The sequence below is a fragment of the Pinus tabuliformis genome, chromosome 1_2 (genome assembly GCF_031772625.1).
Source record: "Pinus tabuliformis cultivar Carrire ecotype Pingquan chromosome 1_2, CPIR1, whole genome shotgun sequence".
In the NCBI taxonomy this organism is placed as follows: domain Eukaryota; kingdom Viridiplantae; phylum Streptophyta; class Pinopsida; order Pinales; family Pinaceae; genus Pinus; species Pinus tabuliformis.
The window spans coordinates 1127228502-1127372680 of NC_142298.1; positions in this window are offsets into that span (position 1 = coordinate 1127228502).

Sequence of the window (144179 nt, forward strand, 5' to 3'; positions counted from 1 at the left end):
AGAAAAAGTGAATCAATGATCAATGGTGAGGGGAAGGGAATACATAACAGAGATGAAAAGTTAGTACCAGAGAGACAACGCAGATCCTGGAGAGGTTGATGCAAAGGCAGCTAAGCGCTATGCAGAGGTAGCAGGGAGTAGCGCAGAGCGAGGAGAGGTCAGTGTGTGTGACACAGAGGGTTTGAGGGTTGAGGTAGAAGCTTCAATTGCTATGAAGGGGCTAGCAGAGATGATGTAGGGCCAACAGGTAGCACTGGGAGGATTTTCATGGGATAGACTGGGTGCTGGTGGGCCGGGTAGGGTGACGTAGTCCCTATCAGAGTGACACAGAGTAGTGGAAGCCGCAATTGTTTCTATGGGATCGTTCATCTGGTGATTAATCAGCAGAAATATATGTCTTCAAGGAGAGATACTATTGCTGAGAGCATTCTCTGTTGGGTGAGCCATTTCTGGCACCCTAATTATATTCTGAAAACTGCATAATAAGAAAACCCTCTGAATAGCTACACCGGTTTTCTCGCATTAGGTTTTTCCGGGGACATTGGTCCAAAAATAACAATGTCACTTGTGTGCTTGTTTTCTTTTAGTTGATAATCTGTAGATGTTGATATTGTACTTGTGTTTATTTTCAGTATTTACATGGTAAATAACTTGTTAAGTAATTAAACAAGTAGGAAGAAATAAACCAAATAGTACAGGAAGAATTTCTAACAGGTTAAACTTAGAAATTCCAACACTTCAACTACTTGATCTCCTTCCTTTCTTGATGTCATGAAGCCTTTATTTGAACTTCTTCTGGGTAGGGAACCATCCTTCGATCACTTTCCTCCTTGGTTTGTCTTGCCATTGCTTCCTTCGAAGAAAGTGGCTTTCATGTCATACATCAGGCTTACTTGTCATCTTGGCTACTCCTTTGTCATCTTGTCCATGCTTGGAAATATTCTTCTCATGGATGCTTTTTTGTACTTGCTTGTTTTCATGCTTTGACCTAATATCCCATCATGACTTTATCTTGATATTGCTTCAACATTACTTTTTGTTGGATGGTTTCTTCATCACGACATCTTCGTAGAGTAGAATCAATTATCTGCATCTTTTATATCTCCAAGGCCTTCATAGGTGTCAAGGATCCTTTCTTTATTTATTAGAGTTGTCTTTCCTTCTTTCAGGAGATATCTTCAAAGTATTTTTTCAGATAGTGATTCTCAGTGATCATGGTGTTCTTCCACATGCTTGATCTCTTTCTTCAATTGTCTCTTATTTGATAGATAGGTCAACCATCTAATGCTTCTTGTCAGAGCATTCCTTCATTGTGTACTTCTTGGACTTGTCATCATTTCTTCTTGCTTCTTAGTAAGCAATCTTATACTCCTTATGTGAGCATATTTTTTGTTGATCTTCATTTCATTGTGGTACATGCCTTCGAGCATGTTCTTGGTGAAAGAGATTCTTTCATGCTTGATCATGTTATAGAAATATCCCCGACTCAATTATATACAAATGATAACATGACTAAACTTTAATGCATACATACCTCATCTTTATTCTCCTTTTATCACCCTTTGGTGTGGCCTTTCTTGCTTCATCTTAGCTTGCCTGCATATCATCCTTTTCTTGAATCCCATGAATGGGCTTCCCAATGATACATCTACCTTGGTTCATAAACCTTCTTTTGAAGATTTCATCATAGGATCTTAAAGATCCTTCCCTTGCAAATTTTTCTTTTCCTTTGATGATGGAGGTCTTCTAAGATACTTAATCATGATCAAAATTTTCTTTTATCATGGATGAGGTTCTATACTAGGTATGCTCCTTCTATATGAATATCATGAGCTATATCTACCATGCTCATCTATTCTAGAAGATATTTCTACCCATGCATTTTTATTCTCATCATAAATTATACATCTACATGAGTATCTAGAACTCTATGTGTATCATGCTGCTAGATTCTAGAGTATGTTTTTAGCCATGTAATATTAATGTATTCCTACATGCTCCTATCCTACTCAAAACTTTGAAAGAAGTCTATAAGTAAAGAGTTTGACCTAGTCATAGTAGAGATCCGAAGGATCTTCCTTTTTTTTATTCTTTCCTTATTCTTTCACCTCTTGAGTCAAGTGAGCTTCTTCCCTCTTTCTTTTGTTGTTGTCCTTCTTAAGCTTAGGGAAATTCATTTTGTAATGTCAATATTCTTGGCATCCAAAACATTGGATCTTAGACATGTCTTTGATGTTTGTTCTTCATGGACCAAACTTGCCAAATTTACACTTTCTTTTGGTCATGGTAAAAACTTCTTGCTCCTTTGATCCTACATCATTTTTTTCCTTAAGTCTAGTCTCCTTTGTTCTGCATAGAGACCACATTTCAGTGAGAGTGGTTGCTTCCTTCTTGGCATATATGCTTGATGTGAATTTTCCCCACTCCTCAGGTAGAGCATTGAGTACTACAATTTTAATTTCTCTATCAGGCATGACTTCTCCAAGCTCTTAAAGTTGATGTCTCATTTCAGATATTTTCATGCAGTAGGGAGCTATTCCTTCCTTTCTTATCTTCATCTTGTATAATTCATTTCTCAGATATATTACTTCTCCGGTTATGGATACCTAGAATAGCTCTACTAGCTTATCATATCTTTATTTTGATGTCTCAAACTTGGAGACATAAGGAATGAGAGAGTATTTGATTGATTCTATCAGAATCCTTTGAGCTCTTGTCTCATCCTTATTTTATTTGGCTAAGGCTTGAGTCTGTTCCTTAGTAGGGATAGTGATATTCCCTTGACATGTTCTAGGAGTTTATTCTCCTTGAGAAGTAGATCAATCCTCTTCTTCCGTGCAAGAAACTTATTGGTACCTATCGATTTATTCCTTTCCTTGCAAAAAGACATTGATCTATATTCAGAAGGGGACATGTACTTACTTGATATATTTTGAGATGTAATGGGTTTGCTTCTTCCTTGAAGGCTCAATGGATTTTCTTCCCTGGATCTTGATTTTCTTCAAGTTTCCTTCTCCAAGTAGACTTGCTTGGTGATGAAGTTTGCTTGAAGACTTGTAGCTTGATGTAGGTCCTACTTCAATCCACTCTTCTTTGTGAGTGCCTTTATGTAAGGCTCTTCTTCTAGATTTATGGACCTCCTTGATGAATGATGGATTGTAGACCCTTCTAGTTATTGAAGTTATTGAGACTTCTAGGCTTGATGCTTCAACTTTGTAGATGCTTCCCCTCGATGTGTGTTCTGGAGTTGCCCTATCCTTGATGTTTCACCTTATGCTCTGATACCATGTTGAAGAATCTAGGGAAAAGTAGTGTAGTGTGATTCTTCATTACTTGATAACAATATGTGGAGTCTTTTTACTTTTCTTGTTAGCTTATTCTTCTTCTTCTTCTTTTTAGTGCATATGTGTGTACTTCATCAAAACATAAAAACAAGAACACAAGATGTTGGCTCTCTGCCAGGGCCAAAACCTCACTACTCTTGAGAGGAAATCCCTTTAGTGAATTTCTCTTATTGAAGCTTCTATTGATCAATTCCAAACCCTAAACCCCTAAGGAAGAGATCCTTCAAGCACAAGTCAAGTCTCCACTCCTTTATGCACCATATACCCATGCATTTCTTTTGTCACTTTTCTTCTCGACACTTCATCCTCCTACTTCTTGCACTTCTTATTCTTGCGATGATTCTTGCCTAGAGTTATACCTTCTTTGAATGCGTCATCTAAGTTAAGTGTTTCTCTTCTATTCCTTTCTCAAGTATATATTTGACTAACCGAGATCCTCCTTGAGTGTATGACTGTTAAGTTGTTCTGTTGCCCAAGTTTCTTGCACGTGTGGAGAGTATTTCTAGGTGGTGTATGCCCTTCTCCTTCTCTTGAGTGTCTTTCTTCCACACTAGAGGAGGAGGCCCTGTAGGCCTAGTTTCAGCCCAAACGAAGGTAGGTAAGTGTCTATGGATTGTTGTTGTCCTAGCTGCAAGGAAAACCCTTAGATCTCCTCACACATATGACTGTAGCATCCCCAAAATAGAATTCTATCCCTCAGTGGTGTACCCTTTCTCTTCGCTACCTTTGGAGACCTCCTTCCTTCGTTCTTTCTTTCCTTTCCCTTTGCAAATTTCAGAGCACACTTTATGTGTTATCTTTGGAGTGGATAGCCTCTATAAATAGAGTATTGTCCCTCCATTTAGGCCGACTAGAAGGTTGACTAATCCTCTGTTTGTAGGCTGGCTTTGAGTGTTGTTTGTAGGCATATTTGTTGAGTAGTTTGTGGATAGCTTCCATTGTGGTGTAGCATGCTTGAAGGAGCTTCTTGAAGGTGCCATTGCATAGGAGTAGACTTGACTTTACTTGGATCTTTCCCTTTGACTTTAATATATATTTATAAATAGTGTAACATACCCGTAAGGCCTTCAATATTTTCTCTTGACTATTTGACTCATCTATAGCACTTTGACATGTACTAGACCTACTTCAATGAGCAAGAAACTCATTGTCATATTATAAAAATAATATTTCTTTTCTTGAGTAAGTACAAATATCAAAAGTACATTTATGAAGAGAAAACCTAGTTACACTTCCTTCAACATATTGAACCAAGCTCTAAATTATCTGTTTTCAAATTACGTGACATATGGAGTGCAACAGAAAGCCTTCATATAATCTTCAAAATTACTCCTCTCGGATGCCCTAGGCACTGACCCTTTTATTTCAACCTAGGGGTTGTCTCTAAGAGTCTTCTATATCTTCTGAAGTAATTGTGTGATAGGATATAGAAAAAGCTACAACAGATTCTACCACTATGATATACAAAATGAAATATCTACTATAGTGTAGAGGAATAGTATAAAAGAAAAGAATAATTCCTTTTCCAATGCATCACAAGATCTCTAAGTAAGATCATCCCACTCAAAAGGGACCCATTTCTCTATTAGATACAAAAAATTTATAAACAATAAACACAGAGCCTCATTAATCCTATTTTTAAAACAAGGGTTAAAATCAATCCCTTTAATTATATGACCATTATGATTATCCCTTTTTTAGCTAAGTATTATGGAATTATTATAAAAAGAACATCAAAATATAGCAAGAAATCCATGGGAAAAAAGATAAATACCAAGATAGATTTATGAGCTACCATTCAACTATGGAACACCTTATTACACTTATCATATTGCAAAGGAGTGTCTCAATAATAAAAACTATCTCTCGTGCTACTTTGCTGATTATAGAAAAGTATTTTCCACAATGTAGTGCATAGTACTAATCTTTTGAATAAATGAGAGGAGTTGAAAGTATATTTTCAATTGAGAGATGTCATGACTATACAAGAATGTTATAACAAAGTATATGAACATTTATGGCTAGTCAAAGGAAACGAAAATTAAAATAGTAGTTAAATAAAGATGTCCCCTATCTTCTACAATTTTTAGCATATACATCAACATGATGAAGGATTTCTTGGAAGAAGAGGGTTATATTGGCATAAATTTAACTAGTATCGTTATCATCCTTCCACTTTATGTTGATGATATTATTCTTATGGTAGGAATCCTTATGATATTGACAACCAACTAAAGATTATAGATCATTTTTTTCCTAGTATAGGTATGACTTTCAACATTAACAAAATCAATTTTTTTAGGATTATATAAAAAAATGTCACTTACACTAATTTGGTATATGAAAAAGTCAACTTGAAGGAAGTAATAGATAAAAATATCCCAGAATAGATTTTCATCACAAGCTTAATTATAACTATTTCATTTTAAAAAGGATAAATTGAAGGTGTAAAGCTTATTATAGTCTTGAAAATAGGTTTAAATATATATATATCTTTAATGTTGGATAATAATAAAAAAAACCTTTAATACTTTTGTCGCTCTTGTTATCTTATATGATTGTGAATTTTGGGGATGCAACATTTTTAGAGAATCGTGAATAAAGGAAGAGTAAGCTTAAAAGTATTTTATAACTTATAATCCTAAAATTAAAGTCAATATACTGTATCTTTATCCTCCTCACAAGAATTATTATTTCCATATTTATAGCATTCAAAGCATGTTTACCACCAATTACCTAATATCCAAGAATGAGGTAAACAAAATGGAAGGCAAAAGGCTTCTTAAGACCCCTTCAAAATACTTTCAAAACCTCCTATGATGTAAATGGGGTTGGCATAAAGATGCCAATTCATGGATAAATCATTTAGGAAGAAATGAAGTACACACTCTATAGAATAAAAATAAATATTATTCATCTAAATTTAGGGAGAGATTGTGGTTCCATAAAAATTAGATGATAAGAGAAACTCAATATGGTCTGAGGAAGTGCAACCTAAAGAATAAAATCATCATTGTTAAAATAAGGACAAACTCTCACCATCTCCATAATGAAATATTGACAATTCTTAGGAGGTTGTGGGTTAAAAAAATTTATGAACTCTGTGATACTAAGAAGGTTGAAGATAAAAAGCACTTTCTCTTAGAATGTCCTAATCACACCCAACAATTTCAATTTTTTATTTAATTATTAGTGATCATTAGATGGATGGTAGAGATTTAAGCTCTACATGATATTCTAGAATTTTCTTAGTAGTAGTCACAAATCAAAGGTTAAGATTTATCTGAAAGGTAGTTATTCTATTTCTGTATTTTTAATTAAAATCATTAAATCAAAAAAGTGTAATATGAACACAAATCATAGTTTTTGGGCATGTGATATTAGTAATCCATGGTATTGGCCCGTGGTGTTGTAATAAAGCCTATTTATAAGTGAAGATCTCTCTACATGTACCCAACCATTCAATTTATATAGATGCCCAGTTTTAAAGCTATTCCAACCCAAAAAATAAATTTATAAAGTAAACTCAATAATTCTTTACCTCTCTAAAGTCCAATAATTGATGATCAGTTTTAATAAAGATTAATAATCACCAAAACCATCCTCCCACACACATATAAACTTAATGATTCACATTTTTAATCAATTAACCATAAAATCTAGTAAATTTTATATCCCACCTGAAACATCTTTCTTAAATTTGACTTTCTTAAAATTGGTTATTTAGTTATTATAATATATAATCTGAGTGTATCTAATACTTAAAAAATATTATTTGATAACATTATTTAAGAATAGACAATCCAATAACATTAAGCTTTTCACACTAAATTTTTATATTCAATTGAGTGATAAAAAATATACAAGAGGAAAAAATCTAAATATATAATATAATTTTTTAATATAACAAAATTTTAATGATTTAAAAACACTGATTTTGAATAAATAAACAAAAATATAAATTAATCATTCAAAATAAAATAAAATATTAAAGTCTTCATTAATTAAAAATATTAAAGAATCTTCTTTAATCAGTTACATTTTTAAAGTCTAATAAAACTATATATAGAAATCATCACTGTAATATAATAAAAACAAAACCCTACTAATGCATACCTGATCAGAAAAACTCTGATTTTGAATAAATAAACAAAAATATAAATTAATCATTCAAAATAAATAAATAAAATATTAAGTTTTTCATTAATTAAAAATATTAAAGGATCTAAGAGAGACCCAGGATCAAACCTGAACGCTGCCACTATAACACCAAGAGCATAACCAATCACCTGCAAATCAGTTATACTAAGTTCCTATGATTTTGGCCAGAGCAGACTCAACGGGAAAGGGTAATCCGCCCCTCTAGCCGCCACCACAGCAGGCTGCTAAATGTACTCAATGAGATTTGAACTTCGGTCTGCCCGAGCATAGCCCAAGTGACTTACCGTCAAACCACACATCACTGTACATCACTGTTCCTTTTAAAATATAATAAAAACAAAACCTTAAGACATACCTGACCAGAAAAACCCTAATTTTGAATAAATAAACAAAAATATAAATTAATCATTCAAAATAAATAAATAAAACCTTACTAACGCATACCTGACCAGGAAAACCCTGATTTTGAACAGATAAACAAAAATATAAATTAATCATTCAAAATAAATAAAAAATATTAAAGAGTCTTCATTAATTAAAAATATTAAAGAGTCTAATAAAATTATATACAGAAATCATCACTGTGACTCATAAAAATATAATTAAAACAAAACCCTACTAACGCATACCTGTTCAGAAAAATCATATATATATATAGATGATATATGCATAATTGTTGACTCTGAAAAAATAATGAAAACAAAGTGTGAGTCACGGCATCGAGTCGAGTCCATCCAACAACAAAAAGACAAACAATAACGCGCTTTTCTGAGGAGATATTTCACTCATTCCCACTCCAATTATCACTGGAATATAGATATTTCGGTCACTCCTTCCCTTCGGATCTCGGAAACTTCAGCTTTACTTCAATTATTCTTATTTACTGGTTGCTAGATATTGTCCACGCATTCCGTCTGCGACATGCCATGTATCAGATTTGAATATTGGAAGCTCATATATTTATGTAATCCTTTAGATATAAAAAGATAAAAAAATTCCACTTGCAATTCTAGTAACAAGTGTATATTAAATTAACCTTTTATAAAAAAAGTCAAAATAAAATAGTGACCTTATAAATTTTTAAAATTTTAAATTACTATCATTTATTCACTTATCATTCATCTTTTATAACTTGTATTGAGCATACTCAACTTATAGTATCCAATAAATCCATGAGTGCACCATATCTCTTTAACCTTACTCCATTACCCTTTAAAGAACCAGAGAAAAATTCTTGCTACTAACCACAAAAAGGGCTATACTTTGTAACCAGTGCTTCAAGGCACCACAAAAAGGGCTATACTTTGTAACCAGTGCGCTTCAGCCACTCTTAAGTGAATAAATCTTGTTCCTCCTTGTGTTCCAACAAAAAAGCTCTTATGTGAAATTATTGTAAACTATAGTGTTTGAAAAATAAATAAATAAACATCTATTTCCATAAATTTTATTACTTTACCAGTCAGGGGAAATGCACAAAATGGAATAAGGAATATATTACCAAATATTCTTTTTATTTTAAGGATTCTAATAAAAACTTTACCATTGGAATATATTATGAGCTACTCTTTTTATTTTAACAATTCCATGGCTGGATCATCATGATATGGTGAGTTACGTGGATGCAATGTACGGAATTTTTCTCGGAGGAGAATCATTTTCATCATTTTTCCTATTTCATGCAACTTTTCACTGTCATATTCCTTCTCTATTCAAAAGATTGTGCACTAGCATACAAAGAAGCACATTAATTATGAAAACATAGAAAAGCAACAAGTAAACTCAGAATAGTGAAGAACAATAATTTGAACATTTAAATTGGGTTAACTTTATTCCAAAGTTCATATGAATTTTTTATATCATACTCCATCTTGAGTCTTTGAAATTAAAGTATTTGGTATACCTATTATTGAAATTTATATCAAGCAAATGCCTTTTGTAATTATTGTATTTTGACACTCTTTTAATGTGCACTAGCTCATCTTCATTATGATTAAAATCTGGTCAAATGCAAGGCATAATCTTGGATTTGATAAATGGGTAATTAAAAGTCACCAAGGCAATTTATTCTGAACTTTTACATCAAAGTTTCTTCCTACCACATTGAAATTAAGGAATTTTCTTTAATCATAAATAAAATGTATAATTTTTCATCAAATCCTTTTATAGGTCCTCAATATTAGTATATTTGTTTGTGTTCTAACTAAGCTTCACTAACATTAAAAACACACAAACACACACATACGGCCAACTTTCCTACAAAATTTTCTTTTAGGTTCCTCAACCAAAAGCAAACACATACCATTTCACAATGCAATTTAATGAACTTGACTCTCGCTGGACCTAGAATGGAACAAAAGGATCAAGGGTTCCATGAGTAGATAAGCTGAGAAAAGTTGCTTAAAAATTATTAAAAATAGTGCAAGGTGACTTTGTTAGAATTTAGCCAAAGGTTTATGCAATTTTTGAATGTTAACTAATTCGTTTGAGATATGTAATTTTAGAGGGTTTTGTTATTTGAATTGTATTTCATAGATTCAGGTCAATTTAAAATTTTGTGAACCTTTACAATTGCAGGTTATAAATGAATGAAATAAATTACAACTTCATATTTGTTTCAATATTCTAGTCAATCTTTGGATTTAGGTTAACTATAGCTCACAAAATCACTGCATTCCCAAAGGCTAACTCTTTAGAATATCTTTCTCATCATCCTTTGTGCAACAACTACCTTATTTATGAAAAAATCCCTTATCAACGAAGGATCTCAGGTCAGGTGAATATATGTATGTCTTATTTTAACAATTAACGGTTATGCGTGTTAGAAGTCTTTTAGTGTATTTTTTAATTAAATTTATACAAAATTTAAGAGGACTTTTTTACAAAATATAAGAGAAACTTGTTAGAATTTTAAATTTGATTAGTCAACTCCCCCACAATCTTCATGTATAAATTTTTTCTACCAATTTAGTTAAACCTATTTAAATATTAAAAAAAAAATAACAAAAATCATTGTCTAACTTAAAAATCGTTGTACCAAATTCCAACCCAAAACTCTATAAATAGAAAATCCAGTGCTTTGTGTGACATTTTTCCCAGAGCTACAGACATGTTGAAGAGCGTGAAATGATCATAAAGATGGAGAAAGTGGTATAGTGTTGTCCCTCTAGGTAATACATAGAATAATATGTTCAAAATTAATGGTCTTATGTATTTTGAAACGTTTATTTATATTGTTAAACTCTGAGTACTTACTCGTTAAAATTCTGCCTCTGTTTATTTAATTTTGTTTTGTAATTTGTTCTTTATTGTAAATCTATTTCCCAATAGCTACCAATGCCCATGCAGATAATTGAATTTCAGTATGGATTTATTTTCGTCCATAGCAAAAAGAAATGGTAGAAGAGCCTATCTTTCAGTGTTTTAGGTTTTAAATCAAACAAACAAAATAGAGATTAAAAAGGATGTCCAATGCTGAGAAATACCTGTGAATTTGTGATCATTGGAATTTGCAATTCTGAATCCTGACGAGGTTTGAGCTACATAAGAATGCCAAATCCTAAATGAAAAAATGGTTCTTTTGTAGTTCTCTGACTCTCTTTCGCAATTCTCTGGTTAAATGGGATGAAAAAACAAGTATGCCTACTAGACCTTACTTCTTTCACTCGTCCCCAAATTTGATAAAGACATCATCTCTGAGCTATGTTATCGTCCCTCTATCAAATGGACTTATGGCCGAGGAATTAAAATCAATCTAATACCATGGAACTTCCTTCCTACCCATGCTTACTACCTTGGATACTCATACCAACCTTACTTAGATTACTCACCAAGATCATGGTCACTCAAGGCAAGCAAAGGAAACAAGGTCTCAAGGCCTTCTCGACAGGGAAAAAATATCAGTGCTGCGGCCCACCATTATGACTGCTCGACACCATTACATTTTATTTATTCCTTCAACAAACTCAACAACCTCATGCCGCCTTCTTAGTAGTGTACTCTATACTTTAGCATCCAAGTCAGGTTGTCAAAGAATAAGGTGGACCCCGACTGTCTGGCGCCCTTTTCTAATTTAAATTTTTAGAAATGTCTAATAGCCCTTTATAGGGCATTTTAAAATATTATTTAATTTGTTTTTTGACATGTAAAAATCAAAATTTTATTTTATTTTTTTTTACTTGTAATTTTTGGTTAACCCTTCTCTGACATGCTAAAGGCCTCTTGGCGGCCTGTGACGTGTTCAATTTTGAACACTGCTCCCAACCAACACAATAAGCATCTATCCGTATTTTCGACATTTATATGTTGGAAATTGTAATTACTCCGATATGAAGCGTTGGCTAAAGTAGAGTTAAGTCTAATTTAGTGGGTGCTTGCTATTAAAATAAGCTAATTACTCTTACATGAAGAGTTGGCTAAAATTAGAGAGTCAATTCACTTAGCATTGAGTCAAGTCGAGTTAAGTCATAGTTGAATTTAGTGTGTGGTTTCATGTCAAGTTAAGTCATAATCAAATTTAATGTGTGGTTGCATGTCAAGTTATTTTAGGCGAGTTTGGAAAAGGTTAAATACCCTTCACCGGGTTCATTGTAATCATCAAGTTTTGTGTAATCAATAGAAGTTAAGTCATAGTCGAATTTAGTGTGTGGTTACATGTCAAGTCATAGTCGAATTTAGTGTGTGGTTGCATGTCAAGTTATTTTAGGCGAGTTTGGAAAAGGTTAAATACCCTTCACCGGGTTCATTGTAATCATCAAGTTTTGTGTAATAAATAGAAAAACCGCAAATCATGTGTTTTGTGTGTGAAATTTGTGTTTTAGCTCTGAAAGATCACAAAATCCTTGGAACCAACAAAGCTAGTGAAAAAGGAAACCATGAAGAGAAAAAGCAAATAAATAAAAAATCCGTGATTTTTCGAGTTTGCAAAATTATGTTATAAATAGTGAACAAGAAAATGGTTGGCTAATTAAAGTTTTTTTTGATCAACTTTCCTCTCCCGCAAACTTACGATTCGTTCATTTTTACAATGCAACACATACCCCAAATCATTTTTTGCTATGCAACACATCTCCAATCTACCTAAACGTGCGTAAAAGATTTGTAGAGTGTGAACACTATTTTATTAAAGTGTTTAAAAGATTCATAAAATGTGAACATTGTTTTATAAAAGTTTTATTTTTAAGGCTTTTTATAAAGTATTTTTATTAAAAAAAATAAAAATTTAAAGAGTTTTTAATATATACTAAAAGAGTTTTGCAAAGTTTAAAAGAGATTTTTTTTTAAGAATGGCGATTTTTTAAAATTTCTATTACAGGGAAGGATTATAATGAGTGGGCTATTAATATGGCGATCACGTTGCAAGCTCATGATGTTTAGGATTATGTCTAGTGTGGGTTTTTAGAGTAGAAAAAGAGCTCTCATTAATACAGAGAGGGATCTATGGAAGAAAGACAAAAGGAGAATGCACAAGCATTGCATCGTATCCAGCAAGTAGTGGACTGAGCAGTGTTCAAAAAGATTATTATCACGCCTTTAACAAAGGAAGAACATGATACCTTGGCGACAAGCTATAAAGGTATGGCCAAAGTCAATATTGTTAAGTTGTAGAATACTAGGAGATATTTTGAAAGTCTGCAGATGAAAGAGACATAGGACATTGATTCTTTCATGAATCGGGTCATGATTGTTATAAATCATTTTAAAATTTATGGTGAAGAAATTAAAGATCAAACGGTGGTTAAGAAGGTCCTCCGATCTTTGTCTACCAAATTTGATGTTGTGGTAGTAACCATAGAAGAAGCCAAGGATTTGACATCACTGCCAGTTGATGAGTTGATGGGATCACTTCTATCACATGAGGCAAGGATATACAAAAATAAAGATTCCACTTTAGAAACCACTTTCAAAAGTCAGATTTCTATTTCAAGAGACATAGGTCGAGACGGAAGTAGATCGAGAGGCAGAGGACAAGGCAAAATACATGGTGGTCAAAGAGATGACTGTGAAGAACGTGAACATGAAGGTGGAAGCAACAATAGAATCTTCAGCAATAATCAAAGAGTTGACAAATCAAAGATGAGATGTCATTGTTGTAATAAATTTAGTCATTATGCCCGTGATTGAAGGAAGAGGATAGTTGATCAAGGAAACCAGAGAGCTAATGTCACTACAGAGAGTACTAACACCATGTTACTAGATTTCCATACCATGCATGAACCTTCTGATAATGTGTGGCTATTATACAGTGGTTGCAATAACCACATGATACACAACAAGAATTCGGTTGCAAATTTCGATCAATATGTGAAAATAGCGGTAAATGTGGGGACTAACAAGATTATGGATGTAGATGGAAAAGAAGTGGTCAACATTTTGACCAAGCAGGGGGAGCCAAAGATAATATTAGAGGTATATTATGTCCCTGGTCTCAAACACAATTTGATAAGTATTGGTTAATTGACACATAAGAGATACATAGTTATCTTTCAAGGACAAGAGTGTGTTATATATGACAAGCCCGCAAGAAAGCAGCTAATAGAAAAGGTGTAGATGACGAGGAACAAACTCTTTCCTCTTGTTATGAATTACAGTGATCAAGTCAATTCCTTTATAGTTGCATTTTCTAATCATTATTAGTTATGGCACTTTTTGTTTGGACACTTGCACTTTTCTAGTTTAAGATTGTTGCAGCAGAAACAAATGATAATAAGATTACCTCCCATAAAAAAACCTACTAGTACTTATGAGTGTTGCATCTTGGGAAAGCAACACCGTGAAATTTTTCCAAAGGTGGTTGCATATAGAGCAAAGCAACCTTTTGAGCTAGTGCATATAGACTTGTGTGGACCAATGAGGACATAGTCGATTGGTGAAAGTTGTTACTTCCTCACTTTCATTGATGACTATAACAAAAAGACTTGGGTTTACTTCTTGAAGCAGAAGTCCAAAACTTTTACAAAGTTCAAAGAATTCAAAGCCTTAGTAGAGAACCAAAGTGATCGGCAGATCAAGGTCTTGACGACAGATCGTGGTGGAGAATACGATTCAAAGGAATTCCATGATTACTGCAAACAACATGGAATCAGAAGACAATTTACAACTAGGTACACATCACAGCAGAATCGTGTATCACAGGGAAAGAACAGAACCATTATGAACATGGAAAGGAGCATGTTGAAAGGAAGAAACTTGTCTAATGAGTATTGGGCAGAAACAGGTGCATGTGTTGTTTATGTCATAAAATATACAAAGAGTGTAATGAATAGAGTACCATAAGAAGCATGGTTATGTATGTCTTGCAACATATCTCCTCTTAGAGTGTTTGGATGTGTAGCTTATGCACATGTGCCTAAGGAGCAAAGAGGCGAATTGGATGATAAAGTGAAAAAATCATATTCACTGGTTATAGTGAGCAGTCAAAATCTTACAAATTGTATAACCTTGTTACCAAGAAGACCATAATTAATAGAGATGTTGTGTTCAAAGAACAAGAGTCATGGAATGGTAGTATAGACAAAACAATTGATACACAAGTGACACTAATGGAAGAAGATGATGTAGCAGAAAAGGAGCAACAAGAATCATAGGTGAAGACACCAAACAAAGACACACCGACAAGGACTCCAAGATTCTCTGAGCAGCATGGATCTTCAAGCAAATCAATAGATCAAGATTCTCCCAGCAATCAATTAGGTGATGAATCAAGCGATGGTAAGAGAAAGATGAGAAGTTTGAAAGATATTTATGATGATGTGGATGTTAGTTCAAATTTTTCATTGTTGTCTTTTCAATCTTCTTCATTTAAAGAAGCAATCAGAGATGAAAATTAGGTGCAAGCCATGGATGAAGAAATTGAAGCTATTGAAAAGAATGATACATGGGATTTGGTTGATTTCCCAAATGAAAAAAAAATAAAAATAATAATAATAATAATAATTAAAAATAAAAATAAAAATAAAAATAAAATAAAATAAAAAATATCATTGGTGTAAAATGGGTGTACAAGACAAATTTGAATGAGAAAGGTGAAATTGACAAATTCAAAGCAAGACTTATAGCAAAATGGTCCTCACAACAACCAGGAATAGACTTTGGAGAAACGTTTGCTCCGATAGCCAAATTGGATAAGTAAGAGAAATTTTAGCCGCAACAGCTCAGAACAAGTGGAAAGCATATAAGATGGATGTGAAATTAGCCTTCTTGAATGGAATTCTAGAAGAAGAAATTTATGTGCAGCAACCTCTAGGTTATGAAGTTGAGGGTAAAGAAGATAAAGTTTACAGGTTGAGGAAATTGCTCTATGGACTCAAGAAAGTGTCTAAATCTTGGTATAGTAGAATTGACAGCTACATGATCAAGAATGGATTTTGTAGAAGCAACATTAAGCCTACATTGTGCACAAAGATAAATGAACATGGACAGATTTTGGTTGTTTACTTATATGTTGATGACATGATTTATACAGGTGATTTTGAGTTAGATAAATTTAAATCAATCATGATGAAAGAATTTGAGATGACATATCTTGGTCTCATGAAATATTTTATTGACATAGAAGTTGAGCAATCTCAAAAATGAATTTTTATTAGTCAAAATAAATATGCTAGAGATTTGTTGAAAAGATTTAGGATGGAAAATTGCAAACATGTCCCTACACCAGTAACCACAACTACAAAGTTAAGAAAGGATGATGAAGGATCAGATGTCAATCCAACTCTATTAAAAAGATTGGTTGGAAGCCTCATGTATCTCACAACTACAAAACCAGATATTATGCATGGAGTAAGTTTGATTTCTAGATTTATGGAGACTCCAAAAGGCACACAATGGAGTGTAGGAAAAAGAATTCTGAGATACAAAGCAAGAAATAGTGATTGTGGCATAATGTATGAAAGCACATAGAAGAAGGATCTGATTGGGTACACAGATAGTGATTTTGTAGGAAGTTTGGATGATAGGAAGAGAACTTCTAATTATGTGTTCCATCTTGGTTCAAGTGTGATTTCATGGGCATATAAGAAGCAACCTATTGTGACACTCTCATCAGCAGAAGCGGAATATGTAATAGCAACATCAACAACATGTCAATTAGTGTGGTTAAGAAGAGTATTTGACGGACTCAAGTAGAAACAACATGGATCAACAAAAATATATTTTGGCAACACCTCAACGATTTCACTATCCAAGAATAATGTGTTTCATCAAAAGAGCAAGCATATTGATACTAGATATCACTTTATTAGAGAACTTGTGAGCAGTGGAGAAGTTCACTTGAAGACTTATAAATCTAGTGATCAATTGGCTAATATATTTACTAAGTCATTAGCAAAATATGTGTTTGAGTTTCATAGAAGAAACTTGGGTATTGTAAGCCTAGTTGAGACATAGACCAGTGGGTATGTTTGAGTTATTATGAGTCAGTCTTAGTTTAATGGTCATAATCATTAGGGGATTTTTGCGGTCTAAAATGGGCCTCCTAAGAAAAATGTACAACGAAAATAAAAATTATAAGAACCAATAGGATTCAAGATGATGATGTCAACCATGGGGGATGATTCACCATTTTTGGAGTAAAAAAGTACAAAGATTAAAAAATAATAAAATAATAAAACTACTTTTTCAACTCATATTTTCAACTTATCTCCCTAATTTTTTACTCAAATTTCGAGCGGGAGTACTTGTTGGATGAAAATTTTAATTCCTCATCCAAGGAGTACATATGTTGCATACTTTCGATGGACCCTACTACATGAAAAATGACAAATTCATGGAAAAACGTGATTGCAATCGCATTTTTCATGTATTTTTCATTTTTCGTGTAGTAGGGTCCATCAAAAGTATGCGACATGGTTACTCCTTGGATGAGGAATCGATGTTTGTATCCAACGAGTGTTTCTGCTTGAAATTTGAGTAAATCTATACAGAGATAAGTTGAAAATACGAGTTGAAAAAATAGTTTGTCTTTTTTCCCTCTAAAATTTGATGATGTAATGTAATCTTATTTTATTATTTCCACTATTATTTTATAATTTCTTTAGGAGGCCCATTTTAGACCTCAAAAATCCCCTAATGTAAGGGGGGGGTGTTCAAATAAGCTAATTATTGTTGTATAAGGCGTTGGCTAAAATTAGAGAATCAGTTAACTGAGCATTGAGTCAAGTCAAGTTAAGTCATAGTCAAATTTAGTGTGTGGTTGCATGTCAAGTTATTTTAGGCGAATCACTAGCTGGAAAAGGTTAAATACCCTTCATCGGGTTCATTGTAATCATCAAGTTTTGTGTGATCAATAGAAGAGCCGCAAATTGTTTGTTTTGTGTGTGAAATTTGTGTTTTCGCTCCTCTTCCTTTCTAGCAGTTGCATGTCAAGTTATTTTAGGCAAGTTTCTAGTCGGAAAAGGTTTAAATACCCCTCATCGGGTTCATTGTAACAATCAATTTTTTGTGTGATGAATAGAAAAGCCACAACTGATTTGTTTTGTGTGTGAAATTTTTATTTCCTCTCCTCTGCCTTTCCAAAGGTGCAGGGACTAATTCCATCTTTCTCCATTTCTCTCTCTCCCCCACCAAAACCATGGAGTGTAACGAACAACTTAATGTAGGCATGGTCATCTTGGAAATCTGAGAAACGTTGGAGATCGACGGTAATCATAATATGGTAAATATTCATGCTAAACTTCTAGCTTTATTTTTCTTTCAATTTGTTAAGATTAATGTTAGATATCATTTTTGGGATTCAACTGCGTTAAGTAAGTCATTCAAAGTATGACCATTTCCATGAGAGGTAGTCGTAAAGTGACTAATTTCTCATGATTTTTGAATAGTTCACTTAGCACTCATTGCATCGGGTGATGTAATTGTTGAATTTAATGGTGCATGCAGATTGGATGGGAAGGTTGGAATAGTAACGGGCGGGGCAACTAGAATAGAAGAAGCCATTGTTTGGTTGTTCATTAAGCATGGAGTCAAAGTCATAATAGTAGACGTTGCAAAGAAAGTTGGCAGAAATATTGAGGAATCCCTTTATCCCACTATGCAAACTTACGTGCATTGCAATGTGAGTGCAGCAGTGGATTTGGCCATCGACAAGTTTGGCCAACTGGACATTATGTATAACAACACTAGAACTAACGACACATTTTTGGTGAAGAGCATATCAAAGTATGATATGGATCAATTCGAGTGAGTGATGAACATAACGTGAAAGGAATGATCCACAACATTAAGCATGTCGCCCACGACATGATCTCGCAGAAAAAAGGGTGCATCATCTCTACAACCAGAGTGGTGTGTATTTTTGGAGGAGCTACTCCTTACTCGTACATAGCCTCAAAGCATGTGATCATTGGATTGACTAAAAATGGTGCAACTGAGCTTGGAAAATATGGGATGAGAGTGAACATTGTTTCCCCTTATGGCATGGCCATGAATCTTGTAGTCCAGTACTTCAAATGTGGGGATGCCTCCTCAATTTCTGAAAAAGGATAAGGCTGTAATGGAGGGCTTCTGCAATAGTATAGCCAACTTACAGGGATGCACCCTTAAAGTAGAGGATATTGCGACAACCAGTCTCTAATTGGCCCGCGACGAGTCAAAGTATGTTAATGGGCATAACCTCGTCGTTGATGGCGGATTCACGGTTGTGAATCACTCGTGGGGTCTCTACCAATAATTAGATATATGTAGTTGATGATATGTGCTACTTTTCTCAATGCAATAATAGAGCGGAGAACTCTAGTCTATAATAATGTCAGCATTTGGATTTCTATTTCACATCCCAATGTGTGTAAGCCATTTTCCTTCACCTAGTGCTTATCCATGTGGTTCAGGATTTTTTTGTTGTATCTATGAGTATGGCATATGCCATGTATGGAAACTATGATGATAACCATCTTGAAGGTACTGAATTCGAGTTCCATTCAATTCGTATCAAAATAATTTGACCATCTAGAAATCACTATATATATCTATATATATATATATATATTAATTTTCAAATATTAAAATTAACAATTTTGAATATAACAATTTTGATATTCAAAATTGTGGAACATTTCTTGAAAATGGTTTTCAATGATCTTGTATAAGCTGCAAATAAAATTAGATATTATTATTAATAAAAATTACTCCTATTTAAAGGAGGCTATTAGATGGAATGAGAGGTCCCAAATTTTCGGAGTATTTCATTGGTTAATCAATAGATAATAGTTAATAAGGTTGTTTCCTAGTAATACATTAAGAAGTAATTTCTTAATTGTTTGATAGGCCTATATGTTTCAACCTCGGGTGTAATTAGGTGCAATTAGATCGATGAAATTTCATCTTTTAGATTTATCAATGGTCAAGATCGACTATTGCCCAAATATTCTTTATCTAATAGCTAGATAAATTGTTGTCACGAGATGGAGTACAAAGAGCGATGACAACATGTCGGTGGAGGTGGAAGGATTGGGCACAAGTTAGTTGGGGAGGTTAAATGGCATGCGTTTCACTTGGACATGAGGTGTGTTTCACTTCAACCCTATGCTGTATTTTATTTTTGAAACCTTCATCCCTCCATTTCAATGTGGCGAGGTTCAACAAAATCGGCGTGACGAGGTTGCAGGTGCAAATTTAATTCTTAAACCTTCATCCCTCTATTTCAATGTGGCGAGGTTCAACAAAAGTGGCACCACAAGGTTGTAGGGGCAATTTCAATGTTAGCAGGTTCAAGAATAAGTCTGATATGGCGAGGTTCATTGACAACTTTGAATATTAATTTTTGTAACTCTTTTAATATTTCTTTTTTGCAGGTGGGTTTTTTTTGCAAACATATTTTTGTAGTTGATTTCTTTTTTACAGGTGACTTTCAAATTTTGGTTTACATTAAAAATATGTACCTTAAATATTTGAGGATAAATCTAACCTCTCTAAAATAATTTCTCCAACTATTCCATAAAGTTGATATCATAATAATTTTACTTATTACTTTCCCTGTACATGCATAAAACTATACGTAGGAAAGTAAAATTATATCCAGGAATGTAAAGTTATATTCATGAAAGTTATTTTTTAAGCTCTAGTGGAAAGTTGCGACACCAACTCACCCTCATTTGAGTACGTGACCTTCAGGGCTTCGGAAATGTAAAATTATGTGTCAAAAAATCTTTGAAATATATAATTTTGAACTATGGAAATGAATAATCGTGTGAGATTCCCTGTGAAGATTCATATAAAGGTGAAATGATGTCTCAGAAAACCTTCAAAATATATAGTTTGTAAAATGTGGAAATGAATAATTCTCCCACTGAATCCAAATAAGAGTCATTAAGTCACACCAAGTCCTACCACGACTCTACATAAATCATGTTTATTTCATGGTAGAATCTTAGTGAGCATATCAGCAGGGTTCCTATCTGTATGGATCTTTTCCAAGGATAACTGTTCTTCCTCCAACACATGCCGGATCTAATGGTACCTTAAGTCAATGTGCTTGGTTTTTGAATGAAATGCTGGGTTTTTCGCAAAGTGAATGGCACTCTGACTATCACAATATAACACATACTTGTCCTGCTTTATTCCTATCTCTCCTACAAGCTTCTATTGCAGCTATGTACTCTGCTTCTGTTGTAGAGATGGCTACTATTCTTTGTAGCCTTGACACCCAAGATACTGTTGCACCTGCATATGTATACAAATAACCTGTAGTGGGCTTTCTGGTATCCATATCTCCAACCATATCTGTATCTGTAAATCCTTCAAGCACAGCCCCATCATGACCAAAACATAAACAATAATGACTAGTACCCTTGAGATACCTCAAAACCCATTTTACTGCTTGCCAATGTTGTTTGCCTGGATTGGCAAGAAACCTACTCACTACTCCCACTGAATATGCAATGTCTAGTCATGTGCATACCATGGCATACATCAAACTGCCAACTACTGAAGCATAAGGAATATTGCTCATCTCTTCTTTCTCCTTGTCATCACTAGAACATAATTCAGTACTCAGGTTGAAGTGGGCTGCAAGGGGTGTACCAACTGGCTTAGCATCCTTCTTATTAAACCTGTCAAGCACCTTCTTGATATATTTTTATTATGACAGCCACAACCTTTTTTTCTCTTGTCACGCATAATCTGCATGCCCAATATCTGTTGTGCTGGTCCCAAATCCTTCATTACAAATTTGCTACCCAAATTTTTCTTCGACCTATTGATCTTATTCTTGTCATGCCCAACAATCAGCATGTCATCCACATATAACAATAATATGATATACTTTCCTTGATCATACCTCTTGATATAGACACAATGGTCAGCTTCCAACCTCTGAAAACCATGTTCCAACATGAATGAATCAACTTTCTTGTACCATTGTCGAGGTGCCTATTTCAACCCATAGAGACTCTTCTTCAACCTACAAACAAGGCCTTCTTTGCCTTTTTCTATGAAGCCTTCTGGCTACTCCATATAAATTTCTTCCTCCAATTCACCATGAAGGAATGCAATTTTTACATATAACTGTTCAATTCTAGGTCTAAAGCAGCAACTAGACCAAGAATGACTCTAATGGATGAAATTTTAACAACAAGTGAGAAAATTTCAGTGAAGTCAATACCTTCTTTTTGGGAAAAACGTTTCACCACCAGCCTTGCTTTATACCTCTCCTTCTTTTCGTCACCTTCATGCTTAATCCTATACATCCATTTGTTTTGTAGATCCTTTCTACCTTTTGGGAGGTTTACCAACTCCCAACTTTTATTTTCCTAAAAAGAGTTCATTTCTTCTTCCATTGCTTTCTTCCATTCTTTATTGTGCTCGACTTTACAAGCTTCTTGAAAACAATTAGGTTCACCTTCATTAGTCAAAAAAATATAGTTTGAAGGAGGATACCTTTGTGAAGGCCTATGAGGCCTAGAACATCTGTGAACCAACTGTGGTGGTGCATTATCAAGTTGAATCTCTTGTAAAGGTTCCTGCAAGATTCCTTCTTCTTGTTGTTCAATTTTCCACTTGTTGTTCTTCATGCTCCTGAATTTGCTGTTCATTTTCTTGTATTGGTGGTATGTTTTCCTACTGCTCTTCAAACCTGTCAATAACTTTCTTGACCTCCAACTCACCTACAGTGCTCTTGAATATTTCTGACTCATTAAATATAACATCCCTGCTTCTAATAATTTTATGTTTGACTAGATCCCATAAACGATAACCAAAATCTTCATCTGCATATCCCAAAAAAATGCATTTAATAGATTTATCATTTAGCTTAGTTCTATTTTCTTTGGGAATATGTATGAATGCTTCACATCCAAAGATTTTCAAGTGAGAATAACTCAAATTATTACCAGTGAAAACTTCTTCAGGGATACGCCATCCAAGGTTGTAGTTGGAGATCTATTTATGAGGTAGCAAGTAGTCCTGACTGCTTCAGCCCAAAAATTCTTCTCCAAACCGGAATTGGACAACATACTTCGCATCTTTTCCATAATGATGCGATTCATCCTTTCTGCGACACCATTCTATTGAGGAGTACCAGACACAGTCTTCTCATGCTTTATGCCAAACCTGTTACAATATTCCTTAAATGCATTTGAGCAATATTCTCCACCATTATCTGTTCTTAAACACTTCAGCAATTTGTTAGTCTCTCTTTCAACAGCAACATGAAATTTTTGAAATATTCCAAACACTTCACTTTTGTTTTTCATAGGATATGCCTAAACCTTCCTGGATGTATTATCTATAAATGTTACAAAATATGATGCTCCTTCTAATGATTTGATGTTAACAGGCCCAAACACATCCGAGTGTACCAATTCTAACACATTTTTCTTTGTGTCATGGCCACCTCTAAGGAATGAAACCCTTCTTTGTCTACCATATATACAATGCTCACAAAGATCAAGATTGTAGGATTTCAAACATGGCAATAAATTTTTATCAACAAGTATTTTTAAGCCCTTCTCGCTCATGTGATCAAAATGCTTATGCCACAGATCTGCTGAATTTCCTTGTTTTGTGAAAACAGTCAAATCTGGTTTTCCTATCAGTGTCTTCAATGTGTATAATGTTCTTGTCTTGGGTCCTTTGGCCACGACCAGTGCACCTTTGCTAATTTTTCAGCCTCCTTTTCCAAAGCTTGTTGAATAGCCTTCACAATCCAGTCGTCCCATAGAGATTAAACTCATGTGCATTTTCGGTACATGCCTGACCTGTTTTAACAATATATCTTGTCCCTCTTTCATCTTGATTTGGACATCTCGCACTCCAACAATACAACAAAAATGATTATTCCCCAAATGCACTCTACCATAATCACTGGGATTATATGAAACAAAACTATCTTTGCATGGGGTTACATGGTGATATGCCCTAGAGTCAAGGATCCAATCAAAGCTACTGCTAGATGTATATACACATGCATCCTCTACTAAAACAGTAAATAACACATCACCATCTGTGGCTACAGCAGTAGTCTCACCTTCATTTGTGCTGGATGACTTGTGATTTGTACTATACGGTCTCTGATCCTTTTGTCCTTTCTTCCAGAATCGACATTCTTTCTTCAAGTGCCCAGGTTTGCCACAATTAAAGTAGATGATTCTACCTCTCCTTGATTTTGATCGGTCTCTCGATTTTGATCGCCCTTGCCGGCCTCGATCCATTCTCCTACCACAATCAGCTAGAGCTAGAGCCTCTCCTCCTTAGTTTTCCTCAATTGACTTGCGTCGCAGCTCCTCATTCATTAAACTATTGTTGACATCATCAAAATTCAGGGTCCATGTAGTTGTTGAAGTGCTCATAGCTACAATTAAATTTTCCCAGCTGTCTGGCATAGAACATATTAGCAAAATAGCTCTAATTTCATCATCTAAAATGATTTTAATAGAGACAAGTTGATTAGTAATAATATTAAATGCATTCAAGTGCTCAGCAACTGAAGCACCCTCCTTAATTTTGAGATTATAAAGCTTCTTCATCAAGAACACTTTGTTTGATGTTGTGTTCTTCTCATATAGATCATGGAGCTTCTTCCATAATCCTTCAGCTATTTTTTCTCCAGACACATTGAGATAAACATTCTTTGCTAAATATTGGCGGATTGTTGCAATTGCCTTTCTATCTAGCTTATTCCACTCTTCATTTGTCATTGATGAGGGCTTCTTTGTTGTGCCCTCAATCGGCAAATACTGATCCTTTAAAATCAGTGTATCCTCCATCTGTGATTTCCATAGGGAAAAATTAGCCCCGCTCAACTTCTCCATATCTATAACTGTTGTCTCCATTTCCAATCAAATTCAAGCGCCAAAGCACAAAAACTCCACTTAAAAATAAAACTTTAATTATTACTCTTTAAAATTTAGTAATAATGACATTCCTCCTTTTAAAATGCTCTTTTCAAAATTCCTGCTCCTTTTAAAAATATACTTTTCAAAATTCCAACATATAAGTGTATATGTTTCATAATAAATATAAAAACATATATAATGTTTTAACCTTTTCACATGTCACACATACATATGTTGGTTTGAGGAAAAAACTTAATGCATACGTGCAAGCTTGATGTAAAAAAACCCGAACACCACGTTTCAACTCCAAACTCCATAGATCTCCACGTTTCAAACTCCAGCAACACGTTTCAACATAGATCCACGACCTTGTTTTCTTGCAGCAACTGCCTTTTAGTTCCAGTGTTCCTCAACTATTTCTTGGACAGATCCTTCAACAGCTCCAGGGGTAACAACCAACGTTTTAACGAACGCTGCCAGAGTAAGGTGATGGCACTAAGCGGCTTGCACAGTGGATATTCGACCCTAGCTCTGATACCAGTTGTTAAATCAGAGCATACATAACTCACAGCGGATTCATAGAGAAATTACAAATTTATAGAGGCAGAAGAAGGATCTAGAATCCTGTATGTGATTCAGATGGAGATCTGGAATGATCTAGAAACGAATGGTGGTGTAGAAAGATCTAGAATCCCGGAGTTCTAGAAACTGATGGCGGTGTAGAAGAGTCTAGAATCCTACATGTGATTCATGAATTTGGCTTCACATTTAACAATAATCACGTGGGTTTCTTTGTCATTAATGAATCATATACGAAACCAATTATAGGCGATTTCCTTTTTTGTAAGCGATTTGTTTGTAGGCGGATTATTTTTTGGAGGCGACTTTCAAATTCTGGTTTGCACTAAGAATTTATCCCTTCAGGGGATAAATCGAAATTATAGTCATTTCCAAAGATTATATAAAGGTGACATTATGATAGTTTTACATATTACTCTCCCTCTATTCTCCTTGTATGTGCATAAAATTATATGCACGAAAGTAATTTTTTATGCTCTAGTGGAAATTTCTCTTAGGTTGAGGTGTTGGGTGCGATGACGATTCACCTTCATTGGATTACGCAACTTTGATGACTTCAGAAATGTTGGAGATTTTAATTCCAATTCTTTGTTAAGTGTCAAAATTTTCCATCCAAGTGTCTTAATTCAATTTCAGTTAGTCTAGTTTAGTTCAATATTAAGTCAGTCATTTATTGTTGATATCCCCTATGTAATCTTATTTAACTATTGTTAATATTGAGAAGAGAAAATTCTTTGTTCCAAGATTTATCTTCATTTTTTTTGTCATGGTATCAGAGCTTAGTCTGCATAAATCTTCTTGAGCTCAGTTTACGTAAATCTCCTTGAGAGCAGTAGAAAATGAGAGAAGCAGCAGAAAATATATATGTAGAAAAAGTCTTCAATGTTTGAAGAAGTCGCTGCTGTGAAGAAGGTTGGCCGAGTGAGATTGGGCTATTGAAATATATATATATATATATATTTAGGTTTTTTTTTTTTTTTTCCTTTATGTTGCAACTTACAAGCGGTCATTTGTTTTTAAAAAAAAATGGAGCCTTTAACGCATTCAACCCATAGGAGAAGGTGCGTTGATCATCGAAAACTTACGTAAATTACAAAACCGCGTCGCAACGATGCCCAACGACATCGCGAAGTGCCTAGAGAATGATAAGTCAAAGCAAGGAGCGTTTTACTCCCATTTAAAAGAACATGTGTGCAAATTTAAAATAGGCATGTAGTTACAAAGACCAAATCCCTTGTGCCATGGTATTATGTTAAAGACATAAGCATGTGTTGGATTTTCATGTAATTTGAAGTGGGATGCTATTATTTTGAAAATGGCTTATGTAATTTAAAATAAAGGACTAAAGGATTTATGTTTTTTTTAAAGAGGGTTTATGTGAGTTTTTAAAGGGGTGTATTTGATTTTCGAAAGGGCTTATTTATTTAAAAAAGAGCCATGGAAGGTTAAGAGGGCCAATTAAAAAAACAAAGGGGTATTATTAAGATGATTTTTTATCATTATAATATTTTATTGAAGAGGGATGCGTGAAATATTTTGTGAGAGAGTTATTTTTGTAGAGAATTTGTAGACTTGTTTGTTTGTAAAAGCTGACCAAGAGAGAAGCCACCACAAAGGCATTTTTATTATAGGCAACAAGTATGTTTGCATTTTGATTGGCTTGTTGAGTTGTAGTGAGCCAACACTCAACAAATGGGAAAATCCAAGAGCCCGAGAAGGTTAAAGAAACAACAAGAGATGTTTGGGATCCTTTTACATTTGGAGGTGAAAAGGCAGAAGAATGTCATTTTCCCCCCCATTTCACATGCCAAGACAGCCAAGGAGGCTTGGGATACCCTTGAAAAGAGTTTTGGTGTAAGGGGGAGTATTGAAATTGAAGATGAAAGTGAATCTATAGCAGCATATCTACAACAAGAGAAAAAGTGTTGAATTCCACTGTGCTCAGCCAAAAATGGATGATGATTATGAGAAATTTGCAGAACTAGCAGAGAAGGAACACATAGATTCTCATGAATCCCACTATGCACAATTACAAGTGGATGCAAATTTGATGAATCCAACAACAGAGCTTGTTGATGACAATTTGGTGATTCTAGCAAAAGAGTTTGCTATTGACAGCGAAATTGCCATTGGAGCAGTAAATATTATTGTGAATCCAACAATTTAATTTGCTGATGTAAAGTTTGATGAAGACTTATTACTTAATGATGAATGGTTGCAAATGATGCAACAAAAACATCATATTGACATGATGCTATTTGGTGAGATAATCCCATTTGAATCTGAAAACCAAGTGGAAGAAAACCTATCTACAGTAGCACAGGTTAGTACAAAATTTGGAATAGACAGAGATAGAGACAAAGATAGAGGCAAAGGCAAAGGAAAAAGCCCACAAAGAGAAAACAGAGACAAGGAAGGAAGCTTAAAAAGATAAATCTCTCATTGCAGAGCAGAAAGAACAAAACCAATGTGGCTATGCAAATATTTTTAATTCTAACATTGATTTCCAGTACGTAGATACACAGAACAAATATGAAGAATAGTTAAATTTCCTTGAAGCATGGCTTGCAACACCATGTTTAGATGAGTTCTACATAGAAGCTGCAGAAATGAATGTTGAAGACAACATGCATGATGAACACATCAATGAAATTTTTAGGTATTGGAGTTTTGAAGAGATAAAATTGTATTATCATCTTATGTTGCAGCAGATTGATGATGAAAAACGCACTACAGAAGATAATATGTGGCAACAACCCACATACAAGCCATTTTTTGAAGAAGTCCAGGACATGCTTAGACATCCTGGAATGATGGAAGACCTGTACCAGCAAATGAAAAAACTAAGGTTTGAAGGATATAACAAGAAGAAAAAGCTGAAAGAATTTAGAGGCTACAAGATCTGGAAGAAAAGAAAAAAAAATGGAAATTGCCATTTTTTTTAGAATTCTAAGCCTAGTTGAAACATAGACCAATAAGCAATATAATTAAATTTTTATGTGGTTGTAGTTAAGGGGGGGTGTTGGAGAATCTAATTCCAACCACCTACTAGGTGTCAAAATCGTCGATCCGAATGTTCTAGTTAAGTTTCAGTAAGTCCATTTTAGTTCAGTCTTACTACAGTTATTTATTATTGATGTACCCTATGTAATCTTAATTACATGTTATTAATATTTAGAAACGAAATCCTTCATTCATTGTCAAGAAATGTAAAATGATGTCTCAAAAAAATCCTAGGGTAGGTTTGTTCCAATTTTATTTTCTTGATTGCACAGATACTCAATAGGTCCCACTCTAGGGTGGAAGTTGGGAGCTTTCCCCACACTCTGTTACAACTTGGTATGAAGTCCGACCTCCCACTGCTCAGGTTCGGGTTTCTCACTTTTTTTTTTTTTTGACTGGAACTAGATTTGCATGCTCGACTAAGTAGACCCACTGAGGTAAAGGCTGAGACTCCAACACTCTACGCTAAATTATGAAACAACCTAGTTTAGTAGTTAGCGGTGCTGCTTTTGGTGTTTGGGAAATGTAATGCCAACAATGAATAATGGTTATTCTCGTGCCCGTGGCATGTATTTTTTCCATGGAGGAAAAAATTGTCCCAACATTTTGTAATAAGCAGAATAATGGAAATAATTACAACAGATATTTTCCATCTTGGGCAATTTATGTGTTTGCGTACTATAGAGTTTTTTCAAGCTAAAAAATGACAATTAAAATGTTTATTATATGAGTGTGTTACTTTGTTCTTTGAGCACCATTTTTTGAATTTATTACAAACAAATTGAAACAAATTTCAATAAAATTTTAGATGAATTGAGTGAATTTATTTGTGTTTTTCGTTTTAGATTTATGAATCTTATAAAATAAGTTTACTGAGAAATTTAGATGTTTCATTTAATTTTAGTATTAATTAAACCAGAGGTTTTTATGGTGGAGTTTATCATCATAACATTGTTCAAATTCGTTGTCTTTGATAGAATCTGAACAATGTCGTCCCTCTCCATGCACCAATGATTCGATTTGTGGAGCCATCTACCGAGGCGGAGGAATTGCCCAGACGGCGAAAAGTCACTAGAATCCGGGCAAAACAATTTCAAAAAATCTTGTAGAGACAGTGATGGAAATGGATTCAGCACCGTCAAAAACATCTAAAACACCTAAAATTTTGAAATTTAACAACTATAACACAAAAATCCTTTCTCTAAATATAACTAGAATTTCCTAACTTTCTGGGCAATTCCTTCGACTAAATATACTTTAAAAGTTGTTGATTATTGACTTTAACTGCGTAGTAGGGTCGTCTATTAAACTTTACTTTTGTTTAATCGTCATGGATAAGGATGGGCTTTGCGCAGATGACAAGTTGCAACTTAGAAGCAATGGAGATATGCCATGGAACTTTAATTAAACCCTCATGACCATCATCCCCACCGGCCCTTCTTTTCAAAAGAATTTATTTAACCACTCATTTCATGTGTGACGGGTTGGTGTAATATCTCCCTACGGATTTTAAAAGCAGCTTTGATGGGCAACGAAATCTTCAATTTTTATATGGTATGGTGCATAATTATTATTTTTTTAAATGTAAATATCAAGAATTTTGTGAAAGTTAATAACTGGTTGTGTTTTTTTTTTCTATTTAATTAATAATTGTGTTTTTTCTCTATTTAATTAATTACATTTAGAGATACCAAACCAATCCAACATTTGAACAATAATGAGAAAGAATTCTTATGTTAGGAGAAAATAAGTTATAATATTAAAATAATGTAATATACTTATTATTTTTACTTGTAATTGTAGAAAATATATTGACTGTTATATTTTTATATTGAAAGATTTCAAGAATTTTAATTGTTTTTATTTGTAACAAATGGATTGACAATATGCAGTAATATTGTTAAATAAGTTGTATTATAATTGTATTATGTTTTGTATATGTTTTTCTCATTATTTTGGAATTTTTCCTTGGGCATAAAAGATTCTATTTATAGTTTCAATATGTCCACGTGCTTCTTTATTTATAGTTTGCATAATTATATTATGCATCATAAATCTGGTAGAATAAGGAGGAAAAGTAGTAATTGAGTGAATCAAAGGCTTTGGATAATTTTAGTTTATGTTTGCCATCGTCCCAATTCGACCTCTACTAATGTTGATGGAAAAACACCCACTGTTTTCACAGTTATAGATTATTATCATTTTGCTTTGAAGTTTTATCTTACTGTTATTATCTTATTATTAGTTTTATAAATTTAATATTAATATAAATTTAATTTTATATTATTTTAATATTATTAATTTAAAAACATTATTAATATTAATTAAATATTATTTAATATTAATATGAACCCACTTAATTTATTATATGTGACCATATGTCATTATAGTTTGTAACCAATAAAATGTTGTTTTTTAATCATCTTATTTTTTTTATAAAAGATGTTTGATTCATCTCATGGAATTTATGCGAGTTGTCTTTAGTGAGACTTTTTGGAAGCTTTTCCATGAGGTTTTTCCAATCTAATATCTCTAAAATCCGGTAGGAATTTATTCAAATCACAAGTCCAAAAAGTCGCACAAAAGACAACTTCGAACTTATGGGCATGAGTCAACCTCGACATCTCACGTGTTATCTATGATAACCCTAAATACATTTTTTAGTTTGATTGGTCATTATAGATAGGGTTTTTATGTCTAGGTTCATGTGACACCTTTTATAGGGTCCATTCAATGTTTAATAGGGTCATCCTAACAAGAAAATGTCACCACTAAATCCATTTTGAGGTCATCATTTCATATTAGGTTGGTTTGACACTTTTACAAACTTTCGTAGCAAACACAGTTACACAAACATAGAATTCGCTATGAAAGTCCTTGACACTTCCGTAGCAAAAAGATCCTCTCTGAAACTTGTTTCGCTAGGAAATTTTGTTGTTGTATAACAGTTTTGTTGAAAATGATTGTTAGTGATGCCGAATGTACTGAGTCATTATGCCTCTTGATTCCCATGTCTTCCACTCCTTTTTATTCACTTTTACCTCTCCCTTTCCCTTTATACCATCTGTTCATATCAAAAAGGTTCACAAGTGTTGTCATAGATTAGGGTTTGTGTTATCAAAATAGGCTTAGTCGTGGTCTAGGTGAGGTCTAGGTGTTCTAAATTTGGTTTGCAGGTGAAAAGGAAGCAGCTCACAAGCAGCTCTTGACGTGTTAGCAAGCATGGCCACTAGAAAACACTACAAAGGAGGGGTTGTAGTACGATATGAGCCCACATACATGAAACTGCTTGAAGAAGACCCAACTTTTACATAGTCATTTGCCAGCGTGGGTGTCTTCGATTTTGTAAAAAATTGTAGGGTTTTCATGTGCAAATCAACAAGGATTTCGCCCTCAATTGCACAGGGGTTGGCACGAAGTTGGGCATCCTCAGGTTGAATGTCTCTCCAGACACCATTTCTCATGCTACTGGAATCCCAAGGTTAGGGGAAACATGGTTTAAAGTTCAAAAGTTCTAGCTACAGAATTGTGATGAATTTTTGAAGGAAGAACATCAAGGGATTGATGTGACAGTGGGCATCCTCGAAACTTGTCTTAAAGAACATTATTCCAAGTTTCTGATGGTTATTCAGAAGTATTTTACATGTGAGAGAAGGTTCCATATGGTCTACCAATACCACTTCAGGTTGTTACTCCACTTCAAAGGTAAACAATCCTTAGATATTCCTTTTTATCTCTTCAAAAGTTTAGGAAAGATGGCTAACAAGGTGCAAGCTAAACCAGATGCAAGTAGTACCTATGTTTTTCATCATGGTCTTTTCAAATTGTTAGTAGTTGAAGAGCTAAATAAATTGAACAGGGATTGGCTTACTTTTTTGTTCCTAAGTGGATATGAACTAGATGTTTCTACCCCCTCTAAAGAAACTCCAAAATCCAAATATGCAACCCCTAGAACAGGGCAACAACCTAGAACAGGGCAGCAATCTAGAATAGGGCAGCAACCTAGAGCAAGGCAGCAGTCAATGACAGAGCAACAACCTATAATTGAAGCTTCTACAAGTACTAAGAGGAGAATGACCAGAAGATAGAAGAAAGAACAAGAATAGAGTGAAAAGAAAGGCATATTGACTGACATCCTAGAAGTTATAGACATTAAAGAAAGCCTAGTTGAGCAACCTGTGGAAGTGACCCCAACTGAAACCAAGAAGAAAAGTAAGAGAGAAAAGAAATTATATTTTACTTAAGAAGAACAGGGTTTCATTTTTAGGCCAAGGAAACCTGTCACAAGATCAATGCAACAAGTTGAGAAGATACCTGAAGCACCATTGAGCAAAATAGAGTTATCAAAGAAACCATTAAAGCAAAAGAAAGGCAAGGAGGTTGTTCAAGAAAAAAGTGAAATAGAAGTCCTACAAGAACAGTTAAGGGAGGCCAGACAAGAAGTGATCAAGACCAAGCTAGAATTTGATGAATACCAAAATGAAGTGTTAAAGAAAATAGATTTTTATGATAAAATTGCAGACAAGTCTAAGAAGATGATAAAAAGGACTCTGCCTTTACATAGGATGCTGGAACATATGTGTAAAATAAATAGATGGTTATAGGCATATAAGAAAAGCCTACAAGGACAAGTTACAACACTAGAAAGTCAAATTGAAATGATCCAGGCTGAACTCAATAAGAGAAACCTCAAGATTGTTGCTGAAGTAAGTACTACTCCATGATATGGAAAACTCTTCAATTTTTTTCATTACTATACCTATTTCAGTTAACTCAACCATATGTATATTCATCATGATATTAGAAGCCATAAGGAGGCATTAAAATCATGGAAACTTGAAAAAATCAAAATTTTGGAACTTTCGTAGTAACTGCCCATATTGAAGCTGAGTTTTTGCTATGAAATTGTTGTAGCATTCCATGGGGGTTAATGATGGTCTAAATCTCAGCAAAGGTCATTCTAAAATCCTATGTTTAGCTCATAAACATCACCAAAGACCTCAGAACCTAAGTTTGCTACGAAACTGCTGAAAATATTGTTTTGCTACGAAATTATGAAAAAAATATGTTTTTCTGCCTTTTGTAAGATTTTTGATATCAAACATCCAAGCTCTAGGTGGATTTCTACTGATAAAGGTTGTCCATGTCATCATGATAAACTCCTATTTTTCAGCATGCCAAGTTAGCAAATAGCCACATCTACAAATTAGCCAGCTCATCAAGAAAATCAACAAAAAGGGAAATTAAATTGATCTTTATCAATTGTTTGAAGATTTAATGACACTCCAACAGATCTAGCATGCAGTTGGCTTCGATTATCTACATAAACAAAAAGTGGTTATGTTTTTAAAGCTAGTAGAGTCCTAGTTGAGTTCCAACTATTGTAAAACAAGAAATCCCTATGAGGACTCTGTTAATTAGAAGAAAAGTAGGAATAGTTCTCTAGAATAGTGGATCGAATTTGGCCGAGGTGGAAAGATATGTAAAGAGATCTTTTCTCTATAAATAAGTAGGTTTTTGAATTTGAGAAAGGTTGATGAAGAATGTGAAGAACTAACCTTTTGTAATATTTTGATCCTTTAATAGAAAATTTGTAGCTACTCTGTTTATGTACCTGAGATTCATGTCATGGATTTTATGGGTTTTTATCATGTTGTTTCATGTTTTACATAGTATACTGATTACTTGGAAATCTTATCAAACTGCTCCAATTTCCTTCATTTACTATGTATGACTGTAGATGTTCATTTGTGTCATTTTAAAAGCTATAGATGCCTCAAATTCCATTAAACATTGTTGTTGACCAAAATTTGTTTTAATTTGACTCCATGCCCAATGGTAACAGTCATCATATTTTTCTTCACCTATAAAATCACAAAACGAGATCAGAGTTAGTCATCTGATTGTTTCAATTGTTTCAATTGTTTCAATAATATTTGATAAACATTTGAGAGAGCTCTCTTAGAGTGGAAGGACTAACTTCCAGTTCAAGTGGTGTGACATAGTTACACTAGGTTAAAGGTTGGAATAGCCCAATTCGTGTTAGCCCAGTGATAACATCATCCATCATTTTTGTTGGGTTAATAGTTTATGTATGTTATCTTTATTCTAATTAAACATAGTTGCTATAGTTGTTAAAGTTGTGAGACCGCTTATGTAATTAAATTGAAGAGATATTCATGTTGAGTGAATTTACTTGTGGTCATTAAGGGTTTTTATACTGTGATTATTTCATGATATCTCTCCATATATATATATATATTAACTTAATGGGGTCAATGCACTTGGAATATAATTCTTCCATGCTCAATTTAGAATTGGTCGCAGATTTGTAGGTGGATGTTGAGAGAATATCTCAACCTCCCTATTCATATTTGGAATTGGTTGGATCTCACAAGCACCATAAATATGTGATGTATCTGTTTGATTTGCATTGTTTAATATAATTTCTCCTTTGTGTGCAACACTCAGTTTTTCTATTTGGTATCAGAGATGGTAGCTCTGGGTTTACTCCTTTCAGGATAACCCAGGAGAATTAGACGATTAGATTTAATTTTGATATGGAATTGAAGTTTCAATGGATTGGATCTGCGTGAGGAAGAGAATCTGTTGTAGCACTGTGTGATCTACTGTGAGAGTCATATATCCAGAATGCATTCAAGTTGATTGCCTCTTCTCCCAAAGTGCAACAGAATCGTGGCATGTCGATTACCAATTTGGTGGCTTTGAAAGTCATTTTGTATAAACAAGAATGGCATGCTCACTATTATAATTGAGCAGCATCGAAGCCTTCGCCAGAGCAATCTCCAGCTCGTCTGCATTACTACTCCATTGCATTAATCTCCATCTTGTCTGCATTACTACTCCACTACGTTAATCTTCATCTTGTCCGCATTGATTGTGATTGTGAAGAATCCTGAGAATCCATACCACATGTTAAGTTGGATTGTGCAGAAATCCACGTCATGATTGTTTAGTGCAGACCCTACGAGTTTGATATGGAGAGAATTCACATATTTTTTTGACAGAGAACCATCCAATAGACTATGTATCCCTAGTGCAAGGCATGTTCCGGAATTCGAGTAAGTGGGTGAATTTCAAGCTTGAGAACTTGGAACAAAGCAAGGGACGACTCACCCCCAATCCTAAGTCTGTGATTCTGGAAACCGAGGACATCCCATGAGTTTTCTTAAATATTTCTCTTAAATAATCGCTTTCAAATTCCTTGTATCTTTCTCTGAAATAATCACTTTCAGAGTCATTGAAGCTTGCATTTTTTTCAGGTTGGGTCACTATTTTTTAATCACACTTCAGATGATGAAGAAGAAATTGATCCATAGAAACCAACAGGATCTGATTGATTGTCTTTTCGGTGCTTTGGTTTGAGAGGATACATAATATGAGTTAGATTGAGGGTCGAATGAGTAGCAGTAATTGAGGTGGGAATCAAATGTGCGGCCTCTACTGATTGAATTGTGTCATATCTTTCCTGAATTGAGTTTGATCTCTTTGCCAGCCTCGAAGTTGATCATTCCTCCAAACAGCTCGCCAGTGGAAGCGATATCCCGTAGGAAGTATTTGTCGTTCATCGGAGAAGGAAATAGAAGAACCTATTTTGAAGCAAGCAATACTGTTGGACAATGATTCAAGTGTTGCATGTAGGCTAGGATTAGAAGGTAACAATTATAGAGTAATTTTTCACTTTTTTTTAAATGGAGAAAATAGTGGTTGAAAAATTCAATGGGTCAAATTTCTATACATGGAAGGTTAAAGTCCAAATGAATTTAATGCATAAAAAATTGTGGAGTTTAGTAAAAGGACAAGAACCAATACCCTGAGATCCAAAACAATTAGCTAAATGGCTGAGAAGGGAAGAAAAAGATAAATCTATTATAGGCCTTTCTTTGTCAGACTCACAACTTCATCTTATAGACCTAGAAAAGTCTTTTGCGCAAATATGGGAAAAGTTAAGCCAAATATTTGGGGAAAAGGCTGTGAATGCAAAATTCACCTTGAAATTACAGTTATTCAAATTTAAGATGCATGAGGGAGTATCATTGTCTACACATATAAATGATTTAAAATCACTCATAAGACAGTTGGGGGAAACTGGAACAAAAATAGAAGATGAAGATGCTAAGGCTATTCTGCTAAACAATTTACCTTCCAATTATGATAATGTTATTTTTACCCTCAGTCAATTTTCTTCCAAATCATTAGATGAAATGGTAGCAGATCTTTTAGCAGAAGACAAGAGGACAACTTACAACCTGAGATAGCATGATTCTCGAGGGGCAGGATCCATAAAAACAAGAACTTAGTCAAATGTTTTTATTGCCAAAAACATGGTCACACAACATTGTATTGTAAGACTCATGCCAAAGATCTCTTAAATGGGAAATTAAAAGAATCTACTAACATAGCTACTATTGAAGACTTGCTAGAAGAAAACTTTGAGGACTTCTCAAATTATGGTAGTGAAGATGACTTCAATGTAGAACCTCTCAAACGTTTTTAAGCTACCAGTGATGTATGTTGTGTCTAAGTTATATTTGGTGTAGAATCAACTATTGAGCAGTGTTGCATAATTCAAATTAGTGGTTGTTGGTGCTCGAAAACCCTTGAACACATTATTAATTTGATTATGTTTACACTGTTATGGTTTGTTGTTCTTGGCACTCAGAAACCCCTGAACAATGGCTACAGGTTACAGTATGAGATCCATGTGTGTGAAACAAGTCAATTTGTTAGATCAACTTTTGAACACATTCAATATTCCGACCATTTTCCTAGTAACTCATGGATACTCGAAAATGAAATATTTGACATATGGTGATTGGTCCATAGGATGGTTCATTACTTGACAACTCTTATTGCGGAAGCTCTGACAAGCCGAGTTATCAATCTTGTTGATATTGCAAAGTTCATCATTGATGGTTAGAAGCGGGTGTACTTTAAATGAGTTGAAAGGTAAGCCCAAGGATGTGGAGAAAGAAAGAGCAGAGTCCAGAAGATTGCAAAGTGGGTAGAGTTGCTGCTAAAGACCAGTCAGAAAGAGATCAATTTTATTTTTACAATGTGTATTGTAATTGTGCATGTAATAATTATGGGAGAGACTTGGAAGATAATTATTCCATGCTCAGTTTAGAAATGGTTGCAGATTTGTAGGTGGATGTTGAGAGAACATCTCAACCTCCCTATTCATATTTGGAATTGTTTGGATCTCACAAGCACCATAAATATGTGATGTATTCGTGTGATTTGTAGTGTGTAATAGAATTTCTCCTTTGTGTGCAACACTCAATTTTTCTATATATAAATTAACTTAATGAAGAGAATGCATTTTATAGATATAAAATATTAGTTTCTTTTATCACACGAAATGTGTTGTTGAATTTGAAATTTCATATAAATTTTTAATGTTATAATTTGTATGTGTGTCTATTTTGAAAAAGGTTATGTAAAATTGTAATTTAATTATTAATATTTTTTTAAATTGGATTATGATTACTTAATAGTTCAAAAATGAATAGCGATAATGATATTAAAATTAAGATTTGTAGCTATTTATTTATAAATATTATTATGTTTATTGATAGCATGTTATTTAATGTGTATATTTTAATTTACTCTATTACTGATGAAAATACTTTTCTTAGAAAAGATTGTCATTGTAATGCCTTTGAACTCTTTCCCTAAGATGCAAACATTGCAGTGAAAGGGCACTAACAAGGCCTTGATATTTTTGTATGTGTTTCAAATTCTCAGTGTTTCTCACCAGGTCGTTGTGAGGAATACCGCTAAAGTAGTTTGGTAGAACAAAAGATGTGATTATTGCTGCAAGGAAGGAATTTGAAAATAGCATTCACATAGTGTTAACGAGTATTTGGTTTTATTTCAAACGAATATAGAACATTTGTGCCCATCACCTAGATTTAGACCTGTAGGAATGTTGATGAAAAAAACCCATTTTTTTCACGGTTATAGATGGTCAATATTATCGTTTTGGTTTAAGGTTTTTCCTTGTAATGGCTATGTATCTTAGCGTTATTTTTTATTTTTAGTTTTGTAAATTTAGTATTAAATTAAATTAGTTATAAGTAGAGCTTCGGTGTAAATCACATATAGAAATACCTTTGTCGACGCGTTTCGAACCAACCAGTGTGGTTCATCGTGACGATGAACCACACTGGTTGGTTCGAAACGCGTCGACAAAGGTATTTCTATATGTGATTTACACCGAAGCTCTACTTATAACTAATTTAATTTAATACTAAATTTACAAAACTAAAAATAAAAAAATAACGCTAAGATACATAGCCATTACAAGGAAAAACCTTAAACCAATTATTACACCGAAGTTCTACTTATAACTATTATGGATCACAAAAGCCTCAATTCAACAATAAATTAAATTAATTTAATGTTAATTAATTAATTTTATATTATTTTAATATAATAATATTATTTAATTAAATAATAGGATAAATGTGTAAAACAATAGAAATTACTATAGCTTATGAAGGTTTGATGCGGAATGTGGGTTACAAAATTCACTACTTATATGTCTATATTAATATATTCATAAATCACAATCCGGTTTATATACACATGTTGTAACACTCATCAGCGCCATACAAAAAAAAATCTTTAAAATATTACTAGGAGTACTATAGAGAGGGACTCTTCAAGACACTAAACCTTATCACAGAATCATATTAAAACATAAATATAAGGCTTAGCCAACAACTATAGATTTATAATTAATTGGAATGACCATAACATACAACATTTTACGAGGTTGTTGGTTAAGTGTTTGATATTTTATCTGCTTGAGGCATATACCCTCTATGCAGTTAAATTATTGTTAATAAGTTGATTTAATGGAATCTGTTTGTTGTGTAATTAACCATGTCCCTTGGTGTTGAGTGAGCACCAACTGTCCATATGCACATTTATAAGGGGAGATTTCCCAAGAATCCTACGACACACACCTGGAAGAAGCCACACTGTTGAATTGGGTAGGGTTTCAATCTACGGCCATGCTCCACCGCGTGGAGATAAGGAAAAAAAACATATTTTCTCTTGGGTTCCTCTTGTCATTTGTGAGGAAGATGAGCCATGAGATCTACTGTAATATTAGCAATTCAGTCCTCCTTCTTTTCATTTGCAGGTTCTACTTTCTGGGAATTCTATGAGTGTAGTATGTCAAGCAGTTTTGGGTTGACAGTAGTTCTCAGATCTTATAATTGCTGCTCAACTAGAGGCCACAAAATTCCCAGGGTTTTTGACAGGGTTTTCAAGAAACGTTTAGATTCACAGGGTTTTCAGGTAAGGTGTTGAAATATTATCATCTTCTATGTTTTATATTATTCCCATCTTGAATTCATTGAACCCTAACTCATTCATTTTTTTTCTATTATAGTAGGGCACCGACAAGGAGTTTGGTGTCTCACTTCTCTTAGGTATTGTATAGGTTGTTTCAGAGGCTTGTCATCTCTTCCCTACATTAGCCATATTTCAATTAAAATTTTCTTATTGTGATTCCTTTGACTACAAATTTTCGCATAGGTAATATACAAAACACACCCATGCAGTGTGTCTTCCAAAGTTCCTGAGTATAAGAGTTTATGGGCACAACACCCGAACATAGCGTCTTCCTTTACAGGTGCTTAATTCGACCTTGCTCCCTTACAGGGTGTATTCTACTAAAGTTGTGTTGTGTACTTATCTATTTAACTTCCCGTTCAAATATGGTGGATAAATTATAGTTCCTTACCTGAAATGTTAGGGTTCTTAATAATGTTTTAGCTCTTGTTTTATGTATACGCTATTCATGTTTCAATTCGAGGATGTCAGCCTCATGTTTGACTTAGAATACTAGAGGAAATTCTAGTTCAGTTTTATTTTGTTTTCCCTAGTATTCAGGGACATGTTTTGAATATATTTTTCATTTATTTTTATTATGTGCACTTTGGTGATAAAACTATAATGAATTTCAAGTTTTGTGCCTATATAACTCATTATTTTGTATGTAGCATGAGATGGTAATCATCCATTTTCTTTCTTGGTTATTAGTTTTCTATGGAGATTAGTCACAATTATTGTGTGCTTTGTATAGAACAACTCTGAGATATTTGTTGGTGAAACCTAGTTCTTGTCGTACTTTTAGAGCATAAAAAACACTATGGATTTCCTTCTGGTATTGAGGTTGAGTGTTTCGATTTATTTTGTTCCTCGACTTTGCTTCAGGACTGTTCCTAGGTGGTCAGTTGAATATGGCATGGCCAATGACTAACCTGAATGCTAACCCTTAGCCACCATTATGTTACTATTTGTTTTCATGCAGTTAATGTCAGTTCAATCATACAACTCTTTCAATATGGAACTAATTTAATTTATATTTCTTCAGAATATAAGGAACTTCTTGGAAGGATAAATTGTCCTATTTTTTAACCTCTATCCTACTCTAGAAACATGACCTAAACCTCTGTTTTAACCTAAGGACCTATTCATTCCTATACCTTTCTCTGAAATCATGCACATTCTTGCACCCTCTTTGTATTTTCATATTTAAAGCCTTGTCATGGACTTAATTACTTATTTATGGATTTTATACCTTTAATTATCCTTGCAACTAATATTTGTCTTTCCTAAAGTATTTGATAAAAAAATGTATTAATCATTGTGATAGAATGGTTGAGTGCAGGTAGGATTCCTGGACCAGCTAGCGGATTCCTACACTCTCGTGACAGCTCACCAACCAACGCGTATCTTTAGTAAAGGATCAGTTGACCTCAAGTTGGGATTGGAGCGGGAGAGAAATCAATAGATTGAAGATCATGACCTCGGCCAGATATCTTAGATTAGTATTTTGTAAACAGCTGAAAGGCTTATTTAAGCTACTATTATGATTTCATTACGACTGTAGGCCTGAAGGCTTGTATATAATGTAAAACTTTGATAGGAATTAAAGAGCGATGTTATGGTAAATTTTTTCTAAGAGATTGTAATTATTTTGGAGTATCGCCTCTCTAGGCTAGATCACAGATCCAAGATGTATTTTTTCTTCTGAAACTAATATAAAGGAATGTGCTAGTACGCAGTTTCATTTTCCATTTGTGTTGTGATGAATCTTTGACCAACTACGTTTCTCGATTTCTTAACAGGGAAATGAGTTGGTTGGCCAGGGCCCAACCAACCCAACTCGTTCTCCCTTTCTTTAATGGTGTGTTAATCTAATTTAAAATGCAGGCGTGAATTTATTATTTACTTTGATTTCCCTGACAAGTTACAGATTTGATTTCACTTATAATTATTGTGTTACGGATCAGTGGTGTGCAAGCTTAGAAGTATCTTATTTCAATTTCCATAAGCTTTCCTTTTAATGTTTGATTTCATTTCCGCAAGATTGGTACAAGCACGCTACCTATGCTAGCTCATTTCTGGTTCTGCAAGTTGATTTCATTAGTTCACTTTCACAAGTCTTGTACTCCTTTCCTTTCACAATAATTCTTTATTCCCTCCTGCAAGATTGATGTTTGTTTCTAAACTAAGCGAATTATTAATATTTGAGGTTTCACTTAAGATTTAATTGTGTTGTGATGAGTATGGAATAAACATTGTAGTAACTTACAGGTTTGTGCTTGCACTGAACACTTTCGAAGAAAGGATTGAATTTCATGATTAATTATTAAATGAACCTTCTGAGTTAAAACATTAAAAGGCAGATCTAAATTACATGCATAACTATCTCAGGAAAAGCTTGTTTACACAACCAGATAATTTCCGTAATTATATAGAAGAGTTTTATGTTTTAAAGAAAGATTTAATTTTAATTTTTGAAAATCATTTCCTGTCTAGAATATAAGTTTGGTTGAAGCATCTTTATCCTTGTGAGAATTTACTTTCAAATTATGTTTGCTTTGCACTCTATTTCACTTAACACATTTTTTTATTTTTATTTTTCAAAAGTAATCTAGAAACCAAGTGCATAAATATTGATTATCTGGTGCAGGAACCTCAGATCCGGTACAGGATTAGAGTGTTCTAGTTCAGAGACTTATAACTCCTACACGAAGGTTAGAATTTCAGTACAAGTACAAAACATCCTTCTGCTATCTAAACCTCATTCTAGTGCAGGCACAACATTCTGGTACAGGAACATTGTTGTAGTACAAGAATAACGGTTTAGTGCAGGAAATAATATCTCTAAAGAAGACAGATACACTGAATAAATTATTTATCACACTATCTCATTGAAGGTAAATATAAAGGGTCATTTTATTATTTAAGATTGTTCACAATGAATTAAGAATCCATTTTAGTTTCTGCAAAAGTACTTTTCATTTATCCCAACACCAGACTTTCTTTGAGTATCAATTATCGCTTAATCATCATTTTTCTTTTGATTCTGTAAATTTGTGATTTAAGTAGTAATACAATTATAGATGGTTCATATCATTTTTTGGCATTTCCTGTGCTATGCCTCGAAGTGTACAAAACCTTGGGTTGAAAAATTAAGTGTTGAAAGGAGCTTTCTTAACTGCAATTCCTGCACCCAACATTTTGGCTTTGTTGTCGGGGAGGTGTTTCTAAAGATTGGCAAGAATTTTCTTGTTTTATTTCCTTTGCAGTAGGGGTTAGTCCGCTTTTATTTTTTTTGCAATGTGCTTCTATTTTTGAAGGATTTTGTAGTGCCGATTTATTTATTCATTTGCAACATTTGATTTAAGATTCTTTTTTTGTAAATTTAAAATTTTTGTCATTTTTTGGATTTTATTTTAAGATGAATGCCTAAAAGGGGTAGAGGACCGAAGCCCAATAAGGGCCGAGGGAACACTAATAAATCTAAAACTTTTTCTCATATTGGACCTTCTTTTGCATGTAGAAAATCCAAATAGATGCAAACTCATCATGCAAGAACTGTCAACTTGGATTCTGGAAACAACAGTTCAGGTGTGACACAACCCAAGAAGGGGAAGAAGGAAACTAGTGGTGCTCCAGAGACCAATTTGAGCCATAGTCAACCTTCTCACTTTAACGAGAGTGGTTTGATCAAGGGAACAAAAATGGCAGAGCACGAGGATCATGCTGAGGGGACTGGTGAGAATCAGGTAATTGATGAACAATCCACCTTTGGATTTCCAATAGTGGATCCCGAAACAATTACTCAAATGAAGAACATTCCACCATCAGCTCTCCCTCATTTCTATGGTAAGGTGCATGAAGATCCTAATTCTTTTATTTTTGAGTTTGAAATCCTATGTAGAAGCTATGATTACTCTTCAGATGCCCATAAATTAAATTTATTCCCTGCCACTCTCAAGGACTCAACCTTGCGCTGGTTCATGGGACTCAGAGGGAGAACTATAACTTCTTGGGACCAAATGAAGAGGGCATTTTTTACTAAATACCAGGAATATTGTAAAACTAGAGAAATGCAGGACGAGATCTTTACCATTGTGCAAGGTGATGATGAGACCTTGGAGGATTACTTAGAGATATTTTTATACATCCTCTAGAGGTCAAAACATAAATTTGACATAAGTACTATCAGGACCTTGTTCTTATGTGGCCTTATTGAAGATTATAGGCATAATTTGAAATTATTAGGACAAGGGGATATTTCTCGGAAATATTTTGATCAAATTTGTGACTTGTACAGGAAATTTCCAAGGAATCAATCTAGATCCAAATAGAGGAAATCGAAATAAAACTAGTAAACTTGGATCTACAAATGTTATGATTATTGGTTTGGAGAAAAAAATGGACAACATGAAAATTGAGATAATGAATACTGTTAGCAAGCAGATAGACTCTTTAAAAATTCAACAAAAATTGGTAGATGAACAAGAGACTTTGTCTATTTTTTGTCCTAAATGTAGGAAAAAGAAGATTTTAAGAGAATGTCCTACTGATTTAAAATGTGTGATTTGTGTAGAGAACCATGCCATCGAGAAATGCCCTCCATACCAGGATTAAAAGTTGTATTTATAGGGGATCATTTTGAACTTGAACCATTACGTGCTATGGGAGATTGGAGAAATTGACCTCAGGTAGGTGCAGGTATGGTTCCTAAACCTTCACCACATTGTTTTGGTCATAATGCACATCCATATTCCTATTATAACACTCAAAACTCTCAACCTTGGCACCATGGAAACCATTATTTGTATGGGAAACCCCCTCAATCCTGGCAACAAGGATGGAGAGGGTCAAACCATTCACATCAATCCTATCCTGCACACATGTTGTCATATCCTCCTACATATGCACCTCACCATATGTCACAACCATCCTTTCCTCCCCTACCTCAACAAAGTCAACCTATGCCACCATTACCTTTATCACAACCTTTTAGACGACCCCAACCTCCTACTCAACCAGTACCAAATCCCGATAATAAGGTGGTGCAATTGATTCATTTTGTTAATCTGCCCCCTTCTTCTATTCATCAAACCTTGCCGGTTGGGATACATGAGCTTCATTTGAGATCGGGAAGGGTAGTTAAACTAGCAAAACAAAAACAACCCATGGTGATCATTGAGGAGAAAACTCCTGATCATTTGAAGAACAATGACACCATTTAGCCCATTCCCACACCATCAGAGTTACCATCTTCTTCAAACCGAACTCCCTACACAGAGAGGCTAGCTATGGAGAGGAGTGACCCCGAGTCCAGTCTGGCTTCTGAGCTGAGGAATCTTTGCATAAGTGTACCTTTGCTTCATGATATTAGAGAGATTCCCATCTACACAAATATCATTAGGGAACTCTGTCTCACAAATCTAGGGAGGAAGAGAGCAGAACCTTGGACCATTTAATTTGTTGGCCGAGTAGCCGAGTTAATGACAGGCTATGCACAAATGGAAAAGTATACTGATCCTGGAAACCCGGTTGTCTCTGTTCAGATAGGTGGTATCCTTGTCCCCAATGTGTTAATAGACTTGGGTGCATCCATAAATTTCATGAATAGGAAAACCATGGATCAGCTTGGCTTGGTCCATATTCGTCCTACCCCTATTGTGCTTGAACTTGTAGATAGATCAAAAATCAAGCCAGAAGGTGTACTAGGTGATGTGATTGTCTCCATAGACTCGTGGGAATACCCCACAGACTTTATTCTCCTTCAGCTAAAAAAATCCTTTGGGTGGACATCCCTTGATTCTAGGGCGACCATGGCTTGCCACATCCAATGCTTACATTGGATGTCGCTATGGTGATATGTATATTTCACATGGAGACTCTAGGAAGAAAGTCACATTATACCCGCCTACTAGGTCTATTCAGGAGCTTAAGGACACTTTGTGGTTAGATTACAACAGTAGTGATGAGGAGACTCAACCTGTTTCTTTGATCCACCATCATACAGAGTCTACCTAGGAGGGTGAATTACAATATTTCTTGAATAATTTGGACACAATGCCTAATTTTGACATGTTTCATCAAATATTTAGTCCATATTTTCAAGAAAAATTTGATTCTCAACCCTCCTCATCACCAGTCTTAGTAGCATCTTCTTGCACTCTTAAGCCCGAGACTACTCTTGTTGAAATTAGTCTAGGCAAATCCTTACATATCAGTTTAGACCTGGACTCATCTCAATGAGAGCAGCTTGTTTATTTGTTGCGTGATCACCTTGATGCCTTTGCATGGAGTTACAAGGACATGAAAGGCATACCTCCTGAAACCTGTACTCACCATATTTATATTCAGGAGGGAGCCTGACCTGTTTGTCAACCCCAAAGGTGCATGAACCCTACACTAAGAGATGTTGTGAAAGAAGAATTACAAAAACTCTTAGATGCTAACTTTATATATCCTATATCTGATAGCTAGTGGGTCTCCCCATTGGTAATAGTCCCGAAAAAGGATGGGAGATGGCGCATCTGCATTGATTATCGAGAACTTAATAAAGCCACTCTCAAGGATTACTTTCCCCTTCCTTTTATTGATCAAGTGCTAGATACCCTTGCTGGTAAAAAGTACTTTTCATTTTTAGATGGCTTCAATGGGTACAACCAAATTCAGATCGCACTCGCAGATCAAGATAAGACCACCTTTACATGTCCATGGGGTACATTTTCTTACCGAGTGCTTCCCTTTGGACTATGTAATGCCCCAACCACCTTTCAAAGGGTTGTGCTGGCCATTTTTGCTGATCTCGAGTGTGTTGAGATCTATATGGATGATTTTTCAGTGTTTGGTAATTCATTCCAGGAATCCCTCAAAAACTTAGAAAATGTCCTTTTATGTTGCCAGGAGGCTCACCTTGCTTTGAGTGATAAAAATTGTAGATTAATGTACAAAGCAGGAGTAGTCCTTGGACATTTGCTTTCCGAAAAAGGTATCCATGTAGACCCAACCAAAATAGAAATTATCTTGCGTTTTCGTACACTAAAAACACAAAAGGGAAGTAACAGGATTCGAAGGACATGCGGGCTATTATAAGAGATTCATTGAGAAATTTTCTAGGATAGCTACCCCCTTTTCTGATTGTTAGCTAAGGATAGTGAGTTTCTATGGTCCACAACTTGCCAATAGTCTTTTGAGACATTAAAGGAAAAATTAGTGCAAGTACCAGTTTTGAGAGGTCCCAATTGGTCCCTTCCATTCCACATTTCCTTTGATGCCTCAAATACTGCCATTGGCACAATTTTAGAATAAGAATAAAACAAACAATCCTATGTTATTTACTTCATCAGTAAAAATTTGTCACCTGCTGAATTGAACTATACAGTGACCAAGAAAGAGCTTTTGGCCATAGTTTTTGCTATCAGTAAATTCAAAAACTACATCACAAGATATGAAGTCTTTGTGCATACTAATCATTCTGTGATAAAATATTTAATGAATGAGCCATTGACTAGCGGTATGTTGACTAGGTGGTTACTATTGTTACAGGAATTTAATGTTACTATTGTTGATAGACCAGGAAAATCTAATGTTGTAGCTGATTATCTCTCTAGATTGAATAATCCTGGTGAAGTAATTCCTGTTGATGATGATTTCCCTGATGAACATCTTTTTGCTGTGTCAACAAAGTCTCCATGGTTTGCTGCTATAGGAAACTATTTAGTCACTGGAAAAACACCACCTCACTTATCCGCCAGTGAAAAGTGGAATACCATATTAAAAAGTGTTGCATATTCTTGGGTCCAAGGAGACCTCTTTTACACTAGACTAGATCTTATCATTCGTAGATGTGTAAGAGAGGAAGAAGTGTTTGATATACTAAAATTTACCCATGATGAACCTTGTGGTGTTCACTTTGCTGATAAAAGAATTGCATATAAAATCTTACGCGTTGGATACTTTTGGCCTTCTTTGTTTAAGGATGCCAAACAATATGTCAAGCGATGTGATAATTTTCAGCGAATGGGTTAACCTGTTCAAACCAATGAAATTCCTTTATGTCCTCAGATTATGATTGAGCCCTTTGAAAAATGGGCTATCAATTTCGTAGGACCAATAAATCGAACATCTATGAATAAAATCATAGATTGGTTTGCACTGATTTTGTTACAAAATGGTTAGAGGCTAAAGCTGTTTCTTTTGCTACAGAAATTGTTTTTGTTGAATTTTCGTTTAGTGAATTTTTTACTAGATTTGGTGTTCCTAGACAGATTGCTACTGACAATGGACCACATTTTATTTCTAATCTGGTACAGGAAGTCATGGATCAATACAAAATTTAGCACAGAAAGTCCATTACGTATCACCCACAAGTAAACGGCCAGGTGGAGTCTACCAACAAGGTGATTGAATCCATCCTCACCAAAATAGTAAATCTGCATAGGAAGGATTGGGCCAGTCGGTTACTTGAAGCTTTATGGGCTTATTGAACCACTTGGTGGAATAGCACAGGACATACACTATACGAGTTGGTATATGAGAAACAAGTTCTTTTTCTGATAGAGTTCCAGATAAAACCTTTCAAACAACAATTCAGTTGGGATTATATCTCTCAGAAACACAACATCAACGTCTATTACAATTAAATGAGTTAGATGAATTTCGAAGAGATGTTTTTTAACAGAACGTGTTAGTACAACAGCAATGCAAAAAGTGGCATGACAAGTCTATCAGAAAGAAGCAGTTCCAACCAGGTGATTGGGTACTTATTTATGACTCTATATTTAAACATTTCAATGGAAAATTTCATGCACGCTAGATGGGACCTTATGAAGTAGTAAAAATTTTCAAGAATGGAGTTGTAGATATCAAAACTATTGATGGGAAAAATTCAGTATTGCTTGTGAACAGGCATAGACTCAAGGTATATTTTCAACCCCTCACAAAGGAGGACTTCATGCAGCAAGTATAGCAACAACCTGAGCTAGAGATGTTAGGTAGCCATGCCAACCTATTACATATCTGATTTTCTCTTTTAAAAAAAAAAAAGGTTAAAAAACAATAAAAAAAATGAAAAAAACTAAAAATAAAACAAACAAACAAAAACGTTTTGTTGTGATTGTGAAAATTAGTTTGTTGACATGGTCACAGAAGGATTAGCCTGAAAACTAGCATGCTGGCAGGAAGATCAAAATTTTAATAAAATGGGAATGTTGCTTGATCTTTATATGTGCTAACTGTCACCAAGAAGAAGCATGTTTTTAAGTGTAGGAATCGAGCCCTTATCCAAGTTTGGGACAAATGACACGGAAATTTTTATGCAAGCAACACTCAATTCCCGCTGCATTTACTTTTGGTTCGGCACTATCCAGGAAGATTTTTGAGGTGAAAATTTTCCCTTCTTCTATTCCCATTTTCATAAAATTCCCTCTATTTTTCTTCTTTTTATCCCATAAAGTTTACCACCCCTTTCTTCACATGGAAACTGTCCCTATTCGATTTCGTTCTTCCCTCTTTTTCCCCTGAAATTTTTTTCCTAGATCCCTTTTTCGATATGTCCCTCTTGGTAGTCTCACTCTTGAATTCCCTGTCATAATTTCCTTCCCATTTTGAAAATTTACCCCCTTTCCCACTTCTTTTCTCCCTCATGGATCATATTGCAGAATCTGATTCAAGCTTATGAAGCAGATCAAAAGGCATGTATTGATACAGAAAAGCTGGTGAATAAAACCTCCTTTATGATTCAGCAAATCCTTCAGAATCCAGCCTATGAATTTTATCAGAAATGTTTGGCCACAATATCCCTGGTGCAGGTATATGTGTTTAGTGCAGGAATGTTTAGTGCAAGAATGTTCAATGTAGGAATGTTCGGTGCAGGACTATTCGAGTGCAGAAATGTTTAGTGCAAGAATGTTCAGTGTAGGAATGTTCAGTGCAAGACTGTTCGAGTGTAGAAATGTCCAGTGTAGGAATCCGCAGTGTTGAGCACTCCCGAGTACAAAAATACATGTCCTTGTGCAGAAACAATTGTCTGAGTGCAAAAAATTGTAATATGGTGTAGGAATATCAAAGTAATTGCAGGATGTGAAATAATGAAGTGATTGCAGGATGTGTATGATTTAACTTGTCATCCCATACCTACCTTTTTGAAAAAAAATCTCATTACCTATTAATGACGACCCAACCTCATACCATGCCGCACATAACTGTCATATTAATTATGGCACCTTAACCGGCGCCTTCACTAATGATTATCTATGCTTGTACCACAACCTATCCATATCACATCCGTCCCAAGATCTAAATTTAATGATGGAGTGTGAATTTTAGGAGGTGGCCAATATAATGGCGGATAGATAACTTAGCTATCACAAGGTTCGTTTTAGACAGAGCTCCTAAATTCTGACCGTGTGATCTTTCTAAAATGTTTTAGACATAGTTCAGTGAATTGAGGATGGCACCCGTGATAATTGAACCCTGTTCTGTGAAAGAGTTAGAGAAAATGGCCGAATACCAGAACAATATTCCACTGTTGTAGGAATCCGAGTTCCTCCCATTTCTACTGAAATTTAATGGTTTTGACTCGGCCGTGGCATTAGAGTTTTCTCGGACCTTTGATGGGAGCTGAGCCAAGGTAGGATCACTAGAATTTGAAGTAACAGAATAGTCTATATCACAAGCCACAAGATTACCAACAGAAGGTGATCAGTGGTTCAAAAAGGAGAAGATCAAGAAGAAAAAGTGGTGCTGATTTGTGGTAAAAAAAAAAAAAAGTGGATTGGAAGAAAGGACTGCCACACAGCGCCATGCAAGGAAAATGGAAAGACCTATTGTACATATTACAAAAGTTCCTCACCTGTGAGGGTCACTACTCATTGACCTTCTTGTATCATATTCAGTTGTTGCTACATTTCAAGTCAGGTAAGCTTATTAATTTCCCCTATTTTCTACTAAGAAGCTTGAAGAAAATGTCAAAAGGAGTTCAGAGAGGTAAGACGAGCCAAGTTGCATGCAAGTTATACCATCATGGGTTGATTGCAATTTTAGTTAAGAAGGAATTGGAGGTTAAGAATATGACCTAGGAAGTATTTTTGAACAAGTTACAAAAAAGAGGTGCAGGGAAATCCTCCAATAAGAAGAGTGCAAGCAAGAAGTGGAAGCATGAAACCCTAACCCTATGCCCTACCAAGACTAAGAACAGAGAAGAGTTAGTGTAGGCAGAGGAGCGAGATCTCGTTGTTGAAACCCTGTCTACATCAAAAAGGAGGACCCGAAGCTCGGTCAAGAGGACTGCCTCCTTGAAGGAAGCCCACATTAAATCGACTTCCCCAATCAATTTGGATGACTTCCTGCCTCCTTCACGAGCTGTAGACAACCTTACAGTGTTTTCAGATGTTGTGGCTCATACAGTGATTAGCGAGGGGGGTATTGATGAATAAGACATCACACCCTTGTCGTTTTTGCTTGGAAAAATGAAGAAAGGGAAAATGACACCGACACCCAGTACAAGTGTAGATAAAGGCTCGACAGAGGATCCAATGGATGTTGAAGTGCAGGATACTGAAACCCTTCATCATATTGAAATGCAGGAGGTTAATGACTAGGGTGATATCGACTTCTATGATGTCGACAATGGTCTAGAGTCAATTGTCGAGAAAAATCATGCACAAGAAGAATTTGTTAAGGAAGACCCCACTCTCCACCTAAACAGTCAGATAGAAGAGCTCAAGCAATGTATCTATGGGCTGGAGGTACTGAACCAAACTTTGGAAGTACATGGGAAAGTGTAGAAACAGAAGAACACAGAGCTGGAAGGAGAAGTGAAGGAGAAAAACTGCCATGTGAAGATATGGAAATTCTGAGCATCAAAGAGCTATGGCCGTCTCATAAAGGTGACCAAATGACTCAAGAAGGATCAAGGCAAGAAGAGAAAGACAGTGAAAGAAGGAATTAGCATACAAATACAGGACTAAAAGAAGGCTCCCTTGTTTTGGTTTTTTTGTAGCAGGTAAAGGTTGTGTGAGGACACACAACAAAATAGGGATGGGAGGATGTTGGTAGACTAAATTGTCCTATTTTTTAACCTCTATCCTACTTTAGACACATGACCTAAACTTCTGTTTCAATATAAGGACCTATTCATTCCTATACATTTCTCTGAAATCATGCACATTTCTGCACCCTCTTTGTATTTTCATATTTAAAGGCTTGTCATGGACTTAATTACTTATTTATGGATTTTATACCTTTAACTATCCTTGCAACTAATATTTGTCTTTCCTAGAGTATTTGATAAACAAATGTATTAATCATTGTGATAGAATGGTTGCATGCAGGTAGGATTCCTGCACCAAATAGCAGATTCTTGCACTCCCACGACAGCTCATTAGTAGGATTCTTGAACCAGTTGGCAGATTAGTTGACCTCGAGTTGGGCTCAGAGCGGGAGAGAAATAAACGGATTAAATATCATGACCTCGGTCAGATATCTTAGATTAGTATTTTGTAAAAAGCCGAAAGGATTAGTTAAGCTACTATTATGATTTCGTTATGATCGTAGGCCCGAAGGCTTGTATATAATGTGAAACTTTGATAGGAATTAAAGAGCAATGTTATGGTAAAATTTAGCTAAGAGATTGTAATTATTTTGGAGTACCACCTCTCTGGGGTAGATCGCAGATCCAAGATGTATTTTTTCTTCTGAAACTAATATAAAGGAATTCACTAATATGTAGTTCCATTTTCCGTTTGCGTTGTGATGAATTTTTGACCAACTATGTTTCTCAGTTTCTTAACAGGGAAATGAGTTGGTTGGCCAGGGCCCAACCAACCTAGCTCGTTCTCCCTTTCTTTAAAGGTGTGTTAATTTAATTTAAAGTGCAGGCATGAATTTTTTATTCAATTTGATTTTCCTCACAAGTTACAGATTTGATTTCACTTACAATTATTGTGTTATGGATCTGTGGTGTGTAGGCTTAGAAGTATCTTATTTCAATCTCCATAATCTTTCCTTTTAATGTTTGATTTCATTTTTGCAAGATTGGTACAAGCACGTTGCTTGTGCCAGTGCATTTCTGGTTCTGCAAGTTGATTTCATTGGTTCAGTTTTGCAAGTCTTTTACTCCTTTCCTTTCGCAAGAGTTATTTATTCCTTCCTGCAAGATTTATGTTTGTTTCTAAACTAAGGGAATTATTAATATCTGAGGTTTCACTTAATATTTAATTGTGCTATGATGAGTATGGAATAAACATTGTAGTAACTTACAGGTATGTGCTTGCACTGAACACTTTCAAAGAAAGGATTGAATTTCACGATTAATTATTAAATGAACCTTCTGAGTTAAAACATTAAAAGGTAGATCTAAATTACATGCACAACTATCTCAGGAAAATCCTATTTACACAACCAGATAATTTCCATAATTATATAGAAGAGTTTTTTGTTTTAAAGAAATATTTACTTTAACTTTTGAAAATCATTTCCTGTCTAGAATATAAGTTTGGTTGAAGCATATTTCTGCTTGTGAGAATTTACTTTCAAATTCTATTTTCTTTGCACTCTATTTCACTTAACACATTTTCTTTATTTTTCAAAAGTAATCTAGAAACCAAGTGCAAAAATATTGATTATCTGGTGCAGGAACCTCAAATCCGGTACAAGATCAGAGTGTTCTAGCCCAGAGACTTAGAACTCCTGCACAAAGGTCAGAACTTCAGTACAAGTACAAAACATCCTTCCGGTATCTAAACCTCATTCCAGTGCAGGCACAACGTTCTGGTATAGGAACGTTGTTGTAGTACAGGAATAACAATTTAATGCAGGAAAGAATATCTCTAAAGAAGACAGATACACTGAATAACTTATTTATCACACTGTCTCATTGAAGGTAAATATAAAGGGTCATTTCATTAGTTAAGATTGTTCACAATTAAGTAAGAATCCATTTTAGTTTCTGCAAAAGTACTTTTCATTTATCCCAGCACCAGACTTTCTTTTAGTATCAATTGTCGCTTGATCATCATTTTTCTTTCGATTTTGTAAATTTGTGATTTAAGAAGTAGGAATACAATTAGAGAAGGTTCATATCATTTCTTGGCATTTCCTGTGCTACGCCTCGAAGTGTATGAAACCCCAAGTTGAGAAATAAAGTGTTGAAATGAGCTTGCTTAACTACAATTCCTGCACACAACATAACTAGCTATTCATTACTCATTAACACAACATAATGAATACACCCTTTAGTGTAGTTTGATTAGATAAATATGTACTTGTATGGACTTTGTTTATTCTCAGAAACCCCAGTTCACATATCATAGATAACCATAAAATATTTATGTTAAATTACAAACAAGTACTGTAACCCCCCGTTACAAAATGAAATTGTATACATTCATTTTATTTCAATCTCCAGTTCATACACGCATGCCAAAATAAATTGATTAATTTTATGCAAAATAAAAGCTAATTGTGCACAGAGCTTATGTGTTTAGTCACTGATGTTTCCTATGAATACTTATCCATTATATCGGGTCGTCCAAGAATTCACTGGGTAACCACACCACCCAACCATGAGAAAGGTAATTATATCATTTTATCTCCCCCGGACATATTTATACCAGAATATTTCTTTTCATCAATACCCAACAGGGTTAATTGTCAGGCCTTAGAACCACCTAGGTTCGATCCTGGATCTAACATTAATCTTTAGGTTTCCACTGGCCCTCTTTCCAGCTCAAGAATTCCTCATGGCAGTGTCCTGGCTCATTCTCACACTGTCGTGCATATTTCTGAATCCAATTTCCTTTCCTCTTGTTGCCTCCAACTTCCACCTCGGTTTCCTTCCCCTGCTCCCCCCATTTGCGATTATCTTTTTAATCTCAAATAAAATAAAGGTAATCGATTATTTCATTGTCTATTAAAAATAGTTTTTTTTTTTTTTTTTTTTTTTTTTTTTTAAGGTTTCCTCAAGCGAATTCCAAGATTCTCTTAGTTACCATATGTTTTAAAATAAGCATAATCACAATCTTAACCATCCAAATTTTTTTTTAGGCTTCCACTTAGCCTATAATATTTTAGTCTCAAACAGTAAAAGTAAATGCAAGTAACTCACAAAAATCACAATGTCTGGAGGGGTGTTACATCTTCCTCCCCTGAAGCATAACACCATACTCAGTGTTATCTAGTCTTTTGAATAACTCAGGATAAGCTTCATGCATAAAATGGTCATCCTCCCAACTGGCCTCATCTGGGCTAAAGTGTTTCCGCTGCACTTTAACCTGGGTGATGACTCGCCTCCGTATCCTTATTTCTCTCCACTAGAGAATACACTAAGGTCCTACCAGGAACTTCCCATCTAGATCGACCTGTTACATAAATCAAAACTGTAATCTACTCATATGAATCATCACATCAATATTTCTTATACATCACTAAATTTCTTTTTTAAATGTTACTTGAATATCTTGCCAATGATATATATATATATATCTATATATATATCTATATCTATATATATATATATATATATATATATATATATATATATATATATATATATATATATATATATATATATAGATATATATATATATATATATTACTTCAACAATGAAACATGAAATACATTATGAACTCTTATATGATTGTGTAATGGCAATTGTTATGCCACTGGTCCAATTCTTTTCAATATTAGAAAGGACCACAAAAACAAGGGGAAATTTTTGCATAAACACTCCATTTCAAGGTACATTTCTTTAGTTTTTGTTGGGAATAGCCCAAATTGGTCCAATTTTTGGTCAAAGACTACGCATTTTGAGGAGCGGAGCGCACAGAACTGTCGAAGTTCTATTCATCGCACAATTTCTAGGGGCTTTGGGGTGGGTCAAAGTCCCTTATTTTGTAACAAGTATTGGGTATTAGTCCATTGTTTTTTTGGATTCATGGTATGTGGACCATGGTCTTGTAGTAAGGAAATCTATATAAGTAATATGTAATACTTTGTCGAAGATACATAAGCATAGAAAGAATTCATAAACTAATCATATTTTCTGTCTTGGGTCTACATGTTTGGGAAGGCTTTGTAGTTGAGTGCGCGGAGGCCTTGGAAGAGTTTATAGCTGAGTGCGCAAACCACCTGCAGCTGGGTGCGCAGGTCAGGGAAGTGTATGTATTGAAGATCCGTATTAATAAAGTGGAATTTTTGGCAAAGTATTGTGCATCTTTCCGTGTTCACTATCTGTTGTTATAAATATTGTCATGCATGCTTTTTATTGAATTACGCGGAAGAATACATGTTATATTGTTCTCTGTTGTTTTTATGAATTAGGTACCAATATGTGAAGTTAATCATCAGCGTGAAGTTATTCATGTATGTGAAGTTGTAGATAGATATAAGACATAATTGAACACATGGGCACCACAGTGCGGATATCCCTCTGGCTATAGAAACCTGGTTTTGCAACCTCCCATAACCACTTCGGGTGAAACTACGATATGCTTGCAGGTTGTTGCCAGAAGGGCCAGTGGTTGAGGATTTTGTTGGTGCATAGTACACTCTAAACTTGGGTCAAGCCCCCTTAAACCAACAAATGGGTACGTTCTTTCCTGGAAACCTTATGTGCCTTAGGGACATGGGTATGTTTATTGCTACAGTTTTTCTGATTTGTGCTTACATTATACTTGCTAATCATCTCTTTGCAAATATTCTAACAAGTCCCTAAAAACTCCTCTTAGACATGCAATAACTCTTTCTCTCTTAGATGCAAATTCTGAATTCTCTAGGCACAAAGTGTCAAATGTTGCGCGGGATACGAATTTTATAACAAATTTGAATTCCCAGCCCCATGATTGGCTAAGATTCGCTCATTTAATGCAAGTATGGGGCTAGATACAAACAACTGTGCTTCATAAATGCCTTTCTCCCGCGCCTTTCAACGGAGATATCATTTTAATGGTATATTTTCCTTTCCAATAGTTATATTTCTGGCCAACTTTGAAGAACCTTCCCTTGTAGCAAAATCACCTTTTCTTTATCACAATTCCTTCAGACTTCTTCATACTCCTGAGTATCACATTGTAATATTCCTTTGGCGAAGTCCCTTTCTGCAGAGCATTTTATAGTCCCACACCCACTTTACACTGTAGGTGGCACTAAGACTTTCCTCCCTTCATTTTTTAGTGAAAATCTCCAGGGACAAAGTCGTTCCTATATACCTTCAATCTGCTACCATTCATTCGTTCCATTTTCCTGAGAATATTGTTAGCTCTAGATCAAGCACGGAGGGCTACTCCTGCTAGATGGTGGGGTACTCATAAAAAGAATATAAGAGACTAGAAACAATGTAGAATATTGATGTGGGTAAGGTTTGGTCAAGTAGAAATAGAGCTTGTAGATAAGTATGATAGCCAGACTAATCCTAGCGACCACATACAGCTCTGTATGGTAGGTTGGGAACAAATTCCATGAGAAGAATGGGTGCATGGCTTCATCCATACTGTGGAAACAATTCCTCAGAATTGGTATCTAGAAATAGAGCTTTGACATGGTACTGCTAACTGGGAAGAAATGGTTTATGGATTTATAATGACATTCAGATTTGAAGATAATTGTCCACATATATATGCAACATTGAATATAGTTAAGAAGAATATTTTTGAGAACAAAGTTCCAATTATTTGGAAATCTGATTGGGTTGTGCATATATGTAATGTAATGGAATGTTATAATCTCACTACAGAAGAGGATGAAGATCCTCGCAATATTGACATCAAAGAATCATAATATCATCGTGAAATAAATGGACCTGAGATAGGGATGCTTGATATAAAGAAACCATTGTAGATGAAGAAGGTGAATATAGGGTCAGAGGCTAAACTGAAGTATCAAACAATAGGATATTACTGGGATGAAGACAGAATCAACAAGATAACAGATCTCCTGCATGAATATCAGGAGTTGTTCCCCACTCAGTTTTTAGATATGAAGGTCATAGTAGGGGATTTTTGAGTTATGAGGATTCCTTTGAAGCCTAATGTGAACCCTACCAAGTAGAAACCTTATAGACTAATTCAAAAAATACAAGGAGAAGGTGAAAGAGGAATTAGACAAAATGTTAGCAGCTGGAATAATCGAATGTGTCGAAGAGTCTGAATGGGTAAGTCCCATGGTGGTTCAATAAAAGAAGGTGAAAGGGGAAATTAGAATTTGTGTTGACTTAAGGAAATTGAATGATGCATGCCTGCATGACCCCTTCCCTACACCATTTACAAATGAATTACTGGACAATGTAGGAGGACAAGAGGATTATTCTTTCATAGATGGATTTTTAGGATACCATCAGATCAGAATTGCACTAGAAGATAGACATAAAACACCTTTTTCTATAGAGTGGGGCTCTTACCATTACACGGTGATGTCTTTTATATTAAAGAATGTGGTTGCTACCTTTTCTAGAGTTTTAATTGCGGCCTTCAAAGGATATGTACACAAGTTTTGGGAAGTATACTTTGACGATTGGATAGTCTTTGAGCTATTGAAGAAGCATGTGGTGAGCTTAAGGTTGATGCTGGATACATGTAGGCGATACCAGATCTCATTGAACTTGAAGAAGTGCATATTTTGTGCACCATTTGGTATACTTTTGGGATATGTAGTTTGTAAATAGGGATTAATGGTGGATGTCGTGAAGATCGTAGTTATTGTGAACCTGCCAGCACTGAAAACAATAATACAACTGCCCACAACACTGGGACACACTGGCTACTATGGAAAGTTTATAAAGGGGTATGCACAAATATTAACTGCATCGATAGAGAAATTGTTGAAGAAAGATGTGACTTTTCAATGGGACGAAGAGTGCTAGAAGATATTGGATGTACAAAAAGAGAAGATTGTAACTGCGCCTATTCTAGTTTTCCTAGACTGGGAGAAGGAGTTCCATGTACATGTTCATGCATCTTGCATAGCATTGGGTGTAGTGCTAACACAGCCAAGAATAGGGGAAATTGATCAGACCATAACATTTGCAAGCAAAAAATTGTCCTAGGTAGAAAAAAATTATAACACGACAGAAAGGGAGGGATTATCTATGGTATATGCATTACAAAAGTTCAGGCATTACTTGTTGGGAGCACATTTCAAAATGTTCGTTGATCACTTTGCATTGATATATTTGGTGAATAAGCCTATTTTAGGAGGAAATATCTATCAATGGTTGTTATTATTCTAGGAGTATGACTTTGAGGTTATAGTGAAGCCAGGGAAATTGAATGTCAAGTCTGATCATCTATCAAGAATAGAGACAGGAGAAGAACCCACAAATATCGAAGATAACCTGCTCGATCCACAACTATTTGCAATTAGAGTCGCAGATGATTAGTTCGTGGATATTATTTTGTTTCTGGAGTTGGTAGTTCAAGAAGTTAATTTCTCATCGATTGTTGGGCAGTTGCACAAAATAGGACTGGATGAAGTACTGCGCAGTTACGTCCCTGAACATGAATGACGAAGTATTCTGACAGAAGCTCATGGAGGAGTTGTAGGTGGGCACTATCCAGGAAAATACATTGCACTGAAAATATTGAGAGTCGGGTTATGGTGGCCCATAGTACATAAGGACGCAAAAAAATTCTAACAAGCATGATGTATGTCAAATAAGAGGAAGGCCATATAGAAGAGACGAGATGCTGCTAGTACCACAGGTTACTTTGTAGGATTTTGACAAATGGGCTATTGACTTTGTTGGACCTATCAGTTTGCTAGTACAGAAGAATGGTGCAAGGTATATAATAACTTGAACTGATTATTTGACAAGATGGGCCGAGGAAAAACCAGTGAAGGATTGCAGCACAAAAACTACTGCAAAGTTCAACTTTGAATATATATTGTCTAGGTTTGGTTGTCTGAATATCTTGATGAGCGGCGAAGTCACACATTTCTTGAATAAGACCATTAAAGTACTAACTTAGGAATTTCAAGTTTATGCTAGAAGAGCACTCCTTATCATCCTCGGGAAAATGGATCAATGGAAGCTTTCAATAAAATTTTGGAGAATGCATTGACTAAGGTATGCAATGTGAACAAAGATGACAGGGATTTAATGATTCCAACAGTGTTGTGGGCATATATAAAAACATGCAAGAAATTGACAAGGAAGATACCTTTTAGGTTGGTATATGGAAAAGAGGCAGTTCTACCTATGGAATACACTACGCCAAGTTTGAGAATTGTAGTTGTCACAGATATGCCAGACCCTAACATTATGAAGCAAAGAATTCCATAGATACTAGCTATAGAAGAAGATGGGTTCATAGCATGGTTCCATCAACATGTACAGAAAGCAAGCGAGAAATCTTGGCATGATAGGCATATCAAGAAGAAGACTTTCCGGGAAGGAGACCTTGTATTATTATATGATAGAAAAATTGCGAAGTTCCTAGGAAAATTTTAAACACACTGGTTAGGATCGTATATCATCAAGCACATTGTTTATTGTGGTGCAGTTCAGCTCACCAAGTTGAATGGTCAGCTGACTCCAGGATGAGTGAATGGTAGCAGATTGAAGATATACAGGGATGACTTTGTCCTTGGAGCTTCCCACTAAAAAACGAAGGGAGGAAAGCCTTAGTGCCACCTACGGTTGAAAGTGGGTGCGGAACTATAAACTATTTTGCAGAAAGGGACTTCGTCGAAGGAAGATTATTGAATGATACTCAGGAGTATGATGAAGTTTGAAGGAACTATGACAAAGAAAATGTGATTGTGTTATGAGGGAAGGTTCACTGAAGTTGGCCAGAAATATGATCGTTGGAAAGAAAAAGCTACCATTAAGAGGATATTTTCGTTAAAAGGCACGAGAGAAAGGAATTTATGAAGCACATATGGTTGTATCTAGCCCCATACCTACATTAAACGAGAAATCTTAGCCAATCATGAGGCTGGGAATTAATTTTTTTATTAAAATCGTATCCCACACCACATTTTACACTTTGTGCCCGGAGAATTCAAAATTTGCATCTAAGTGAGAAAGAGCTACTATATGTATGAGAGGAGTTTTGAGAAACTTGTTAGAATGTTTGAAGAGAGAGGATTAGCAGTCAGAATCGATGCACATACCAGAAAAACCACAGTAGTAAACATACCCATGTCCCCAAGGCACGTAAGGTCACTGAGAAAGCAGGTACCCATAGAAGCATAACCACAGAAGAAACAGGAGAAGGGACTAGCTGAGGTCTCTAGGGAGGAACTAAGAAAATCCTCGAGGAAGAAAACACAAAAGGAAGTGTGCAAAAATAACAAAGAAGATGAGGGAAAGAATCCTATGTAGAAAGAAAAGAAGTCGATGCAGTAGAAGGTGCCTCAACAGATCAATGATAGTGAAGAGGAGGTTGAATTTCACCGGATGGAGATAGGGGACAAAGAGATTCCCGTTGTGCTCCCACCTTACATGCCACCACGAAAACCGAGTGCCAAGCTGGTTAAGGATCCAAAGGATGGAAATTTTGGCACGTTCACTCCATTGTTGCCAGAGGAAGTGTCGTTTGATGGCAAAGTGTTGGGGAAGATCCCATAGTTGAAGATGGAAGACTGGGACTTTAACGATCAGAGAAAATACCCACAATTTGAACCAAATGGATATCAAAAGCAGGTTTAGTACCGAGAAAGTGCAGTCATGATATTTCAGCCACACCAGTGGGCTGCAAAATTGCAGAGAACGGGCCTCTTGAACATGTTGAATGTGCCACACTTTGGTAGAAGCACATCTAGTACAGCCTGCGTGCGATAGATCCTCGCACTAGTACATGATAGATGCCTTTGGCTAGGGATGAGGATCATGATCGATGAGATGTTAATCAGGAGAATCACATCATTGCCCCATTAGGGAAAATACCCCGTAGAAGAATTTATGGGAAAAAATAAGGACAAGGAGATGGCACAAATGACGAAGGACAAATTCGGATGAGTGAAGCAGTCGTGGGGACATGACATCAATTTCATCGATGACCAAGGAATGTGTTTCTTTGCACACATCTTGGCAAGTAATATAATGAATAAGTGTAGGGCCAATGAGGTACCTACAACTGTAGTATCTTTGGCTGGGCAGTGCAGCGTAGGGGTCCATTTTAACTGGGTTTCCTATTTGTGCAAGGATTTTTTGATAGATTGCAGGTAAGCACAGGAAGAGGGGAAGTCATTCCGCTATGCATAGATGATAATCCTCATCGCGCTAGTTGCGTGGAAAGAACTATAAGACTCATAGTTTCCATCTGTCGAGGTGGATATTTGTGAAGCAGCAAGGTATGCCTCTGGTTTACTAAGGATCTAATGTACACAACAAAGAATAGGATTTTCTTTGTGGTGATGTCAATGGATCTACACACGGTGGTGAATCAACATCCAAGGTTGTCATCTAGTTTATATAAGCAATGTTTTCACATTGTGGACTTCAAAGTGGACTTCCACAGAGCCTATATGAAGGCAATAAAGGACCCAACTAGGACATGGCACCTATTTCCATACTTAGTAACCGAAACAAAGCAAACAGAGTAGAAGCATGAGGAAAGGATGTAGAGATAGAAAAAAAGGAAACAGAGCAGGAGCATGAGGAACCCCTCAATGATGCAGGAGTATTAGAGGAGTCACCTTTTATTGTCAAAAGGAGAGTACCAACAACTGCAGTGGGCAAGAGGAAAAAGAAGAAAGTAGATAAGTCCAAGGGTGCAGTACCGCTTGTCCTAATTGATGGGGACATCAATGAGATCAGAGAGAAGGTCCAGGAGATCACAACAAAGACCTGGGAGATAATTGACGATCACTATAGAGCAATCTTAGGTGAGGTATAAGATTTCATCGCGGAGCTAAAGGAATTTTCGGAACAACAAAACAACCAGAACAAATAACTCGGCCACTGCAGGTAGAGCGAAGAATAGAGACACAATTCAATGTTAGAATTTTGCAGGTGCTAGCTGGGGCACTACGATTTGACACACCGGATGACAAAGAACGAGCCAAATCATAGAATACCATCAACATGAATATTATCATGATGTACATTCAGGTGTTGCACAAATTCCATCAAAGTTTAACAACCGAGATGCGGAAGCGAGAAGAAAAAACCTCGGTGTTGACAATGCAAGTGGAAAAGGAGAAAATTGCGCTGAAGAAGGAGATGGAGCAGCTAGCTAAGAAAAGAGACGATGCAAGGAAACTATGACAGTAGTTGGAAAAATCCATCAAAGATACTTGCAGCACAGTCCCAGATGTGAAGGTTTATGAGGAGGAACCTCCAGTAGTGAAGGTTTGAAGTTTGGTATCGCAATCAAGGAATCAAAGAATACACTGGAAAATATGAAATTGGAGTATGAAGTGAAAATGTCAGAGTTGAAAATAATGTTGCAACCAACCACACCATCAAAAGTGCAGGAGCAGAGGTAGAAAGACTTAAAAGTAGCATTAAAAGGCATCTCTGACACAGTGGCAGACTCCAAGAAATTGCTAGATGACATGATGCAGATTTGGACCTCATTGTAGGAGGATCCAAACATCCAGAAGTTCGAGGATGAATTACAGGTGAAGCATAAGTAGCACGATGAGATCTTGACAGTTGTGAAGATGCTACTAGTCTTGTAAAGGCTTGTTAGTATTATCGGTGGAAGAAACCTCTGAAAGAAGATAGATGATCTTCCAGGGAAGGATCAAATTTTGCGAGAGAGGACTTAGCCATGGCAGGATGACACCCTCCAATTTTCTCAAACAATGTACGAAAGGGTCAAAGAGTTTAATTAAAGGGAGACAAAAATATTGTAGAAGGTTATTGGACCAACCACATAGGCATTGCTGGAGGATGTGCTGTGAGAGGAGAAACAAATGGAAGAGGCAGTCCAACAATACAATTCAGTCTACAATGGAATTTCAGCAAAAATCAAGGGGAGCGCAGCTGGTGACTTGGGACGAGTCATGGGTGAAGGTTGGGGGCCTGTTGGGCACAACCCAACTTGGTCCAATTTTTGTTAAAAGAACCCATATTTTGAGGAGCAGAGAACGCGGAACTGGCGAAGTCCTAGTCATGGCGTAGTGTCTAGGGGATTTGGGGTGGGTCAAACTCCCTTATTTTGTAATGAGTATTGGGTATTAGTCCATTGTTTTGTCAGATCCATGGTATGTGAACCATGGTCTTGTAGTAAGGAAAATTATATAAAGAAAAAGTAATACTTTGCCGTAGATATATAAGCATAGATAAAATTCATAAATTGATCATATTTTTTGTCTTGGGTCTGTATTTTTGGGAAGGCTCCGTAGTTGAGTGCGCGGAGGCCTTGGAAGAGTCTACAACTAAGTGCACAGAACACCTATAGTTGGGCGCTTAGGTAAGAAAAGTGTATATATTGAAGATCCTTATTAATAAAGAAGAAGTTTGGCGAAGTAGTGTGCATATTTTTGTGTTTATTATCTGTTGTTATAAATATCGTCATGCGTGTTTTTTATTGAATTACCCAGAAGAATACATATTATACTATTCTATGTTATGTTTATGCGTTAAGTACCAATCTGAGAAGTTAATCATCAACATGAAGTTATTCATGTATGCAAAGTTGTATGTAGATATAAGACATAAGTGAACACACGAACACACGGGCACCACAGCGTGAATAACCCTTTGGCTGCATAAACCTGGTTTTGTAACCTCTCATAACCGCTTCGGTTGAGACTACGATCCACTTGTAAGTCGTTGCCGGAAGGGCCAGTGGTTGAGGGTTTTTTTGGTGCACAACACACTCTGAGCCTGGGTCAAGCCCCCTTAAACCAACAATTTTATTTGCACATATATGTGATCCCTGACTCTAAATTCTCAATAAGTTCTTTTTCTATCAGCATAAGCATTCTTCCTATCTTGAGAAGATTTTAAGTTCTATTGGAATTTATTTACTTTTGCTCCATTTCCACCAACATATATGGCCCTCGCATTAGTCTATCTTCAAGGCTATTCCAGTTAGTAGGTGTTCTACACCTCCTCTCGTATAACACCTTAAATGGGCTCATCTTTAAAGATTCATGATAACTATTGCTATATGAAAATTCAACTAGATGTAAATATTCTTCCCACTTGTTGGGTTGCCGCATAACATACATTCTTAGCATATCTTCCATTACTTGTGTCACACGTTCAATCTTCCCATCAATTTGTGGATGGTATGCAATGTTGAACTAAATCTGGGTTCCCAATCCTGTGAAGAGAGACTTCCAAAACGTAGAGGTGAAATTTACATCTTTGTCTGATATAACTACTTTAGGTATGTCATACGATTGAAACACTTCTTTCATAAAGATATCCGCAATTTGAACAGTCTTATAGGTAGATTGTACCGAAATAAAATGAGATGTTTTGCTGAGTTTTTCTACAAAAACCATGATTGAATTATTGTGCCTCTTAGATCTGGGTAGCCGCATTATAAAATCAAGTGTGATGAATTTCCATTTCCACTTAGGTATAGGTAGTGGATGGAGAAGGTCGGAGGAGTGTTGGTGTTCAACTTTGACTCGCTGACACTTTAAAAGCTTGCTAAATATTCTGCAATATCTCCTCATTCCTGATCAAAAGTAATTTTTTATTAGTATTGAAAATAGTTTTTGGTAATTGGATGGGCAGTATAAGGACTTTTATGGAATTCGTCCATAATCAATTGTCTAACTGAAATTTGGTTTAGGACATATATTCTCCCCTTAAGAGTTAATAAATAATCCTTATTTATGCTATATTCAAACTATTTTCTTGGGTTGTTAGTTTGATGGGCTTGCTGCGATAAAAAATATATTTTGGGTCTTTTTGGGTAGTTTCTTTAATCTATTCCAAAAAATTAAATTATATTTGGTTATAATGAATTTCATATACACAATGAAATCTACTACTTAGTGCATCTGCAACACAGTTTTATTTTACCTTTAGATGTTTATTAATGTAAAATTCAAATTCACTAAGAAATGAATTCCACCTCGCTTGACAAGAATTCAAATTAGGATGGTTAAAATAACTCATTAGGTTGTTATAGTTTTTCATTTGTAAAAATACTTTTCCTAATAGGTAGTGTCTCCAAACCTTTAGTACATGGACTACATCAGTTAATTCCAAGTCATATGCATAATATTTGTGCTCATGTTCCTTCAACTTTCATGACTCATATGTTATCACTTTCCCATCTTGCATAAGCACTGCCCCTATCCCTTCTTGACAAGCATCCGTGAAGACCACAATTTCCTTGTTCGGGTCAACAATCTTTAACACAGGGGCAGTGGTTAATATTTTCTTAAGTTGCTCAAAACTTTATTGAAAATTAGTTGTCCACTTCAAATATTTCGCTTTCTTTAGCAACGAGGTGATGGGGTAAGAAATTCGAGAAAATCCCTTAATAAAACAATAGTAGTACCCCTCTAGACCCATGAAAGATCGTATATTTGATACATTTTTGGGTACAGACCATTCCGTAATAGTTCTAATATTTTGAGGATTAACAACTATACCATCAACTAATATGACATGTCTTAGATACTGGATTTTATTTTTATAAAAATCACACTTGCTAAACTTAGCATACAATTGATGCTCTTGTAAGACTTGCAACAATAGATGTAGGTGTTCTTTATGTTCCGCTAAATTTATGGGATAAATTAAAATGTCAACTATGAATATCAAGATAAATTTATGCAGAAAATGATGGAAAATACCATGCATTAAGCTCATGAATGTTATTGGCTTGGCTAATCCAAGAGGTAAGACCACAAACTTCTAATGACCATAACGAGTTTTAAACACTGTCTTACAAATTTCCTCCTCCTTTACTCTAATTTGATGGTACCCCGATCGTAAATCGATCTTAGAGAAGACTGTAGCGCCTTTGACTTGATCAAATAGATCATAAATTCGAGGGAGTGGGTACTTATTATTGACAATTAGCTTATTAAGCTACCTATAATCCATGCAAAGTCTCAAGGTGCCATCTTTTCTTCTTATGAACAACACAGGAGCTCCCTAAGGTGACACGCTCGAATGGATGTATCCTTTGTCAAACAATTCCTGTAACTACATCTTGAGCTTAGTTAACTCAGGTACAATCATATGATATGGAGCCTTTGACACTGGTGCTACTCCAAGAACTAGCTCAATTGTAATTTGAATATCTCGTTTTGGGGGTAGTCCTAGTATATTCTTGGGGAACACATCGGAAAAATCTTGGATTACTGGTGTGTTCTCTAAGGAATTTGTCTTGTCTTTAGAATTAGAATACCCAATTTGAACAACATATATCATGCATCCCCTCCTAACACAGTTTCCTACCTGAGAGGCGGTAATGGGACATTACCTTACTAGCTTTTTAACACCTTGGATTTCTTTCCTAGAACCATCTTAAACAAGGTAATTAATAGACTTTTCCTTACAATTCACTAAGGAAAAATGCCGTTAAAACCAATCCATTCTGATCAAAATGTCATAATATCATAGTGGAAATATATTCAAATCATCCTTAATCTATTGTCTCCCTATTTCAATAAAGAAATTTGATACTTTAGTGGTCACTTTTCTCTTGGCTCCAATAGCTAGTTGTATCAGCTAGGGATTTTTGAATTTATGAATTTGCAAATGACATTTTTCCACTACTTTGGCATTGACATAACTTAAACTTGCTCCTGGATCTACTAAAATAGGCACAGTCTGGTTAAATAACAAACCTTCCAACTCTATCATGGTAGGCCAATAGTCCGTTTGATGATCCTCTAACATAGTGTTTATCCTTGGCATACTCCTTGCCACCTCATCGACTATAGAATATTCCTATAAAATATCAGCTTGTTCAGGCCTAGCATGATGGGGGTAGTTTTTATAATAATGGGGTTAACCAAAGCGCCAACACTATAGAGGGGGTTTCTGCGATTGACTGGGTTCCAACCTGCTTGTGGTTTTTGTTTGTTTGGATTTAGTTTGTCATTTAGTTTTCTATTGATTTCTCCCAAACTGTTTATTTTTCTGACTTTTCTGTGTTATCTTAAAACTTTTAGTTTTTGTATTTCCAGTATTTTGGTAATTCTTCTACCCTTTCTTCTATGACCAAACTTTACTAGCATCCCCTTTTTTGTCTCATATTTTGATAGAAAATTCGGTCCTTCTGAATTGCTTTGTCCATTCTTTTGGGGTTATCAAATTCTATCCTCTCCTTCATGTATGCAAACAAGCTACTAATAAAACATTGAACTTTAGCTTTTTCCTCACGAACATACATAATATATTTGAACAGGGGCGTAAATTTGGTCATAAATTTGTCCATAGTTAGTTGTCCAAGTTTCAAGTTGCAAAACTTGTTGTCCTTCTTGTCGTAAAACCGTTTTGTCAGATATTTGTTTTTGAAATGAAACTGAAATTCATCCCAAGTCACCTCTTGCTCCTCGATCCCTTACATTGTCTTTACTTCCTCCAACAATAACATAGCTTTCCCTTGAAGCTAGTAGATGGTCATCTCAACTTCAAGATTATTATCATGCTCATATATTTGGAAATATCTATTCATGTTAATAATCCAAACTTTTGCAACTTCCCCCACTTCACCATCAAATGTTGGGGGTTTGATTTTTTTAAATGCGTTGTCGTACTCCTCTTCATTGTCATCCCTATCTCCTTTAATTCTTTGATTTTGACTCTTTTCTGACATATTTCCATTCCTCTATCTTGATTCTTCATCGTTGGCTCCATTGTCAGGGCTGGGTAGAAGAGTCCTATGATTCTGCATGTTTGACATACTTTTCAAGATTCGTTCTTGGTCCCACATTAACCTTTCATTGTTAGTTCTAAAATGAGAAATGTCACATTTCAGTTGTTGAACGGTCTCTAGTAACATGGATGCCGTATTTTTTCACTCCTCACCTAACTGCAACCACATTTCAGGGTTCACTTTTGTGATTGGTACGTGACCAGATGCCATAGTCGGCCTTATCGGAGTTAAGCTCCTAGCTCCCCTCCTCTTCTTGTTTTCTCACTGTTGTGCACAACAATGCAATTTTTATCACTAACATTTCCCCATATAGACCATAGTGTTGAAATGTGGCCCTGATACCACGTGTAACACTCATTAGCTCCATACATAAAAACAAATTAATTTCTTTAATATCTTACTAGGAGTACTATAGAGAGGGACTCTTTGAGACACTAAAAATTATCACAGAATCCTATTAAAACATAAATATAAGGCTTAGCCAACAATTATAGATTTATAATTAATTGGAATGACCATAACATACAACATTTTACCAGGTTGTTAGTTAATTTCTTGATATTCTATCTTCCTAAGGCATATACCCTCTATGTAGTTAAATTTCTATTTTTTTTAACATAGTCGGTTGCTGGTTATATTCCAAAAAGATTTGGGAGACTAAGATCTTGAGTTACATGATCGAAGCTCATAGGCTGAGCTTGGAGACGGATTGAGTTACAAAATTCCCCTAAGCTATTGTCATTTCTGACTTGAAGGAAACAAATGCAAGTGTAGATTTTGACAAACTGAAATAAAAGAAGACAGAATTTGCAATACATCCTAGTCTATATTGATGTGGCTAATCTGGCGAGCCGTTGACTCATCCGGTTTACTGTCCACTTCGGCGTTCTTGAAGCTGGATGAGCTAGTGCTAGGTGCATTGCGTTTCTCCAGCATGTATTTGAGAATTTCAATTGACTCTTGAGCATGGGCGCACTGATTGGATAGGTCGTTGAACTGCTCCTGTAGGGAGGAGACCCTATGGAGAAAAATATTAAGATTAACTTCGTATTTTTCGTTGGTCATCCAAGCGTTTGAGTCAATTTTCGCATCCAGAACTCTTTGGTGCGCTCTGATATGATCCAACTCTGCCTGGAGGTCCCGACAATGTAAACAATCTTCACTCTGGGCCATGTTTGATTCCTTAGTACTGTCCTACTATTGTGTGGGGAGCAGGGACCTACTATGACGAGAAGGAACTGCTCCAGCTATTAAAACAGTGATGGAGTCGAGACTATTGTTAAGAAAAATAGGGGAGGGGGAGAGATAAGCTTTCAGGGGAAAGAGAGGAGAGAGAGGAAGACTTCCACTATAGGGAGCACGAACAGAGGGAGTGGATGAGTAGCTGGAAAAGAGGGAGTTAGCAGAGGCAAAAAAATACTTAATAATGGACAGAAGACTAAACTTAAATGTAGGAGTTTCGGTCCTCAACTGTTGATTTCTGTAATGCAAGTGGGGAGCGATGGAATAAAAAGTGGATTGATGATTAGCAGAATAGAAAGTAGTGACCAATGACAGTTAGGAGGAGCGGTATCTACGATTAGAACGAAGATGGGATCGAGACTCAGTAAAACAGGGAGGCAGAGGTGATTATTCAGGGATGAAGAATGAAAAAGAGGGGGATGGGTGCTACAGGAGTGATGAGTCCCGGAATTGGGTAACTTATTGGGCTCATTTTGCCTAATTGTTCTTCGTCAATCCACCATTTTTCATAGCTTATGCATGTTTTTTGAGTATATTTATGTTAGTTGAACGAATAAGGGTAGTCAGTTGACCAAGGAGGCTAATACGTTGTTATTTCAGGTTTTTGGACAAATTTTGGAACAAAGCCAAGCAATTATGAACCAGATGATAGCCAAGCATGAAGGAACAAGGGTGAGGATTCGTAGGAAGGGTGTCCCTTGCATTAAATGTCCCTTCTTCGAAATCTCCACCCTCAACTCGGAGCTCAGCAGGCCACCAAAACGAATCCTAAAGGCAGCCGAGCAGCTTTGTGAAAAGTGACTATTTATTGGCAGTTTGAACAGATGAGCCCCTTGAGTTAAGGAGGGCTGCTGAGGACCCTCGTAGTGCATAAACAGGAAGGCTTTCAGCGTTTGTAGGTTACTTTTTTGACTGTTGTTTTTGCACTAGAGTACTGTTATTTTCTCAGCTCATTTGGTAGCTGTTGTTGTATAACTTTCTTGTGAACATGGTTATTTTTGAGTAATGGGAAGCAACTTCAGTTGGCATCAGTTCTGAGTTTTCTTAGGAGCCTGCAGCTCTTGGGGTTGGGCCCAACCCAAGTGCCAAGGCTTCCTTTGTGTATTTTTATTCGTTTTTTTATGTCTTTGCAAAATAATTTCTGTTAAGTAGATTAACATCTTGCTGGTTACATAGGTCATGGTTGATGATTAGATAGGCTTTTCATGTTCAGATTTAGTTGATAGGTTAATAACAGGGAAGATCTTCAGGAAAAGGCCATCAAGCACCTCTGATCTCACCTCTCCCTCAGTGGGATCGTGAGCTGGGACAAAGGTGACATTGCTGCCAACAAAAACACTGTCTTTGCTTCACCATGCAATCATTAGTGTTAGATTTTCATTTGCAGAGATTGATACCAGTTGTGGTTACGTGTTCAGGTTCCTGATTTCTCAGTTTGCATAGCTATTTCACGTATTTCATTGCGAATAAACTTCTGTTCATTTCCTTTGCTGTTACTTAGGTTAGATTAGAGTAAAGTAACTAGGTCATTGGTTTTCCAAGTGTTTGCTTGTTCAGTTTGAGAGATAACTTGCGGAGCACCTATAATACCTCCCCATCTACCTGTACTCCATCATTTCCACCTGCTCCACCCTCTAACTTGGATTCTTGCCTTGCATTTGCCACATTCTCTCGTTTTTCCCTAACTCCCATATTCTTGTGCAACATTGCTCTACCCCTCCTTGAACAAATCCAACCATCCTCACCATTCCTCAGCTCCATCCACCTGGTCCTAGACCTCCTCACACTCTTATCTCACCTCCATACCCACTCCTTCACCTTTCTTCATCCATCCATCCTCCAACACCACCTTTCTGAACATCGTGTAGGAAATTACAGAACATCCTGTAGAAATTCCAGACATCGTGTAGAACCCTTGTAGACTTCCTGTAGAAGCTCACGAAAGCGGTTTCTTGATAGCAAAACTATGTGAAACTCTCTGGAAGGGTGTTAGGGACCCCTTAGGCCCTCTCTGAACCTTCCTGACCTCCTGCAAGCATTTCCTCTCGCTAATCCACCTATGCATAGCCAAAAACAGTTAAAGCACATGCATGACAATTCTGACACTTATTCAAAAAAATACAAAAGGATGTTCTTCTCAGATTTTATTGTAGAAGTAGCTTAGACATATGCATTTTACCTTCCTAGAAGTCAATGGCATCTCTTTCAGTAGCATGCATCCTCTTTCTTGCATCAGTAGGGCTAGCTGGTAAATTAGGGTTTGCTAGGGTTTACATTTCCTTTCAGCTTTTCAGTTTCCTTTTGCAAGTAGATTAGCTTCCTTTGAGTTAGCTTTCATCCATCAGTTAAAAAGCTTCTTCTAAGAGCTCATAGAAGTTGGCTTGAGCCCCTACCGGACTTGTGCCAGCTGATCAAGTGACAGCTGCGGCAAGAGCTAGTATTTATGCATACAGCACCGTCGCTTCCAAGTTTGTTACGAACAACTGGGTTGATAAAAGTAAAGAAGGGAGTCCCAGGAGTTGCAACATTATTACTGCAATACTGGAGCCCACCATCTTTTTGGCGCCGTTGCCGGGGAAGCGTCAGAGTATTTGTGATTACTGCTTTTCTTCTATTTTTTACTACAACCTTCTGCTAAGTAGTTTATTTCATTTCCATTCTGCAAAAGTAGATTAGACATTTCCTGCTTTCATAGATTAGCATTTCATTTTTTCCATTTCCATTTTGCAAGCGTAACTTAGCATTTCAATTCCTGTAATTTCATTTCAGCAAAATAGAATAGTCTTTTCCTGCTTTCATTTCAATTCCGCATTTTCATTTTAGCAAGATAGATTCTAGTTAGTTGCAATTCCATCTATTTCAGTTTTGCAGGTACAAGCATAAAAAAAGAAGAAGCAAAAGCAGCCAAAAATATTTCATTTCATGCCTCGTAGGAACAGAGACAACACCGGAAAATTCTTACCCAACACCCCCACCACATCACTGAGTCACCCTTCTCTCTTCTTTGGTGGCAGTGACCTAGAAGAACCTATAGGCGAACCTCCTGAGAAGATCCTATAGCAGAATAAGAGCCAGAAAACATTCCTCTTGAGCCCATGGTTGAACATAGAAATGGCATAGCAAATGAGGGGAGAATAGAAGGTGCCTTTCCCATCCGAGAGACCAACGGGGACATGAAAATGAAAAACATAAGTCCCTCCGCATGACCTCACTTCCATGGATTGACCACTGAAGACCCTGATACCTTCTTGTTTGAGTTTACTATCCTTTGTCGAACTTATGACTATGCAGAAGACGAGAAAAAGTTGAAACTCGTTCCTTCTACTCTCAAGGATGTAGCACTACGCTGGTTCATGGGGTTACCTGGAAACAATATCACAACTTGGGCTCAGATGCAGCAAGCCTTTAACAACAAATACCGAGACTACTGTAGGTAAAAAGAAATGAAGGGAGATATCTTTTGGATGACTATGGGAAGTGATGAGTCTTTAGAAGACTACAAGGAAAGGTTCCAACTTAGTTATAAACGGGCCAGGTGTACACTTGACCCTGAATCTTTGAAGCTGGTTCTGCTCCGAGGAGTCCCTGAAGAACTTCTTGATACCCTCCATTAGCTAGCTGGAGGAGACATTTACCAACTACCTTATGAGGATATAAAGACTGTGTTTAGAAACCATTCTAGGGCAGCTCGGGAAAGAGGTAGGGGGAATCCACTCTCAGCTAGTACCACCTTCTCCAAACATGAGTTTGCAAAGAAAATGGAAGACCTTAAAAGTGAGATGAGACAGACCATTTCCATGCAACTGGATACTTTCCGAATCCAACAGAAGAAAGAGGAAGATGAGAGGGCTTTGGCCATTTTTTGTCCCAGATGTATGAGGAAGCATCCTAAGAATGAGTGTCCATTGCACTCAGTAGAGGTATGTTTCATTTGTGAGGAAGACCACCCCACAAACCAATACCCAACCTTACTCGGACTTAAAGCCATGTACCAAGGGATCGAGGCAGCCACTGAACCACTCTACTTCCTCAACCAAAGGAGGCCACATGGATACAGACCTTACCAGCAGGGGATGCAAGGGACATCCCAAGCCTATTATAGCCCCAACCACTCTGCTCATATACCTTCTTGGGGTCCCCCTGCTCATCCTTCCTGGTCCGCACCTCCTCCGTGGTATTACCCATCTCCATACCATACTCAACCTACTGCTCACTCATTTCCCTCACATGTCGAGCCACAGCCTCAGTGGAATGCATCTCAGCAGGGGTGGAGGCCCCAATACAACTCTCTTCCCACCATTCTGCCTCCACCACCTGCTCAACCATAACCATTACCTCCTGCTCCTCCAAGACAACACCAGATGCCTACCCAACTGAACCCGAACCCCAACAACAGACAGGCCCAACAGATATACACTAGGGAGACAACATGCCCTACCTATGCTGTGGAGATCTAGGAGATCAACCTGCGATCTGGGAAGGTCCTTCCAGACCGCCAAATTCCTTCCCCGGAGGATGAGGAAGAAAAACAAGAAAGTGAACCCAAAGCCATTCCACCCTTTCCTGAGTGACTAACAGTAACCACGCAACCAAACCCAGAGGAGACTGAACTTCTGGGAGAACTTAAGCAGTTGTGTGTGAAAATACCACTTCTCTAGGCCATAAAAGATGTACCAATATACAACAAATCGATCAAGGAAAAGTGTTTCAGGCACCTAGGCAGGCACAAGAGAGATGCCCCAACTATCAATGTTATAGGACAACTGTCTGATCTAATGTTGGGGCAAGTAATCTGTCCAAAATATTTGGACCCTGGGAGTCCTGTAGTTTATGTCCACATCAATGGCACCATAATCCCCCACACCCTGATTGATCTAGGGGTTGCCATTAATGTGATGACCAGGGACACTATGCTTAAACTTAACCTTCAGAGTTCCTTAAGAAAGACCTCGACAGTACTGCAGTTAGCAGAATGCTCCACCGTGACTCCCGAAGGGATTGTGGAAGATGTCCTGGTCTCTGTTGATTCTTGGGAGTACCCTGCGGACTTCGTGGTCCTCCAACCAAAGGCAAAAATCACTGGATACCCCCTGATTTTGGGAAGGCCTTGGTTAGCTACTGCGGATGCTTATATCAGTTGTCGAGCTGGAAGCATGACCATCAAGAATGGGCCTATGTCCAAACAACTAGTCCTCTATCCTCCTGCCCAACCTCTGTTAGAACATGACTTACCACTCTGGTTGGAAGAGGGAGATGAGGATGAGGTCTACTCTGCACCATTGTGCACAGTAGAAGCCGCCAAGGGAGGTCCTCTAACTGAGGATGACTTGATTGAGAATTTGATTCAAAATCCACCTCCTAGTGCACTGCCATTAGAGGAGTTATTGGAAGGTACCCAACCCAGCGCTTTAGTGGACTTCTGTGTGGCTGATCCGACCTCATCTAGAGTTAAGAATGTGGAGTTTGGCCCTGAGAAAACCTTAAAGATCAACTCATCCCTATCTCCCTCCCAGGAGAAGGAGTTGTGTAGCTTATTGAACAACCATTTGGATGCCTTCGCTTTGAGCTATAAGGAAATGAAGGGAGTCCACCCTTCGGTATGTACCCATCACATTTACATCAAGGAGGATTGCAAACCAGTCAGGCAGCCCCAGAGGAGAATGAATCCAGCCCTTAAGGACATTGTCAAGGAAGAATTGCAAAAATTGTTGGATGCAGGATTCATCTACCCCATCTCTGATAGTGAGTGGGTCTCACCTCTGGTGCTTGTGCCCAAGAAAAACGAGAAGTGGAGAATCTGTGTAGATTACCGAGAACTTAACAAAGCCACCAAGAAGGACCATTTCCCTTTACCTTTCATAGATCAAGTGTTGGATGGACTGGCAGGGAAGAAGTTCTTCTCTTTCCTAGATGGGTTCAGCGGGTATAATCAGATCCAAATCAGCCTGGAAGACCAAGATAAGACCACCTTCACTTGTCCATGGGGTACCTTTGCCTATCGGGTCCTTCCCTTTGGGCTTTTCAATGCTCCTGCCACTTTCCAGAGAGAAGTATTGAGCATATTTGTTGAGCTAGTTCACGACTCGATGGAGATCTATATGGATGACTTTACTCCTTATGGGTCTAACTTCCATGAAGCATTGTCTAACCTGGGGAAAGTTTTAACTAAGTGTATTGAGATGAACCTATCCCTTAGTCCTGAAAAATGTGAATTCCTGATGACTGAAGGGACCGTGCTAGGTCATACCATTTCTCAACAAGGATTATTGGTGGATCCTAACAAAATTTCTATCATCCAAAAGGTTCCACCTCCTCAAAAGTTAAGATATGTTCGGAGTTTTCTAGGCTTAGTTGGATATTATAGAAGATTCATTAAAGATTTCAGTAAGCTTGCCTCACCATTGTTTAGCCTCTTAGGGAAAGATGTTGAGTTCAAATGGACTAATGACTGTCAAAGGGCTTTGGATGAGTTGAAAGATAAACTGGTGTCTGCCCCAATCTTGAGAGGTCCAAACTGGGCCCTACCTTTCCACATTCACACCAATGCCTCGAACAAAGCCATAGGGGCAGCCTTAGGACAAGTTGAGGAGAAACTACCATTTGCCATATACTTTGTCAGCAAAAACCCGTCTAAGGCAGAGATGAACTATACTGTAACCGAGAAAGAGTTCCTAGCTGTAGTCCATTCCCCGAACAAGTTCAGACACTACATCACTGGTTATCAAAAATTTGTACACCCTGATCATGCTGTGATTAGATATTTAATGAATAAGCTTGATGTAAATGCTCGTATCATTAGATGGTTACTTTTGTTGCAGCAATTTGATTTGACCATTGTTGACAAGCCAGGAAAGGAGAATGTTGTTGCTGAATTTCTATCTAGATTGGATTTGCCTACAGGTGAATAAGGGACAGTGGATGACCAGATGCTAGATGAACACGTGTTTGCTACCTCAGTACTCTCTCCATGGTTTGCTGATATAGAAAATTACTTGGTCTTAGCACAATTCCCTCCGCATCTATCCTCAAAGGAGAAGAGCAGAATTGTGAGGAAGAGTGCCCCATTCACTTGGATCGGGGGCAACCTGTTTAAACTAGGCCCAGATCAGATCTTGAGGCATTGTGTTAGGGAGGAAGAAGTATTTGACATCCTCCTAACCTGTTACGATGGGCCCTATGGAGGCCACTTTGCAGCAAAAAGGACTGCCTTCAAAATTCTACAGACAGGCTACTATTGGCCCACTCTTCATCAAGATGTTAGAAGATACATCAGCCAATGTGACCGATGCCAAAGGATGGGGAAACCGACTCCAAGGGATGAAATGCCCCTCCAACCTCAAGTGACCTTCGAGCCATTTGAGAAGTGGGGCATGGATTTTGTGGGTCCTATTAACCCTCCTTCAAGGCAAAGGTCTTACATCATTGTGTGCACAGACTACCTGACAAAGTGGGCAGAAACAAAGGCAATCAAGGCAGCGACAGAAGAAAAAGTGGCTGAGTTCTTAAGGGAAAATTTCTTCTACAAATTTGGCTACCCAATAGAATTAGTCACCGATCAAGGAAGTCAGTTCACCTCTAACATGATTGAAGACCTGCTCGCTCATCACAAGATCAAACACAGAACTTCCACCCCTTATCATCCGCAAGAAAATGGGCAGGTGGAAGTTACTAATAGAGCGTTGGAAGAGATTTTGACTAAAGTGGTGAGTAGCAGCAGAAAGGATTGGGCAGATCGCCTGGTTGAGGCCACCTGGGCCTACAACACTACTTGGAAAGCTACCACTGGTTTCACACCTTATGAGCTGGTCTACGGGAAGAAATCTTTGTTGTCCATAGAGTTTGAGTACAACACATTGAGGTTGGTAGCTCAGCTGGACTTGGATCTCAGCCATGCTCAACATGAAAGATTACTACAGCTGAATGGATTAGATGAACAAAGAATGCAGGCCCTCCTCCACTCTAAAGTAGTTCATGTTAGAAAATTATATATTACGGAGCAATGGAACACATAAAATATTGCAGAAATATAAACACAGAAAATGCACAAAACAAGAGAGACACAGATATATGTGGTTCACCCAGTTTGGGCTACGTCCACCCCGAATGGCCAGTCCTTCCTTTCTATTATCCAGCAAAATGAAGAGACACAACCTTCAGCAAATTCACTATAATATCCTCTGTTTTCTCTTACAGTCTCACCTCTCTGTTTCTCGCTCACAGAATACACATCTATTTTACTGCCTCAAATACAATACCCTCATACAAAGAGAGGGGTTGCCTTCTAGGGCAAAAAAACCTAAACTAAACATAAGTTCTACCGTCAAATCATCCGCCTAATGAACGGCCCAGATTGACTAGAAATTACTATACTTTTACAAGGCAATTTTACATTTGTTTTTAGCTTTGGGGGCGCTGCCCCCGAGCCCCCGCCGGGGGACCGCTGGCCTCCGGACCCCCTAGCCGGGGGGGATCGGCCCCCCCAGACCCTCGCCGGGTGGACAAGTCCCTCCCGCACCCCCCCGCGTGGAGGGGTGTACAAGACTTCCTGGGGTATACATCCGGCTGAAACAAAGACCTTTGAACAATCATGCTCCACACACAACAATCTCCCACTTGGAGAATGATTGTAGCAACTCCACTGCTGCTTCATTTGCTGGAAAATGACTCCTCTTTGGACCTGGCTGTTTTTCATCTTCATCATCATCCTTGAATACCAATTGAAACTGAGCATGTTCTCAGTTTCTCCCTGGTTACAACTTTTGTTAGCATATCTGCAGGATTCTTGCTAGTGTGTATCTTTTCCAGCTTCAACTCTCCATCTTCCAACACTGATCGTATGAAATGGTACTTGAGCTGTATGTGTTTAGTCCTGGAATGAAATGCCGAGTTCTTTGCAAGATGAATGGCACTTTGACTATCACTGTATAACGTGCCCATATCATGCTCCTTACCCAATTAACCCATAAACCTTTGTAACCAAATCATTTCTTTACTAGCCTCTGTAGCAGCAACATACTCTGCTTCTGTTGTTGAAAGTGCAACAACACTTTGGATTTTTGAAACCCAACTGACAGCTGTTCCTCCAACAGTAAATACATATCCTGTAGTGCTCCTCCTGTTATCTCTGTCACCTGCCATATCTGCATCAACATATCCTTGTAGGGAGATGCTTGAACCACCAAAGCATAATGCTTTATTTGTGGTACCTTTCAAATATCTGAGAATCCATTTCACTGCCATCCAATGTTCCTTTCCTGGATTGTTCATGTACCTGCTTACAACTCCCACTGCATGTGCAATATCAGGCCTTGTGCAGACCATTGCATACATTAAGCTTCGAACTGCTGATGCATATGGAACTTTAGACATATAATCCATGTCTTCTTGGGTCTTTGGGCACATTTCCTTGCTAAGTTTGAAATGGCTAGCAAAAGGTGTACTAACTGGTTTTGCATTGTGCATGTTAAATCTTTTCAACACCTTTTGTATGTACTCATTCTGAGACAATGTTAATTTACGATTTTTCCTGTCTCTAGTTATTCTCATACCAAGGATTTGTTTTGCAGCTCCCAAATCCTTCATTGCAAATGAATTTGCCAATTTTATTTTGAGCACATTTATTTCTTGCATGTTAGATCCTGCAACAAGCATGTCATCTACATACAATAAAAATATAATATAGCTGCCATCATTTTGCTTTTTCAAATAAACACAATGATCAGAGTGACATCTAGTATAACCTTGTTCAGACATAAACTTGTCAAATTTTAGATACCACTGCCTTGGAGCCTGTTTTAAGCCATACAATCTCTTCTTCAACCTGCACACTAGTTTCTCCTTCCCTTTCACCTCATATCCTTGTGGCTACTGCATATATATCTCTTCCTCCAAATCCCTATGGAGAAAGGCTGTATTTACATCTAACTGCTCAAGATGAAAATCTTCAGCTGCTACATGACTTAAAATGGTTCTGATTGAAGTCATTTTAACAACAGGAGAAAATATTTCATCAAAATCAATACCTTTCTTCTGTGCAAACCCCTTCACCACAAGTCTAGCTTTATACCTCTGTTTTCCTCCATCTTCTTCCTTCAGCCTGTAAACCCATTTATTCTTCAATGTAGTTTTTCCTACAGGCAACCTGACTAAATCCCAAGTCTGGTTATGCATTAAGGAGTCCATCTCTTCTTCCATGGCTACCTCCCACTTCTTTCGGCTTTCAACCTGCATTGCTTCTTCATAACATTCGGGTTCACCAGAATCAGTCAACAATAAATACTATAATGAAGGAGAGTAACGTTCAGGGGGTCTACTTATCCTGGTAGATCTTCTAACACCACTTTAAGGTGTTTGGGGTGCTTGTTGTTGTTGTGGTGGTTGCTGTTGTTGTGGTTGTTGATTATTATTATTTTCAGGCACCTTTCCTTTTTCAGCGATTTCATCAAGAACTGCGTATTCCTTGTTTTCCTTTTCCTGTTTCTTTTCCTGCAACTAATTCTTATACAAGACATTTTCATTGAATATTACATCTCTGCTCCTAATGATTTTTTGACTTTCGTAATCATATAAGCGATAACCAAAATCATTAACACCATATCCAATAAAGGTACATTTCTTTGACTTTGCCTCAAGATTTGTTCTATTTTCTTTATCAATATGGATGAAGGCCTCACAACCAAAAGGCTTTAAAATAGAGTAGTTTACCTTTTTACCTGTCCATGCTTCCTCTGGAACACCACCATCCAAGGAACTTGAAGGCCCTCTGTTTATTAGATAAAAAACAGTATCTACAGCATCTGCCCAAAACTGTAAAGGCAATCCTGCATGCAATCTCATGCACCTTGCACGCTCCATGATTGTTCTGTTCATCCTTTCAGACACACCATTTTCTTGTGGTGTTCTTGGAACTATCTTCTCTCTGTGAATTCCATGCTCTGAACAGTACCTATCAAACTCTTTGCTGCAATATTCACCTCCATTGTCTGATCTAAGACACTTCAATTTATTTCCTGTCTCAATCTCAACCAAAGCTTTCCATTTCTTGAAAGTATCAAATACATCAGATTTATTCTTAATACAATAAATCCAAATTTTTCTAGTTGCATCATCAATAAAAGTAACATAATAACGAGAGCCACTGAGAGATGATACCTGAGCAGGTCCCCATACATCTGTATGCACAAGCTCTAATTTTTCATTCTTCTTTTCTTTCCCAACTCTGAGAAATCTGACTCTCTTCTGTTTTCCATAAATGCAATTCTCACAGAAGTCCAAATCAACATTCTTCAAACCCGGCAACAAATTCCTTGAGTGAAGAATCTTCATCCCCTTTTCACTCATGTGTCCAAGCCTATGATGCCATAATGCTGCATCTGCTCCTTTGGAAGTTAAAGCAATAACAGAGTTAGAAATACCATTGCATAAATACAATGTACCAACCTTTTCGCCTTTTGCTATTACCAGGGCTCCTTTGGTGACCTTCCAAGCTTTATCTGTGAAAGTTGTCACACAACCTTCACCGCCTAACTTCTCTGTTGAAATCAGATTTTTCTTTAGATTTGGAACATGCCTTACCTCCTTTAATAGCCATTGGTTTCCATTCTACTGTTTTACAAGAACCTTACCCATTCCAACGATTTTACAGGGTTTATCATCACCCAGACGAACTTGTCCAAAATCTCCTTGAACATAGTCATGAAAGTATTTCTTATCAGGTGTGGCATGGAATGAAGCCCCTGAATCTACCACCCAGGAATCAATAATATTTTCAAAAGAAAGAATCAAGGCATCTTGTAACACCTCACCTGTCACATTTGCTTCATGATTGTTTTCTTGCTGTGCATCTCCTTCTTTTCCCTTCCGAGATCTACAGTCTTTCTTTAGGTGTCCTTTCTTTCCACATTTCCAGCACACTATCCCCGATCTGGACTTGGATCTGCCTTTCCTTGATTTACTGCGATATCCTGAGCTCTTTCCTCTTTCCATTTTTCTTCCTCTAGACTCTGCACTCAAAGCATTTCCCGATGTCTCACCGGATCTTTTCCGTCGCATTTCCTCGCTAAGGATAGCACCGACAACATCATCAAACTTTAAGTACTAGATCCAGAAACAGAGTTACTAATGGCCATTACCAAACCATTCAAACTTTATGGTAATGAGCACAAGAATAACAGAGCTCTAACTTCATCATCAAAGTTTACCCCTACAGAACTTAACTAACTTGTAACTGTATTAAAATCATTTAAATGGTTTGCAACAGATCCACCTTCCGACATATTCATATTAAATAACCGTTTCATAAGAAATACCTTGTTTGAGGCCGAGAGTTTTTCATATAGTTTCGACAACGTCTGCATCAAACCCTTTGTCGTGGTTTCCTTCGAAATGTTGAAGGCGACTGACGCAGCAAGGCACAACCGTATTGTTCCGAGTGCCTTTCTATCGAGAAGGTTCCATTCTTCGTCTTTCATACCCGTCGGCATCTTTGTTTTTCCGCCCAATGGTAGGTATAGATCTTTTTGATACAGATAATCTTCCATCTGCATCTTCCACAGCGAGAAGTTTTGGCCATTAAATTTCTCGACCCTAAACTTACCATCTTCCGCCATTGCTCCCACTCGAACCAGGAACCCTTCTTTCCTGCGAGTTTATCAGCCAAATAGACCTTCGGCTCTGATACCAGTTGTTAGAAAATTATATATTACGGAGGAATGGAACACATAAAATATTGCAGAAATATAAACACAGAAAACACACAAAACAAGAGAGACACAGATATACGTGGTTCACCCAGTTTGGGCTACGTCCACCCTGAACAGCCAGTCCTTCCTTTCTATTATCCAGCAAAATGAAGAGACACAACCTACAGCAAATCCGCTGTAATATCCTCTATTTTCTCTCATAGTCTTACCTCTCTGTTTCTCGCTCACAGAATACACATCTATTTTACTGCTCAAATACAATACCCTCATACAAAGAGAGTGGTTGCCTTCTAGGGCAAAAAACCCTAAACTAAACATAAGTTCTATCGTTAGATCATCCGCCTAATGAACGGCCCAGATTGACTAGAAATTACTATACTTTTACAAGGCAATTTTACATTTGTTTTTAGCTTCGGGGGCGCTACCCCCGAGCCCCCGCTGGGGGACCACTGGCCCCTGGACCCCCCAGCTGGGGGGGATCGGCCCCCCGGACCCCCGCGGGGGGGACAAGTCCCTACCGCACCCCCCCGCGTGGAGGGGTGTACAAGACTTCCTGGGGTATACATCCGATTGAAACAAAGACCTTTGAACAATCATGCTCCACACACAACAGTTCAACTCCAGAGGAAGATATGGCATGACTGGCACCTTAATGAAAAGAAATTCTAGTCGGGAGATTGGGCGCTGCTGTCTGACTCAAGATACAAGGATTTCAAAGGGAAGCTGAAGACAAGATGGTTAGGACCATATACAGTGGAGAAATGCAATGACAATGGTTCAGTCCTTATCAGGACCATTGATGAAGAAGCCATCCCCATGCTTGTCAATGGGCATTGATTGAAGATCTACAGGAAACCCCTTTCGAGGCAGGAGTTCATTCGAACTTTGGACAAATCAGTGATGGTAGTGGAGCAGGGGCCTGCCTCTATTCCACCCACATCTTGATCATCAAAAAAAAAAAAAAGGAATAAAAAGATCCTTGGGTGAAAACCTCTTTGAGGCGCCCAGGGTAGATAGTGGGGTGAAAACCTCATGGAGGCGCCCCAGCTGTCTCTCTCTCAAAAAAAAAAAAAAGAGAAAAAAGAAAAAAGAAAAAAAGGAAAAAAGAAAAAAACCTAACCTCTGTGAAATAATTGCAGGTTGCAGGGAAACATTGCAGGTAAAGAGGGTCGCGCAAAATGAGGATAGGGGTCCGTACCAGGCTCCAGGACATCCCTACAGACACTCCCTCCATGGCCACTTGCCTTTCCTAGAATTTGATCACTTTTCGGGTCAAAATTCCACCTTCTACAGGAAATTCTGGGCTTTTCTACAGGAAGTTTTGAATTTCTACAGGAAACATCCTGTAGAACCTTCGGGCGAGCCAAATCCAATTTTGAAAGGGAATCTGATTTTTGGGATCAGTTTGTTAGGCCTGCAGCCACCCCTTTATTCAACCCATCACCATATGGTAGCCCGTTCCATCTCTTTACACCTCTGTCACCCACTTGGCTATGGTCCCTGCACAGTCATACAAGAAAACCCTGTTCTCCTCAGAATGACAACATAATTTTTTTTAAAAGTGACAAGTCCAGCAACAAAATCTCGCACACCATACCTGTCCAAGCTCCATCTAGATTCTTCACCAACACATCCGGTCCTCGTCAGCAATATGGCCCTGCTCGGTTAGCCTGCATCCCAGGAGGAGAAGCAGCTACAGGACATCCTACAGGAATCGTGTAGCAGCTGATCCCTCTGGAACACATACTCTAGAGGCAAGGACAGTTGAAATCAACACATAGAACATGTAAAAAGGCTCCTCTTGGATGTGAACATATCCTCGACAGCTGAACCCAAACAAAACCTGTGCATGCAGCATTGCCAATCGAAGGATCGGGTTCCAAAGCCATGCATATAGCTTCAGCGAATGAAAGAACAAGTTCTAGCACCCGTGCACGAGGCAGTAACAAGCGAGGCAGTGGTTCCGAGACCCAAAGTCTGCATAGCGCGTCCACAGCCATGCAGGTAAGTGTCTAACCTCATTTCTCGACTGCATAAACTGTATTTCAAAAACTGCATGTCTGTGAAAATGGTTTGGATTGAACGGGGTCGCTGGCCAGTCAAATTGGCCACCCTTAGCCAGTTGCCAAGCTTCGTGGGATCCGAACAAGCTCAGTTGCATTCAAAATCATCGACGAGACGTGCAGCCGGCAAGTGTGGAGTGTGCAGTCGGGGAAAGCCGTCGGGACTGGTAGTGGCGGCGGCGGTGAATGGCAGAGGGGAGGTAATGGCGGCCAGGGACACGCAGAGAAATGATGGCCGTGACGTTGGATAACGGTTCGGCCCGGCCACCTCACCCCCTCACCACGAATTGCGCCGTAGTTCAAAAATGTTTGGCTGAAGACTCACACACCCGCTGTTCATTTGCACTTGTAACGTCCTTGGCCGAAGTACTCATCCTCCGCTTCTGAAATCTGTTAACTCGTCATCCTCCATCGAGATTTTCAGCCTGTTTCAAAATTCTCTCATGGACCGAGCTCGTTCAGAGGCGCAGTGACATCCTGCAGAAGTCGGCCGAGTGTTCTATAGGAAGTACGGCAGAGCCTTCCGGAGCAGAGAAACCTGGACTTTTCTGGTCGAATTTGGAATTCTGAGAGAGTTAGGCTCGAAAACACTCCTTCATACATGGTATATTTCGAAAGGTGCTGAATTGAACTGTCTGGAGTAGGAGAATTAGAGATAAGTCTGCCTGTGAGTCAAAAACAGCAGTTTGCCTGTGTGTTGCGCAGAATTCCTCAGTCGGTTCTGCGTCAACATTCTCCTCCACAGTTCCTGTTAAAATTTTTCCTGTAGAAAAGATAACGCACTGTGAGGGCTACCCTGTGTGTGAAGAATTTGAACTTACACAGTTGTATGCATGTTGGGGTGAAAATTGAGCTCGGTGTCTTGTCTGTGAAAACCTGATTCTTCCTTCTATACTCGGACAACAGAGTTTTGGGCAGCAAAAACATTAGAACCAGGGAATTGGTGCAGATTGGAATCTAAACACCCGAGATATCCTTTCCTAAAGTTCAAAGGAAGAAACCATAAAAAAACAGTCCCTTTCTGCTCAAAGCATTAAAACAGAGCACTCTCACCATGCCAGGGGTGTTTATCAGGAAGGAACCCTCGGATTCCAGTAAACTGCGTGAAAATCCTGAGGTGGTTAACCTCTTCACCCATGTCAACTGGATGACCTTTTGTGACAAAATTTAGGGTCATGAAGATGAGGTCACGGAGGAGTTCTTAATGTCCCTACGACCTAAATCAAATACACTGGCCACAGTGAATTTCAGAGGGTTGACCCTAAAGCTTACCCTTGCACTCATTAGTCGAGTTACTGGTCTGCCATTAGGAATACCCTGGAGCAAAGAGGAGAGGGCATTGGGCCAAAAAGCCAAGAAGGAATTCTTCCTACCTGAGGAAAAGTTTGCAGAAGACAAGAACGGGGTTCAGAGAGCCAGCCTACATCCTCTTTGGAGTGAATCCAGTCTCCAAATCATGAAATACACTACCTGTGAGGGGCAGTTCAGTATCGTCTACAGCTATCATTTCCGGTTGTTGAAAGAATTAAGACATGGGTCGGATCTCCCTCCAGAACAGAAGTTGAGCATCCATTATTTTCTTCTGCAATCATTGATTGAATGTGGCACAAAATTGAAAGAAGGGACACCGGACCATTTAGCCCATCATGGGCTCATCAAGCTTCTAGTAGAAGATGCCCTCCACACCTACATGTCCCCCTTTCCTAGGAGATTTTCCGCAACATGTCTAGAGATGATGATTCGAATTCTGGTCGAGGAATTCAACTCATCCAGCAGTGAAGAAAAGGAAAACACTAAGGCAGGAGAGAAAGCCAGTGGCAAAGAAACACAGGACAGACCACCACAGAAAGAACATAAAGAGAAACGAGGAAAAGGCCAAGTTGCTGAGCCTAAAGCTATGGGAGGATTAATGGCACAAACACCTAGGAAAAAATGATTGAAAAGTAGAGCAGAGAGGACTGAAAATGTCCAAACGAAGGAGGGCACAAACAAGGCAACCAAACAAGAATTAAAAGAAAAGACACATCCAGCCAAACAGACCGAAACAGTTTCTACAGGAAGCATGGAAACAGATTCTACAGGAAGTGGGAAAACATTTTCTACAGGAAGCCTGAAACCAGTCGAAATAGTTTCTACAGGAAGTATGGAAACATAGCAACAAAAGGAGAAATCACCTGAGATTTTGGCCAGGGAGGTAGCAATTGTGCTGGCTGTCTTAAGCACATCTCCAAAACATAAGGGGAAGCGAAAAAGTGAGCCTTCCATGTATTTTAAGGCAAGAAGGAGCACGAGGATAAAAGATGGCAGACCCCAGCCACAATCAAAAGAGCCAATTACAATTGAGGACACCACTACTAGACAATAGGAAAGGTCTCCCCCAAAAGCATCCATCACCTATGAACGGGGAAGCCCGAAAACGTCCACCTAGAGAGAAAGGATTAAAATGATGGACACAAAGACCTCTCTACATGATGCTGAGACAATTCTACAGGAAACACTGGCTAGACTAAAGGAGACTGAGGAATTGGAAGAAAAGGCAGCTAAATCATCCCAGGAGGAAGAAAAGACTGAAAAAATTGTGGAACCTAGCCCCCAGCCCAGCTTGGGCTCCTACTATAACCTGTTAGAGGCTGGAAAGATAATTCCCCAAAAATTTGCAGTGCCACTATTCTTTGCACTAGAAGAAGAGAGCATGAGGACCCACACTTGGATGAAGATTGCCAAGTCTAAGGGTGTGGTAGATATAGGTCCCTTGGAAGAACAACTCAAAGAGGCAAGAAAGGAATTGGCTATGGTACGACATGTAGAAAGCAGCCAGTGGGCCAAGCTACAGGAATAAAACGAGCTGCTTAAACATCAACTACAGTTACAGGGACACTATAAGGGAGACAGACCCCACACCTTGGGAGAACAGTAGCCACAGGAGGAGCCCACGACAGACAAAGAAACCCCTGATGAACAATAGAAGAGAGATGGGTCGTAGGCTGAAATAGAGGCACTGACTAGAAAACTACAGGAGAAAGAATTGCAAGCAACATAGGAGATACAGTATCTAAGGCAACAGGTACAAGAAAAGGATGCCCAAATGGCCTGCATGGCCAGCTGGGCAGTGGAGGCAATGCAATGTAGGCAACCAGCCAAATCGTATGCCTTATGCCTTAAGGATCAGTGGTTGCAGTTCCAGATTAATACCTTAGCCCAAAGGGGCACCACTCCATTTCAAGACTACAATTAGTTCATGGCTTTATGTTATAGTAGCTCATCAGAGGACAAGGCCAAACTATCAGAGTTCTACTGGCATAACTTGGCCCTTCCCAACATGAATTCATGGGACCCCAACGCTGTGATAGGGGATGTGCAACTTATGGCCATGGCCTCTTGGCTAAATCATGAAGAAAAGAGGGCAGCAGAGGTCTGAAATATTATGAGCAGGGAACTAAATGAACCATTAATGATCAGAGCAGAGCTAGAGGACCCCGCAACATTAATATCTGCCCACCAGCACTTGACCAATGACTCTCAGGCCCTACCAAATTACATTGAACGACAAGCTCAGGCCATAGCCCATTTTGAGGACATGGAGAGACTGTTAGGGGATAACTGTGTTCATGCTTGTGCACAGAGGTGGAACACCCTGTCCCATAGCCTAAAAATAAGAGAATACCACTCCCCAACAAGGATGAGGGAGGCCTTGGCAAGAGTACCCCTCTACAAACAGTCCATGTAGAATCTTCAGGCCAATTGGATCGGCCTCAAGTTCAGTCCTCCCTTGCTTTTGGGGCTGCTGGAAGGAGTCAAAGAAGAGGAGGAACATAGGCAGTGGGAAGAAGTGGAAAAGAAAGCAGGATTTCATGACCGTGAAGAAGATATCACCTCAAAGGGCTGGGATGTGAGGGAGGCGGTCAAAGTAATCAAGGATGATGAGCTGGATTAGTTGCTCAGAGGATGAGCAACCCATTCAGCAGGGGGGTGATGATGAGCCCGAAATTGGGTAACTTATTGGGCTCATTTTCCCTAATTGTTCTTCATCAATCCACCATTTTCATAGCTTATGCATGTGTTTTGAGTATATTTATGTTAGTTGAACGAATAAGGGTAGTCACTTGACCAAGGAGGCTAACACGTTGTTATTTCAGGTTTTTGGACAAATTTTGGAACAAAGCCAAGCAATTATGAGCTAGATGACAGCCAAGCATGAAGGAACAAGGGTGAGGACTCATAGGAAGGGTGTCTCTTGAATTAAATGTCCCTTCCTCGAAATATCCACCCTCAACTTGGAGCTCAGCAGGCCACCAAAATGAATCCTAAAGGCAGCCGAGCAGCTTTGTGAAAAGTGACTGTTTACTAGCAGTTTGAACAGCCGAGCCCCTTGAGTTAAGGAGGGCTGCTGAGGACCCTCGTAGTGCATAAATAGGAAGGCTTTCAGCCTTTGTAGGTTGCTTTTTTGACTTTTGTTTTTGCACTAGAGTGTTGTTATTTTCTCAGCTCATTTGGTAGCTGCTGTTGTATAACTTTCTTGTGAACATGGTTATTTTTGAGTAATGGGAAGCAGCTTCAGTTGGCATCAGTTTTGAGTTTTCTTAGGAGCCTGTAGCTCTTGGGGTTGGGCCCAACCCAAGTGCCAAGGCTTCCTTTGTGTATTGTTATTCGTTTTTTTATGTCTTTGTAAAATAATTTCTGTTAAGTAGATTAACATCTTGCTGGTTACCTAGGTCATGGTTGATGATTAGATAGGCTTGTCATGTTCAAATTTAGTTGATAGGTTAATAACAGGGAAGATCTTTAGGAAAAGGCCATCAAGAACGTCTAATCTCACCTCTCCCTCAGTGGGATCGTGAGCTGGGACAAAGGTGACATTGTTGCCAACAAAAACACTGTCATTGCTTCGCCATGCAATCATTAGTGTTAGATTTTCATTTGCAGAGATTGATACCAGTTGTGGTTACGTGTTCAGGTTCCTGATTGCTCAGTTTGCATAGCTATTTCACGTATTTCATTGCGAATAAACTTCTGTTCATTTCCTTTGCTGTTACTTAGGTCAGATTAGAGTAAAATAACTAGGTCATTGGTTTTCCAAGTGTTTGCTTGTTCAGTTTGAGAGATAACTTGCAGAGCACCTATAATACCTCCCCATCTACCTGTACTCCATCATTTCCACTTGCTCCACCCTCTAACTTGGATTCTTGCCTTGCATTTGCCACATTCTCTCGTTTTTCCCTAACTCCCATATTCTTATGCAACATTGCTCTACCCCTCCTTGAACAAATCCAACCATCCTCACCATTCCTCAGCTCCATCCACCTGGTCCTGGACCTCCTCACACTCTTATCTCACCTTCATACCCACTCCTTCAACTTTCTTCATCCATCCATCCTCCAACACCACCTTTCTGAACATCTTGTAGGAAATTACAGAACATCCTGTAGAAATTCCAGACATCCTGTAGAACCCCTGCAGACTTCCTGTAGAAGCTCACGAAAGCGGTTTCTTGATAGCCAAACTTTGTGAAACTCTCTGGAAGGGTGTTAGGGACCCCTTAGGCCCTCTCTGAACCTTCCTGACCTCTTGCAAGTATTTCCTCTCGCCAATCCACCTCTGCATAGCCAAAAACAGTTAAAGCACATGCATGACAATTCTGACACTTATTCAAAAAAATACAAAAAGATGTTCTTCTCAGATTTTACTGTAGAAGTAGCTTAGACATATGCATTTTACATTCTTAGAAGTCAATGGCATCTCTTTCAGTAGCTTGCATCCTCTTTCTTGCATTAGTAGGGCTAGCTGGTAAAATTAGGGTTTGCTAGGGTTTACATTTCCTTTCAGCTTTTCAGTTTCCTTTTGCAAGTAGATTAGCTTCCTTTGAGTTAGCTTTCATCCGTCAGTTAAAAAGCTTCTTCTAAGAGCTCATAGAAGTTGGCTTGAGCCCCTAGCAGACTTGTGTCAGTTGATCAAGTGACAGCTACGGCAAGAGCTAGTACTTGTGCATACAACACCATCGCTTCCAAGTTTGTTACGAACAACCAGGTTGATAAAAGTAAAGAAGGGAGTCCCAGGAGTTGCAACATTATTGCTGCAATACTGGAGCCCACCATCTTTTTGGCGCCGTCGCTGGGGAAGCGTCAGAGTATTTGTGATTGCTGCTTTTCTTCTATTTTCTACTACAACCTTCTGCTAAGTAGTTTATTTCATTTCCATTCTGCAATTTCATTTCTGCAAAAGTAGATTAGACATTTCCTACTTTCGTAGTTTAGCATTTCATTTCTGCCATTTCCATTCTGCAAGTGTAACTTAGCATTTCAATTCCTGCAATTTCATTTCAGCAAAAGAGAATAGTCTTTTCCTGCTTTCATTTCAATTCCGCATTTTCATTTTAGCAAGATAGATTCTAGTTAGTTGCAATTCCATCTATTTCAGTTTTGCAGGTACAAGCAGAAAAAAAGAAGCAAAAGCAGCCAAAAATATTTCATTTCATGCCTCGTAGGAACAGAGACAACACCGGAAAATTCTTACCCAACACCCTGAGTGAGTTGCCATCAAGGACAACACCTGTGTCATAGCGCCAAACCTCTGTCATAATGCCAACAATCTCCCCCTTTGGACTTGATGGCAACCCCAAGTCACTCAAAGTCATTGTCCCCCTTTGTCATCAAGTGCAAAGGGTTATGCTCCCCCTGAGTTCATGCTGAAATCTCTGCTCTGCTGTGCTGTCCATGCTCCCCCTGACTGTAGGCAAGGTCTGCAAGAAGATGTTCTACAAGAAGATACATAACTTTATACATCATAAATGACCTTCCTACCACCAAAGGCTCATACATACATCGATCTCCCAACCAAGTGGGGATACACCAAAAGTTTACACAAGATAAAACAAGAACATTACATTATCCATCCTAGGCATAGTGGGGAAACCAAAGTAGGCCATTACATGACCTTGATAAGAAAAGAAATACATGACATAGAGACGAAATATCTACAACAAGACTATGATAGTTATCAACAACTATCATCAGTAGCATCTATCAATCATCATTCAGACCAGCAACCATGTTCTCCTTCTGCACCTGTTCCACCTGAAACCAAAAACACTGTGAACTTGAACCAAGATCTTCTAAGATAATGCCAACAATGCATTATTAGAAGAATATATATGCTCCCCCTGAACCTATGCCAGATGGTCTCTGTCAGACCCATATCAGACTCTTTTCATCTTGAGCCTGGCCCACTGTTTGTCTTCAAACCAACATATATGCGACTGTATCCACAAAAACTTGCATATGTACGTGGATTCTCCTCATTAAACTTGTGTACAACCACTTTTCTCTGAAATAGACAAGTTTCAACAGCAAGATGATGCATCAACTACTCCTAGCTTCTGTCTAAGGTATTCAAATGTCTCCTTGGGCAGTGGTTTGGTGAGTATATTAGCAACCTGTTCCTCGGAGGGAACATACTCCAATTTGACCTTTTGTTCAGGCACTTGTTCTCGGAGAAAATCATATTTGATAGGTATGTGCTTGGTCTTTGAATGCATGACTGGATTTTTTGAAATGCTAATTGCACTTGTATTATCACATAAAATAGAGATAGGTGGAGTACAAGTGATTTGAAAATCTTGCAAAATTTGCATCATCCAAAGGAGTTGTGTGCAGCAAGATGCAACAACCACATATTCCGCTTCAGCTGTAGATAAAGCAATTGAACTTTGTTTCTTGCTGAACCAAGATACTAATCTGGAACCCATAAAGAATGCACCACCACTAGTGCTTTTTCTGTCATCCACGCTTCCTGCCCAATCTGCATCTGTATATGCATGAAGTGTGAGATTTGCATCTCTAGGATACCATAAGCCATAGTTTTGTGTTCCTTGAAGATATTTGAAAATCCTCTTAATTGCCTGAAGGTGTGCTTCCTTTGGATTTGCCTGGAATCTTCCAACTATTCCCACTGCATGCATGATGTCTAGTCGGGTACCTATCAGATAGAGCAGACTACTAATCATGGATCTATATGTTGGTTGATGTACTGCTGTTGATTCATCATTTGCGTTGAGGCTGCATCCTGTTACCATAGGGGTACATACTGGTTTCGAATCTTCCATGCCATATTTCTTCAAGATCTGCTTGAGGTACTTGGTTTGAGATAAAAAGATACCGTCTTTATTTTGTTGGACTTGTAAGCCAAGAAAATATGTCAGCTCACCAAGCAAGGACATTTCGAATTCTTTCTGCATCACCAAGGCAAAGTTTTGACTCATGGCTTCTTCATTGCTACCAAAGATGATATCATCAACATATACAACAAGTATTAGCAATTTATCATTATCAATTTTTATATATAGATTGCTATTTACTGATCCTTTTGAAAAACCTTGTTGATGGAGGTATTTGTCCAGACGATAATACCAAGCCCTTGGAGCCTGTTTAAGACCATAGAGTGCCTTCTTAAGTCTGCATACAAGTTTTGGATCATTTTCAAGGATGAATCCATCTGGTTGCTCAATATACACTTCTTCTTCTAAGTCTCCATTTAAAAAGGCAGATTTCACATCCATTTGAAATACTTTGAACTTCTGAAAGCTAGAAAGAGCAAGAAACATTCTTATGGCTTCAAGTCTAGCAACTGGTGCAAAAGTTTCTTCAAAGTCTATACCTTCTTGTTGAGCATACCCTTTACAAACAAGTCTGGCCTTGTTTCTAATAACATCTCCATTTTCATTCAGCTTGTTTTTGAATATCCATTTTGTCCCTATGACATTCTTATCATTTGGTCTAGGAACCAACTCCCAAGTATTATTCTTTTCAATCTGCTCAAGTTCTTCATTCATGGCCTTGACCCAACATTCATCTTTGCATGCTTCACTTACATTTTATGGTTCAGTGGAGGAAAGTAATGCTAGATAGCTTGAAGCTTCTAAGATAGTTCTTCTTGTTTGTACACCTACCTCTTTCTGCCCCAAAATTTGAGTTTCTGGATGATTCTTCTGAACGTACCTTGATGGAGTCTTTTCTTCTATCCTTATCTGTTCTTCTGGTGCCTCATGGGTTTCTTCTTCATCATAAGTCTGATTTGATGTTGAAGGATAGTCCTCATCATCTTCGAAATCTTTAGATTTTACCTGCCTAGGAATGTTTCCTTCTTCATCAACCACTACATCAATACTTTCAACAATTTTTCCAAGTCTTTTATTGTAACAATTATATCCTTTGTTGTTGGGAGAGTAACCAAGGAGAATGCCTTCATCTGCTCTAGGTTCAAACTTTCCAAGGTTTTCATCAGTCCTTTTGATATAACATTTGCTTCCAAAAATTTTGAAGTATTTTACCGTAGGAGTCTTACCATACCAAAGTTCATGAGGAGTTTGAGTGCTATTCACCCAGATGTTTGTCTTGTTGAGAATAGTAACTGCAGCAAATGCAGCTTCACCCCAGAAGGTTGCGGGAGTTCCAGACTCATCAAGCATAGCATGAGCCATTTGTTGAACCGTTCTGTTCATCCTTTCCACTACTCCATTTTGCTGAGGAGTCCTTGCTGTAGAGAATTCCCTTCTTATTCCATGTTCTTCACAAAAATCGAAAAATTCATCCGAGGTAAATTCCCCTCCTCGATTAGACCTGAGGCATTTGATTCTGCGATCTGATTCGTTTTCAACCAAGGCTTTGAATGCTTTGAACTTTTCGAAAGCTTCGTCTTTATGCTTCAGAAGTCCTATCCAACACATCCTGGAAAAGTCGTCAATGAACAATATGAAGTATTCTTCTCCTCAAGGTGACCTTTTCCTAGATGGACCACATACATTAGTATGGACAAGTTCAAGTGGCCTACTAGCTGATCCTTCCTTCTCAGGGAAATTAGTTCTGGTTTGCTTACCAAACTGACATGATTTGCATATTGTATTGTCTGGAATTCTGATGTCAGGGAGATCATGAACTGCCTGATATTTGCATGCTTTCCTTATCTGAGAGAAGCTTAGATGCCCCAATCTTCTGTGCCATAGCCAATGTTCATCATTCTTGCTTAGATAGCATTGTTGTTGTCCTCCCTTGAGTATGTATAAATTATTTGGAGTTCTTATGCCTTTGATCACTGTTTCTCTTGTATCAAGCTCACGAACAATACATCCATTTGATCGAAATATTACCTCATTTCCTTGATCACACATTTGACTGACACTCAATAGATTATGCTTTAAGCCATCAACATACATAACATTTCCAGCTTTGACCTTTTCTTTCAAAAGAACAGAACCTTTACCTTTTATGAGTGCAGGGGTGTCATTTCCAAATGAGACCTTCTTTTCTTTTTCTAAGGCACTATATGTCTGAAGTTATTCTTTATCACCTGTCATATGTTTCGAGCATCCACTGACGATGTACCACTGATTTTCCTGCCCTTCAACATATAAGGCTATACCACATCTTTCTGGTTGCGGTTATTTCTTTCTCCATGTTTTGGGACTTAATGAAGCTTGCTCCTTCTGAGTTGTTTGCCGAAACCTACTCCTGCATTCAGAATCTTCATGACCGAAGTTGTTACAAATAGAACATTCTATTTCATTTTCAAGAGCAGAAAAGTTATTGTAGGTCCTTTTCATGATCCTAGTCATACTCCTTTGTTTTTGAGCTTCTCTAGTCATGATGGTCTTGTAGGCAACACATTGAGCAGCTTTGTGTCCAAAGTTATGACAAGAGAAACATTGGCCATTGAATAAATTCCTGCGATTATCAAACCTACCGACCAAATGATTGTAGTTTCCATTGACATCCATTCTTGAGGCAAATTGAGAATGATTTACCTGCGGTTGGTTGTAGCTTCTGTTCATCCTTGAAGTAGATTGCCCCCGATTTACTTGGTGATCTCTGTTCATTCTTGAAGTAAATTGTCCCTGATTTACCTGGTGATCTGCATTATGCCTTTGTTGTCGATTGTCAACCTGTTCACAGCTCCATGCTGCATCAAGATAACTTTTGGAGGTGGATGGCTTCTATGCTTGAGATGCTTCTTTAGTATATCCAAGACCTGTCTTGATTAGTGGAGAACGCTGCACTTTGATAATTTCATCTAAAGTTTCAGATCCTTTAGAAAATCTAAGATTAAGAGCTTTTGTTTTCTCAATATCTTTTCTAAGTCCCACAATTTCACATTCTAACTTTTCATTGTGTTTTTCCCTTTCAGCAAGTTGGAATGTCAGAGTATCTATGATCATACTCTTTTCTTCTAAACAGATTTTAAGTTTAGAAATTTCTTCATAGAGATCATTTTCATCTATAGCATCCAAGAAATCATCATCTTAAAAAGCCATCAAAAGTCTATAATCATTACATTGTTCATCTTCATCACTAATTGAAAATCCATCATTGTCTTCATGTGTATAATAGCTCTTCTTACTTACATTCTGTTTTCTGTTCCATCTAACTGGTTCCTTACCTTTATCAAGCTTATCTTTATGAGGACACTTGGCTACATAGTGACCGACTCTTCCACAAGTAAAGCATTTGAAAGGTAGCTTACCTCTGAATCTTCCAGAACCCCGTTGAAGGTTCTTGACAAGGTTTGATTCTTCCTCTCCTTCTGACATATGTCCTGACTCATTATAATTTCCTTTTCCCGAAGCTTTGAATGTGGCTTCTCTCCTGTCTGATGGTCCCCCTTTTCTCATTTCGAAAGCAGTTAGGATTCTGTGCAGCTATGACATGGTAATACTCTGTAGATCCTGTTTTTCTTCTATGGCAGAGACTTTTGATTCAAACTTAGAAGAAAAAGATCTTAGAACCTTTTCAACCAAAGTAACTTCTTTTATCTCTTCACCCAAGTTTTTCATACGATTAACAATCTCATCTATACGTAAGAAATAATTAGCCACACTTTCATCATTGTACATTCTGAGATTTTCATATTGAATTCTGAGAGTTTGTAGTTTTGCACGTTTTACCTAATCATCTCCTTCATAGCTCAGAATGATCTTGTCCCATATTTCCTTTGCAGTTTTGAGCTGCATAACCTTGACAAATTCTGATTGAGATTGTTGGCATTATGGCTAAAGTGTTGTCCTTGATGGCAACCCATTCAGGTGATAGATCACAGTACTTCAAGTCAGCAGCAGAGATTGATGATCAGCTATCAAATATTGAAGAAAATAAGGGGTACGCAGGTACACCTTACATAAGGTGTGTACACGCAGGTCGGTGTTACATAAAGTGCGTACATACTCGCAGTTATCCCGTTCAGGAGGTGTGTTATGAAACCAGCTCACAAAAAATAGAAAAGAGAGATCCACGCCTTAGAATTCAGCCTCTTCGAGGGGGAAACCTCCTTTACATTACATAAATGAACAATTCTTGGATGATACAAATGACAAAACCTCCTTTCTATATATAGGAGTCTAAGGAGTCACAATATAATCCAGCCGACCTAACAATAATAATATAAAGCCACAAAAATAACAATAGAGGGATTCTATGGGGCACAGAAATAACAATATGGGGGTAATAGGGGCACAACAATATAAATAGGGGGTATAACTACAATAGTAATGGGGTAATCACTAGTATTATAGGGACCCAACATGCCCCTCTCCTTCAAAAAAGTGTTGTCCTCAACGCTTGAGCAGTTCTGGATACTTATGCAGAAAATTCTCATCCTCCCATGTGGAATCTTCAGCGGATAAGTTCTTCCACTTGATAAGATACTCTGAAATTGATCGATTTCGTAGCTGTCGAGTTCTTGTTTCTGTGATTGCTTCTGGTTCCAATATAATTTTTCCTTCCTCGTCAAGTTCTGGCAATATTGTTTGAATTGGGAGCTTGTCACCTATAACCTTCTTTAAACATGAAACATGGAAAACTGGGTGCAATCGAGAAGCTGCAGGAAGCTCCAATTTGTATGCCATAGTACCAATCTTTTCCAACACCTTGTACGGACCATAATACTTTGGTGATAATTTATTATCCTTCTTAGCTTGCTTTAGGGACATTTGCTTATATGGTTGTAGCCGTAGGAATACCCAATCACCTACATCAAAACTTCTTTCACTGCGATGTTGATCTGCCTGTTGTTTCATTCTATTTTGTGCCAACACGAGGTTATCCTTTAAGAGTTGGAGGACTTGTTGTTGATGTTCGATGTGATGTTCCACTGCCCGAACCTTAGAATTTTCTCTTAAATATGATGTGATGGATGGTGGTTGATACCCATAAAGTGCCATAAATGGGGTCATTTTTGTTGCTGTATGGAAGGAAGTGTTATACCACCATTCAGCTAGAGGCAACCATTTGACCCATTGTGTCTGTTTATCAGATACAAAGCAACGAAGATATCCTTCCAAACATTTGTTTACTATCTCAGTTTGCCCATCAGATTGAGGATGATAAGATGAGCTATGAGCTAACTGAGTACCAAGACAAGAAAATAATTCTGTCCAAAAATTTCTAGTGAAAATGGGATCTCTGTCACTTACAATAATCTTTGGGTTTCCATGTAGCTTTTGAACTGTTTCCATAAATGCAGTAGAAACTGTACTGGCTTTAAATGGATGTGATAATGCACAAAAGTGTGCATACTTGGTAAGTCTGTCAACTACCACCATGATGACACTCTTTCCCTCAGACTTGGGTAAACCTGTGATAAAATCCATTGAAACCTCCTCCCAACGTTGGCTTGGAATGGATAAAGGTTGTAATAGACCTGGTGTCGTAATTGTTTCAACTTTATTTTGCTGGCAAACCAAACATTCCGCCACAAACTTTTGAATATATGATTTAAGGCCATCCCAAAAAAATTCCTTCTTAACCCTGTGGTAAGTTTTTAAAAATCCTGAGTGCCCTCCTAAGGGAGAAGTGTGCAATTCCATAAGAATCTTTTGTTTTAGCTGGGAATTCTTACAGAGGTATAAGCGATCTTTGTACCATAACGAATCATTTTGCCAGCTAAATGTATCAGAAGTACTAGAATCTTGTTGTAGCTTTTGAATAAGTGCCCACACTTCTTCATCGTTCTTCCATTCCTCCCTTGCTTCGTTTATCCAATCTGGCTGGATAATAGAAATGGCACACAACAATGCTTCCACATCCTCATCCTTTCTTGAGAGTGCATCTGCCACCACATTTTGCTTCCCTTTTTTGTAGATGATTTCAAAGTCATAACCCAACATCTTTGTGACCCACTTTTGTTGCTCTTCAGAGGATAATCTTTGTTCTAAAAAGTATTTAAGGCTATCATGATCCGTTTTTACCTTGAAGTGTCTTCCCATTAGGTAGGGTCGTCATTTCTTAAGTGCATGGAGTATTGCCAACATTTCCTTCTCATAAATAGCTTTGTTTAAAAACTTTCCCTTGATTGGACGACTTCCAAAAGCAATGGGTCTTTCATCTTGCATTAGAACAGCACCAATTCCATTTCCTGAAGCATCACATTCCACAATAAAGGTTTTTGTGAAGTCTGGCGTAGCTAAGAACGGTGCTTGGCACATTGCCTCTTTAAGATGTTCAAAGGCCTTTGTTGCTTCCGAAGTCCATGAAAATGAATCTTTCTTCAATAATGTTGTTAGAGGTGCTGCTATTCTCCCATAATTCTTAACAAACTTGCGATAATACCCTGTCAACCCAAGAAATCCTCGCAGATGCTTTATGGATGTGGGGATTTTCCATTCCTTAATGGCTTTAATTTTGCTAGGGTCTACCTTAACTCCTTCATGAGATACAATATGACCCAAATATTCCACCTCCTGGACTCCAAAGAAACATTTGGATCTTTTTGCATATAATTGTTTCTCCTCCAATAGTTGTAACACCCTGTCAACATGTTCAACATGATCCTTCCAAGACTTGCTGTAGATTAGTATATCATCAAAAAATACTAACACAAATTTTCTAAGGAATGGTTTGAAAATTGAATTCATCAAACCTTGAAATGTTGAAGGTGCATTGGTAAGGCCAAAAGGCATGACCAAAAATTCATAATGACCCTCATGAGTTCTAAATGCTGTTTTCAGAATGTCTTCAATCTTCATTCTAATTTGATGATATCCTGAACGAAGATCCAACTTGGTGAAGTAAATTGATCCATGCAATTCATCCAATAATTCATCAATAACAGGAATGGGGAACTTATCTTTAATAGTGAGCTTGTTGAGCTCCCTATAATCTGGACACATGCGCCATGATCCATCCTTCTTGTGTACCAATACTACTGGAGCTGAGAAAGAACTTTGACTCGGTTGAATTATACCAGCCTCTAGCATTTCTGCAACCATACGTTCAATTTCACTTTTTTGGACATATGGATATCTGTACGGCCTGATGTTTGGAGGAACACTTCCTGGAATCAGATGAATAGCATGATCATGTCACGCATAGGTGGGAGACCTTTGGGAGTCTCAAATACCTTGGAATGATTGTCCAAGACTTTTTGGAGATCTGGAGAAATAGATGATTCCAATGTGGAAACATCTAGCGAACATAATTGTGCAATTACACCTCTTTGCTCCTTTTTTAGAAGCTTTGTCATGCCATTAGAGCTGATTATCTTTCCTGGTTTCCCTGCAATACCCCTTAATTCAACTTCCTTTCCTTCCACAGAAAATTTCATGAAAAGTTCTTGAAAATTAAAAGCTATTGTACCCAAGGATTGTAGCCATTGGACTCCTAGTACAACATCACACCTCCCATTGGAATGGAAAGCATTGGGCTAGTCAATACATATTCTCCCATGGATAGCTTGATATTATGGCACTTTCCAGAACAATTTATTGTTCCTCCATTTGCAATCATCACTTGACACTCTGGTGCTGGATATAGGAAGCAATTCAATTCTTTTGCTACCCTACAATGAATAAAATTGTGGGTGCTTCCTGAATCAATCAACACTATTACCTTTTTCTTCTTGATTTGTCCTTCTATCTTGATGGTTTGAGGAGTGGTAATTCCTGCCAATGCATTACAAGATATGGTCGGATTTATTTGTTCTTCATCTAGGCTTTGTTCCTGGAATATATCCTCTTCTTTTGACCTTTCTTGCTCCTTTTCTTCTTCCTCTTCACAATCTATGTAGAATAATTTCTTCTCAGCACACTTATGACCTTTTGTGTATTTGCTATCACAATTGTAACAAAGCCCTTTTGCTCTTTTTTCTTCCAATTGTTGTGGTGTCAATCTTGTAGGTTGTGGAAGACTATGGGCAACAACACTTCCGTCTTTATAGTTGTGAACGGTATGCTTCCTAGTTGCCATAATTTTGCTTTCCATTTTTCTTGCTAACCTGAATGCCTTCTCTAATGAATCAGGTTCCCAAAGGCGCACATCATGTTGGATATTATCCTTTAAAGACCCTATGAACACATCAATCCTATGCTCCTCTGGAATATCTTTTACCCTTATGTTCAATTTTTGGAACTCATCAATGTGCTCCATTATTGAACCCTTTTGTTTGAGACTTATCAATTGGCTAAAAAAAGTGTTGCTTTTTGTATCCTCATAATGTGCTATCAATTCTTCCGTAAAAATTTCCCAAGTGATAAATTGCTTACGAGAACAAAGCCATTGATACCATACAAACTGATTTGGTTCCAAATATAAAGTTGCCATACGTACCTTTTGTGTGTTTTGCACATTATTGAGATCGAAGAATTGCTCCATCTGTAATATCCATGTGGCGGGATCCTTGCCATCAAACTTCCTCACATCGATTTTTGGAACATGGTGAGTCTTCGATCCAGCATTAGAGTCTATGGAATCATGATTAACATTTCTTTTATTCTCATCATAAGTTTCCTTTACTACCTTTTCACCATTAGTGACCCTTTCTTGTAGCAACTTCTTTAATTCATCCATCTTGTCATCCATGCCATCAATTTTAGCGTCAATCTTAGCTTCCATTCCCTTTATCTTAGATTCCATGCCATTTACCTTAGCTTCTGTTAGCTTTTGTGAGCGTGACATTTGTTGCACTTGTTCTTGTAATTTTGATATATCATGTAGCATTTATTCCTCTTCTTCATGAGTCATGCTAGAGCTTTCAGGTTCCTTACTAGGTGTTTGCATTTTCTTTCCTCGGGGCATCAGTTACCGATAATAAAGTTTTACTATGCCCTTTGAATTCCGTTAAACCAAGCTTACACAAAAATAAAAATAAAAACTACACACCTTTTTTCACTTTATAGAATCCTGATATTGAATCTGATGTATCTCTGTAATTTCGGATCATCCAATTCTGAAATTGCTACCTGCAGTAGCCTTCTGCGTCCTCCTTCCAATGCCACAAGTCTGAGCCAAATTGGGTTCTCCAAAGAAGAGTTATGTGAAATCTTCCACAGTGACTTGCTTTTATACTGGTTCAGTAGAGCGAACTTGTACGACCTGCCACGAGTCACTGTTTCAACTTTTGAATCTGAAACACACATACAAGAAACTACAGTCTGTCCTCTTTCTGTACCTTTCTACGAAATTTCAATCTGATCCTCAGAGAGAGAGTTATGACGATTTTCCCCAGGTCACCTGTTTTAAATTTAATTCAGGAGTCTGCAACAAGGCCAACTTCCTCAGATCATATCTCCGAAAATATCATGCGAAACGCTCTGAAATTCAGACCCAAGGTTCAACGCCAATTATTCTCAAATGGGTTTTTTTTGCGACTTCTGAAACTTCACCGAAAAACAGTTATAGCGAAAATGCCACGATGACCTGTTTGGAACAGCGAAACCCTAGAATCCAAAGCTCTGATACCAAATGTTATGAAACCAGCTCACAAAAAGATAGAAAAGAGAGATCCACGCCTTAGAATTCAGCCTCTTCGAGGGGGAAACCTCCTTTACATTACATAAATGAACAATTCTTGGATGATACAAATGACAAAACCTCCTTTCTATATATAGGAGTCTAAGGACTCACAATATAATCCAGCCGACCTAACAATAATAATATAAAGCCACAAAAATAACAATAGAGGGATTCTATGGGGCACAGAAATAACAATATGGGGGTAATAGGGGCACAACAATATAAATAGGGGGTATAACTACAATAGTAATGGGGTAATCACTAGTATTATAGGGACCCAACAAGGTGCGTACCCCCAGTGCACACATTTCAAGGCAAAGAAATTCACATGTGGGGTTTTCTTATGTTTTACTCTTGGTATTTAGCCGACGGTATTGTGTTATTATGGTGTCGGCCCGTGGTATTGATCCATGATTTAAGGAAGAGCTTTCCTATATAAAGCAAAGGAGATCATTTGGCTTGAGCATGTTTTGGGTTGAATATCTTATGAGGGCTAGATATGAAATATTATGATCTCTTGGGAGTATGTCTAAATCTAAATAAGGCGAATCTACTGTTGGATTGAGATCTCTTTGGTGCATGTTCAGATCTGTAGATCTGACTGTCTGGGTTATTTCTAAAGTCTTGAAAGCATCTATGCCCGAAGGTACGCAGGTACAGTGAAAGAAAAAGTGCGTACATACGCAGGAACGAAGCGTTTCGGGTGCGTACATACGCAGGCACAGAAGGGTTGCAGGTGCGTACATACGCAGGCACATAAGGGTTGCAGGTGCGTACATACGCAGGCACAGAAGGGTTTCAGGTGCGTACATACGCAGGCACAGAAGGGTTGCAGGTGCGGAGGTCCGCAGGTAGTTCAATGGATACAGTGCGCATGTAAGCAGGTGAGCAGTTGAGCAGGGTGCGTACGTAAGCAGACAAGCAGTTGAGCAGGGTGCATACGTAAGCAGGTGAGCAGTTGAGCAGGGTGCTTACGTAAGCAGGCGAACAGTTGAGCAGGGTGCTTACTTCTCTTAAAATCTTTGTTTATCATTGCTGTGTTCTGGGTTTGGTCCTATTATTGTTGATCTGGTTACTACAGTTGACTGGGTGATTCTCTTATACTTGATGATCATTTGATGCTTATGGATCCAGTTTGAAAATTTATGAAAAGTGGTCCTTGTAAGAAAAGAAGTAGGGGGTTGTAGCTCCCTTCCAGGAGAGACTGGAAAACGAGAGAGAGAGTTGTAGCTATCTGCAGGTTGCAGCCTGCGTACTGGTAAATGACTGCACCAGTACATAACCATTGTAAAAGGAGTTTCTAATTTGAAAGAAGATAGAGACATATTGCAGCAGGTGGTTTTCACCCACATTGGGTTTCCACCTTACATCTTGTGTTCTTTGGTGTGACTATCTGTTTTTCTTTGTTCATGTTCATTATTTTATGGTACTGACATGCAAAAGTAATTCAAAGAACAAATAAGGAAGATTTATTAAAAGAGTTAGATAATACTGATTCACCCCCCCTCTCAGTATTATTTCCAACAATTGGTATCAGAGCAGGTCCTTCAGAGAAGCTTGATCGCTTGAAGGTAGATCGTTCATCATGAGAAACTACGAGAGAGAAGCATCAATCAGGCCACCGGTTTTTGATGGGACAAACTTCAATTATTGGAAGGTAAGAGTTACAGCCTATCTTCAATCTCTTGGTACAGAAGTTTGGAACATCGTAGAGACAGGCTACACTTTTCCTTCAGCTACTCCTACAGATGCAGCCGAGAAAAAGAAGTATGAAACAAATGCGAAAGTAGTCAGTACTCTATTAGGATGTATATCCCAATCATAATTCATGAAGGTAATGCACTATAAATCCGTAAAAGAGATATGGGACAAAATTGCCACGAGCTATGAAGGAGATGAACAGGTAAAGCGTGCTAAACTTCAAACTCTCAGAATTCAGTATGAGACTCTCAAGATGTATAATGATGAAAGTGTGGCTAACTATTTTCTTCGGGTAGATGAGATTGTTAATTGTATGAAAAATTTGGGAGAAGAAATAAAAGAGGCTATTGTGGTTGAAAAGGTTCTAAGATCATTGTCCCCCAAGTTTGAATCTAAAGTATCTGCAATAGAAGAAAAGGAAAATCTACGAATTCTTACTATGTCTCAGCTACATGGAATTCTAACTGCTTATGAAATGAGAAAGGGAGGTCCATCAGACAGAAGAGAAGCTGCTTTCAAGGCATCAGGCAAAGGAGATTATTATGAAGCAAGCCATGTCCCAGAAGAAGAGGAAGAAGAATCAAATTTTGTCAGAAATCTTCAAAGGGGTTCTGGAAGGTTCAGAGGTAAGTTACCTTTTAAATGCTTTGCTTGTGGAAGAGTAGGTCATTATGCTGCAAAATGTCCTTATAAGGATAAAGGAAAGGAACCTGCTAGATGGAACAAGAAATAGAATGCAAATAAGAAAAGCTACTACACTCATGAAGATAGTGATGGTCTATCAAACAGTGATGAAGATGAATGAGGTAATGAATATAAGTTGTTAATGGCATTTGAAGATGATGATTATATGGATGCTATAGATGTGGATAACCTTTATGATGAAATTACTAGACTCAAGAGATGTATAGAAGAAAAGAATATGATCATTGATACTCTACAATTTCAAATTGATGAAAAGGAAAAACATCTTGAAAAATTAGAAGGTGAAATTGTTGGTCTTAGAAAAGAGATTGAGAAAACAAAAGCTATTAATCTTAAGTTTGTCAAAGGATCTGAAACTTTGGATGAGATTATCAATGTGCAGCGGTCTCCACTAGACAAGACAGGTCTGGGCTATAATGGAGAAACTTCTCAAGCATCCACCTCAAAAAGTTATCTTGATGCAGCAAGAAGAAATGAGCAAAAGCACAATGAAGATCATCAGGTAAAGCAGGGACGAATTACAAACAGAAACTATCAGGGGCAATCCATCTTAAGTGTGAACAAAAGCTACAACTAGCCACAGGTAAAATCTTCTCAATTTGGCTCAAGAATAAATGACAATAGAAATTACAATCAATTGGCTGGTAGATTCGATAACCGCAGAAGTTTCTTCAATGGACAATGCTTTTCTTGCCATAACTTTGGTCACAAAGCAGCTCAATGTGTTGCATATAAGACGATCATGACTAGGGAAGCTCAAAAATAAAGAAGTATGACCGGGATTACAAAAAGGACCTATAACAACTTTTTCGGCTCTTGAGAATGAAGTTGAATGTTCTATTTGCAATAACTTTGGTCATGAAGACTCTGAATGCAGGAGCAGGTTTCAGCAGAAAAAGGAACAAGCCTCAAGCACCAAAACATGGAGAATAAAGGAACCACAAACAGAAAGATGTGGGATAGCATTTTATGTAGAGGGACAGGAAAATCTATGGTACATTGACAATGGATGTTCGAAGCATATGACAGGTGATAAAGAAAAACTTGAGTCATATTCTGCTCTAGAAAAAGGAAAGAAAGTTTCTTTTGGAAATGATACTCCTGCAACTATAAAAGGAAAAGGCATTGCTCAGTTAAAAGAAATGGTCAAGGTTGGAAATGTTTTGTATGTTGATGGATTGAAGCATAATCTTCTAAGTGTTAGCCAGATGTGTGATCAAAGAACTGAGGTTATATTCAGATCAAATGGATGTCTTGTTCGTGATCTTGATACAGGTAAAACAATGATCAAAGGCAAAAGAACTCCAAACAATCTGTACATATTTGAAGAAGGACAACAACAATGCTATCTGAGCAAGGATGATGAGCACTCGTTATGGCATCAGAGGTTGGGACATCTAAGCTTTTCACAAATAAGGAAAGCATGCAAATATCAGGCAGTTCACGATCTTCCAGATATCAAAATTCCTGACAACACCATATGCAAATCATGTCAGTTTGGAAAACAAACCAGAACTAACTTTCCAGAGAAAGAAGGATCAGCTAGCATGCCTCTTGAGCTAGTACATACAGATACATGCGGTCCTTTCAGGAAAAGAACACCTCGAGGAAAAGAATACTTGATATTATTCCTTGACGATTTCTCCAGGTTTGTCTGGTTAGGACTTATGAAGCACAAAGATGAAGCATTCGAAAAATTCAAATCCTTCAAAGCCTTGGTTGAAAATGAATCAGGTCACAAAATTAAATGCCTCAGATCCGACAGAGGTGGGGAATTTACCTCAAATGAATTTTTCGATTTCTGTGAAGAACATGGGATAAGAAGAGAATTCTCTACAGCTAGAACTCCTCAGCAAAATGGAGTTGTGGAAAGAATGAACAGAACAGTCCAACAAATGGCTCGTGCTATGCTTGATGAGTCAGGAACTCCCGCAACTTTCTGGGGTGAAGCTGCACATGCTGCGGTTGTTATTCTCAACAAAACAAATGTCCGGGTGAACAACACTCAAACTCCTCATGAGCTCTGGAGTGGTAGGACTCCTTCGGTAAAGCACTTCAAAATCTTTGGGAGCAAATGCTATATCAAGAATACTGATGAGCAGCTTGGAAAACTTGAACCTAGACCAGATGAAGGCATTCTTCTTGGTTACTCTCCACATAACAAAGCATACAAATTCTACAATAAAAGACATGGCAAAATTGTTGACAGCATTGATGTAGTGGTTGATGAAAAGGGATACATTCCTAGGCAAGTACATCATGAAGACATCGAAGAAGATGAAGGCTACCCCCAACGACGGAATGATGAAGAAGAAGAACCTCAAGAAGAACCAGAGGAGCAAACAAGAATAGAAGAAAAGACTCCATCCAGATATGTTCAGAAGAATCATCCAGAATCTCAGATTATGGGGCAGAAAGAAGCAGGTGTACAAACAAGAAGAACAGTTGCAGAAGCTTCAAGCTATTTGGCATTACTCTCCTCTACTGAACCACAAAATGTGAAAGAGGCATGCAAAGATGAATGTTTGGTGAAAGTAATGGATGAAGAACTTGAGCAAATCGAAAAGAACAACACTTGGGAGCTGGTTCCTAGACCAAAGGATAAGAATGTTATCGGAACAAAATGGGTCTTCAAAAATAAATTGAATGAAAATGGAGAAGTAATTAGAAACAAAGCCAGACTTGTTTGTAAAGGGTATGTGCAGCAAGAAGGACTAGACTTTGAAGAAACCTTTGCTCCTGTTGTAAGACTTGAGGCCATCCGAATGTTCCTTGCTCTCTCAAGTTTTCAAAACTTCAAAGTATTTCAAATGGACGTGAAATCAACCTTTCTGAATGGAGACTTGGAAGAAGAAGTATACATTGAACAGCCAGATGGGTTCATTCTTGGAAATGATCCAAATCTTGTATGCAGATTGAAAAAGGCTCTCTATGGTCTCAAACAAGCTCCAAGAGATTGGTACTATCGTTTGGACAAATATCTTCATCAACAAGGCTTTTCAAAAGGATCAGTAGATAGCAATCTTTATATAAAAGTTGAAAATGACAAATTGCTAATACTTGTTGTGTATGTAGATGACATTATTTTTGGCAGCAATGAAGAAGCTATGAGTCAAAGCTTTGCCTTGGTCATGCAGAAAGAATTTGAAATGTCCTTGCTATGAGAACTGACATATTTCCTTGGTTTGCAAATCCAACAAAAAGAAGGAGGAATCTTTTTATCTCAAACCAAGTATCTCAAACAGATTTTGAAGAAATATGGCATGGAAGATGCAAAACCAGTATGTACACCCATGGTCACAGGATGTAGCCTCAGTGCAAATGATGAATCTGTAGCAGTACATCAACCAACCTACAGATCTATGATTGGAAGTTTACTTTATTTAACAGGTACCCGACCAGACATCATGCATGCAGTTGGAATAGTTGGAAGATTTCAGGCAAATCCAAAGGAGACTCATCTTCAGGTAGTGAAGAGAATTTTCAAATATCTTCAAGGGACTCAAAATTATGGCTTATGGTATCCTAGAGATACAGATCTTACACTTCATGCTTATATAGATGTAGATTGGGCTGGAAGCGTGGATGACAGGAAAAGCACAAGTGGTGGTGTGTTCTTCATGGGTTCCAGACTGGTATCTTGGTTCAGCAAGAAACAGAGTTCAATTGCCTTGTCTACAGCTGAAGCGGAATATGTTGCTGCTGCATCTTGTTGCACCCAACTCCTTTGGATGATGCAGACTTTGCAGGATTTTCAAATCACTTGTACACCACCTATCCCCATCTTATGTGATAACACAAGTGCAATCAGCATCTCAAAGAATCCTGTTATGCATTCAAAAACCAAGCACATACCAATCAAGTATCATTTTCTCCGGGAACAAGTGCTTGAAAAGAAGGTCAAGTTGGAGTATGTTCCTTCTAAGGAACAAGTTGCTGATATACTCACCAAACCGTTGCCCAGGGACACTTTTGAATACCTCAGGCAAAAGCTCGGGGTTGTTGATGCATCATCTTATTGCTGAACCTCTTTTGATTGATGGTACAGGTTCAGGGGGAGCATATAATGCATTGTTGGCATTATGGAGGATGTGCAGAAGGAGATCTTGGAAGTAGCTGCAATATGTCTCTATCTCTTTCATGGTGGATTATGGTTCTTCGTTGCAGATCTGGTTCATATTCAGGGGGAGCATGTTCTTAGGGGGAGCATAACCCTTTGCCCTTGATGTCAAAGGGGGAGAATGAAGCTGAATTTTTGAGGTTGCCATCAAGTCCAAAGGGGGAGATTGTTGGGATTATGGCTAAAGTGTTGTCCTTGATGGCAACCCATTCAGGTGATAGATCACAGTACTTCAAGTCAGCAGCAGAGATTGATGATCAGCTATCAAATATTGAAGAAAATAAGGGGTACGCAGGTACACCTTACATAAGGTGCGTACACGCAGGTCGATGTTACATAAAGTGCGTACATACCCGCAGTTATCCCGTTCAGGAGGTGCGTACCCCCAGTGCACACATTTCAAGGCAAAGAAATTCACATGTGGGGTTTTCTTATGTTTTACTCTTGGTATTTAGCCGACGGTATTGTGTTATTATGGTGTCGGTGCGTGGTATTGATCCATGATTTAAGGAAGAGCTTTCCTATATAAAGCAAAGGAGATCATTTGGCTTGAGCATGTTTTGGGTTGAATATCTTATGAGGGCTAGATCTGAAATATTATGATCTCTTGGGAGTATGTCTAGATCTAAATAAGGCGAATCTACTGATGGATTGAGATCTCTTTGGCGCATGTTCAGATCTGTAGATCTGACTGTCTGGGTTATTTCTAAAGTCTTGAAATCATCTATGCCTGAAGGTACGTAGGTACAGTGAAAGAAAAAGTGCGTACATACGCAGGAACGAAGCGTTTCGGGTGCGTACATACGCAGGCACAGAAGGGTTGCAGGTGCGTACATACGCAGGCACAAAAGGGTTGAAGGTGCGTACATACGCAGGCACAGAAGGGTTTCAGGTGCGTACATACACAGGCACAGAAGGGTTGCAGGTGCGGAGGTCCGCAGGCAGTTCAATGGATACAGTGCGCATGTAAGCAGGTGAGCAGTTGAGCAGGGTGCGTACGTAAGCAGGCGAGCAGTTGAGCAAAGTGCGTACGTAAGCAGGCGAGCAGTTGAGCAGGGTGCTTACGTAAGTAGGCGAGCAGTTGAGTAGGGTGCTTACTTCTCTTAAAATCTTTGTTTATCATTGCTGTGTTCTGGGTTTGGTCCTATTATTGTTGATCTGGTTACTACAGTTGACTGGGTGATTCTCTTATACTTGATGATCATTTGATGCTTATGGATCTAGTTTGAAAATTTATGAAAAGTGGTCCTTGTAAGAAAAGAAGTAGGGGGTTGTAGCTCCCTTCCAGGAGAGATTGGAAAACAAGAGAGAGAGTTGTAGCTCTCTGCAGGTTGCAGCCTGCATACTGGTAAATGACTGCACCAGTACATAACCATTGTAAAAGGAGTTTCTAATTTGAAAGAAGATAGAGACATATTGCAGCAGGTGGTTTTCACCCACATTGGGTTTCCACCTTACATCTTGTGTTCTTTGGTGTGACTATCTATTTTTCTTTGTTCATGTTCATTATTTTATGGTACTGACATGCAAAAGTAATTCAAAGAACAAATAAGGAAGATTTATTAAAAGAGTTAGATAATACTGATTCACCCCCCCTTCAGTATTATTTCCAACAATTGGTATCAGAGCAGGTCCTTCAGAGAAGCTTGATCGCTTGAAGGTAGATCATTCATCATGAGCAACTACGAGAGAGAAGCATCAATCAGGCCACCGGTTTTTGATGGGACAAACTTCAATTATTGGAAGGTAAGAGTTACTACCTATCTTCAATCTCTTGGTACAGAAGTTTGGGACATCGTAGAGACAGGCTACACTTTTCCTTCAGCTACTCCTACAGATGCAGCCGAGAAAAAGAAGTATGAAACAAATGCGAAAGCAGTCAGTACTCTATTAGGATGTATATCCCAATCAGAATTCATGAAGGTAATGCACTATAAATCCGCAAAAGAGATATGGGACAAAATTGTCACGAGCTATGAAGGAGATGAACAGGTAAAGCGTGCTAAACTTCAAACTCTCAGAATTCAGTATGAGACTCTCAAGATGTATAATGATGAAAGTGTGGCTAACTATTTTCTTCGGGTAGATGAGATTGTTAATTGTATGAAAAATTTGGGAGAAGAAATAAAAGAGGCTATTGTGGTTGAAAAGGTTCTAAGATCATTGTCCCCCAAGTTTGAATCTAAAGTATCTGCAATAGAAGAAAAGGAAAATCTACGAATTCTTACTATGTCTCAGCTACATGGAATTCTAACTGCTTATGAAATGAGAAAGGGAGGTCCATCAGACAGAAGAGAAGCTGCTTTCAAGGCATCAGGCAAAGGAGATTATTATGAAGCAAGCCATGTCCCAGAAGAAGAGGAAGAAGAATCAAATTTTGTTAGAAATCTTCAAAGGGGTTCTGGAAGGTTCAGAGGTAAGTTACCTTTTAAATGCTTTGCTTGTGGAAGAGTAGGTCATTATGCTACAAAATGTCCTTATAAGGATAAAGGAAAGGAACATGCTAGATGGAACAAGAAACAAAATGCAAATAAGAAAAGCTACTACACTCATGAAGATAGTGATGGTCTATCAAACAGTGATGAAGATGAACAAGGTAATGAATATAAGTTGTTAATGGAATTTGAAGATGATGATTATATGGATGCTATAGATGTGGATAACCTTTATGATGAAATTACTAGAATCAAGAGATGTATAGAAGAAAAGAATATGATCATTGATACTCTACAATTTCAAATTGATGAAAAGGAAAAACATCTTGAAAAATTAGAAGGTGAAATTGTTGGTCTTAGAAAAGAGATTGAGAAAACAAAAGCTATTAATCTTAAGTTTGTCAAAGGATCTGAAACTTTGGATGAGATTATCAATGTGCAGCGGTATCCACTAGACAAGACAGGTCTGGGCTATAATGGAGAAACTTCTCAAGCATCCACCTCAAAAATTTATCTTGATGCAGCAAGAAGAAATGAGCGAAAGCACAATTAAGATCATCAGGTAAAGCAGGGACGAATTACAAACAGAAACTATCAGGGGCAATCCATCTTAAGTGTGAACAAAAGCTACAACCAGCCACAGGTAAAATCTTCTCAATTTGGCTCAAGAATAAATGACAATAGAAATTACAATCAATTGGCTGGTAGATTCGATAACCGCAGAAGTTTCTTCAATGGACAATGCTTTTCTTGCCATAACTTTGGTCACAAAGCAGCTCAATGTGTTGCATATAAGACGATCATGACTAGGGAAGCTCAAAAACAAAGAAGTATGACCGGGATTACAAAAAGGACCTATAACAACTTTTCGGCTCTTGAGAATGAAGTTGAATGTTCTATTTGCAATAACTTTGGTCATGAAGACTCTGAATGCAGGAGCAGGTTTCAGCAGAAAAAGGAACAAGCCTCAAGCACCAAAACATGGAGAATAAAGGAACCACAAACAGAAAGATGTGGGATAGAATTTTATGTAGAGGGACAGGAAAATCTATGGTACAATGATAGTGGATGTTTGAAGCATATGACAGGTGATAAAGAAAAACTTGAATCAGATTCTGCTCTAGAAAAAGGAAAGAAAGTTTCTTTTGGAAATGATACTCCTGCAATTATAAAAGGAAAAGGCATTGCTCAGTTAAAAGAAGAGGTCAAGGCTGGAAATGTTTTGTATGTTAATGGATTGAAGCATAATCTTCTAAGTGTTAGCCAGATGTGTGATCAAAGAACTGAGGTTATATTCAGATCACATGGATGTCTTGTTCGTGATCTTGATACAGGTAAAACAGTGATCAAAGGCAAAAGAACTCCAAATAATCTGTACATATTTGAAGAAGGAAAACAACAATGCTATCTGAGCAAGGATGATGAGCACTGGTTATGGCATCGGAGGTTGGGACATCTAAGCTTTTCACAAATAAGGAAAGCATGCAAATATCAGGCAGTTCGCGATCTTCCAGATATCAAAATTCCTGACAACACCATATGCAAATCATGTCAGTTTGGAAAACAAACCAGAACTAACTTTCCAGAGAAAGAAGGATCAGCTAGCATGCCTCTTGAGCTAGTACATACATATACATGCGGTCCTTTCAGGAAAAGAACACCTCGAGGAGAAGAATACTTGATATTATTCATTGACGATTTCTCCAGGTTTGTCTGGTTAGGACTTATGAAGCACAAAGATGAAGCATTCGAAAAATTCAAATCCCTCAAAGCCTTGGTTGAAAATGAATCAGGTCACAAAATTAAGTGCCTCAGATCCGACAGAGGTGGGGAATTTACCTCAAATGAATTTTTCGATTTCTGTGAAGAACATGGGATAAGAAGAGAATTCTCTACAGCTAGAACTCCTCAGCAAAATGGAGTTGTGGAAAGAATGAACAGAACAGTCCAACAAATGGCTCGTGCTATGCTTGATGAGTCAGGAACTCCCGCAACTTTCTGGGGTGAAGCTGCACATGCTGCGGTTGTTATTCTCAACAAAACAAATGTCCGGGTGAACAACACTCAAACTCCTCATGAGCTCTAGAGTGGTAGGACTCCTTCGGTAAAGCACTTCAAAATCTTTGGGAGCAAATGCTATATCAAGAATACTGATGAGTAGCTTGGCAAACTTGAACCTAGAGCAGATAAAGGCATTCTTCTTGGTTACTCTCCACATAGCAAAGCATACAAATGCTACAATAAAAGACGTGGCAGAATTGTTGACAACATTGATGTAGTGGTTGATGAAAAGGGATACATTCCTAGGCAAGTACATCATGAAGACATCGAAGAAGATGAAGGCTACCCCCAACGACAGAATGATGAAGAAGAAGAACCTCAAGAAGAACCTCAAGAAGAACTAGAGGAGCAAACAAGAATAGAAGAAAAGACTCCATCCAGATATGTTCAGAAGAATCATCCAGAATCTCAGATTATGGGGCAGAAAGAAGCAGGTGTACAAACAAGAAGAACAGTTGCAGAAGCTTCAAGCTATTTGGCATTACTCTTCTCTACTGAACCACAAAATGTGAAAGAGGCATGCAAAGATGAATGTTGGGTGAAAGCAATGGATGAAGAACTTGAGCAGATCGAAAAGAACAACACTTGGGAGCTGGTTCCTAGACCAAAGGATAAGAATGTTATCGGAACAAAATGGGTCTTCAAAAATAAATTGAATGAAAATGGAGAAGTAATTAGAAACAAAGCCAGACTTGTTTGTAAAGGGTATGCGCAGCAAGAAGGAATAGAATTTGAAGAAACCTTTGCTCCTGTTGCAAGACTTGAGGCCATCCGAATGTTCCTTGCTCTCTCAAGTTTTCAAAACTTCAAAGTATTTCAAATGGACGTGAAATCAGCCTTTCTGAATGGAGACTTGGAAGAAGAAGTATACATTGAACAGCCAGATGGGTTCATTCTTGGAAATGATCCAAATCTTGTATGCAGATTGAAAAAGGCTCTCTATGGTCTCAAACAAGCTCCAAGAGCTCGGTACTACCGTTTGGCCAAATATCTTCATCAACAAGGCTTTTCAAAAGGATCAGCAGATAGCAATCTTTATATAAAAGTTGAAAGTGACAAATTGCTAATACTTGTTGTGTATGTAGATGACATTATTTTTGGCAGCAATGAAGAAGCTATGAGTCAAAGCTTTGCCTTGGTCATGCAAAAAGAATTTGAAATGTCCTTGCTAGGAGAACTGACATATTTCCTTGGTTTGCAAATCCAACAAAAAGAAGGAGGAATCTTTTTATCTCAAACCAAGTATCTCAAACAGATTTTGAAGAAATATGGCATGGAAGATGCAAAACCAGTATGTACACCCATGGTCACAGGATGTAGCCTCAGTGCAAATGATGAATCTGCAGCAGTACATCAACCAACCTACAGATCTATGATTTGAAGTTTACTTTATTTAACAGGTGCCCGACCAGACATCATGCATGCAGTTGGAATAGTTGGAAGATTTCAGGCAAATCCGAAGGAGACTCATCTTCAGGCAGTGAAGAGAATTTTCAAATATCTTCAAGGGACTCAAAATTATGGCTTATGGTATCCTAGAGATACAGATCTTACACTTCATGCTTATACAAATGCAGATTGGGCTGGAAGCGTGGATGACAGGAAAAGCACAAGTGGTGGTGCGTTCTTCATGGGTTCCAGACTGGTATCTTGGTTCAACAAGAAACAGAGTTCGATTGCCTTGTCTACAGCTGAAGCGGAATATGTTGCTGCTGCATCTTGTTGCACCCAACTCCTTTGGATGATGCAGACTTTGCAGGATTTTCAAATCACTTGTACACCACCTATCCCCATCTTATGTGATAACACAAGTGCAATCAACATCTCAAAGAATCCTGTTATGCATTCAAAAACCAAGCACATACCAATCAAGTATCATTTTCTCCGAGAACAAGTGCTTGAACAGAAGGTCAAGTTGGAGTATGTTCCTTCTAAGGAACAAGTTGCTGATATACTCACCAAACCATTGCCCAGGGACACTTTTGAATACCTCAGGCAAAAGCTGGGGGTTGTTGATGCATCATCTTATTTCTGAACCTCTTCTGATTGATGGTACAGGTTCAGGGGGAGCATATAATGCATTGTTGGCATTATGGAGGATGTGCAGAAGGAGATCTTGGAAGTAGCTGCAATATGTCTCTATCTCTTTCATGGTGGATTATGGTTCTTCGTTGCAGATCTGGTTCATATTCAGGGGGAGCATGTTCTTAGGGGGAGCATAACCCTTTGCCCTTGATGTCAAAGGGGGAGAATGAAGCTAAAGTTTTGAGGTTGCCATCAAGTCCAAAGGGGGAGATTGTTGGCATTATGGCTAAAGTGTTGTCCTTGATGGCAACCCATTCAGGTGATAGATCACAGTACTTCAAGTCAGCAGCAGAGATTGATGATCAGCTATCAAATATTGAAGAAAATAAGGGGTACGCAGGTACACCTTACATAAGGTGCGTACACGCAAGTCGGTGTTACATAAAGTGCGTACATACCCGCAGTTATCCCGTTCAGGAGGTGCGTACCCCCAGTGCACACATTTCAAGGCAAAGAAATTCACATGTGGGGTTTTCTTATGTTTTACTCTTGGTATTTAGCCGACGGTATTGTGTTATTATGGTGTCGGCTCGTGGTATTGATCCATGATTTAAGGAAGAGCTTTCCTATATAAAGCAAAGGAGATCATTTGGCTTGAGCATGTTTTGGGTTGAATATCTTATGAGGGCTAGATCTGAAATATTATGATCTCTTGGGAGTATGTCTAGATCTAAATAAGGCGAATCTACTGATGGATTGAGATCTCTTCGGCGCATGTTCAGATCTGTAGATCTGACTGTCTGGGTTATTTCTAAAGTCTTGAAATCATCTATGCCCGAAGGTACGCAGGTACAGTGAAAGAAAAAGTGCATACATACGCAGGAACGAAGCGTTTCAGGTGCGTACATATGCAGGCACAGAAGGGTTGCAGGTGCGTACATACGCAGGCACAGAAGGGTTGCAGGTGCGTACATACGCAGGCACAGAAGGGTTTCAGGTGCGTATATACGCAGGCACAGAAGGGTTGCAGGTGCGGAGGTCCGCAGGCAGTTCAATGGATACAGTGCGCATGTAAGCAGGTGAGCAGTTGAGCAGGGTGCGTACGTAAGCAGGCGAGCAGTTGAGCAGGGTGCTTACGTAAGCAGGCGAGCAGTTGAGCAGGGTGCTTACTTCTCTTAAAATCTTTGTTTATCATTGCTGTGTTCTGGGTTTGGTCCTATTATTGTTGATCTGGTTACTACAGTTGACTGGGTGATTCTCTTATACTTGATGATCATTTGATGCTTATGGATCCAGTTTGAAAATTTATGAAAAGTGGTCCTTGTAAGAAAAGAAGTAGGGGGTTGTAGCTCCCTTCCAGGAGAGACTGGAAAACGAGAGAGAGAGTTGTAGCTCTCTGCATGTTGCAGCCTGCGTACTGGTAAATGACTGCACCAGTACATAACCATTGTAAAAGGAGTTTCTAATTTGAAAGAAGATAGAGACATATTGCAGCAGGTGGTTTTCACCCACATTGGGTTTCCAACTTACATCTTGTGTTCTTTGGTGTGACTATCTGTTTTTCTTTGTTTATGTTCATTATTTTATGGTACTGACATGCAAAAGTAATTCAAAGAACAAATAAGGAAGATTTATTAAAAGAGTTAGATAATACTGATTCACCCCCCCTCTCAGTATTATTTCCAATAGAGATAAACTCCCTAATAGATTATTGACAGCCTTTGCATTTGTTTCATACTGCTTCTTACCAGCCGTATCTGTAGGAGTTGCTGATGGAAATGTGTATCCTGCTTCCATGATTTCCCAAACTTTTGTACCAAGAGATTGAAGATAGGTTGTGATTCTTACCTTCCAATAGATGAAGTTGCTCCCATCAAAGATTGGTGGCCTGATCGATACCTCTTTTTCGTAGTTTCTCATGATGATAGATCTTCCTTCAAGCGATCAAGCTTTTTTTGAAGGACCTGCTCTGATACCAATTGTTGGAAATAATACTGAGAGGGGGGGTGAACCAGTGTTATCATGTCAATTATTTTTCATTTCACAATAAGATTTTTATATGCTACTTCAGTTAGTAAAAACCACATATATACACAACATCAGTTAATGAAACTATCATATAACTTGCAAAATTTGTAATTTAAATTATTCTTCAGATGTTGATCATTAATCTGTGCATCAGACCATAGTAACCATGAACAATAAAACAGAACAGGCAGTCACACATAAGAACACAAGATATAAGGTGGAAACCTAATGTGGGTGAAAACCACCTACTGCAATTCGTCTCTATCTTCTTTTAATTAGAAACTTCTTTTTACAATGTTTCTGTACTGGTGCAGTCTTATACCAGTACGCAGGCTGCTACCTGCAGAAGGCTACAACCTTCTCACGTTCTCCATCTTCTCCTGGAAGGGAGCTACAACCCCCTTAGCTCTTGTACTAGCTAAGGTACTAGTACGTAGGTGTTGACCTACAGAAGGCTACAACCTACTCTTTTCTTCCAGGGATCACGTTTCATAAATTTTCAAACTGGATCCATGAATAACATCATTCAAACATCAAGTATATTTGCATCAACCAATATCCTTTGCACCAAACTAAACTGAATCAAATAGTCACTTCTCTAAATGTTGTACCTAGAAAACAGTAACAGTAACCAGACACCAATTCTGAACCCAGAACACTGCAGCAATAAACAGAAGTAGCTAAAACATATTTCAAGAGATGTATGCTACTTCAATGTGTACAACCTACGTGCATACACTGCTGAATTAAGGCAAACCAGCATATATGCTTCTTTGAATTACTGAACATGCGTGTATACATGCCTTTGCTGCACTGAACCTGCATACAGATCTATAAAAGACAATTTTCCCTTTTTCCAGCAATGCACCATAACCCAGTGCTAGATCTTGCTCTTCATAAGATATTCAATACTTGAGTGAATGCCTTTGCCTAATGATCTCCTTCCCCTTTTATAGTCTTAGGCCTTACTCAATACCATGGTCCAAAATCACTGAGAACCAATACTTGGGGTGCAATACCTGGGTTTAATACTTTGGACGAGATACCAAGGTCCAAAACCATAGGTTCAAATACCAAGGACTAAATATCATGGACCAAAAATAAGTTTTCCAACATGTACACACTTTTCCTTGCATGAAAGTGCGTGCATACGTATACGCACCTTTTGATTGGAAATCTTGCGTGTATACGCAATTTGGTTAAGAGGAACCTGCGTATATCTCTTTTTCATTCATTCTGAGAGCCTGAACAATGATCTGCCATTTGAGTGAGTTGATATTAAGGACAACACCTGTGTCATAGTGCCAAACCTCTGTCATAATGCCAACATGAAGACCCAACATGTTCCAGAGATCGATATGAGTAAGTTTGGTGACAAGGATCCTATAACATGGATACTACAGATGGAGCAATATTTTGATCTCCATAATGTGCAAAACACACAAAAGGTACGCATTGAAACTTTATATTTGGAATCAAATCAGTTTGTATGGTATCGATGGCTTTTCTCTCGTAAACAAATTGTCACTTGGGCAATTTTTATGGAAGAAATGATAGCACATTATGAGGATACAAAAAGAAACACCTTTTTTAGCCAATTGATAAATCTCAAACAAAAGGGTTTAATGATGGAGCACATTGATGACTTCCAAAAATTGAATATAAGGGTAAAAGATATTCCAGAGGAGCATATGATTGATGTGTTCATAGGGACTTTAAAGGATAACATCCAACATGAGGTTCGTCTTTGGGAACCTGATTCATTGGAGAAGGCATTCAGGTTGGCAAGAAAAATGGAAAGCAAAATTATGGCAACGAGGAAGCCCCTAGCCTTCCACAACCTACAAGGTTGACACCAAAACAATTGGAAGAGAAAAGAGCAAAAGGGCTTTGTTACAGTTGTGATAGCAAATGCACTAAAGGTCATAAGAGTGCTGAGAAGAAATTATTTTACATAGATTGTGAAGAGGAGGAAGAAAAGGAACAAGAAACATCAAAGGAAGATGATATACACTAGGAACAAACTCTAGAGAAATAAGAAATGAATCCGACCATATCTTGTAATGCATTGGTTGGAATTACCACTCCTCAAACTATCAAGATAGAAGGGCATATGAAGAAGAAAAAGGTAATAATGTTGATTGATTCATGAAGTACCCATAATTTTATTCATTGTAAGATATAAAAGGAATTAAATTGCTTCCTATATCCAACACCAGAGTGTCAAGTGATGGTTGCAAGTGGAGGAAACATAAATTTCTCTAGAAAGTGCCATAATATCAAGTTATCCATGGGAGACTATGTATTGAATATCCTAATGCTTTCCATTCTAATGGGTGGTGTTGATGTTGTACTACGAGTTCAATGGCTATGATCCTTGGGTACAATAGCTTTTAATTTTCAATAACTTTTCATGAAATTTTGTTCGGAAGGGAAGGAAGTTGAATTAAGGGGTATCGCAGGGAAACTAGAAAAGATAATCAGCTCTAACAGAATAACAAAGCTTCTAAAGAAATAACAACGAGGCGTAATTTCACAATTATGTCCAATAGAGGTTCCCACATCGAAATCATCTATTTCTCCAGATCTCCAAAAAGTCTTAGACAATCATTCCAAGGTATTTGAGACTCCCAAAGGCCTAACACCTATCCATGATCATGATCATGCTATTCATTTGATTCTAGGAAGTTTTCCTCCAAACATCAGGCTTTACAGATATCCCTATGCCCAAAAGAGTAAAATTTAACATATGGTTGTAGAAATTCTAGAGGTTGGTATAATTCAACTTGGTCAAAGTTCTTGCATTGCTCCAGTACTATTGGTGCATAAGAAGGATGGATCATGGCGCACGTGTCTGGATTATAGGGAGCTCAACAAGCTAACTATTAAAGATAAATTTCCCATTCTTGTCATTGATGAATTATTGGATGAATTGCATGGATCAATTTACTTCACCAAGTTGGATCTTCGTTCTGGATATCAGCAAATCGGAATGAAGACTGAAGACATTCCAAAAACAACATTTAGAACTCATGAGGGTCATTATGAATTTTTGGTCATGCCTTTTGGCCTTACCAATGCACCTTATACATTTCAAGGTTTGATGAATTCCATTTTCAAACCATTCCTTAGAAAATTTGTGTTAGTATTTTTTGATGATATACTAGTCTAAAACAAGTCTTGGAAGGATCATGTTCAACATGTTCACAGGTTCCTAAAACTATTGGAAGAGAAACAATTATATGAAAAAATCTCCAAATGTTTCTTTGGAGTACAAGATGTAGAATATATGGGTCATATGGTATCTCATGAAGGTGTTACGGTAGACCCTAGCAAAGTTAAATCCATTAAAAAATGGAAAATCCCCACATCCATAAAGCATCTGCGAGGATTTCTCGGGTTGACAAGGTATTATCGGAAGTTTGTTAAGAATTACGGGAGAATAGCAGCATCTTTAACAACATTATTGAAGAAATATGTATTTTCGTGGACTCTAGAAGCAACAAAGGCCTTTGCACATCTTAAAGAGGCAATGTGCCAAGCATCGGTCTTAGTTATGCTGAACTTCACAAAAACCTTTATTGTGGAATGTGATGCCTCAGGAAATGGAATTGGTTCTATTTTAATGCAAGAAGAAAGACCCATTTATTTCAAAAGTCATCCAATCAAAGGAAAGTATTTACACAAAGCTATTTATGAGAAGGAAATGTTGTCAATACTACATGCACTTAAGAAATTGCAACCCTACCTAATGGGAAGACACTTCAAGGTAAAAATAGATCATGATAGTCTTAAATACTTTTTAGAACAAATAGTAGCTTCAGAAGAGCAACAAAAATGGGTCACAAAGATGTTGGGTTACGACTTTGAAATCATCTATAAAAAATAGAAGCAAAATGTTGTGGCAGATGCACTCTCAAGAAAGGATGAGGATGTGGAAGCATTGCTTTGCGCCATTTCTATTATCCAACCAAATTGGATAAATGAAGTAATGGATGGATGGAAGAATGACGAAGAAGTGTGGGCACTCATTCAAAAGTTACAACAAGATCCCAATACATTTGATATATTTAGCTGGAAAAATGATCCATTATGGTACAAAAATTTCTTATACCTATGTAAGAATTCCCAACTCAAACAAAATATTCTTATGGAATTGCATACTTCTCCCTTAGGAGGGCACTCAAGATTTTAAAAAACATACCATAGGGCTAAGAAGGAGTTCTTTTAGGATGGCCTTAAATAAGATATTCAAAAGTTGTGGCGGAATGTTTGGTTTGCCAACAAAATAAAGTTGAAACAATTAAGACCTCGGGTCTATTACAACCTTTATCCATTCCAAGCCAATGTTGGGAGGAGGTTTTAATGGATTTTATCATAGGTTTACCCAAGTTGGAAGGAAAGAGTGTCATCATGGTGGTAGTTGACATACTTATCAAGTATGCACACTTTTGTGCATTATCTCATCCATTTAAAGCCAGTACAGTTTCTACTACATTTATGGAAACAACTCAAAAGCTACATGGAAACCCAAAGATTATTGTAAGCGACAGAGATCCCATTTTCACTGGAAATTTTTGGACAAAATTATTTTCTTGTCTCTGTACTTAGTTAGCTCATAGATCATCTTATCATTATCAATCTGATAGGAAAACTGATATATTAAACAAATGTTTGGAAGGATATCTTCGTTGCTTTGTCTTTGATAAATAGACACAATGGGTCAAATGGTTGCCTCTTGCTAAATGGTGGTATAAAACTTCCTTCCATACTACAGCAAAAATGGCCCCATTTATGGCACTATATGGATATCATCCACCATCCATCACATCATATTTAAGAGAAAATCTAAGCTTCAAGTAGTGGAATATCACATTGAGCATTAACAACAAGTTCTCCAACTCTTAAAGGATAACCTCACTTTGGCGCAAAATAGAATGAAACAAAAGGCATATCAACATCGCATCAAAATACGTTTTAGGTATTCCTACGGCTATAGCCATATAAACAAATGTCCCTCAAGCAAGCTAAGAAGGATAATAAACTATCACCAAAGTATTATGGTCCATATAAGGTGTTGCAAAAGATTGGTACTATGGTATAGAAATTGGGGCTTCCTGCTACTTTCCGAATGCACCCAGTTTTCCATGTTTCATGTTTAAAGAAGGTTATAGGTGATAAGCTCCCAATTCAAACAATATTGACATAACTTGATGAGGAAGGAAAAATAATATTGGAACTTGAAGCAGTCACAGAAACAAGAACTCGACAGCTACAAAATTGATCACGGAGTATCTCATCAAGTCGAAGAACTTACCCGCTGAAGATTCCACATGGAAGCATGCAATCTTCTTACAATGTATCTAGAACTACTCAAGCATTGAGGACAACACTTTTTTTAAGGAGAGGGGCATGTTAGGTCCCTATAATACTATTGATTCCCCCATTACTATTGTCATTGTAGCCCTTATTGTTATTATTGTACCCCTATTGTCCCCATATTGTTATTGGTTTACCCCATAGGAGCGCACTATTGTTATTGTTGTGCCCTTATATTATTATTGTTATGTCGGCTTTGATTATATTGTGACCCTTATACTCCTATATATAGAAAGGAGGTTTAGTCATTTGTATCATCCAAGAATTGTTCATTTGAGTAATGTAAAGTAGGTTACCCCCTCGAAGAGGCTGATTTCTAAGGTGTTGATCTATCTTTTCTATCTTTTTGTGAGCTAGTTTCATAACATTTGTCTTCTCCTATGGTTCTTCATAACATGTAAATACCTACCTTTGCTATACTTCAAAGCATAGTCAACAATTTTTTAGTTCTCCATGAGAGGTCATAATTACAGCCAGCACAAGGCACATAACATCACACGCTTCTCCTTAAAAGTGAATACAACCTCCAAATGTGGAGAAGGGTTTCAATGGTATGTAATTTTTTTAGGGGAAAAAAATAGGTCAAATAGAGGTTGGATCTACCCCAAAAAACAAGAAAATAAAACCACTCTACTCCCAAGGTTTCATAAATTGGTTCCATTCAGTGGTTGTTTAGGTTGGTATTTCAGCTCAATAAACTCGTTGTATATTGAGTACTCATACTCATTGTATGACTTGTTTCCAACATTAATATGTATAAATATGAAATTTCTTATTTAAATTTATTTCTAGATCTAAACTGAGTGAACCCTTTCTCATTATATTTTTTGTCTCTTTGACAGGCCAAGATATGCATGTGTGCTATCACTATTTCGGGTCTCCAAGTTTTCCCAGAGGTCACTTTTACTGAATATTGAAGCAACATTTTGATTTGGGTAATTCTGTAGCAGCATTATCAGGTCACAACCATGAATAAGAGGCTTTACAAAATCTTTCTTTTCATATAAAACTTGAACTAAAGCCATAGTTTAGCTACCATGAATTGTAAGCCATAAGTTATAAAAAATTTGTGTGTGTGGCTTGGATGATGATACAGATTCAACATTTCTGAAAATGATCCCTTCATAGAATTTGTCCAACACTTGCTCATTTTTCCATCATAATCTATCAATGGCACTTTCTTAGTCATTTGTATTATGTGAGCTTTAATGATGTATTCAGTGCTAGGAGGAGAAACTACAAGAGATAAACCTCCATTCATGAGTTCAAAGCTAGTATCAACAATGTTTCTGCCACCCCTTTGTAAATGGTATCTGAATCTACCCTCAATTGTGGACCCGATAGGACTACCAAAACAAATTAATTGAAATATTCCATCCATCAGAGGTCATATTATTATGAGGACCTGATTATAGTATCAAAACGAGTTTGTTGAAATATCACATCCGCTATGTCGGAGGTTAGAGCATGTGAACAACTTAAAATCTATGATATTCTTGAAGTTGTGATATGCAAGATTAAAGTGATGATGTGGCATGTGAGACCTCTCGACCTCTATTATAATCCATTGTAATATGGTTTCACATTTTTTAAAAGCCATAGCCCCTCCCATGTTGCTATTATAATATAGTTTCCGTAAACATTGAAACTATGTTATATTTGGTTGATTATTACCAAACACCGTTAAGTTCCAATTAGATAGGTGAACACGCTATTTCGAATAATCAACGTTAATACACACATTGGGTATGCATATCCTATCGGTGTTGCTTTGTGCCTCTCGGTGCAAATGCTAGTATTACTATCTTGGGTTTAATAATAATAATAATAATAATAATATTGTTATTATTATTATTAAATAATTCGTAGGGTTTATAATACATATTTCTTGATTTTATTAATCCAATAATAATAATAATAACCCCCTTGGGATTAATATTTAAAACCCAAAGTCTATAAACCCTATTAATTAATTAATAATTAATAATTAATAATTAATTAGTAATTAATATAAATAATCTTCATAATGATGATGATTAACGTCCACTAAGACCAATGTGGTCTATCAGACCTCAAGAAAATAGAGTCTAATTGTCATTCTTCAAAATCTTGTTTTTGTGATCAAGGAGTAGGGAAATAATCATTCCAAGATCGCTATAGTTGGGATAACTTAATAAGTCAATAATATTGTAGGTGTGGCTGATGATAGGGAGTTGAGAGAGTATGTGGGCAAGATCTTGGTAGTCTAAAATGAAGTGTTTTTCATCTTCCACCTTCTTAGTATCACAAATCTGACAAATTCTATCATCCCAGGGAGTGTTGGGAGTAGACCACTGTCCAGTCTCACTCCGAAGCTCATGAGAGTTAGTTCTAATCCTAGTGATATTCATTTTCTTCTTAGTTCTAGTCAACATAGAGAAATAATTCTAGCTATCAATGGTGGGGTTGATCACCTCCTTATAGTACCTTAGCTTGATTTTACCCTCCAACTCATCAGCATCCCACATCTTGTCTTGAAAACTGGAGGTAATAGTACCTGTGATACTTTCCTTGCTTCCCATGATGATCTCCTCCTTAATCCCCAAAATTTTGAGCCAACACTGAGCATCCTGATGCCACCCATGCTTGAGGCGCAGGTGGAGGGTTTTGACTAAAGTTAGAAGTAATTTTTGGGAGAATCTTGGATTCCATATTATCAAGCTTCTTCTTATCCATCAGATATCTAAACATAGCCACGATTTTAATGGGGGACAAGCCAACTACGATCAAGAGGATAGGATAGGGAGTATTTCCCTTGATCTTGAGATTATAGGCTATGAATTTCTTTTGGATCATCTCAATATTTCTCCATGACTCCCTAGATATATTGCACTCCCAAACTTCACAATCGTATAAGATAATGGGGGTGACGAGAGTCTTAAAGAGGAACCTTTTTTTACTCCAAATGTAAATGTCATCTGACTTACAATTGTTTTCAAGCTCATAATAAGCTTTCCAACCTCCAATAATTATTTTCTCAATGCTATAATTCCAGTTGAGCTAATGAGGAAAGTCAATACCCAATATTTATAAGAAGAAACTTGCTCAAGGCAATGGTTATCATAGACAAAACTACCATGAGTGATACTTTTGGATTTAATGATCATGACTTTAGTCTTGTCAGTATTAATTGTCATTCTGCAGCTAATCCATAGATCCACAACTACTTCCATTGTTGACAGGGTTCGAGTGCGCCAGCTCAGCAAAGGAGTATATGGGTAGATAGGAAATGATATTCTCATGGATTTCTTCCTGTTTACTCGATCTAATCTATCAAGATATCCACACCACAACATGGTCAACCATGACATTCAACTGCAAAATAATGTGGTGGAACAGAGTCTGAGTTTCAAGAGATATTATCGATTCGATTTTTCAATAGAAAATCGACAAATAAGTGATATGATTTTGTTTTGATAAGGACTGTAGAGAAGACTTGTAGGCTTGAATTTTGTTGAAAATAGCAACAAGAAATGCTAAATATAGAAGTGTTAAAAATATCATTGCTATAAATAGAATTTCGGGATACATTCCAATTTTATTTAGTCCCTGAACTAAAATTGAGAATTAAAATTTGAATTTGATCTTAGCAGCTGTTTGAAAAATAAATAATTAATTAATCTTGAGTTAATTAGTTGGAGAAAATCAAACATGAAGTCTATGTGAAGACATGCAACAATTATCCCTTTGATTGAGGAAGTTATCCCTCAATTAAAGATATTAGGATGAGTTGTACTTTGAGTTGTAATTAGTTAGCTCAGTTAACTGAGTTAAGTCCAGTTAGATTAGTTCCAATAGTTTGTGGAACTGATTGTGAGTTCAGTTAGTTAATGCATGCATGCATGTAACTAGTGTACTTCAGATAACTGAATATTCTCTCATAAATAACTCATGCATGTTAGTTCAATCAGAGACCCAGTTGAGACCAGAGGATGTGACAGTGTACTATCAGTTGCAGGAATATTCCATTGAGGATATCTCTTGCATGTGGAAGGAATTCATTCCTTGAGGATTGTGCAGTTATTTCTGATTTTGGTGAGTTGTGTCAGATGTGAATTCACACAGGTGGCAACCAGAGGACCCAGGAGAAACTGCGCAAGGAAATAGGAGGCTTGGAGGACTGAAGGAAGGCATATGTTGTGTCTATTCAGTCTATGAGAAACATTGAGGGATTTTACTGAGAGCTGGATAACTTGTGAGCTAAAGCTTTGTGTAATCCAAAGATATTTCCACTTGTATGATAATACAGATAGCGGGGTTTTTAGCTGAGTCTTTCCCCAGAGTATTCTTATGTGTTCATGTGTGATTGATTTCTCATTCTCTGTAATATGTGTTCTATTTGATCTTGCTCAAAATCGATTAAGCTTTCGCAAGTTTGTTTGTAGAGGTAGATTAAGTATTTTGCTTTAGTATATTTCATTATCAGGTGATCTACAGTGGGAATTTCTACATGGCATCGGAGCAAAGGTGATCAAAGTAGAGAACTGTGTATAAAGAAGGGAGAAGTTCGAAGGTTGAAGTTCCTGATTATAAAAATAAAATTCTTATCACATCTCAAATTTCACCGATGGCGTTCAACGGTTTGAGACTCGAGTATGCCTTGGATGGGAGCTCGAATTATATAGCCTGGAAGGATCGCATGGAAGTGGTATTAGAGGAGAACGGTTTGAAGGACTTCATTGATCAAGAAGTCCCTAAGCTAGCAGCTGTTAATGCCCAAGAATTGGTGGAATGGAAGAAATGTGTGGCTAGAGAGAGGAGGATTCTTCTAGAGGGAGTTCGAGACCACATTGTCTCGAGTCTCCATGGGAAGGAGACACTGTTTTCGATGTGGAAAACAGTGAAGGATCTATATCAAAAAAACAAAAATTAGAGGAAGCTGGCGCTGAAAGACAAGATTTGAAAAATCAAGTGTGAAAATGGCAACACGATCTCTACATATCTAAACAAGCTCACCACCTACAGGGATGAGCTTGGAAGTGTAGGAATCACAACAGTCGATGATGACATGGTGATTCTTTCTCTCCTCGGTCTTCCTAAGAGCTAGCATATCTACCAAGACTCAGTAAATGGAAGAGAGAAACTGCCAGATTGGGAACGAATGTGGTCGGATCTGATGCAGGAGGAGATAAGGAGAAGCACCAGAGATGGTTCTTCATCAAAGCATGATGATGAAGAAAATCTATCCTTAGCAAGTAAGGCGAGGAAAGGGAAAGGGAAGGCTTCCCATTCCAAATTGAGTTCTTCCCATGGTGGGAAGAAGATTGACAAATCGAAAGTGCAATGCTTTCATTGTCATGAGGTGGGCCATTATGCTACGAATTGTCCACAGAAGAAATCCAAGAAGGGATCCTTGAAAGGATCAGATGGTGAGGCACTAGCCTCACAGTTTGAATTGGATTTCACCCACATCACATGCATGGTTTCATCGATGGTGGGTTGTGTTTGGTACCTGGAAAGTGGAGCCTCATACCCCATGACCAGCGATAAGAGTTTATTTAGTACCTTGGAGGAGAAGGACCTCCAGATGCACATAGAGATGGGCGATGATGGAAAGTACCGTGTTTCAGGTGAAGGCACAGTTGTGTTTCAGAGGGAGCATGGAGCTCCTCTCACCCTAACTGATGTAAAGTATGTTCCTGGTCTGAAGAAGAACCTGGTGTCCGTCGCAATGTTGGAAGACAAAGACTATGATGTAGTATTTAGTAAAGGAAAGGCATTCCTTAAGAACATTGGCACTAGACAGACCAAGAGGATTGGGATTCGAGTAAAGAATATCTACAAGCTAGAGGTAGATGATTGTGCTGTGTTGAGTTCCAAAGTAGAGTTGGTGCAAAGCCAAGATATTGGCGAGCTATGGCATAGAAGATTGGGCCACTTGCACCATGGGGCCTTGAAGATCATGCAACAGATTTCTACCGGACTTCCCAAGGGTAAACTAGAGCAAGTGGATACATGAAAAGGTTGTACCTTGGGTAAGTATGCAAAATCTTCCTTTCAAGATCGAGATAGTCAAGCTGGAGCTATCCTCAAGTGAGTTCATACAGATGTGTGTGGACCATTCTCGACAGCCTCCACCGCTAAACAAAGGTACTATGTTATTTTTATTCTCGTAGATGTTGTATCTACTTCATGCAGGAGAAGGATCAAACCTTCTCAAGGTTTTGTGAGTTCAAAGCCTTGGTTGAGAAAGAATCTAGAAAGAAAATAAGGGCCTTGCAAAGAAAAAATGGTGGAGAGTATGTCTCTCAACAGTTTAAGGACTTCAGTGCAGCATAAGGAATTAAACGGGAGTTGATGACACCCCATAATCCACAGTAGAATGGGGTGGCCGAAAGGAAGAACAAAATGATTTTGGGAGTAACTCAGGTGATGCTGCATGACCAAGGCCTACCACTTCATTTGTGGGCTGAGGCATGTAATACAAAAGTATACTTGCAGAATAGAAGCCCACATCATATACTGGGGATGAAGACACCAGTGGAGGCCTTTTCCGGGAAGAGACTAGATGTGAGTCACTTTAGGATCTTTGGAACATCGGTTTATTTCCATGTGACCAAAGATGCCCGGAAGAAGTTAGAGCCAACAACTGAGTTGGGGATACCTATGGGGTACACTGATACACCCCACAACTATCGGGTGTTCTTGCCTACCAGTCAGAGGACAGTGGTACACAGAGATCTGAAGTTTGAGTCATTTCATGTTTTCACAATAACATTGTGTAGCTGTAGAATAAAAAAAAGGTGATAAGTTGAAAAATCCAAAAACAAGTGATAAGTTGAAAATTAGAATAACTTAATATATTAATTTAAAAGAGTTAAGATCATTATTCAACTATTCTAAAAATCTCAATTCACTTAGGATTAATTCTAGAAACATCATTTAGAGTAATCGATTAACAAATCTTAGAAATAACTTCCTAGTATAGATAATAACATCATCTCAATACTGACTCTAGAGTTTAAAATTAATTTAGATAACAATAACATAATCACCTTAACAACACAAACAACTTCTAGCACATACAATGCACTTGTACTTCATCAGTTTATCTACACTGGTCGATAATTTATGCTTACAATTTAAAAACATTAAATTAACTAAACAACCCCCACCCAAGGTCACGACTCTAAACACATGGCCAGATGCTATGGCAGAAGGGGTCGACGAGAGGAGCACTCAGTTGAAGCCCTGACGCTTGGTCCCATGGCACCCTACATAACCATACGCCCAATTTTTAAGGGCTAAGTCAGCGGGGGTGGGTGTTAAGGCCCAATCCGCTGCCTTATATGGCTTATATGACCACATTTTTTGCTCTTAAGGGGTTATTGGCTAATTTAAGTTTCCTACAAAATGCACCGGTGGAGGGTGAAAATGTTTCCTTGTTAGCGAAAATAGGGTGGATTTGTAGGATAGTTAGATTGTTGGTCTGATTTGTAGGACAGTTAATAGTAAAACTCGTGGAAGAGCTTGGAAAGCAATATATTTTTTATATTTTGACCAAATTGAGCTCAAAAAGAGCCTACCTAGAGTTTTTTGGATATTCTGGATCCAATGATGACCTCTAATTTCTTATTTGTGCACATCTAAGGAGTCTTTTGTAGGTTGAAGACTAAGGGTGTATGGATCAATCAGGTTTTTGAAGTAGTCTGGAAGGGGTTTGAGCATGGAGAATGCCTTGTAGGGGTTTTCTCACCTTCAAAAATCTACTACAACAGTTGTTACTTGTAGGGTTCAGATCAGGTTTATTTTTCTCATTATGTCATGTTGAGGGACATTTTGTTAATGCTCTTCAATGTGGACTTGAAGTGCACATATGCTCATTTAAGCTCATTTTAGTTGGAGTATAGGACCTTTGTAGGGGATGCCTTGTATTTGTCCTTTATGTGAAAGTTCTTTGTAGGAGAACATTACCTTTTAGGGGTAAAGCGACATGTTTTCACCAACAAAATTTTATGTACTCCTTTTTACACTGACTATATGAAGCGGTCTAGCTATATTGGCAGGCCTGAAGATGTATCGCAGGAGGGGTGAACTCCGCCAACAAATCCTTTCTTATGCTCTTCATGATGCCTGCATGAGTTATGTGATATTATGTTGCTTATGTTAAGTTTACATGTGAAGACTAACTGATGATGTGAAGAGACCTTAAAAAGAAGGTTATTTTGTGTCAAGATCCATTATTATCTTTCAAAGCATTGGAACAATCCTTTATTTTTCTTTTTTTGGTTTTGGAGAAGAGGAAAAAGACACCTCCTCCATTGTCATATCATATAGGTATCAGAGCTTCATTTGACCAAGTTGTATGAATGGGAAAAAAGAGTCTCCAAGAGCTAAAGGAGCTAAATTTGGCTCTTCATTGGATAACATTGAGTTGAGAAGAATGCTAGAGATAGTTGAAGAGGCATATGTGCCTACAGTTGTAGCATGTGCTAGAAGAACAAGTTGTTGAAATTTCCACTCTTGTGACAGCAAAAGAAACCTCCAAAATGAAACCAGTACGTGTTCATGGTTCAAAAAGTGGTTATGGACCATATGGGGAAGATGATACATGTGCATTTTGCAATCATATGCCAATTTATAAGAGTGGGTGGCTAGAGTCATCTGCAATATCATTTTCGTCATCATCAGAAGAATAAAAGATGAATGGAAAGTTTAAGGAGGTAATTAGCATTTCAAGTATAATTCCTTTTGTTTATGTGCATAACACCTCTTTTGCGGCATTTGAGAAACATACCAAAGGTATTGGTATGAAGTTTATTTCCAATATGGGTTATGAGGAAGGATGCCTCGGCATAAATGGCCAAGGTATCACCAATCCGTTCATGGTTGAGGAGAGACCAAAGCATCAGGGATTCGGATATGGTCAAAGGAAATTTGGAGAATGCTTTAAATGGTTTGAGGCACATCAACCATTTGAGGATGAGATGTCACCAACACCTTGTGACAATGTTCATTTGTCTCCCAAGCGAGATGAATGCTTGAAGGGACCATATATGTCATTATTCACTCCACTCAGTCAACATTGTAGCCCTAGAGATAGGTATAATCCTCATGGGTGTTTTTCAACGCATGGTAATTTTGATTACTTGTGGAATATGTGCCCTTATACTCTATGTAATGCATTTGACCATTGTATGGTTATCTGTGAGAAACATATGATAATGGTTAAAAGAATGGATCAGATTCTAGGCATTGAGCATAATGATTCTCCTTCGCATGAGAGGACTTCTTTGTCTGTAAGAAAGAGAAAGTTATTTTGTACCCATTGCAAGATGCATGGGCATGGAAATGAATAATGTTGGAAACTACACCCAAAGCTTTGTTCCAAGAAGGGAAAAGAGATTGTGCAACCTAATGCAAGGGGAAAGAAAGTGGCAAAGAGGACTCACATCAATTCTAAGCACCATTCAAGGCAAAGGTGTTGCAAAAAAATAACCCATAAGCCTACGAGAGGCAGAGATTGGGTAGACTTGTTTGTAAAGTTACTTTGTAAATTTGCAATTACTTGTTGTTGTTTACCTGTTTAAGTACTTTTGTAAAGTGAATAATAATTGTCACTATGTGTAACAAATATGTTTTTTTCATTGATGTTATGTATTGCCTTGTTTATATGTCCATATGCTTAAGGACTTTTGGAATGTACAAGTTTGTCGTTCAAGTTTCTCTACAAGTTTGTCATGTACTCACTGATGCAAGTATTCGATATGAAACTTGTATCAATAGAATATTTGTTTTGTAAAAGATAACTATGTTGTTGTAGGCAAAGCCAATTATATCATTGAAATTTTGTAGTTGTGTACTTTTTATGTACAAACTTAGTTTGAGGATGGTAAAGAAAATTTGTGTTGCTTCTAATTTCCAAGATGGAGTCAAGTTTGACTTAAAAAATTTAACTTCAAGATGAAGATGTTTTTTTAGCCATGTAAAGATGAGATTGAAGAGAATTTTCAGATTCCACTCATGAGTATTTTGTTCCTGCAACAACGATAAGAATGTTGGGTCAATTCTTAACAAGACAGTAGGTCTTCACGAAGAAGATAGGTAAAGTGCCTTGATTGGGGTTTGAAGGGCACCAATTGAAAATTATGTATTTTGGGTTGCGTTTTTGGGTATCTTTGAGTTTCAGCCTCATTATATTAACTAGGGAAGTAAAATTATGGAGTCCAAAAGCTCCTAGTGGGGAGGTGTGATCAGGAGATCAAATTTTAGCTCAAAAATGAATGTGCCCATAAATTCTTGAAACTAGAATCAAGTGCAAGTGCTCATTTTTTTGAATCCAATGACATTCATTTCACCTCAATTTGACAACATATGATCAAGTTATCGTGTGCTAACAATTTGGCCAAATAGCTAAAATTTTAGCAAGTCTGTTGACTAGGTTGATCGTACAGTAAGTCAACATGGTGACTCTATAGGGTACGAGCCAACCATATGCTGCCAAGTGTCATCCTCTAGTTCGTTGGTAGTTGATCATTTTTATTGGCTAGTGGTTTTTGTGTGGTGAACCAGTAATATGGTGCCACATGGCTCAGTGATGGGGTGCCACGTGGTACCCCGACTGTGGTGCTAAATTTTGGTTATAGTCTGACTGAGACGTGGGAGGTTCAAAAACAGGACCTCTTATTCATAAACACAGTTCCTTACCACTAGGCTATATGGTGGTTCTTAACACACTATGGGCAGAACCCATATAAAAGGTTGAACTCAACACCTTTTGGAAGAAGGGGTCGGAGCTAAGCCCCTGGTCCCTAATCACCACGCACCCATAGAACCACAAGTAGAGGAGCTGAGGGATATAGGCTTAGCCCTGGCCTAAGGCCACGACTCCAAACACATGACTGGACGCGATGGCATAAGGGGGCGATGGGAAGAGCACTCAGTTGAAGCCCCGACCCTTAGTCCCCTGGCACCCTACGTGATCAGACACTCGATGTTTAAGGGTAGTCCAGTGGGGGCGGGCGTTAAGGCCCAACCTGCAGCCTTATGTGGCCTATATGAACATAATTTTTGGTCTTAAGGGATTATTTGCTAATTTAAGTTTCCTACAAAATGCACTGATGGAGGGCAAAAATGTCGCTTTGTCAACGAAAAACAGGGGGGGATTTGTAGGACAGTTAGAATGTTGGTCTGATTTGTAGGATAGTTAATAGTAAAACTCATGGAAGAGCTTGGAGAGCAATATATTTTTTATTTTTTGACCAAATTGAGCTCCAAAAGAGACTACCTAAAGGTTTTTGGATATTTTGGATCCAATGGTGAGTTCTAATTTTTTATTTGAGCACATATAAGGAGTCATTTTGCAGGTTGAAGACCAAGGGTGTATGGATCGATTAGGTTTTTAAAGTAGTTTGGAAGGTGTTTGAGCATGGAGAAGGCCTTGTAGGGGGTCTCTCACATTCAGAAATCTACTGTAGCTGTTGTTACTTGTAGGGTTTAACATAGGTTTAACATAGGTTTACTTTCTCATAGGGTTCAACATAGGTTTATGCTCTTCAATGTGGAATTGAAGTGCTCATATGCTCATGTAAGCTCATTTCAGTTGGAGTATAGGATCTTTGTAGGAGATGCCTTGTATTGCTACTTTATGTGAGATTTCCTTGCAGGAGAACATTACCTTGTAGGGGTAATAGCCACATGTTTTCACCAACAAACTTTTATGTACTCCTTTTTACACTGAATATATGGAGCGGTCTAGCTATGTTGGCAGGCCCGGATATGTAGTCTAGGAGGGGGGAAATCCGTCAACAAATCCTTTATTATGCTCTTCATGATGCATGTATGAGTTATGTGATATTATGTTGCTTATGTTAATTTTACATGTGAATACTAACTCATGAATTGAAGAGACCTTAAAAATAAGGTTGTTTTGTGTCAAGACCCATTATTATCTTGCAAAGCATCAGAACAGCCCTCCATTTTCAAATCATCTAGTGTCACCCTGTGCATGATTTTGTCTGAAGGAATATGTCTATGGAGTATTTCATTTCATTTTCTATGTATGACTGCATGGACTAATAGTGCAAGAATATGCCATTATGGTTCTATTGGAATGATGAGTGTATAAAGTAAGTGTAATTTGTAAAAATTTAATGAATGGTAATGTGGATATTTCAATGGCTAGTACATATGTTGTAAATCATAAGGAAGCATGCCCCAAAGATCTGGACTAAGAAGAGACGGTATTTCCCTAGCATAAGCCCCACACACACTGAGGGAAGATTAACATTGTGCCCAAAAGGCTTCAATTGCACTGAGTGAGGCCTATGAGGGAATCTATAAATGTTTTAGCTCGAAATTCTCTTCATCGTGGGTGTAACAAGGCCTATGGGTAAAGAAAAATAAAAAATAGGAAGTGAGCAAGAGACTAGATTGATTTGGTCAACAAGTCACCATAGTATTATTTCTTGTGGTATCTTGACAACATTAGTTTTGGCCCGAGGTATTGGACGATCACATAAACTATAAAAAGTGAGAAAGGAGAGTCATTCTATGTGTGTACAATTGATGAATTCTTTTGTGAGTTGTCTTTGGTAAGGAAAATAGGAATCTTGAATGTTGGAAGAAATATTGTTATGTAGTGAACATTTATAGCATTAAGGAAAGTTTACATGTGTGCCAAGTTTACTTTCTCAATGAAAATGTGTATGCAGAGGTTTGGGTTATCCTTGATTAACATCATTAATTTTTTTGAAGTTGTGAAGACAAGCTTAGTATATGTATGTAAAGATACTTTTATTCCTTATGGTGAATCTTGTTTGCTAGCAGATGTGTGCATGGTTTTGTTTATCCTCTTCCTATTTCACATAGATTTATGTAGCTTCTTATGCAGAGAACAAAAAGTCCTTTGAAGAGTTGAAATATAAGTAATTTAGTTTTCTATTGAAAATGAACTATATGTTGAATCTTGACGTGGTCGAATGATGAGCCTTATAGTCATATTATAAAGGGTTTGATGCATTGATCTATGTTAATTAGGGAACTTTCTTTGCTCTTTATGCTAATAGTTGATTTGGCTTGTTGATAACTATTTCATTGAATTGATAAGCAAAAGGTTGATGTGGATTATGTTGCAGTAAAGAAGTGGGATGATGATCCTTTATGAACTTAATATGTTGTTGCTTGCTAGAGACTTTATGTTCTTGCTAACTGACATAAATGTTACATATTAAATAGTTTGATGAGTATTAACTTGGAATCTGATAAGATTTATGATAGACATAAATAAATGATATCTTGTTATACAATCAAGGATTTATAATCATAAGATCTACTTGAAGTATATGACTTGGAACTTCATCTTAGTTATTAGCTTTGTTTTATCCTTATGATTTTGATGAGCTACAATGAAAGAGGTTTGATACTGTTAGTTCTTGTCTCACATTGCCTAGTAGGAGGAATTTGATGCTTGACAACGCTACTACATTTGGCTTTGATATTGGCATGGTGCAAAGTGTTGTCCATTTACTTGACATTTTTCCTGGGGATGAGAATTGATAAGGGATTGTGACAGGTTTCTTATCACAGTATATATGGTTTTGCATTTGACAGTTAAGGTTTGACATAGTTCTTGACAAGAGTTTGCATGGTATGGTTTGATGATGTGTTAAAACGTGGTTCACTTGACATATCACAAGGCTATAAATTGGTAATTGGGTGTGAGATCTACTTAATAGACATTTTGACAGTGATATTGGTAGAAACTTTTATGGATTTGATATTGGCTTGATATGACAATATTTTGGCTTAACCTTGCATAGTGTTGATTTGTTTGAGTATTGGTATATTGGTTTGGTTATTATTATGATTTGCAGAGGCATATTGATATTGAATGATCTAGTGATTGAAATATGTGTATTCACTTTTGGTACACAGTGATTCAGTCCTTGGTACTGGAAGTATTGGTATATTGGCTTGATCTGGTTGCAATGGTTTAATGGGAATTTTAGTGATTGGTTTGCTTCAATGATTCAATTGGTATTTAGTATTCAATAATTTGTTTTCTTTAGTGATTCAGTTGGTATTCAATATTTAGTGATTCAATATTAAATTATTAGCATAGTGGTATTCAATATTGGTATTGGTCTTCAGTAATTCAATATTTGGTATCTTGGTGCATGGTTAGTGTGGCTGGTGGCTTGTATATTCTTGATGATAGATTGATAATGATCTGGATTTAAATGGGAACACAACAACTTTCATATATAGCCATAAATAAAAAGATGCAGTAGAAGTAACACTTCATTTCATTAATATCAAATACGGAAGATGCTTATAAACAGAATGGAAATAAGAGTAGCTCGGGCGATGGTAGCTTATGTTTGAGAAGAGATGTGGCGGCTACATGCCTTTGAACTACGTTACAATGAGGCTCAATGGCCCTTTTATTATTGAACAATAAGAGAAAACCCTAAACAACCAAAACCCTAACACGAGGAGATGTAACACCAAGAGTTTATGGGCCCCGTTGGGGTGAGTTGGACAGCCAAATTCTCGGGGTCGCGACTTCGTCATATTATCTTTTTTTGACATGCATGATAACCCATTGGAAAGATCTCTCTGAGGAATATAGCAAAAAAGACAATTTTATTCAAAAAATTGATGGCGGTAGATTGCAAAAAAATGTCATTTAGGGCCTCAAAACGGCTCTGGAAGTTTAGGACCTGAAAATTTGCTAAAAATAGTAAATTATGCTACAATTAAGGAAACTAAAAAACTGAAAGAAACAATGGTGGGGGTCCAAGTGGAATTGGCAGGTGGCCACCAATATGCACCTGGATCATTCCTCCCCCCTTAGGAAGCAATGGTCCTCATTGCGTTGAGTTCCTCCATGAGATGAGGAAACTTCTGCTGAACTTGGTCCCTGGTGAGCCACTTGCCCTGGTGAAGGAGTTGGTCTGCTTTGAAAACTCGATACAGTTGGATCTTCTGCTGGCAAGTGTTCTTGTTCTGTGTGTCCATGATTCGATCAGTTGTGGTTTGCTCCATGCAATTTGGATTTAAATCTATAGGTGTGAGTTGTTATGCAATGTTTGATGTCTCCAACAATGGTGGGAAGTATGGTTAAAGGCAGTCCACATTGAACAATGGTTGCAGGCTAAGGAATGGGGGAATGCCGAACTCAAATGCATTGCCACCCACAGCCTTGGTAATGGTGTAAGGACCATTTTGGAGTGGTCTGAGTTTACGATAGGCTCTGGTAAGGCATTCCTTCTGCAAATGTAACCAGATTTTGTCACCCACCTGAAAGTTGTGTGGCACTCGATGTTGATCATTCCATTGCTTGTACTTGGCATTTTATTTCTCTAGCATGTCATGGACCTGCTGGCATAGATGTTGGATTTGCTCAATGAAGTTGTTTTCCTTATCGGCTTCTGACTAGACATGAGCCGAATTTGCCTGAGTAACTACAAGTGGTATGGCCACAACAATGAGACATAGTGGCTGGAATCCGAAGCCCACCTAAAAAGGGCTATGGCTAGTTGAGTTGTGGAGAGCCCGGTTATAGCTGTGCTAGACATAGGGAAGGCTCTCATCCCATGTGCGTGGATGCTTTGAGTTGTAAATGCACAGAATGTGTATGATCATCCTGTTGACAACCTCTGTCTGGCCATCAATTTGGGGATGGAAAATTGTGGACTTAGTGAGCTTGGTGCCCAGCATCGACCAAAGACTGGACCAAAATGTACTGAGGAACTTGCTGTCCCGATCTGAGATGATAGATTATGGGATCCTAAAATGTACCCACACTCATTCAAAGAAGAGTTTAGCAGTGGCTTATGTTGTGATATTCTTCTTGCAGGCCGCTAGAATGGCCATCTTCGAGAATCTATCAACGACCAAAAAAACACAATCATTGCCATGCTTAGTAGAAGGAAGGCATGACATGTAATCCCTGGAGGTGGATTCCCAACGTTGACTAGGGGTAGGCAACGAAGTATAGAGGGCTTGCTTCTTGATGATCGGTTTGGCAATGGCATAGGCAGTGCAGGATCTGATGTACTTCCCAAAATCTTGTTGAAGATTCAGCTAGTAGAAATACTTTTGCAGTACTGCCACTGTTTTCTTGACCTTGAAATGCCCAGTAGACCAACTATAGTGCGCTTCCCAAATCATCTTGGGTTTCTCGCTTGAAGGAACACAAAGGTGTCTCAGGTGGTATAGCAGGGAATCCTAGAGGTGAAAAATCTAGAACTTGTTGACCCTCCAAGAGTATCGGGTAAGTGTGGCAAAAATCTAGGTCACTTTTGTAGAGAAGTGGCCAATCATAAGTCTCGTGCCCACAAGAGTTGAGCATGGTGGTTAACGCCATGGTTAGTGGTCAGCTGAGGCAGTTTGTAACATTATTGGTGCTACCCTTCTTATACTTGATATTTAAATGGAACTGCTGTAGGTATGTGGACCACTTTTGATGGTGATCATTCTGCAACTTCCCTTGCATCTGTATGAACTGCAGGGGTCGGTGGTCTATGTGGATGACTATTTCCTTCCCCAAAATGTAATGCTTCCATTGTCAACAAGCCTACACAATGGAATACATCTCTTTGTCATAAGTGGGATACTTTCGGATTGTGTCTGAAAGTGTCTCACTGTGACATGCCATTGGATGCCCCTGTTGAGTAAGAACTTCCCTAATAGCATAGTCAGAGGCATCTATCTCGATCTCAAATTGTTGTTGCAATTCTAGTAAAGTGAGCACTGGTGTAGAGCAGAGGCGATGTTTCAAATCTACGAATGCCTTCTGTTGAGATTCAAACCAAAATAATTTTTCTTTTGCTCCTCCCTTGGTGAGTTGACTCAAGGGCCAAGTGATATGAAAGAATCCCAACACGAACCTGCAGTAGAAATTGGCAAGACCTAGAAAGCTACAAAGCTCTGTTAGAGTGGTTGGGGCTAGCCAATCCTAAATGACTTGGATCTTGGGTAGATCCACATGTACCCCTCATTCATCAATAATGTATCCCAGATACTGAACCTGGGTTATGCCAAAAAAGCATTTATCCAAATTGGCACACAACTTGTGTTGTCGCAGTGTTTGGAGAACCTGTTGGAAGTGGTGGAGTTGCTTTTCCCAACTCTTGTTGAATATCAGGATGTCATCCAATTATACCACTACAAATGAGTTAGTGAATGGCCACAAGATGTCATCCATCAGCCTCATGAAGGTTCTAGGAGCATTCGTCAACCCAAAAGGAATAATCAACCATTCGAAAAGGCCCTCCTTGGATTTCAAGGAATTCTTCCACACATCGGAGGGTTCGATTGGTACCTGGTGATAGCCGGAGTTCGAGTCAATCTTGCTGAAATATTTTCCCCCCTTCAGTTGGTCCAAAAGGTCATTAATCTGTGGGATCGGGTACCTAATCTAGACAGTGATCTTGTTCATCACCCTGTAGTCAGTACAGAGTCTCCAAGTCCCATCCTTCTTCTGTACCAACACGATCAATCTTTGACATGGCGATAAACTTAGATGGATGTCACCTTTTTGTAGAAGCTCCTGAATCTACCTCTTGATTTGGTCATTCTCCAAACTGGAGTGTCGATAGATTGGTCCATTGGGCAGCAGAGCACTTGGGGTAAGATCGATGGAGGGCTTGACTTGACAATGCAGAGGCACCCCTAAGGGGGGGGTGGAGATGTCCTCGTACTCCTCCATGACCTTGTACATCTGTTGTTGCCGTCTGGAGGGGCCCTGTTTGGAGGTCGTGGCCACCATCTTCTTCTTTCCCTGAGGGCGTATCATCAGAAAACAAATTTCCCAGTTTTGGAAATGAGCTTACTACATTGTTTTGCAGTAACCAAAGAGATGGCAGTAGGCGGTGCTACCGCTGGTATTTAGTGCAACTTATTTCCCAAAGTAACAATAACAGCACGAGGCCTTGACTCATACACATCATGTCGCTTCCATAATTATGGTTGGCCTAATAATACATCACAAACATCAAGGGGAGCAACGTCACATAATACCTCATCCGTGAAGGGCTTGATGTTGTATGGAAGGCAGCACTGCTGGCTCACGTGAAGATATCGTCCTTGGTGATGCCACCCGATGGTGTATTGTTGTAGGGAAAAGTATCCGACTCGGATGACCCTATCCCACTCTAAGGGTGATAGTACCTCAGCAACAACTGTAAAGAAAACTACTTAAGGTTTACTTCTTTATGAAAGCAAGAGAGAATGAAGAAATGCACTAACCGTTGCCTTGCGCTTAATGTCGAATCCAAACTCTTCTCTTCGCTTGCTTGCTCCCAGCTCCTTGCTCTTTTGCTGGCCCAGCTACAATGAGATCCTGCAAAATGACAAAGAAGGAAACTACAAGCAACATGCAATCATAATTGGTTCAAGGATTAGTGTAAACCAAATATACAATTATCACAATATATCATTGAAACAAGAGCATATAGAAGAACCTCAATAGCTTTTATTAATGAAGAAGTAAAGGTTCTGAGAGTGTTACAACCATTGAAGGCTCCAACCCAGCAACACCTCCCAGCAGAAAGAATTTCTCCTCTTCACCTCCCTCAAGCAATCACCCAATAAGTCAATAGTGAAACCAACAGCATATCATTACTTTGCACAAAATTCCAGCCTCCTGAGCTCATAGGAGAGAGCTCAATATATAGATGAATTGAGAAAGGATGAGTCAGCTTGCAACTGATGTGTAGCTGCCTTGTGTCCTCTCTCTCTTCAGTTAATCTTTAGTTGATCTTCAGTTCTTAAGTCCACTTGGTGAACCTTGCTTCCACTTGGAGAAACAAAGCCTCTGACTCATCACAAGGCGAAATACCTGATCCAAGTGTCATTTTTGGAAGATTCCAAAGCTATGACTCACTGTGCCACATGTCCAAACTCGCTCAGCGCAGGTGGCCTTTGTCCCACTTGCATTGCAACGCAGGTACACCATGGAGCAGTTTTGTTTCAGCGCAGAAGCCTAGTGGAGCACCTGCTTTGATTTCAGGATTGCTTGTTTTTGAGTGTTTTCAGGTGGAGAACTGATCTGAGAACTGTTGGCTTGCTGACCTTGTTCCTCTAGGGGTAGGAACATCATGTTTAGGGACTTTGGATCCCTTGGATTATTGACAATTCATGCAAGGCACAAAATTGTCTATAACAGATGCCCCCTAAAGTATGAGGTCGTTTATCGGGTGAAATGCTTTATTAGGAGGATCCGAAGTTCATTCAATCTGCTGAGAAGTGTCCTGTAATAAGATACAATACAATACATTATTTTTCATACTTTTTCATGATCTAGCTGAGGCGGGCATTCCCATGCTCAGCTTTATAAATTCATTTTGGTACATAGAACAGACGATCGTCTGATGGTAGACTGATAATTTTCTGCTGAAATTATCATCCTTTGAGAAGGATGATCATCTGCTGCAATGATGTACATATCAAATGTCTTTATATCCTGAATATATATCGCAGCCCAGATGGATGAAACTAGATCCGGGGTCTTCAATCTCTTCCGATCTTCACTCGATGTACAAGTCGATCCATGTGAGAATTTCTTGAAGTCGAACATGGAAAGACATCGCTTGATTACCGGTCAATGATGTAAACCATTAACAAGCGCGAGAGGAATCACCGATAATGATGATGACCCTCAAGGTACAGCAGTACAATTCACATGGTGGGAATAAAGGACTTGGTGTCGACCACCATGCAAAATCTTCTGGTCGAAGGTCATTGATGTATACCTGTCGCCGGAAGTGAGAAACTTGCCATTGAGGCATGCAAGCTTCAAAGTACTGAAGGGGTTGTTCCTAGATCAACTCCTTGGATAATGAGCTGATGTCGACAAGGAGCGATCCGTCAAAGGAGGGCCTTAATGAATCCCACATCAGTGACACGGAACGGAGCTAGTGATTGTGATGAGGTGAAAACAAACTGTGATGTATGATTCAGGGTGGCGGTCATGAAATGGATGAAGGAAAATGTATGGCAGTGGATGGGACCCGGTTGACTCTCTGCAGAACAACGTCTCTTGAACATATAACGAAACTGATGTGATGGATCGGTAGCATTACCCCAAATGTGGATGGTGTGGCGAGGACCATGGTGATGAGACCGGTGAATGAAACAACCCAACCCGATGTGATACGGAGGACAAAGTGTCATGTTCAAGAGCGACTTGCTACCATTAAAGCTGTGAGGTTCTCCCAATTTTTCCCCAGTCATTGTTGACCAGTACCTCTTTATTTTTGTCAAGCTTGAGGAGGATAACATATGCTTGTTCTATAACCTGCCCTTCGGGCAAGCCCATCGCTATGTTTTAACGAGCTTAGCGATAGGGAAACTCGTTCTCGTCTAAAGACAAGTTTGTCGCTATTTAATCATTTTAACGAGTCTAACGACAAGGAAAACTCGGCCCTTTTCATTTTTAGAGAGTCTGAAAAGGTACAGAAAGTTAACTCCAAAATTCCTTTTTCGTCATCTAATCCCTTAAGTCCGAAAAAGTATAAAACAATACAGAAGGGATGAGTTTTCGATTGCTTTAACGAGCCGAACAAAACAAGCGCTCGATCTTTTTGTGCAATAATCCCTCAAGTCCAAAAAGATTAAAATCTAGAGGAGGGATAGCTTTCCGGTCGCTTTAACGAGCTGGAAGGCCAAAACTCGGCAAACTTTTCATATTTTACGAGTCAGTGAAAAGAGCTCAAAGAAGACTCGTCTTTTGAGGAACGAGTGATGAACAGGGTAGCAGCAGATTCCAGGTACAGGTTGGAATATTCCAATCACGGCAGTGTCACAAGGATGGCTTAGTGAAATCACTCTTCGTAGCTGTTCCTCAAAATGGGTAAACAAACATATGGAGATGAACGATTGGCCAAATGAACGGTCTAAATCTTAAGGGGACATCTCATTTTTTAAAGAGGTTGACATCGTAAAGAACTATCCTCTTTACTCTTCATTTCATTTTTTAAACGAGGTTGACTTGAGACAGGAACTATCCTCGAAACTTTCAGATCCATTAAAAATAGAAGGCTTCATATTCCGTTGCACCCATCTCCGTAAGATTATTTGGTGGTGGTGGGGCAAAAGTACCCATTAAAGAAGGGCCTTTTAGGAAAATTACTCCGATATATTGGAGAGGATGATTGCCTCCATGGATCGTTGGAATGCTTCCTGTATTGGATGGCGGAACAACTTCTGTCGAAGTTATTGTCGAACTGCCTAATCGACCTTTTCTTTTGCCATTCAACAACTGTGAATTCCCATGGCTTTTGTTTAATGTTGAAATTAAAGCATCATCTTGGCGCTTAAAACTTGACAACATCATAACTTGCGATGGGGAAGCATTTCCACTATCAACCAGATTCTGACTTGGATCGGGAAAAGGATCAGTCAACACAGCTGGAGTATGCAGATTCTTTACGAATCTTTTAAAATCAGCTTTGAACGGGCAATCTGCCGTCCAATGATCATCGTCACATATGTGACATCTCCC